At 41.1% G+C, this 144,179-nt stretch overlaps 1 protein-coding gene across 1 annotated transcript; it reads left to right on the top strand.

Moving 5' to 3' along the window:
• The first annotated feature begins 62,224 nt into the window (after window positions 1-62,224).
• On the top strand, window positions 62,225-133,438 carry LOC124805119 (epoxide hydrolase 4-like). Its single transcript, XM_047265572.1, has 6 exons — window positions 62,225-62,480; window positions 97,223-97,347; window positions 99,191-99,303; window positions 106,644-106,812; window positions 106,914-107,065; window positions 132,789-133,438. The coding sequence occupies exons 1-6, from the start codon at window positions 62,283-62,285 to the stop codon at window positions 133,061-133,063; spliced, it is 1,032 nt and encodes a 343-aa protein (XP_047121528.1). The 5' UTR covers window positions 62,225-62,282; the 3' UTR covers window positions 133,064-133,438.
• Window positions 133,439-144,179: the final 10,741 nt, after the last annotated feature.

The raw sequence follows: 144,179 nt of genomic DNA, 5'->3' as shown, positions 1-144,179 counted from the left end.
CTAGTCTGCCAACTTCATCTTCCTTGTTCCATATAAACCAACAAAAAAAATATGCTCCTCACTTACTTTACCTCTTATCCACCAAAACTCCAATAATCATCAGTATCACATAGACTTAATGCTTCAATAATACCTCTTACGTCGATACATATAAACCTTATCATCAATATCATTTACCTTACCTCTTGTCCACCAAAACTCCAATAATCATCAACTTCACATAATCTCAATACCTCAATAATACCTCTTCAATACGTCAATACATATAAACCTTATTACCAATATCATTTCACTTCCATAACAACTCTTTCCTCTAGTCAGTCTCCTCGAACAAGTACAGATAAAATCCTAGTGCAAACTTCAATTCATCATCCCATGCAATCCGAAGACACAGTGTCCACACACAACCTCTGTGTAATCCATCTGACCCAAATCTTCTACTCATTATGAATTATAAGATACATTTTGGTTACCTTGTCCATCATTAAACAAAAGAAATGCATACATGACTTCTAACAGCCTTTAGTTTGAATAACTTTCAGTAAGTAAGTACGAGTACGGAGTGTGTATGATCATAATATTTCACAGTGTGTACACCACTTCAAGAATCATAGTAAAACAGAAGCAAACATGTGGAGTATTTTTTGTGTCAAGTGTCACTTGCTATTTCAATTGCTCACGAAGAATGCAGTGTCAATGGTCTAACCCTGGTGTTGGTATGTCATGTCGTTAGCTTCCTTTCTATTAGCATAAATTTATACAGCTTCCGTAAAACCTCCAGCTCATGTGACTTCTATGAAGTTTCTTGTACCAACGTCGTTCGTAGAATTATAGCAGTTCAGTTTCTTATCTTAAAATATAAAGCACTGAGCGTAAGCAAAACATGCAATAGCGAGTAAATATACCAGTGGAGAACAGAATGTCAACAAGTGCATGCAGCACAATCGCTACAACGAGGCTCTGCCAAGCGAACAATCTATAATTAACACCGTAGTGTGACTTAAACTCCATGTTCGTACACAGTATATCAGCATTTCTATATACCAAATTAAAGAGTAGTTATGACAACAAAAAGAAATGTGTAAATATGCAATCCATACGCAAAGCAACAAATATATATCTTACATAATAAACAGGTCATTAGCACCATATCAGCATAAGCAAATAAATGTTCGTATGTAATCTTAATAAGTAAACATGAAGGCGCAAGCAGATAAATCACAAAGTATGACTTACATAAATAACCATATCAGTACAATTAATCAGGTGACAATTATAATTTAAATAAATACGCACAGCAGGCACATAATAGAAAAATATGACATCAGTGAAAAAGCAGTGTAGCCATGCAATGCATAATATACACAAATAACAAACCTGTTCATAATCAATCATTGTCAAATCAGTTAATGTACGCAAGCACGTCGCTTCACAAGTAAATTCATAGAACATGAAATTTAGCACAAAGTATGAATCACGTAATCGGGAGCAGCAAATTACGTCTAAAGTACGTACCTAAGTGGAAATATGTTACCTGAAAAATAAACTCAATTAATAGTTACCTTTTTAGTTTATTAGTTTCTTCTTCGAAATTACATTCTTCCTGAAATTTTCTCGATAGCAAGTCCTCTTAACGTCGGACACACACAGAATTTACCTGAAGTTCTTAAATATTTTATACAACCGTATCCTGAAAAATACTGAACGTTAATAACATAATTCATCAAGTCACTATAGCTTTATACTGAATTTAATCGGAGAAATTAGACTGTGTATTTGTTTACGGCTGTCAGTGCATTCGCACTGAGCGCTCGATCAGCTGTAGGCGCGTGACGTAGAAAGTGATTGTTTGCGGTCAACGACTGCCTTGTGCGGCGCGCAGACTTGACTGTTGCTTTGAGTACGTGCCGCCGCCGGAACGTGGCGCGGTATCCTTGCATTCTCCGTGTGTTTACGTATAACTGTTGATGTCTCAAAAGTATGTCATTCCAGAAAAATTTTAACGTTCGATATATGATGTATTCCCTTAGAGCGTCGAGATTTAAGAGTTTCTACTTCGACAGTGTTATCATGAATGATTTTGCGAACTCTATATGGACCGTTATAAAGCAAAAAAAAAAAAATTTGCGACACAAGCCTTTTCCTTTGTGAGACTTAATTAACACCTTCTGACCAACTGACAAGGTTCTTAAACGACCAGGACGTTTAACTGATTTCTCTCTTCTAGCAGCCGCAGGTGCAATATTTTGCAGAGCCAGGTTGACAATTTCCGAACGCCGCAGTTTCCGTGAAGGTGGAAAAGGAACGATTTCAGAAATGCGATTTATCGGTGCTTTGTTTTTTAATATCAATATAGGTGGTAAAGAAGTTGAATCATTAGGGAGTTCATTCAGAATATTTTGAAAAATATGAAGATACTGATCCCATGTTCTATGATTCTGATGACAATAAAGTCGACACAATTTATTGATTTCCTTCATCCATATCTCTGAAGCGTTAGATTAAGGGTGAAAAAGGGAAATGAAAATTGGTTTAATCTTACGACACCGTAGAGTATAACCTTATCAACATGACCCACTTCTTTGAGAAAATGTTTGATGAAAGCGTTAGATACTGAACGAGCTGTTGCTTTGCGTAAAGGTGTAAAATACATATATTTTGATGTCAATTCCACTGCTATGAAAATGTACGCAAAACCATTAGTAGAACGAACCACTGGACCGAACAAATCGACTGCAGCCATATCCTTTAATTTCGCTGGAATGATAGGAAACAACGGTGCTCTGTGAGAAATAGTTGGCGGCTTAGCCTTTTGACATAATTTGCATTTGGCAAGAACAAATCGAATACATTTTTCCATATTACTGAAGTAGCAATTTTCTCGTAATTTATGAAAGCATTTTCTGGGACCAAAGTGTGCATAACTGAAATGTGTGTACCAAATCAATTTATTGACGCACTCATCAGGAATACAAACTAACCAAACAGAGTTGTCGACCGATTTTCGTTTATAAAGAATATCATTGCGAACTAAATAATACTGTCTAACAAAGTCTTTAGATAAATCCGGATGTGAAAGAAGTGGAGCAGCAACTAAAGCATTAAGAAGTCGTTCAAATTCTGACTGAGCTTCCTCATCCCAACACCAATTAGATTTCTTTCCAGATAGTTCACATAAACGAGGTGTGGTCAAATTGTCCAATCTAACAAGGCGTCTAAGAAAATTATAGACACCAAGGAAACTACGAACATCACGTTTTGTGGTAGGAACAGCATAATTACGAATAGCGTCTAATTTCTCTGGATCAGGAAGAATACCTTCTGTAGAAATAATGTGACCGAGAACTTTCACCTGAGAACGACCAAATTCAGATTTTTCCAAGTTCACAGTAAAGCCAACTCTTGCAAAGATACATAATAATGAATCCAAAATTTTGTTGTGTTCACTCCAAGAATGTTTAGCAATAAGAATATCGTCAGCATATGAAGTAATATTGTCATGAAGATAAACAGGTAAAATTTTGTTTAAACTACGAATGAATACTGCTGAAGGTACAGTAAGTCCAAACGGTAATTTCCGAAATCACTTTTGGGTAAATTAGTCATATCCGGTTATTCTTTACCTACTGTCTAGATAGATTGATAGTTGAAGAGTTTTTTTTATAGATGCAAAGAATAGTAAAAGAGTAGGCAGTGGTGCAGAAAACTAAAAGGGAAATAGTACCACTACAGCTCGGGCCCCTATGCACGCTACGGCACATATTCACTTAGTGTAGTGAATCCCCTGAGGACATTAATAGCCGCACATAATTTCCAGTTTGTGACTTAGTGGCCAATTTGGTGGAAGTGCGTACATAAATTGATCTAACCATGAACATGGGTGTATGTCATTCTTGGAATTGCGAATGATCTTAAATTTCCGAACAGTCAAAAAGTGTCTATATTTAAAGTTTTCTCCTCGTGGCGACAAAAGACCTACCGCGACTGTTCCTGTCCGAATGTCGATTATTGTCAAGTTCACGCGCCTGGCGCTCTCTTGTTGCATCCCGTAAATGAAATAAATTATTTTCTTCAAAGCCCTCTGCTATCTGTGATTCTAAATTTCTTCTGCTGTCTTTTCCTACGATTTCGCCTTCAATTTGTTTGACTTGCTTTCGTAATGCCTCAACTTCCCTTTAAATGCGTTCATTAAATTTTCCCTGATTTTCAACATGTTTATTTATGTTCTGGTACTCTTCAGTTTCAGCAAATGGTAATGGAGCTGTATCATCCGAATCTCTGTCCCCATTTAAGCTAAGACTTGTCAATTTATCTGAAATCTCCTCAACTCTTTCCGATAAGTCACCTAGTTGTTCTTTCTGTTTATTTACGTCTTCCGTAAGTGTCGCGACTTGGGTTTCAGTATTAACACATTTAGTAGTTAACTGTTCATACTGTTGTGTTAGGTTATTTAATCTGTCATTTGGTACTGATTCCTCGATTCTCTCAAATATTTCTTCCTTATCGTGTGCACGTTGTAAATTTAACCCTGAAAATTTCTGTACTATCATGCGATCTCTTTCTTCCTGTTCTCTATCCTGTTCCCTTTGTCTAATCTCTACTGCAATTAATCTATTATTGTGAGAATTCAAAATCGGTTGTACTTCTTCTCTAATTTCTTTCTTTAATTCATCTTTCATGTTATTGAAACATGTCCCTATTCGTGAATCTAACCGTGTTTCCATTGTTTCCATCTCTGTTTTAATTGTTCCTATTTGTGATCCCACTGTTTTTAATTCAGATCCCAACTGTGATCCCAGTGAGTCTAACCGTGTTTCCATTGTTCCCATCTCAGTTCTAATTGTTCCTATTTGTGATCCCAGTGAGTCTAACCGTGTTTCCATTGTTCCCATACCAGTTCTAATTGTTCCTATTTGTGAGTCTAATCGTGTTTCCATTCGTGCTCCCAAATTTAATATAGCACTCATCAACTGCTCGATATCTTCTGTCGTTAATCTCGTATTCTGTGAATTTTCTGATTGAGAAAAATTTTGAAATGGTTCCGGACTATTTTCCCTGCTTATTAAATTATTTTCTACTTCATTATTCATCATACTGTTCTCCTGTGTTGGCGAGTTCGCCATGTTAACAATTTCGTCATTCTCACTATCCATCATTTTTGCCTTTTTCATCGATCGCGTAATCATTTACAAAACATACAAAACTCGTCACTGTACGAAAATTACACACAATGACTCTTTATCTCCAACAATACCATTCACACGAAATGTTTTCCTCAAACACGATTAACGAACAATTGAAATAATTGCACTAAATTGTCAAACCCGTAGACAAGACAACAAAAATTAAATTCTAGAAAAAAAATACCATTAGAAGAATGACAATTACCAAATCTACACATGCAATATAGACTACAATTACTAAACTACAAATTACTACAACAATATTACTGTCTACTATTTTTACAATCAGAAGAATTCCAAGAGACGATCCGAAGCAGCGGTCGCCACGTGCATGGGGGCTTAATTATATTAATATGAAATGCAAATACTTTTAATTTTTAGTAGCTGTAAGTCCGATTACGAAGTCTCGTAAACGGTTGGCCCTGACTAGTTTTAGTACGCAATCCGACTGCATAGAATAACAACAAAGAATGAAAGAAAATTTCCGTTAACACAATTAATTAATTAAGTCCCCAGCAACTATAAAACGTACGAAACCAAAGCACAAGTGTAACTGTTCTGTGTGTGGAAGTGTGATTCAACGTACACATCTGGCACGGTTCTTCTTCAATAAGACAAGAAATTTTAAATACCATTTATACTGAAGTAATTAAAAAAATAGAAATACTATAATTACGCAAGAAAACCAGAATTACACTCTAATACAAGAACACATGCCAGATGCTTTGTTGACTGAACCTGTAATGACGCATTATTTAAGACACTGAAATAATTTAAAAAAAGGGAATTTTTTTACCTTCATATATATTGACGAAAAGCACTCTGATCATTGCAATATCTCCATTCGAACAACATCTGCTGTCTAGCCCATCAAACAACTGCATAAAACATGGAACAAGCACTCCCTACTACAACATCTCAACACCGACTCACTACTGCCACATCTCGACAAGCACTCTCCACCACGACTTCTCGACAAGAACTGCCAGTGGAGGCGGCGGAATAAAACTCTTTGGCGCAATCTCTGGCGCTGTGGCTCAGTGTAGCCACCTTTCAACTATGGCTTTAATCTCTGTTTATATTTTATATATTGACTTATGATATCTTTTATAACATTTTATTATGGAAACATTTATCAGAACAACGTCTTGTCATAACATGCACAGGAAATGATTACAGCATGAATACCTCATATTTTGTCATACTTGTGAATTTATTTAGTGAACAGTTTACTATTTCGCCAGGAACTTTATTCATTGTCGATTGCAAGTGCTATTAAAAATCTGTGCCAATTTAAAAATGATGAGTCGCATATGTTAGCGGGAACCACAATCGAAAAGAGAACAAAGACGCTTCTGTCAAGAAGGCATAAATAACAATTCCTGTTCATTTAACGCGAACGCATTTGTGCAAGAACATTAGCTTACCTATTTATGGACAAACCCTTATTTGTAATTATTTTGGATGATCTGAGTGTGATCGAATATTTATAACATTTCTTTATTTAAACAATGTCGTAATATATTAGTTTAGTTCGGGAAGTAGACGTGTCTGCACAGCTTAAGAACAACCTATTTCTGGTGGGGGCGGCCATCAGCTGATGGAAAAGCAGAGAGTAACGGAACACTAACGGGAGTCAAGTGGAGACTGGGACTTCTCGACTGAAGAGCTCAAGGGAGTGATTCGGGACAGTTTTAAGAAAGTTCTCGAAGGAGACAGACCTGCCTACGCTAACGAGTGGTATTCGATTGTGGGGACTTTTGGTTCCGGGCGGTGGACGGCAGTTATGATACTTTATCTTCTAAAGGGGCTTTATATTTAGAGATGTCTGAAAGTGCTCTAGAGTAGAACCCTAACTTTATCCGCTTGTATTACAGAATTGGGGACACACAATCCTACTATTCTTTGTATCGCTTATGTCTATTTTTGAATCATCCTGTTGAGCTGTGGACTATTTTGAGCTGATGAATATTTCGTATTTTGTGATCACGAAACGGACTTAGTTTTAGCATGTCTTTGATTACAAATTAGTTTGTTTAGTTTGCTACTATTCTCGTAACGCTTTCAACATCACTGCATTTGATAAGAATATTTTCTTGTCTGTATTTTAACTGAATATCGTAGCACCACTTTCAGTTTATTTGAGATGTCCTTTCTTGATTAAACTTTATTCAACTTAAGTCTCTGTCGTGTACATCATTTACAGACGTTAGAATAGAGTCCTTGTTATTGAATTATTCACTTAACTATTATGTTGTATTTGTTTGTATTTTATTAACTCGCAATTGTAGCCAATGCATAGACTGTTTGACTGCAGCATCACCGTTATATGTTATTATTTGCAGCTAATTAGTTGCAGGGCCTGAATGTGGACGTGCGCGGTTAGATCCTATAGCTACATCGAGCTGTTGTTTTTAAACAAAGCCGTGCTTAACCAAGATGCCTAAGGTACGAGTAACAACACGTAAATAAACAACTGGTTTGCTCGTGTGGGACGCCGTTTAAAATGGCAATTACTCAGCAGTAGCCGTTACCGTCGCAAGCTGAACACCTGCGATTCAATAACAGATGCTGCAGGGAATATCTACAGCACATCGGGCTTCCACCATCACTGCTGTATGCGCCTAAGGAAGAGGAGGACACCAGGAATATATTCTGAGGTTGCGCAAATCAGCATGATGACACAGCTTCTCTAAACGAATTGTCCGCTACTGACATCAATAACAGCGTTACTCCAAATGTATTGCAGTACGACGTGAAAAACTGACAGAGTCAAAAGCATTGCCACAGTAGAAGTTTGTGTGTCGTGTAGTGATAGTGTGTGTGGAATCCGCAACCTCTGGAAGCCAGAGGCCCAATATCTGCTTCATGCTGCACATACACAATTAATACTCTTTGCACAACAGAGGCCGCTATCGCATCGCATATAAAACATCAGGAAGGCCTAGAAAAACGTCGGCACTGGGCTCCCAACCCAGAATAACGAATTATGGGTGAACTGAAGATTGGACATTGATTTTACTAAAACTATTCCAGTCATCCTAAGGTTCCTTTCCGCGAATAACGTCACTTAAGCACTACCCCTTTCGTAATCTAATATTAAGTACACTAGATCGTGGCAGGTCACAAATTGTTGGAAAACAAACACAACAGTAACAAAGCAAACAGAATACAACGTCTCACCAGATGCAGAGAACTACCTCTGAAATGATCAGAGACAAACTTATGATGCATCTGAAGGTCACGAGTCTTCGCGGAAAAGTATCTCGTGGGAGCGGTGTTTGTCTCCTGATCAGTTCGAGCAAGGTATGTTGTGCCGGACAGTCATGAGCTGGTACGTCCCTCCATGATATTTTTGCTTTAAACACAAGTTATAATATGCTGCAGACTATAAAAACAATTAATATTCCCAAGTGAGTCGGAGGAAGGAAGACACTCTTTCTTATTCACTCTGAACTGAAGCGAAACTTTTATTAAGAACCGCCCACACACACACACACACACACACACACACACACACACACACACACACACACACATACGCATACGTAAGTGAAACGCAGGGATGTGGTTTGTCGACTTAACAATTTTTAACGAATAGTTGGTGTTTTCAATGTGCGGGGCCCTTTCCCTTCTGGTCTCAGCGGCTGTACAAACATCTGCATCGTCTACAAAGAGTGATTTTGGCCACCAAATTTTTGGCTCACTTGTTATGCATACTGCTACTTTCCTTTTATGAACTGGGCTTCATATCATTTTTGAGAGCAACACAGACCTGAAATTAAAACCTGTTATTTCCATTGTAAATATTGCATAACCTTACAGCACTGAATTAAATTGAAGTACTGGTGCTCCTGGATAAGTAGCTTTTAGTACGTAACTAACATCGTCTGTTATTAATGTTCAAAACGTTCAAATGTGTGTGAAATCTTATGGGACTTAACTGCTGAGGTCATCAGTCCCTAAGCTTACACACTACTTAACCTAAATTATCCTAAGGACAAACACACACACCCATGCCCGAGGGAGGACTCGAACCTCCACCGGGACCAGCCGCACAGTTCATGACTGCAGTGTTATTAATATTAGTGAAAATTTATTATCCATCGTTTTAATGTTTCAGAACTTTTTAAAGTTTTATATATTTCAGTGTCACAGATCGTAGAAGCTTTTACGAATGGGTAATACACTCCTGGAAATTGAAATAAGAACACCGTGAATTCATTGTCCCAGGAAGGGGAAACTTTATTGACACATTCCTGGGGTCAGATACATCACATGATCACACTGACAGAACCACAGGCACATAGACACAGGCAACAGAGCATACACAATGTCGGCACTAGTACAGTGTATATCCACCTTTCGCAGCAATGCAGGCTGCTATTCTCCCATGGAGACGATCGTAGAGATGCTGGATGTAGTCCTGTGGAACGGCTTGCCATGCCATTTCCACCTGGCGCCTCAGTTGGACCAGCGTTCGTGCTGGACGTGCAGACCGCGTGAGACGACGCTTCATCCAGTCCCAAACATGCTCAATGGGGGACAGATCCGGAGATCTTGCTGGCCAGGGTAGTTGACTTACACCTTCTAGAGCACGTTGGGTGGCACGGTATATATGCGGGCGTGCATTGTCCTGTTAGAACAGCAAGTTCCCTTGCCGGTCTAGGAATGGTAGAACGATGGGTTCGATGACGGTTTGGATGTAGCGTGCACTATTCAGTGTCCCCTCGACGATCACCAGTGGTGTACGGCCAGTGTAGGAGATCGCTCCCCACACCATGATGCCGGGTGTTGGCCCTGTGTGCCTCGGTCGTATGCAGTCCTGATTGTGGCGCTCACCTGCACGGCGCCAAACACGCATACGACCATCATTGGCACCAAGGCAGAAGCGACTCTCATCGCTGAAGACGACACGTCTCTATTCGTCCCTCCATTCACGCCTGTCGCGACACCACTGGAGGCGGGCTGCACGATGTTGGGGCGTGAGCGGAAGACGGCCTAACGGTGTGCGGGACCGTAGCCCAGCTTCATGGAGACGGTTGCGAATGGTCCTCGCCGATACCCCAGGAGCAACAGTGTCCCTAATTTGCTGGGAAGTGGCGGTGCGGTCCCCTACGGCACTGCGTAGGATCCTACGGTCTTGGCGTGCATCCGTGCGTCGCTGCGGTCCGGTCCCTGGTCGACGGGCACGTGCACCTTCCGCCGACCACTGGCGACAACATCGATGTACTGTGGAGACCTCACGCCCCACGTGTTGAGCAATTCGGCGGTACGTCCACCCGGCCTCCCGCATGCCCACTATACGCCCTCGCTCAAAGTCCGTCAACTGCACATACGGTTCACGTCCACGCTGTCGCGGCATGCTACCAGTGTTAAAGACTGCGATGGTGCTCCGTATGCCACGGCAAACTGGCTGACACTGACGGCGGCGGTGCACAAATGCTGCGCAGCTAGCGCCATTCGACGGCCAACACCGCGGTTCCTGGTGTGTCCGCTGTGCCGTGCGTGTGATCATTGCTTGTACAGCCCTCTCGCAGTGTCCGGAGCAAGTATGGTGGGTCTGACACACCGGTGTCAATGTGTTCTTTTTTCCATTTCCAGGAGTGTAGTTATCAGCCATTATGTGCAGGTTCAAATCAGAAAACTGTTTGAAGGAAAATATTAGAACGTTTCCTTTTCTTGTCATCAGCTTTATGACTAGTTTGAACACATTTATTCAGGCTGTTCTTGTAGGCTCCGTCCTCATTACATGTCTATACCGCTGCAGTCTCCATGTGCTGATCCGGTCTGAAAGGGATATCAGGTGATGAACTACACTTTCAAATATTAAAGTTTGTTCCTGAAATTCAACATAACTATAAAATGTGTATATAAACTACATAAAGCGGCATATGAAAATTTGTGCTGGACGGTAATTCGAACCCCCATTTCCCACTAATCACGAGCAGTCACCTTACCATTTAGGCAGTCCGACCGACCTAATCTTCCATATGTCACTTTACACATCTATCTATTTCTTCTCATAGATTATTACAGTTAACCTGAATTTCAGGAATAAATTTCATTATTTAAAATTGTAGTTTGCCACCAAAGTGACAGTGATACGCTATGCCTTCTCTTTGTGTTGATTCTAAAATCTGCGTGGGAATCACGAAATATTCAAGTGTAGATAAATGAATTAATAATCTGTGAGAAGAAATAGATGAGTGTTTGGCAACAGAAACTTAGGTCGGTCTGGGAAGCGTGCTCGGATAGCGTAAGTGGTAAGATAACTGCTCACACTGAGCAGGAAATCTGGTTTCGAGTCTCGGTACGGCACAAATTGACAAATATCACTTATGTAGTATATCTATACCCATTATAGTTAAGCTAAATTTCAGAAATAAGTTTCTTGTTGGTGGACTTAAGAAATTTCATTTCTGATGCCAGAAGTTTCGATGATGCTCTCCTTATGATTGTGCACGCTTCGATATCAGACGTCAATACGGGTAAGAAGCAGCTGTTGAAAATCACTGATTTTGCTGTTCATGGAATCATGTCCTTCCGTGTAATGGTTATCACTAGCTGGTAGAAATCAGACCCCCTTTGCTCTCTGTTGCTTATGTCTTGTCTAATCAAGCTATCCCAGCATACTATACTTCCTAGGTGCGCAAAACTGTCCACACACTCTAACTGGTGGTGGCCAAGTTTCACACTTTCGGGGTGACCATCTCTGATGACTGCCATCCCCACTGTCTTGGTCTCACTGATGCGGCAGCTGCATTCCTGCAACTGGGATTTTCACACATTGAGTCTGAACTTCCTGTTCCGTTTCACCCCAGGTTATATCATCAGCAAAGGTAACTGCGTTAAGTTCACTAAGAATTTTCTTGATGTTTTTTTGTTATATCACCGATAAAAGTGATGAAATTTGGTAATTTGTGGTAAGGTCTTATGGGACCAAACTGGTGATGTCATCGGTCCCTAAGCTCACGCACTACTTAATCTAACTTAAACTGACTCCAAGGACAACACCCAAACCCATGCCCGAGGTAGGACTCGAACCTCCGACGGGGGAAGCCGCGCGGGCCGTGTCAAGGCACCCGAGACCGCGCGGCAACAGTGATGAACAATATTTTGAACAGTGAACTGCCTTGCTGAGCTCCATTCTTGGTCTGAAAAATGAAAACCCTCTAGTATGATGTAAGTTATTCTCTGACGCCTTAACACATGTCCTCTCATCTTGTCAATCTTTTCCATATATTACTCTGCTCGTACATCATCAGTCCAGCTAATGTTTTGTCCCTCAAGCGTAATTTTGCTTCCAAGGTTGCCATACTCCTTCATCTACTTCATGATTTCCAAATCTGATAATAAGTTCATAGCTAACTTATTTCTGCAACTTCTCGTTACCTTTGCCGGTTTCAGGTTTATTCTCGTTGCACATTCTGTACTCATAGACTGTCCAGTACCTTCAACAGGTCTTGCAATTCTTCCTCAGTTTCACTGAGGATAGCAATGTCGTCACGAATCTAGCCATTGATATCGTTTCACCATGATTTAAAACCTACTACTGAACGTTTGCTTCTCAGATGCACAGATTGAACAGTAATGATACCACGAATACGTTACATGCAGAAACGTTTACAACTATACAAATTAAAGAGAAACATACAAACTCATTAAAACATTTGTTGTTAGGAGGAATAAGTAAATTTTATTAAAAATGTGACTACAGTACGTCAAATTGAACCTGTAAGTTTCTGCTTCATGTGGTCCGCTGGAGGCACCAAGTCACATGTTTACGTCTTGCGGGCTCAACGTTGTCCATCAATCCATTACCGATGGTCTAATGAAGGAACTGATCCAGAGACTGAGGCAATAGTGCCTACATTAACCAGCGAGTTTCAGTTGGTAGTAAAAAAAGGAAAAAAAATATTGTTCAAGTAAACCGGTGTAAAATTGTATCGAACTTATATTTCGAATGTATTCTAATACAGTTTTTCATATAATCTACGCTTGAAGTACCTTGACTGGAATGAATGAACACCAGAAAGTAACAGCGCTGTTTACAACCGTAAGAAATCCATCTCGGTATTAGGACTACGAGCTAGGTCCAGAGCCTACGGATACAGACTAAAAAGGAAGGCACGCACATTCCGTATTACAGCTTCACGTCGACTTCAGAGTCATTCTGTGCAGTAAATTTCAACTTTTGATGGCCAAGTGTTACCGAGTTTGGAGCGTTTATTATGGCATAGTACGTGGTTACACCTTGTTGCTCCGATTTCTTTCAAAGTGAGTATGTGGTATTACAGCACGCCGTCAGTGTATGCACCCCGGAAGCATTTCACAAAAACAGACAAAAGGGAACCAGAACAACGTAGCTCATCTCGTATGTAAAATACGTCGTGTTTCCGCGTTGATGACACAAACAGTGAAACACGACACCAACTACTCTGGTGACACCATGAACAAGCTATTGCCACCAGCATTGCGGATTACATGCGTACCGTTGTTGTCGCGGTGTAATGGAAAACCTGTTGCCAGGGGGAAACGTGTCGGTTTTCCTCGCAGCGGTAACGCAGTTCTGCAGCTGATTTTGCCTCGTGGTCCTGGCAGTACACGGGACTAAATGGGTCATGTTTTATTTGAGTAATCAGTTTTCTGACTGGCTTGGTGGGGCCCACCACGAATTCCTTTACTGTGCTAACCCAGAGACCCCCAATTAATTATTGAATGTATTCCAATCTCTGTCTTATTCTACAGTTTTCACACTCTACAACTGAGTCTAGTACCTATCAGCATGCCCCTTCTAACTGTCAGACTTTTGCATGTGTTCCTTCCTTCGCCGATTCCGCGAAGAACCTCCTCACTGTTTATCTTATCGGTCTACCTAATGTACAACACTCTTCCGTATCACCACGTCCCAAACGCTTCGATTATCTTCTGTTGCGGTTTTCCCACTGTCCGTGATTAATTAGCATACAGTTCTGTACTCTAAGCGTACGTTCTCAGAAATTTCTTCCTCAAATTAGGTCTGTGTTTGACACCAGCAGATCTATGTTGATCAGTAACGCCCCCTTTGCTTGTGCCAGTCTGCTTCTTTTGTCATCCTTGGTTCGTCCGTCATTGGTTATTTTGCTTCCAAGGTACCAGATTTCCTTAACTTCGTGATCACCAATTTTGACGTTAAGTTTCTACTACTTCTCATTACTTTTGCCTTTCTTCGGTCTATTCTCTTTCAATATTCTATACCCTTTAGACTGTTCATTCCATTCAACAAATCCTGTAATTCTTCTTTACTTTTACTGAGGATGGAAATGTCATTAGCGAATCTTATCACTGGTGTCCTTTAAGCCTGAATTCAATCCGACTCTTGAACCTTCCTTTCTTCCGCCAACGCTTCCTTGACGTACAGATAGAACAGTAGGGGCAAAAGACTTCTTCCCTATATATTTTTAAACCAAATAGTATGTTCCTGGTGTTCCAACCTTATTCCTACCTGTTCGTTCCTGTGCATTTTGTATACCGTCTATCTTTCTCTATAGCTTATTTCTTTTTTTCTCAGAATTTCGAACATTTTGCACCATTTTATATTGTCGAACGATTTTTTAGGTCAACAAATCGTATGGGTGAGTCTCGATTTTCCTTCGGTCTTTCTTCTTATCAAGCGCAACGCCAGAACTGCCTCTCCACTGCCTTTACCTTTCCTAACTGATGAGCACCTAACAGATCCTCAATTTTCTTTCCATTCTTTTGTATGTTATTCTTGTCAGCAGCTTGGATGTATGGCCTGTTGAGCTGTATATGCGATATCTCTAGCACTTACCTGCCCTTTCTGTCTTCGGAATTGTGTGGATGATATTCTTCCTGAATGTATAATTGTATAATTATACGACGCCATTCTCATAGATGCTACGCATCATCGTGAATAGTAGTTTGGTTGCCACTTCCCTCAATGATTTTAGAAATTCCGATAGAATGTTATCTATCTTTTCTGCCCGACTTGGTCTCAATTCTTCCGGAGCTATTTTCAGTTTTGACTCTGAAACTGGATCCCTTTCTTCTAATACGTCATCAGACAACGCCACCATCTCATAGTGGCCTTCAGTGTACTCTTTCTACCCATACGCCCTCTTTTTTGCGTTTAACGTTGGAATCCCATTGAACCTTCAATTTTTACCACCCTCGCTTTTAATTTCAGCATAGGCTGTTTTGACTTTTATGTATGCCGAGTCAGTCTTCCCAAGAATCATTTCTTTTTCTATTTCTTCACATCTTTCCTGTAGCCATTTCGCCTTGGCTTCCACGAACTTGCTATTTATTTCATTCCTAAAGAATTTTTATTTCTGTGTTCCTGTCTTCCCCTGAACATTATTCTACCTCTTCTTTCGTCAATCAGCTGAAGTATTTCTTCTGTTATCTAAAGTTTCTTTGCAGGTCATTTCCTTGTACATTTGTTTGTCTGTCTAGAATCCGTAATTGCCTTTTTTTAGAGATGTTCAGTCCTCTTCAACTCAACTAACTACTATGGTGTCCCTTATTGCAGTATCCACATCCTTATCTAACTTCAAACGCTTCTCGTCATTCGTTAGTACTTCGGTACGCCACATCGCTGCATCTTGAATCCTTCAGAAGATTCTCTTAAACTTCAATCTGTTCTTCACCATACTAAATTGTGGTCTGAGTCTATATCTGCACCTGAGTAGCCTTTCAATCCAGTATCTGGTTTCGGAAACTCTGTCTGACCATGGTATAATCCAGATGTAACCTTCCCGTGTCTCCGAGTCCTTTCCAAGTATACCTCCTCCTCTAGTGATTCTTGAACAGTATATTCGCTGTCGCCCATCTAAAATGTATTGCACAACTCGATTAGGCTTTCTCCTCTCTGATTCCTACTGCGAAGTCCATATTCTCCCTTAAGCATTCTCTTCTACAACTGCGTTCCAATCCCCTATGACTACTAGATTTTCATCTCACTTTACATGCTCACTTACCCGTTCAGTATTATCATATCTCCTGAACTGGTGCATGCGGTGTTATATTGTATACCTGAATCATCGTCGTCGGCGATGGTTTGGTGTCGAATCTGACAACCCTATCACGGAGCTTTTCATGATACCCACTCTCTGCCCTACTTTCCTATTGACAACGAATACTTCTCCCGTTACACCGTCGGCTCCTACCTTATTCGTCTGAGTAGAAATCCCTATCTTGCTTCCATTTCATTTCACTACCTTCACCACAGTTAGATTGAGCCTTTGCATATGCCTTTTCAGATTTTTAGGTTTCCTACCACTTTCAAACTTCTGACATTCTCCCTAATTCAGCTTCGGCAGATAAAGATGAAAAGTATGTCAAAAGATGCTCTGGCAGTCAAATGCAACTCTTGTCTGCCTTTTTACGTTCGACGAACGTCCCATAATTGGTCCGAGTACTTTGACCTTTCGTCTTTTTAACACTAATACGTCATTGTCACTATTGCAGCGATTGAATAACGGCTCTGATATCGCCGTAGAATTCACTCCCACTATCTACAATTGTCTTAACGACAATACCCTTGACTGTTATACGATGTATCGGACTTATCTCTGAAGTACGCTCGCCTTCGACTTCCTCCATTAATATGTCCTCAATACCTATGTATGAGTGTTTGTTCTATCACAGCTGGTTGTTTATGGGCATCCATAGTCGCGACATTTTCCATCAACATTTGATGGTCTTCATCGAGAGGTTGGGCGAAGTATTTCCTTTTTTTTAAATTGTCCAACTTTAGTCTCACTGCTTCTAGCTCAGCTTATACCGTAACCAATCTAGATTTCAAATCCTCATTTTCACACCTTACTACTTCCTTTGAGTTTGTGTCCTCGTCACACATCCACGTGATCGTATTTAATTTGGATTTTAGAGCCTGACAGGTATTCTTTAAGTGTGACAGAACTTCACACTTAGATTATGGGGATTTGTCAGATTCTACGTTAATTGTGTCTGTAATCGCACCATGATTCAACTCGTTATCGTATTTATTTTCTGCCACTGAGAGTTGCAGATTCAAATTTTCAGCTGTGTCGTCATTTATAACGACGCTGTTTTCTGTGTCTTGTGTGATGATTACACAGTCTAGGTAATACTGCCGTACTATGTCCTCATATGTGCCAAAATTGTATACCTTTGAATCTGATTTAGCAGACTGTTCACGTACTTAATTATCTGGTTCATTTTCCGATCCAGACGAAATATTTGCCCTGTTGTTTTTCTCTCCATTATCGACTTGTTCTCCCCGATTTTGTCCAAAAAAAAAAAAAGTGTTCAAATGTGTGCGAAATCTTATGGGACTTAACTGCTAAGGTCATCAGTCCCTAAGCTTAAACACTACTTAACCTAAATTATCCCAAGGACAAACACACACACCCATGCCCGAGGGAGGACTCGAACCTCCACAGGGATCAGCCACTCAGTCCATGACTGCAGCGCCTGAGACCGCTCAGCTAATCCCGCGAGCCCGATTTTGTTCGATTCCCTCTATCCACAATACCTCAGACTCTTTCTGCTTTTCTTCCAAAGTTTTGTGGAAGGATTTTAGTTGATCTTGTAGTAGCGTGTCGAACTTTTGATCAGATGTACTTATCCGTACTTCCCTATTTTTTCTACGACCTATATTAGCCGTATTTTGTCGGTTAATCCTATCGTCTTGATCAATCGTAGCGTTCCCGGTTACAGTAGGATTTGTATTATCCTGCTGAAAATCATTTTTCGTCTGTGCAGAACCAAACATCTGCACCATATACAATAATGCTTCGTCATAATCAACTGGTTCATTACTAGGTAATGCTGGGAGTTCATCCTCATCGTCAGTGTCAATCCACTCTATCTCGTCCCAACACTTCAGTTGTGACTTCCTCCCTATTCGTAGTATGTGTACGGATACCTTTGATGATCTTTCTGTCGTTGTTGTTCCCAGTTCCGATTCTTGTACATCACACCTTAACCTATTTATTGCTGCGGTCGCCTTGCCATACATTTCTGCAGAAAGTGTATTATCTGCTTGAACTCCTGCAGTACCTAACGTCAGTCAATCCTCACGCTTTCCAGGATTTGGTGGTCGTAATTCAACCTCAGTCTGTGGTTCGTTTCTCCAGTAATTACCATAAGTATTTGCCTATGGCTGCGTTCTCGTACCACCTCCCCATCTGCGTTCTCTCCATAGATGTGGCGATCGCTGATTAAAATTAGTCTATCGGTTATCCCGAATTCTCCAGTTTCCATTCCTATTTTCATATATATTCCGCCTGTTCCAACCATTATTAAAACCATATCCATTACACTGTGGTCTAGTGTTTCCACAACACTCATTTCTGTAATTATTCCCATTGCGTCCAGAATTCAATCCCAATACCGTCCTACCATTGCTACCATTGTTATTATTCTCTTTACTATTACGTGTTCTTTCAAAATTATTCTGTCCTGAATCGCCACGTCTTTGAACGTCGTTTTCACACATGAATTCTACATCTCTCAAAACACCTTTGAAAGTTTCTACATTATCGTCCCCACTGTCCTATCAAGGCTTGTTGATTCTTCATTGGCAGTTTCGTTTTGCATATTTGAATCAATTCTCCGTCGTTATATGGGTTATCCAAGTATTGGTTCCCTTTATCTATATTCTCAAAGAATTTAACTGCGGTTTTCTCACGCGAATTTTCGAATGAGATATTTTGTAATAATCCATATTTTATTCTCATCTGAGCCTCAGGTGACCAAAATGTTGCTATAAAGGCAGCTCCGAACGAATCATACGAATCGCAAGTTTCCGCTATCTTCTGTATAGTTTCAGTAACACTTCCCTCCATATGTGCACAAATGAAATCTAACTTATGTTTCAATGTCCAATGTGTCGGTATTCCTACTTTAAACTGTTCAATAAATGTGCGGGGATGGAGAATATTTGCATCTTCCTTATAGTGCTGGTATTTCCGCACTGTAAGAAAGTGGTTATCATCAAAATCTCTCGCTTCTCTCTGTAATGTAACTTCTGGGTTTTGAAGAAGGAATTCTGTCCTAGGATTGCATCAAATCTAAGCAAACGTGTGTAACTTGGATCATTCTGTGTCATTTGTGCCGTAGAGTCACTTGCAGATCTCACTGCGCAATATGCGTGCATAACGCCTGCTTCCGACTCTGTATCTGACACGTAAGCAATTCTGGCTCGTTAGACGCCGTACTGTAACCCGTCGATATTCGTCCTACAGGTTGTGGAGTTGCGTAACGCGCCTCTATGGTTTGATCAGCGTGTGTCACGCTTTGTGTTTGACGTTCTGAACCTTGCTGCAAAACACACTCCTGTATTCCCGATTGACCTGTTATTGTTTCTTTAACAAGTGGTCGCAATCCACACTGTTCCCTACGGTAACCGTGATGTTCTGTCACACGCTGGTTTGGACTAATTTCCCGTTCTCAGTTTGCGGTTTCGGACTAAGATCCACATGTGCCTTTCCGTCTTACGTCACACTTAATTTCGGGTACCCTTTCTGTCGTATTATCGGCAACTGTTGATTTTGCAGTATTCACAGTAGTATCTGCCGACACTAAAGTGGATTCTGTCGTCGTCTGCGACTCCCGACTTTCAATCGAACGTAAAATCTCCGATTTCAGCCGATGAACATGGATGTGTGTGCTGTCCTTAAGTTAGTTAGGTTTAAGTACTTCTAAGTTCTAGGGGACTGATGACCTCCGCTCTTAAGTCCCATTGTGCTTAGAGCCATTTGAACCATTTTTTCAGCCGTTGAAACTGATGTTCGTTTTCTTCCTGTATTTTTAAAATACGAGCATCGAGTTTCTTTAATGCTGCTTTGGTCGTTCTTATGTGATACGTCGTCTCAGCAATAACATGTTTCGCTTTCGTCGTCGCTTTCATGGCAAAAGCGCCGACCTGTTGTTTAAACTTTTTATTAACACTTCGTTGCTTAACTTCACGTAACGTAATCATGTCTGTTTGGACAGGGCAATGTCTGTTCTCAATTGTTTGTACCCTGTAACGAGCATTTGAAGCGTGATTTGTGCTTCCTTAGCTTCAGTTGGTAATTTATCTAATTGGCCTTGAATATTATCACTCGTTTTTTTGTGTTTCCTTGTTAGTTTCTTTCAGTATCAATGTTATGCGCCCAACTAACTGTTTTAGCCTTTGTGTTATGCGCGCTTCTATACGCCTGTCTGATTCCTGAGATTGTTGCAACATTCCAAACATGTTGGCGTTATCATCTACATCGTTTTAGAAAGTTGCCATCTGATGCAACCATTCCCTATCTCGTTTTTCGTGAACCGTTTCCTTCACTTCCGAACCTAGTGTAGGAGAACTAAGACTCATTCTTTCATGCAACTGCAAGCCTGACTCAATATGATTACGTTTGGTTCAATATGTTGTAAATCACTATCTACAGACTCAGCGTCTGATTCATTAGCAACCCCGTTCTCATCTCCATTCTTTGGACCATATTGAACATCATGTGTTGCATTTTCGGTCTCATTCCGTATTTCTACGTATTCTGTCTTGTGTTGTTCACGCTGATCTACGTGTTGGATGTCCGACTCGATCCTATCAAGATCTTCCATGACTTCTCTTAGTCTTAATCTATTAATTTCTGCCATTTTTGAGCGTTCTTCTAAGCGTTGCTGTTCGCAATTTTCGAACCGGACTACGCATTAACATCTGATAATAATCCTTGATTCTACCCCAAAATATTATCCACGGTCCTCTATTCAACTCGTGTCCTTGTATTTTATAGTACTGGAGTTGAGACAGAACTCAACACAACCCAGTTCAACGACGTATTGCGCCAGCAAATAAGAAATACATGAATACAATTCTGTCTACACTTCCTACACAGTTGAGTCACATTTACATTTACAGTTTTTTCCAATTTGCGTCAGCTTATTGTTTGGGAGGATTATGTATTTTGTACGTATCAAAAACAAACCCGAAATCCATCAGAATACTGTAATTTCGCATCCTTGAAGACGTCGACATTTGTAAGATAAGCGTGCAAATGTATAAAACATCTGAAGTGTCTTCTCAAGACCAGAGTGTTAAACAGTCACTCTATATAAATATGAATCTGGCCCTGTAAGGTAGCTAATATTAGGTGTAGGTTGCAACAAATTAATTATAAACGCTACTGTCACGTAACTAGAATTCATGAATTAATAAAAGTGAAAATTTGGGATCTATTCTAGAAAGACAAAACAGCTGTTACCCTTTTCATTCTACGTACAATTTATTAACTGTGCTTTAAGGGGTCAAGTGATATACAACACTCATGTTCAATTACTTTCAACACTCAATACCAAAATATTTAACTCTTGGAAATATTGAATTGGCGATTATTAAATCATTATCTCTACAAATGAAAATGTTATCACAGGCAAGAGTGATCAAAAATTTTCATCTATTAAATTTACTTCTACGATATCGTAGCTGGTCAATGAACTAAGTTGGTGGAGAATAATTTTACCTTTTAAACCATGAAAAAATGTCATATACTCAATGTGAGGCTAATTTAGTATCCTAGCTTTTGATATTCAATGGTCAGAGCGTACACACGTTGGAGTGAGCAAAATCTCGACTCAACATTTACTGTGGCTTAATGCGCGATGGTACTTTACCAATCGGGATCTGCAACGGCGTTGTCTCTGTACTGGATCTGAAACGCTAATTCCCTACACCGGCCTTGGCTGAATTCACTCAGTCTCAATTTTCCTGCATTCCATAGAATGTTAATGTTTCCCTAGTCGAAATAATGACTACTGCACACTAGCTAAGGGTTGGAGCAATGTGCTCAATTTCATTGCACACAAAAATTTCGACAGGAATAATTAACTAATTCTTTGCTATCTTTCGCCACGATATGTGAAGCATATCGTCCAAACTTCGCAGATGCAAAGCTCTGAATGCCCTCTCTATTTTCCACACACTTGTGTAGTCCACCACAAGATGAAAGAGATATAGAAAGTTTTAGTTCTCAAAATGCTTTTATATGATGGAGATCTCCCCACAATGTCGCGTTTGCTTCACCCAGTATGGCTTCAGCCAACTGACATCTCATTTGAGGTGAATATTTATTTCTCTTGCCAGGTCATCACTAACCCTGTTAAAGCCATGCTGCCACTTACCCTCGGTCCCGGCCGTATTTACGTTAAAAGGAATAATGTGTTGTTCTGACCTTATCCCTTTCTGTGCTGAAGCTTGGCGTTCTCTTGTTAAGTGGTGTTTTCCAATACCATTATCCACCTGCTCAGTTCGCCTTCAAAATGTGTTCCACTTTAACTTATTATGCATGGCCCTGTCCTTATATTGGAAGATATTGTTTTGTTAGTTTTCGGAACATGATATTACTGCAATTTCTTTTTGTTGATAATATAGTTTTCTGAGGATTTCGTACTGTATCGTACTGTCGTTATGGACTGAGCTCATGTAAAATCTATAAAATCTGGACGCCTTACATAATCTGCAAACACACTCACAACACTTAAACAGCTGAGATAATGCTGTGCACAAACACTCATATAGGTACGAAAAGGAGGTCACTATACTTTCAACTACCTAGTTTCAACTACTTTTCAAGGTCATCCAACTACCCACTTTCCACAACCAAAATACATGTACATGTATCACTGTATATAGGAAATGTATTACGAAGTTTTGTAGGTTAGCGAATAAGACAAGCTAATTTTCTGATAACAAATCTTTATTAACTTTGCATCTACATTTATGTACAAAAAACAACTCTTGCCTTATTTTTGGTAGGTGTAGCTTTAATAATGTCCTATTTAATTTTTAACTTATAACTTAAAGCCACATCTGAATCATCTTTTTCTTTCTCCCGCCAGTAATCTGACAAATTCAGAGAAAGTATGTTTCCGAACTCCAGTATATATCTAATTTTTTTTCCTGTAAACTACCTCTTTTATGGCTTTAGTAAATAGTTCTGTTTCTTCTGGCAGATCTAGATGAGAGCATTTGGGGACTTTAACATTTCCTCTTATTTCCTGCATGACACTGTTGTAACACTCCACATTCTCCTGGGTGTAAGCTGCAAGTTCTCCTGCTGCACATTCGTGCGGTATTTCGTTGTAGAACTTTAAGCTTACAACTTTTGCAAACTAATTGCCATTAAAGGTTGTTATTCCGTTGGTTTTAAGCTCTGAAAACGGCTGTTCTGTTGCTAAGTGTATGACATTGAGCCCACCACATTTCGATACAATGTATCCATCCTTTTTAAGCAGCTCTAAGGAGGAATGGAGTTTGATAAACAGATTTTTCCTGTGTCCTTTAACACAGTGAACATGCTCCAGTCCGTCGTTTTCGGCCAGTATTCCAACATATGACCACTTACCACTACTCTTTACAGTAAACGCTATTATCTTGTATTCCCCAGTCGTAGCTATATTTCTCCATACACTGTGTTTAAAGCCATATGTAAACGTGGCCTGCACATCCGCTATAGCCTCTTACTTTTCAATTTGCAGCTTATATTCTTCCTTTATATCAGTTGTCTTCTCTGTATACTCTAGCTTTCTTTTCTATACCTCGGTCTCTTGTGTTTCCAGTTTTCTTTTCCGTGCACATAACACATTATCTGCACTTAAAGGTATAATTTCTCTAATGGGAAATCGTTGAAGTCTGTTTGATACATTTATTCTTTTTCTTAGGACATGTGGAATAACGTTGCTCGTGTCAACCAGTCCTAATTCAGCTGTGGAGAACAGTGTTCTAGACTGAGAAAAATAAGTTTCTCCTGTTTTAACATAACACTTCTGTATAATACTTATATTGCCTTTATTCGAGTCAGAGTTAAGAGTCTCCACATAGTTTACATATAGATAATTAAAACTGTATGCAGACAGAACATAGCTGATTAGCTTTCCTCTGTCTGGAGTATCTGGAAGCCTTACTTGTACACCTGTCTATTTTCAGGTATTCTTATTACCCCAGTACACAAACTGCAGAACGCTATTAAACACAACATAACAGTTATTCTTTACGTTATCCGTTAATTGACGCCACATGGGAGCAAGTGGCACAGGGTAAACCGGAGCACATTGTAAATACTGTTTATTGGTGTCTAATACATGTATAAAGTCGTGCACACGGTCGAATGCACGATCCATTCTGTAGTTGTATATTGTAGCCTCCAACCTGGTAATGCCATGCTGTTTAGCCAAGAAAGACCTAAAAGTTTCTCATAGTCGGATGTCTGTACTCTTTATAAAATCTATAATGTGGTTACCAATATCTTTGTTCACTCCTGGACTTGTGATCTGACATATAAATTTATTATATATATATTTACTCTACAGTTGGAGATTACCCACGTTAGACAGTCTATTACAACTGTCTTATCGTTGTCCAGAGTCACACTGCTGCTGCCCTGGTAATCTCCTTCCATGCAGAAGTCCTGAGTTGATATTAAGCAGTCGCACATCTCCATTTTGTTAAAACTTCTGGTGAAATCTTGCGTTATGTCCAAATCCAAAAGGTAATAGTCGTCTTCACGTAGGTATTGTAATATTCCAGAGAACTCTTCCATTAGAAAATCTATTTTAACGTCTGATAATTCTACTTTATATGGTATAACTACAGGATTTTTATATTTCTTCGAAATAGTTTCCGACGCTTCCTTACCGGTTTTTTCCCGTATCCCTCCTGCTGTGACACCGTTGTTCCCATGTAGGAGAAAAGGCAGCTTCACATTGACACCGTATCTTGCAGTGACGAAATTGGAGAATTAACTACGTAGATAATAGTTATATGAGCCACACATCTTGAAAGGTGGCTACACTGAGTCACAGCGCCAGAGATTGCGCCAAAGGCTATTATTCCACCGCCTCCACTGGGCAGTAGTAGTTCAGAGGATGTCGAGGGCAGTTGTTGTTCTGTTGGGCGAGAGAGTAGACGCTGTTCGGTTGGTGTAATGTATAGATGGAAGAAGTTGCAATTGTCAGAATATATTTGAGAAAGGAGAAGGGCTTTTGATTTATGAAGCTGGTGTAATGGAATATTTTCATCAATATATAACGAGGTAAAAAGGTATTAGTTTTCTTTAATGACAATCCCTCTTGCTCACAGGTACAGTCAACAAAGCATGTGGCTCGTGTTCATTTATTAGACTTGTAACTCTGGTTTCTACGTGCGATTATAGTATTTCTGGTTTTTCAATTAGTTCATTGTAAATGGTGTTTAAAATATTTTGTCGAATTGACAAAGAACCGAGCCAGATGCATGTACATTGAGTCACACTACCACACACAGAACAGTTACACTTGTGCTGTGTTGTTTCGTAGTTTTTATAGTTGCAGGGGACTTAATTATCAATTGTGTTAATGGAAATTTATTTTTATTTTATACAGTCAGATTGCGTGCTAATACTAGTCAGGGCCAACCGGTTCCGAGACTTCGTAACCGGTCACACAGCTACTAAAATTATTGCATTTATTCATTAATATTAGTCCTTTCTTTTTAATTAAGCCCCATGCAATCTCCTTCTTTAACATTACATACCGTCCTCTTTCTAACTGTTCTTGACAGTCCACTTGGTCACAGAATTAAATCACCATAATATTATCGCAAGACGGTTCTGTAATAGGTGTAAGCACATTCACATTCTTCTCGTTAACTAGTGAACTATTTTTGGTGTAATTTATGTTGCCAATATCAGTAGCCAGAATACCCAGGTTCTGTTTTAATAACCACAAACCGAAGCGTTTATCCTTTGGGCTTGTCCTCCTCCCTAATAGCTGAGGGGTGTTCAGCACTTGGGAGGAATCCATGTGGACACTTTCAACTACTGCGGGAGACTGATCAATTGCTGCTGACAAGTCTTCCTTTATACTCTAAAGACCCAAGATGACTGCACTTCCGGTCACGTGATTTCCGGTCATATACTCCTAGCCTAATTGCGCTATTTTGTGCGCAAGGTGTCAATGGCAGGGAGGGAGACTGCCCCTTGTAAATGTCTTTCTCAGACTAAACATACGGTACTTTTCTAAAAATGGCTGGTGTGTACAATTTTCCATCCATTTTCTGACAAACAAAGAATGTTTTCGGAAAGGGACCTCTACTTGTTTCACATTATTTTTTCCCTCCCACAGCAACTGCCTGACCCAAAATAAAAAAAACAAGGTTAGCATCCTCAGACGACAGCTATACCCTGACTAACACCAACATGTATTTTGAAGGGTGCAGCTGATGTCAGAAATATCAAGCTATCTTCCCTACAGAACAAACAAAGAGTGTTTTTCTAAAGCTAGCAGCTGCACCCAGTATTCCAGCCACTTGCAAGCAAACAAAGTCTGTTTGTCTCATATCTTTTTTTCCTCCCCCCACAGTTGTGACATTTTCCTCAAACAGCTGCACCAAGCCTGCTTGAAGAAAAACGAACATAAGTTATAACTTGCTGGTATCTCACTCTGAGTTCCTATTGGTCCTCTACAAAATAGAGTATGGAGTCTGAAGCTATATTAAGCCCAACCCTCACCACAATCATCATCACTCTTTGACAGCTCCTAGTTGTGTCAGTGTGATTCCTGCAACATGAAACGGTCAGCCAACAATATGCCAGTGGTAGTAGTGGTGGGAAACGGCCAAATATGAGTCAGTTGCCATGTAAGTGTTCATAAAAATAATTATGAGTACAAATTGCGACAGTTATAAAATTTCATACCAAAGTATTCAGATTTTTCGAGATACATTTTCATAACAAGTGGTTATAATATCTTTTTTCTTCTATTATAGCATACAGAATCAAATAGGGGTAATGCAGGAGTAGGTTTAATAATGAATAAAAAAATAGGAGTGCGGGTAAGCTACTACAAACAGCATAGTGAACGCATTATTGTGGCCAAGATAGACACGAAGCCCACGCCTACTACAGTAGTACATGTTTATATGCCAACTAGCTCTGCATATGATGAAGAAATTGATGAAATGTATGAAGAGATAAGAGAAACTATTCAGGTAGTGAAGGGAGAGGAAAATTTAATAGTCATGGGTGACTGGAATTCGAGAGTAGGAAAAGGGAGAGAAGGAAACATAATAGTGAATATGGATTGGGGCTAAGAATTGAAACAGGAAACCGCCTGGTAGAATTTTGCACAGAGCATAACTTAATCGTAGCTAACACTTGGTTCAAGAATCATGAAAGAAGGTTGTATACATGGAAGAATCCTGGAGATACTAAAAGGTATCAGATAGATTATATAATGGTAAGACAGAGATTTAGGAACCAAGTACTAAATTGTAAGACATTTCCAGGGGCAGATGTGGACTCTGACCACATTCTATTGGTTGTGAACTGTAGATTAAAACTGAAGAAACAGCAAAAAGGTGGGAATTTAAGAAGATGGGACCTCGAGAAACTGACTAAACAAGAGGTTGTAAAGAGTTTCAGGGAGAGCATAAGGGAACAATTGACACGAATGGGGGAAAGAAGTACAGTAGAAGAAGAATGGGTAGCTCTGAGAGATGAAGTAGTGAAGACAGCAAAGGATCAAGTAGGTAAAAAGACGAGGGCTAGTAACAGAAGAAATATTGAATTTAATTGTTGAAAGGAGAAAATATAAAAAGGCAAAAAGGAATACAGACGTCTCAAAAATGAGATCGACAGGGAGTGCAAAATCGCTAAGCAGGGATGGCTAGAGGACAAATGTAAGGTTGTAGAGGCTTATCTCACTAGGGGTAAGATCGATACTGCCTACAGGAAAATTAAACAGACCTTTGGAGAAAAGAGAACCACTTGTATGAATATCAAGAGCTCAGATGGAAACCCAGTTCTAAGCAAAGAAGGGAAAGCAGAAAGGTGGAAGGAGTATATAGAGGGTCTATACAAGGGCGATGTACTTGAGGACAATATTATGGAAATGGAAGAGGATGTAGATCAAGATGAAATGGGAGATACGATACTGCGTGAAGAGTTTGACAGAGCACTGAAAGACCTGAGTCGAAACAAGGCCCCGAGAGTAGACAACATTCCATTAGAACTACTGATGGCCTTGGGAGAGCCAGTCCTGACAAAACTCTACCATCTGGTGAGCAAGATGTATGAGACAGGTGAACTACCCTCAGACTTCAAGAAGAATATAATAATTCCAATCCCAAAGAAAGCAGGTGTTGACAGATGTGAAAATTACCGAACTATCAGTTTAATAAGTCACAGCTGCAAAATACTAACACGAATTCTTTACAGACGAATAGAAAAACTGGTAGAAGCCGACCTGGGGAAGATCAGTTTGAATTCCGTAGAAATGTTGGAACAGGTTTTGCAATACTGACACTACGACTTATCTTAGAATCTAGATTAAGGAAAGGCAAACCTACGTTTCTAGCATTTTTAGACTTAGAGAAAGCTTTTGACAATGTTGACTGCAATACTCTCTTTCAAATTATAAAGGTGACAAGGGTAAAATACAGGGAGCGAAAGGCTATTTACAATTTGTACAGAAACCAGATTGCAGTTATAAGAGTCGAGGGACATGAAAGGGAAGCAGTGGTTGGGAAGGGAGTGAGACAGGGTTGTAGCCTCTCCCCGATGTTATTCAATCTGTATATTGAGCAAGCAGTGAAGGAAACAAAAGAAAAATTCGGAGTAGGTATTAAAACCCATGGAGAAGAAATAAAAACTTTGAGGTTCGCTGATGACATTGTAATTCTGTTGGTTGGTTGGTTGGTTTGTTGGGGGAAGGAGACCAGACAGCGATGTCATCCGTCTCATCAGATTAGGGAAGGATAGGTAAGGAAGTCGGCCGTGCCCTTTCAAAGGAACCATCCCGGCATTTGCCTGGAGCGAGTTAGGGAATACCTAAATCAGGATGGCCGGACGCGGGATTGAACCGTCGTCCTCCCGAATGCGAGTCCAATGTCTAACTGTAATTCTGTCAGAGACAGCAAAGGACTTGGAAGAGCAGTTGAACGGAATGGACAGTGTCTTGAAAGGAGGATATAAGATGAACATCAACAAAAGCAATACGAGGATAATGGAATGTAGTCGAATTAAGTTGGGTGATGCTGAGGGAATTAGATTAGGAAATAGACACTTAAAGTAGTAAAGGAGTTTTGCTATTTGGGGAGCAAAATAACTGATGGTGGTCGAAGTAGAGAAGATATAAACTGTAGACTGGCAATGGCAAGGAAAGCGTTTCTGAAGAAGAGAAATTTTTTAACATCGAGTACAGATTTAAGTGTCAGGAAGTCGTTTCTGAAAGTATTTGTATGGATTGTAGCCATGTATGGAAGTGAAACATGGACGATAAATAGTTTGGACAAGAAGAGAATAGAAGATTTCGAAATGTGGTGCTACAGAAAAATGCTGAAGATTAGATGGGTATATCGCGTAACTAATGAGGAGGTATTGAATAGAATTGGGGAGAAGAGGAGTTTGTGGCACAACTTGAAGAAGGGATCGGTTGGTAGGACATGTTTTGAGGCATCAAGGGATCACAAATTTAGCATTGGAGGGCAGCGTGGAGGGTAAAAATCGCAGAGGGAGACACTAAGAGATGAATACACTAAGCAGATTCAGTAAGTACTAAGATATGAAGAAGCTTGCACAGGATAGGGTAGTATGGAGAGCTGCATCAGACCAGTCTCAGGACTGAAGACCACAACAGCAACAGTAGCATTTATTCCCAAAATGTTGATGGAACTAAACGCCATCTGGAAGCTGAAAGTATCCAGCAGGAGGAAAAAGTTGTGCTACTGCAAGTTTTGGACTCTTTCAGTTGGATTCAAGACTTCAATAAAGTGGCAAAGGCAATGTTAATCAGAACACTGGGAGAATTTGTGGTCTAAATAACAGTAGATCTGTTCATTCTCAACATCACACGACAAAATAAGGGTAAATAAATGCCACACAAACATTTTTATTTGAGAAACGCTTTCAAAAACGTGTGGTCTATGGTCAACAAAGTGATCAACTGGGAATCAACACACCACACTAACCTGAACTAATCGCTTTATCTGACTTCATAATTATGAATCCGTGGTATGACCCAAAAACTACACTACTATCAAGCATCTATACTTTACTATTCCATAAAGAAAAATGTGGTTGCAAACAACAGGGTGCTGAGAAGCTTGTATTGGAGCCCTACGTCATAGCAGCGAAAACTTTACCCTTCAGCAAGTGAGGGCGGCACAGCACGACACTCGCCAACTGCAGTTACAGACACAGGCAATGTGTTAGTAATGGTGCACACCCGGAAATATACAAGCACGCAGTCTTGTGTTCAGCTGATTTAGAACATAGATACTTCCCTATAAGCCTCTGAAACTCCGGTCGATTCCAGTCTGCAAGTAATCCTGTTTGCTGGTCTGCCAAACCAATTGGACTCCATGACATGACTATGCATGATGGAATATGTCAAACGATTAGACAGCTGACTCAAAACAAATAAGTACACCCATGCATAACTCGTTGTGTACATGATGCAAGAAGCCGTACCCCTGATGGCTCAGATGGTGACAGGCACAGGCTCTAAATGGCACACTAGCAAAAGACATAAGTCTCACCATCTAGGTAAAGACCTGCCATTCTTTACTAGCGAAGCACCATCACAAGAGTGAGATCTTTTCTTTCTGTACAGCTTACCTCCACAGCTCGGTAGCGTATCACATTTGCATGCTTAGACTACACCCACTTCAGCACAAGCCAATCAGGAGCTGGAGCCTGGCATTCGAAGCTGGGAGGCCACCCCCTTGCTCTACATACACAGATTTGACCAACCAGCGAATTTAAAAATTTATTGGGAGAAAAGTAAAAAAGATTCAGCTTCGCACCCTCTTCCTCAAGCGTTTACACCGTGTCTTTGCTAAAAGCATGACTTGGATTAAATCACAGCCCTCCATAAAAAGATCGCTGTATCTTCTGTTGCGTGCATTTCAAACTTTCCAAATAACGGCCATAAACTTGCTAAAAGTCTTTTGCCTTCACAAATATGTTTTGTAGCATAGTCTGGACACCTGGATGCCACTGCCCTGTCCCACGGAAATTCGCAGAAGCTCACATCTGTCTCATCCGCTTTCTACCTAACAAGGGGCCATCCTCTGCTTTACTGCTGGTCATCAGATATACAATGCTCTTCTCATAGCTGCAGCAACTCCTCGGCACTAGTCAGCCTACCTGGACGTGCTCGTCGACCAACCGGCGCCACATAATGTGTCTGCATAACGAGACAGGGCCTTGGCTATCGGCAAACATTTTCACAAGGTTCCACAAAAAAAAGCTCTTCTCAGCCCTCAACTGCCATACACTTTTACTGCCGTCAATCAACTCGGCACCTCCTTCTTTCGAATGCAGGTAAAGCCTACGACTATGCCTTCACTAGAGCACACAAGCAAGAGCATTAACTACTGCCAACCATTTCATCAAATAAATGAAGTCAGATCGTAAGAAATATAGGAACCAAGTAATAAAGATCACGTTGCCTATGAACATTAAGCAACATGACAGTGTATCAAAAGAGAGAGTGCCCTGCAGTCTCTCACAACCTCCGTGTTCCTCTCAGATTTATTCTTGGGGAGTGTCACACTTTAAATTTGGTTAGTGTGACATGGAACAGAATACATTGTGACCCTTTAGTTGGGTCGTTATCAAAGAAGCAAAACATGAATCAATCTTTGTTCACCACCAACCCCAGCACAATGTTATACCCTGTCTTTACTACATTCAACCAGGTGTCATACATACACTCTCTGCTGCATGCCTAAAAAATTAAAATGAGAAACAGAAATGTGATGGGTGTACCATTGGGTCATATTCTTGTACACCCAGACTTAGATGACAATTACTAAACGGTTATATGGTCATGCAGACATTTATCTACTCAATCATCCTGAAATTGGGGCCAGAGGAAGTTATTTTCCTAACCAGAATATAATATTGTTGTCTTGAGGATTCTCTGCCCCATAGAAAATAACTATCCCTGTTCAATTATACACATGACTGCATTCATTCCTTGACAGAACATCGATCACAAATGTTCTCACATTCACCCAATACAAAAGAATCTTAGAGTTCATGTGGCATGTGTCATCTGTTTAGCTCATTTCTTTAACATGTGTCAGTCAGTTCGATTAGTACAAAGATGTGTCAACACAACAAAACAATATACATGAGTTCATTCAGAGAAAATAAAACTTGGGAAGAAAACACAAAAAAATACATGTAATCTTGTAGAAATGAAAACAGTAAGTCACATATAAAACGAATTAATTGAAAACAACAAATACTTCATATAGTTCCCTTCTTAAAGGTCTTCAGGGACCCAATTTTTTTTTTAATTTACAGTTGTCACACAAATAGACACAGCATTACACATGTCATGTAATAGTTCAGATGTGGCAGTAATGGGGGATGAGTTTACCAAAATCGGTTATCACTTTTACTCAGCATGTAGAGTACAGGCAGCAGCATTGGTGTGGCAGGATTTCCTCCTTGTATATGGGCAGCAATCACTGGCGTATTGATTAATGATTGTCCTGGATGACGTCAGCAGTGTAAATAATTATGAAAAATCCGCCTCGATTGCACAAACTACCTGGTGTTTACCTAGGTTTCAGCGTGGGTAACCACGCCGTCTTCAGAACAAATATAAAACAGCTTGCCTAAATAGGCATAGTCAAAGGCTAAAATCAACAACTACAGCGGCAAGACCCCATAAAAAAATTTTACAAATACATGGTACATATGTACCAAGTCAATAATATTCCTTATCTCAACCCTGTGTGTGCTGCCTCGCCCCAGCCAACGTACGATGGTCAGAGGCTCTCCACCGAACTCAGGCACCGCAGGCTGCTCACATGGGCGCTTATCGAAATCACTGCGCATGCGCGCGGCCAGGAAACGCTCTTCTTATGCATGGGAGCGGGATTACAAAGTTAACACGGGTCAGGACCTAACTGATTGCCAAAAGTTGTAGCACAAATAGCAAATTGAGCAAATGATAAAAGCGATGATGAAGGAATTAAGACATATTTAATAGCAACGCACGGCAAACTTTGTGCAAGGATGGTAAATCAGCCACAAGCTGTAACCTCCCCGCGCAAAAATTTTGTAAGTCAATAATAGTGAAATTGTTACCTCCCAGCAAGAATATAAAAGTCAATGTTAAGTGAAATGTTATATTCCCACAAAACTGCATAATAAAAATGAACCAAGCATAACCTGCTTGCAAAATTAAAGAATAATAATGGCCCAAATGTAAACTTCCCACAAAATTAAAGAATAATAATTGACCATTAAACCCACAATAATATTAATTAAATAATGATCTATGAACTGAATGTAACATCTCAACAGCAATAATTAAACCTGATAAATTTTGTAAGGGCAGCGGCGCTGACCTTCGGCCCTGTGAAATACACTCCTGGAAATTGAAATAAGAACACCGTGAATTCATTGTCCCAGGAAGGGGAAACTTTATTGACACATTCCTGGGGTCAGATACATCACATGATAACACTGACAGAACCACAGGCACATAGACACAGGCAACAGAGCATGCACAATGTCGGCACTAGTACAGTGTATATCCATCTTTCGCAGCAATGCAGGCTGCTATTCTCCCATGGAGACGATCGTAGAGATGCTGGATGTAGTCCTGTGGAACGGCTTGCCATGCCATTTCCACCTGGCGCCTCAGTTGGACCAGCGTTCGTGCTGGACGTGCAGACCGCGTGAGACGACGCTTCATCCAGTCCCAAACATGCTCAATGGGGGACAGTCCCGGAGGTCTTGCTGGCCAGGGTAGTTGACTTACACCTTCTAGAGCACGTTGGGTGGCACGGGATACATGCGGACGTGCATTGTCCTGTTGGAACAGCAAGTTCCCTTGCCGGTCTAGGAATGGTAGAACGATGGGTTCGATGAAGGTTTGGATGTACCGTGCACTATTCAGTGTCCCCTCGACGATCACCAGTGGTGTACGGCCAGTGTAGGAGATCGCTCCCCACACCATGATGCCGGGTGTTGGCCCTGTGTGCCACGGTCGTATGCAGTCCTGATTGTAGCGCTCACCTGCACGGCGCCAAACACGCATACGACCATCATTGGCACCAAGGCAGAAGCGATTCTCATCGCTGAAGACGACACGTCTCCATTCGTCCCTCCATTCACGCCTGTCGCGACACCACTGGAGGCGGGCTGCACGATGTTGGGGCGTGAGCGGAAGACGGCCTAACGGTGTGCGGGACCGTAGCCCAGATTCATGGAGACGGTTGTGAATGGTCCTCGCCGATACCCCAGGAGCAACAGTGTCCCTAATTTGCTGGGAAGTGGCGGTGCGGTCCCCTACGGCACTGCGTAGGATCCTACGGTCTTGGTGTGCATCCGTGCGTCGCTGCGGTCCGGTCCCAGGTCGACGGGCACGTGCACCTTCCGCCGACCACTGGCGACAACATCGATGTACTGTGGAGACCTCACGCCCCACGTGTTGAGCAATTCGGCGGTACGTCCACCCGGCCTCCCGCATGCCCTCTATACGCCCTCGCTCAAAGTCCGTCAACTGCACATACGGTTCACGTCCACGCTGTCACGGCATGCTACCAGTGTTAAAGACTGCGATGGAGCTCCGTATGCCATGGCAAACTGGCTGAGACTGACGGTGGCGGTGCACAAATGCTGCGCAGCTAGCGCCATTCGACGGCCAACACCGCGGTTCCTGGTGTGTCCGCTGTGCCGTGCGTGTGATCATTGCTTGTACAGCCCTCTCGCAGTGTCCGGAGCAAGTATGGTGGGTCTGACACACCGGTGTCAATGTGTTCTTTTTTCCATTTCCAGGAGTGTAATTAAACCTGAACACAAAAATCAAAATTCTTACCTCAGTAAACTGCATCTATATCTGCCCTTATTTTTCGGCACAGCTCCGTGCAATGCTGGCCCATATTAAATTTTGATTCTTGGAGGGAATGCATAGGAAGTATTATTTAACTTGAAATGAATCCTTTTCTTTAAAATAGTTACTTTATAATAAAAGTATTATTGGGGTAATTCTTGAACAAATTAATTACAATTAACATATGTTATTAGCTGAGCGAAATGCTGCTTCATTACCTTCTATAACAATATACCTCGTCCCGAACCGTGACCAGAGATGCAAGGAGAGCACGCCGCCGACGTATGCCGACGCCCGCTCAGTACAACCGTCCTCTCGCTACGACTACTACCGACAGAGTGCTACACGCAACTAAACCATTCTCTCTGCCGACTCCACACACACTACTGAAGTCTCGCGCAGTCAAGCGCAGACTAGCAACGATAAATAACTCTCTGGTCAGAGATTCTGTCATGCCTCGCCATCGCTGGTACTGAATACATATGAAACGTACGCGTTTCATAACCATCCACTGGGGGGGGGGGGGGGGGGGGGCAAAAATTTGGCAGCGATGGTGAGTCATTTGGACTTGCATTGAGCAACAAATTTTTTCTTAACTAATTAACTTTACAATTACAGAATATATACAGATATATAACATGAAGTAAATATGGTGCACATGCACCGAGTACAAAACATATTAGGCAATAACAAAATGTGAGTATAAAACATATTAACAAATGACGTAAGTGGACATGCACTGAAAAATTCTTCAAAGTTTTCACAACAAATAGACATAATGAGTACAAATCTCATTGACAAATGACATAAGTGCACATGCACTGTAGTTCAGAACATATCAGCAAATCAAAAAAAATGTACATACAATGAGTAGAAATCAGGTTAGAAAAATGACAAAGGTGCACACGCACTGTAATTCAGGATATATCAGCAAATCACAAAATGTATATACAACAAGTGGAAATCATGTAAAAAAAATGACAAAAGTGCACACGCACAATAATTCAGAATATATCAGCAAATCAAAAAAAAAATGTATTGGTCATGAATACAGATCATATTAGCAAAAAAATGATTTTCACTATGTCAAGAATTAGGATAGGAAAGGGAAGGATTGCAACATGGTTGAAGCACTTTAGGTTGCACGCAGCTGCACTGAAAGTCCATATCTTTCTACAGAAGCACAACACCAAGCGAGACAATCTGAATCTCTTTTCCTTGAAGTCCTAATCAGTGTAGCCAAGACACTGAAATGTCGTAGAAATATTCCATGTTATCATTTTGGCAGTACATTAGGTACACCAAACAGTGGGACCATAATAACATCTCCATCGCTTACAGTGGTGTACAGCACGTCGTGTCAACACCACGCCCTTGTAAGGTACACCAACGTAGAATTAGTGCAAAAACCAAATATAGTGCTCCATGATCAAGAGGATATACAGGACAAACGGATATTGCAGTATTTCAGGGTAGTTAGGCCAGAAGGTGAAGGACATTAAGTCACATACTAGTCTACACTGAGAATTACATTAGTAGTTTGCGGCATTCATTGCCCAGTTATTGAACATTTCTGTTCCATGTATGTAGTATTACAGAATAATGTTCATAGACTGGCGTTTTACAGAGAACATTGGTACTCATTGCCTAATTATATTACATAATAATATTCATGTGGCATATTACAGAGAACATTGGCACTTATTGCCTAATTATAAATCATCAGAAGTCACTACATAATTATATTTATGTGGTGTTTTACAGAGAACATTGGTACTCATTTCCTAATTACAAATCATCAGAAGTCATTACTTAATAATATTCATATGGTGTTTTACAGAGAACATTGGCACTCATTTCCTAATTTCAAATCATCAGAAGTCATTACTGAAAACAGGAGGTAGTCAATAACATAGTATTACAGAATAATGTTCATAATTAATCATTGGTCATCTCAATACAGTAATCAGTAGCATTCATTTCCCAGTTACAAAGCATTATTATTATACTGTAACCATTACTCAAAGTCTGTGGTTGGAAAACATCATTTAGTATTACTCATAACTCTTTTAAATTGGTAGCATTATTTGGGATTGGTAATACTTTCCTTTTTTGTGTTAGCAATGCACTGCGTTGGGTAATTACAGGGGAAAGAAAAAAAATTGCTTTTGGGTTGTTGCTGTAAATGAAAGTGTGTAACGTCCTTCGTCATGAGTCAGCTGTAGCAAGATTATGAAACAAGTAGAGTTTATGTAATCACCTTCATAAATGACATAGACTTAATGAACAACTGCTTATAGCACATTAATTTCGTAAATAATTTCTCCTGCAAAATATACAAAAACGGATTATTAAACTGAAAGAAGAAACGCATTTTATGCTGAAAAGTAGTGAACTTCGAATTAACAGGTAATGAAATGTGTATAAAATTGTGTTCCATAGCTGTCCCTTCCAAAACCTTCAGTCATCATACTATGCAATATAATACCTAGTGTCAAAACGAACTGCAACAAATACTTAAATAATTACATAGCATAAATACATAACTTCAACAATATCCTCATCTGTAAAGAAAAAACTTCATTATCCATCACTTCATTATCTATATTATCATAACTCCATTATTATCATCATCTGTAAAGAAAAACTTCATTATCCATAGTAGCATATTCTTCATCATTATTCATCAGCATTCATTATCATCTGCAAAAAAATCACTTCATTACTCATTATATAACTATTCCTTATTTCTATCATATTTCATCACTAAAACTAAGATGTGTAGTTCTGTCTGACAGCCTGCATCAATCGCCTCGTATTCTGAAAGAAAAAATTAGTTAGGACTGCTATTCTACGATGTGTATAGTATATTCTCGTTAATGCTTGTTAATTCTGATCCATTTACTCTTCATCACGAAGTATTGCATTCTCTTTCGTTCATTCCGAAGGTGAAATTCCATTTCTGTTTAATTTATTTCTTTTACACGTTATTTCTTTCTGAAAATGATGAACAAAGATTAATGTCTTGCATTTAATCCATATACCCATTAGATAAAAACTGGTTTATAGTAACATAATTGAGCATACAGCATAGCATGACAGAAAACGTAATATGTCAAAAAATATAGACAGTGCTCAGATGCAAAAATGTACACAGAATATCAAAAAGCAGCAGCAAAATGTAAAACAGTCACGATGTTGAGATATCATAGGGCAAAAATGTCAAAGTCAACTGGTGTGTGTTATATCTTAACTATTTCATAGTACATACAAACAAAACAGGAAAACAATCTTACATACATAAAAAATGGAAAATATGCACGGTCTGATATGTAACGACAACAAAAGCGACCTGCTAACCTTACCTTACCGGGCACTTGCCAAGAAAAAATACGACAATCATCAGTAAGTAGTCACATAAATATAGTTGCATAAATGGACATAAAATGTGTAAGTTCATCTGGAAAAATAGGCACGGTCTGAAGTGAAACGACAAGAAGAGCGACCCGCTAACCTTACCTTACCGGGCACTTGCCAAGATAAAATGCGATAATCATCAGTAAGTGTTCATGTGAATATAATTGCATAAATAGTCATAAAAAAATTAGGTAATGGCATTACAGTGTGATAGATCATAAAGTATCTTCATTCAATAAAAGGTTTGACGTTCGACACGTGATGGTTTCCTTTCGATTTTCTGGTTCTCAAAGTTTCGACGTGTACAACATTAGGGTGAGGAATGCTGCGAATCCGATATGGACCTGCGTATAGAAGATCAAATTTACTGCACCTACCTTTTATTTTGTTGGATAAATAGTGTGTACGTACTAATATCTTCTGTCCAACGTGAAAGTCACGGCGTATAAAACCTGTTTTTGTTGTCTTCTCCAGCGCTCTCCGGCACGTTTGATGTTGTTCAGCGCAATGTCAATTATTTCATGGTGTCGTAGTCGACGAGATGTAGGAAATGTTACTAATTCTTTAATTTTGTTAGGTGGTTCAACGTTTTTCAGTATAACAGACGGAGATAGCATAGTAGATTAATTTGATATGGAATTAATTACATCTTGGAATGAGAGTATGTGTGTGTCCCAATCAATATGTTTTTTATGGCAGTATATTCTTCACAGTTTACCAATTTCTTTCATTAATCGTTCACAAGGGTTCGAAGAAGCATGGTACCTAGATATATATATCGGAGAAATGTTTCTAGCTCGTAACATACGTGTCCATATAGCAGATCGAAATTGTGGTTCATTGTCGGAAATCACTTTCATCACATGCCCTACATGAAATAGAAAATGTTTTACAAATGCTTTCGAAACAGTTTTAGCAGTAGCTTTGCGTAACAGAGTGAAGGTAACAAATTTTGAAGTGAGTTCAACAGCGACAAAGATGTAGCAAAAACCTCTATTAGTTCTGGGAATCGAACCAAAAATGTCTACAGCGACCATGTGTCTCAATTTAACAGGTATAATGGGATATACTGGAGGAATATGTGAAGTCGTGTCTGACTTAGCTTTCTGGCAGATTTTGCATGACGCTAAAACTCGTCGAATACGTTTCTCCATGTTCGTAAAATAACAGTTCTGTCTCAGTATAAGAAAACATTTTGTAGCTCCGTAATGTGCTAACTTAAGTGAGTATACCAGATTAATTTGTTAACGAGTTCATCAGGCATGCATAATAACCAATTGTTGTTGTCAGGATGAGAGCGGCGAAACAGAATGTCACTGCGCACAGTATAATGGTTTCTAATCGTAACATTATTCCTATCTTGCCAGAGGTGTTTAATCTCTTTCCACACGTTGTCTTTACTTTTCTCTTGTGCTATGTCTTGTAATGACGACGAAATAAAATTTTCAAATGCAACTTGTTGAATGTACATGACGCTGAAATTTGCTTTGCAGAAGTTGGTTGCGACGTCTTGCTGATTGTTGCTAAGAGAACGAGATAGTGCGTCTGCTACAACATTTTGTGTGCCGGGAATGTGAACAATTGAGAAATTAAATTCCTGTAAATAAAGCTTCCATCTACTTAGTCTGTCGTGTGTGAATTTAGCCGAAAGTAAAAATTGTATCGCTCTGTGGTCTGTGTAGACGGTGGTGTGTCTTCCATACAGAAAATGCCTAAATCTTGTAAAAGCCCAAACAACACATAATGTTTCCAGTTCTGTAACAGAATAATTTCGTTCAGCAGGTGACAGAAGGCGACTTGCAAATGCGATGTTTTTAAATACTGTAGAGTCATCTTCTTCAATTTCCTGGAAAATATGTACGCCTTAAGCGGTGTTAGAACTGTCGGTGGCAATAGAAAAGTTTCTAGTAAGATCTGGGTGCGATAAAAGTGGTGCATTCAACAAGGCTTCTTTCAGGTTCACAAATTCAGAGTGTGCTTGCTTATCCCAGGACCAAATAGTGTTTTTATCTGTCAATTGACATAATCTAGGGGTGTCTAAAGCAGAGTAATGAATAAATTTACGAAAAAAGTTAATTAAGCCCAAAAAACTGCGTAGTTGTTTCTTCGTCGTAGGAACAGTAACGTCACGTAGAGTTTGAAGTTTTTCCGGGTCAGGCGCAATGCCTTCTGCTGAAATTACGTGTCCAAGAAATTTTATAGAAGTTTTACCAAAGTGCGATTTACTGAGATTAACTGTGAGTCCTTGTGCACGAAAAGTTTGTAACAGTCGTTCTAAATTCACATTGTGTTCAGACCAGTTAGCTTCTGCGATAAGAATGTCGTCTACGTGCGTCGTGATTCTGTCTTTAAGTTCTGTCGGAAGTATTGTGTTCAAACCGCGAATAAAAGCTGCAGAGGAAATTGTTAAGCCGAACGGTAATTTACAAAATTGATAACAGTCACCAAAACAGAGAAATGCTGTGTACTTTCTGCAGTTCGGATGGAGTTGAATTTGCCAAAATCCCGATTTCAGATCTAATGTAGAATAAATAGAAGTACCATGAAATTTCTGTAGTAGTTCCTCTAGTGTCTGTGGTCGATCTGTTTCATTAATAATTATGTCATTGATGTGACGTGAGTCAAGCACGAGGCGAAGTGAGCCATCCTTTTTCTTAACAATATGGAGCGGGTTTATGTACGGACTAACTGCTGGTTCAATAATTCCTTGGTCAAGCATATCCTGCAATTCTTTCTTAACCTGTTCTCTATGGATATATGGAATGGGATAATGCTTGGCTTTAAATGTGTCGTGCTGTTTAACTTGAAATTCATGCATAAAACCGGACATCGTCCCAGGAATGTTGTCGAAAACTGTAGCTTGCTGTAAAAGAATGTTGTGTAGTTGCGTGCGTTCGCCGTCTGTATTTGCACTGCTCTGTTTAACTTTATCAGAAATCATCTGCCTAACGTCGTAGTCAGCTTCGTCTGGAGTATTATAGTTATGTACGTACGTATCTGTGAACAATGTGGAATTACAGTCTATGTTACGTGATGCGGAAATGACCTCTGTACGATAAATTGTTTGTTCTTCTGCAGATAAAGAGTGCTGAAATTCTAAAGCTAGTTGTACATTTTCATCCTGCAACATTAAATAGGAATTTTGAAAGTCAATAATGGCATCGTGTTGTACCAGAAAATTCGTACCTAAAATAATGTCTGTCGTCAATAACGGAATAATCCAAAAATTTGGGTGAAATGTGTGACCTGCAATGCAAAATGAGAAATGTGTCTGTAATTTAACATCTGCTCCTTTACTCGATACTGCTCCTTTCACTTTCGTTTTGCCTAATGGTAATGTAGGATAGGTATTCTCTTTGTTACACTCGTTGAAAGTTTCTTCATGTATTACTGACATAGGTGATCCGGAATCGCTTACTGCTGAAAATTTCGATGAACCAATTTAAATTTCGATGACAGGATGTGAAATGGTTTTCTGAACAACTGGTCTTTCCTGCAAGAGAGTGTGTCTGATGTCGTCAAAAGTAATTACATTTTCGTGAACAACATTCTGCGTGTCTAAAGTAGTGCTTGTGTTACTGGAAGATGCGACCTGTACAGTATCTAGTCAAATTCTATCTGACGTGTTATTATTTTTGGGAAGATGTTGTGGCATTTCCACTATTTGAACTGTTCTGTTATTTCTTCCAGACGTATTACGTTCTGGATGATATCTACTATCTGGTTCATTCATGAGAATATGTTCTTCCGGATGATTTTGCTGTTGGTAAGACCGACTGCTATTATATGTACGCTGATTGCTCATTATTTTTACGTCTGTCGTGATAGTCATTCCTATACGGTGCATTGCGATAGGAATTGAAGTACTGTGTTTTCTGCACGTAGTTATTTCCTTGCTGGCGTGCGTTACTATTTGTTGTAGCCGACGCTATACGTGCACGCGGCGAAACATTAAAGTTAGGTTGACCTTGTGCGTTACATTGTTGGTTAGGTATTCTAACCGGCTGGCTTTGATGCTGTTGCGGTGAAAAGCCTGTATTGTTACCAAAATGTGTTTGCTGTCGCTGATACTTTTGACGATATTGACAATTAAAGTTTTGTTTGTTATTAAAGTTCTGGTGGTTGTCGTTCCTAAAGCGTCTGTTGGCTTTGCTATTGAAATTACGTGCCTGATCGTAATTACTGTAAGTTTGTTGGCTTTGGTTGTTATATGAAAAATTTTTGTTTACGAAGGAATAATCTGATTGCTGCACTTCCAAAAGCTGTAACAGATCCCTGAATGCCGAGATATTTTCCTTTTGCTGACCCGTTAAAAGTGACACTCTTAATGATCGTGGCAATTTAGAAATACATAATTGAATGAGTGCAGATTCACTATATGGTTCACTTAAGTACTGGTTTTGTTGGACCATATGCTCAAAAAATTGCGTGACACTCGGAAAATTTGAGTTCTCATAATTTGGTAAACTAATTAGTTGATCTTTAATTCCGCACTGTGTCGTCTTCGACCAATACGCTGACAAGAAAGCATTCTGAAACAATTCTACCGAATAGCATTGTCACGCAATCGGTCTCATACGAGTTGCCGGTTCGCCTTCCAAAAAACTGCAAATAAATTCAAGTTTGTGGGTTACGGGCCAAGTCGGTGGAAAAGCAAAGCTAAATTGTTGTGTCCAATCCAGTGGGTGAATCTGTGTTCTGTCATTTTTAAACACTTTAAATTTTCTCACAGATAGAAAATGTTTGTAATCAAAATTATCGTCTCTGTATGACGGAACAGGTTCAGGATTGTATGAGAATCTGTTGGACTGTGGCTGTTCAGAATCCAAGTCCCGTACTCTCTGTAGATTACCCAAATTATACGCACTGCGTGAGTCTAACAAATGTTCGCAAAGTGGTGTCTGCTGTGATGTGTTATTAACTAAAATATTTTTCATCTCTGTTACTTCTTGTTGTAAATTTGACAATTTTCTACGTAATGTATTATTAGATGAATCTATCTCATTGTTTGTCTGTTGTAGATTTTGGAATTCAGGTGTTTGGTTAAACAAAATCGGTGCAGTATCGTCTGATCTGCTCTCATTATTACTTTCAATAACACCAATATGACTGGCCAATTCATCACATTTTTCAGTCAGTATTTTTACCTGATCATTGTTCTTAGTGTCAGAAGCATTAATCTGTTTTTGTAATTTACATGTGGTTTCGTTCAATTTTTTAACGTCAGCTTTGACGACATCGGAATCCTGTGTTAGTTCTAATTGTTCGAGTCTGTCGGTCACTGTTTGAAAATCTACTGTGTGGGTATCTGTTTTTGATTTAAGGTCAGAAATCTCATCACGTAATTCTGCGTTCAACTGTTTGATGGTATTAATTTCGTCGGACACTGCAGCAATATTGTTGTCTACGTATGTTTTTGCCTTCGCAAACATTTTACGTTTGTCTTCTTCTCTCTGTGCAGTAATTGTTTCCATGACTTGACGTTTTACTTTATTTTGATCCTGTATAAATTTGCAGAAACGCGTATCACTGTTTTGTAAGTGAAGATTAAAACGCTCGTCAATTTGAGTGTTCTGTTGTTCAAATTTCGCGTCTATCTTTGCATCCATTGTGCGCGAAAGTTCTGCTGTCATTAACTTAAACTCGTCGCGTAATTGTGTTGCCTTCTCAGAGTATTGTTTACCTACTGCACTAATTTCGTCTCTAAGTGATTCTGTTGTAGTTGTTTGCATATCTCTTAATTCTTGCGCAACAGATCTAATTTCTTCGCTACTTTTCCTAGCACAAGCCTCAATTTCCTCGCGTAATTGTTCCTTAGTATCATGACACTGCGCGGCAACGGCTGTAATCTGCTCACTAAGCTGTCTAGAATTGTTGTCTAATTTCTCATTAAGGCTGTCATGTTTTTCATTAAGCTGTTTAATCTGTTCACTAAGCTGTCTGGAATCGTTGTTTAATTTTTCACTAAGGTTGTCTTGTTTTTCACTCTGTTGTTTGAAATTTTCCTTAAATTGTTTGTTATCTTCACTAATTTGTATGTTTGATTCAAGAAGTCGTTGCAATAATGCCATCATTTGATCCGAGCCAAAATTAGCATTTCTATTGTCTGTGCTGTTTGATGGTGTACCTTCAATTGTCACTTTTGTGTATCCATTTGGATATTCTGTGATTCTTGAAAAGGTTTGCTAATCAGATGTTCACTGTTAGTCCCTACCTCAGAATCAAACAAATCTGCCGGACTTTGAGTACACTGTTCCTTTTTATCAGAAAAATTTATCTGTTTGTCACGTAAAACCTGCAAACCGGGTGTGTCAAGCTGGGCAGCGGTCATTGCAACAGAACGTCCCGCGTCATCAATTGTCGTCAAACTAACAGAGGACACAATTGAATTCGTCTGTTCATCACTAGTATCAAAATCAACATTAGTGGTCGGTACCCACCGATTGTCCGCAAATGGGGAACTGTCATTATTACACTGCGTGTCGCAAGTACTATCAGTCAAGTTGTTTAAGTCAGTTATTTCACTCATTACATCTTGCGATGAACTATTAACAGTTTTTCGCGGCATTTTTCTCAGAACAAATTAATCACAAATTAAATAAGCACAATGCAAAAAACAACAAACACAAATACAACAAAGAGCAACGAATTGCCGATGATCTATGAGAGAAAGTCACAAAATTAGTAAAAGTGTTGCGCCAAATGCTAATTATACTAAGTAAATAAGAGCTGATATCTGACTACTTATCAGAAGATTCTCAAAGAAATACGATCCTGGTCCGGATGTCGCCAAGTGTAACCTCCCCGCGCAAAAATTTTATAAGTCAATAATAGTGAAATTGTTACCTCCCAGCAAGAAAATAAAAGTCAATGTTAAGTGAAATGTTATATTCCCACAAAACTGCATAATAAAAATGAACCAAGCGTAACCTGCTTGCAAAATTAAAGAATAATAATGGCCCAAATGTAAACTTCCCACAAAATTAAAGAATAATAATTAACCATTAAACCCACAATAATATTAATTAAATAATGATCTATGAACTGAATGTAACATCTGAACAGCAATAATTAAACCTGATAAATTTTGTAAGGGCAGCGGCGCTGACCTTCGGCCCTGTGAAATAATTAAACCTGAACACAAAAACCAAAATTCTTACCTCAGTAAAAAAAATTCTTACCTCAGTAAACTGCATCTATATCTGCCCTTATTTTTCGGCACAGCTCCGTACAATGCTGGCCCATATTAAATTTTGGTTCTTGGAGGGAATGCATAGGAAGTATTATTTAACTTGAAATGATTCTTTTTCTTTAAAACAGTTACTTTATAAGAAAATTATTATTGGGGCAATTCTTGAACAAATTAATTACAATTAACATATGTTATTAGCTGAGCGCAATGCTGCTTCATTACCTTCTATAACATGCAAGGAGAGCACGCCGCCGACGCATGCCGGCGCCCGCTCAGTACAACCGTCCACTCGCTACAACTACTACCGTCAGAGTGCTACACGCAACTAAACCATTCTCTCTGCCGACTCCACACACACTACTGAAGTCTCGCGCAGTCAAGCGCAGACTAGCAACGATAAATAACTCTCTGGTCAGAGATTCTGTCATGCCTCGCCATCGCTGGTACGGAATACATATGAAACGTACGCGTTTCAAAGCTAATATGGAGGCCCTAGAATTAGGTAGAAATTACAACTAAACTAAAAAGATAGCTATGCTAAGGACGTTATTGTTAACGAATAAAATCGCATTAATAATGTCTGCAGCAGAAACAACCATAGTCTCTACATCACCATAATACTAAGCGCCCGACCAGGCCGTAATCAGAAGACATTAAAGATTTATAACATACCTTGGCTCCATGATTTTATAATTACATAGAAGCCAACGGAGATACATAAAATATCTCCTAAAAGCGCGCAGCAATAAGAAAATACCAATGGTGTTCTTCTTGGCTAACCAAACCCTCAACACAGTAGGAGGGAAAACGCACCAAAATGGGGGGGGGGGGGGGGGGGGGGGTGACGTCGTTACCATCCGTGAACAATCAACATCGTGCACGTGCATCAACCAACTTCCACGTCATGCAACTTAATGTGAAGAATTACCACCCGTGCATAAAGTTTGTCGCGCGTTGCTATTAAATACGTCTTAATTCCCACATCATCGCTTTTATCATTTGCTCAATTTGCTATTTGTGCGACAACTTTTGGCAATCAGTTAGGTCCAGATCCATGTTAACTTTGCAATCCCGCTCCCATGCATAAGAAGAGCTTTTCTTGGCCGCGTGCATGCGCAGTGATTTAGATAGCCGCGCATGCGAGCAGCCTGCGGTGCCTCAGTTCGGTGGAGAGCCTGTGACCATCGTACGTTGGCTGGGGCGAGGCAGCACACACAGGGTTGAAGTAAGTAATATTATTGACTTGGTACATATGAACCGCGTATTTGTAAAAATCTTTTATGGGGTCTTGCCGCTGTAGGTGTTATTTTAGCCTTTGACTATGCCTATTTAGGCAAGCTGTTTTATATTTGTTCTGAAGACGGCGTGGTTACCCACGCTGAAACCTAGATAAACGCTAGGTAGTTTGTGCAATCGAGGCGGATTTTTCATAATTATTTCGATACTTAGATTGCTGACGCGCTGCAATGCTGAAAGTTCTTAAAGTCAGCAATGTGTTGGCGTTGCCGAAGATGTTCAGGGGATGAGCCGGGCAGCATATGGAAACAGGTTTGAGGCGAATCACCACCTGCCATTGCCATCTGCGTCCTCCCGTGTCTCCAGAGGCATTAGTACCTGCACTCAGCGCTCCGCAGCTTCGCCCCTTTGGCGATGCTCACTCTTCCATTCAGCGGTAGGTCCCACGGGATCTTGGAAGCCAGAAGCGGAGGCGAAAGCGCTTGCTACCGCCAGGGCACCAGCCCGTTGTTGACAGCTCCTGGCACACAGTGGCAGGTCCGAATCTGCGTTTTTCTGTGTCTAAATATTTATTCTGTGTCTAAATCTTTATAAGCTTAAGTAGTGGTGAGATCATGATGTTGTAATGTAAGATAGTGTAGTGTTAATTTCCGAGAACCTTTCATGCAACTCAAAGTACTAAGCCAGCTTAGACTTCACATTCACTTTAGTCACTCTCACACCATCTAAGTCTAAAACTTCATGCAACGCAACTACTATAAAAGATATGTGAACTACTGAAGGTATTAGAGATTACTTCCCCCATTACGTAGGCGTTATGATGATACTTACGCTGTTGTATCGCGCGAATCTCGATGAGTGCCAACGTCACCAGTCTGTTCTCTGTGCTATGTGGACAAAACAACTGCTGCTAATTTCTCTTTTTTGCTGAAACTGACACAAAAATTTCCCAGGTTGGTGTACAAATTTTCCACTCCAGCTGCTGAAGCATTCATAAAAAAACGCACAAGATATTAGCGACATTTCACTGCAAAGCTACATTTCTTCTGCGTTTCTCTTTCTCACAAACTGATGGTGTGCCTCGCTCGCTCTGCAAAAACATACCAAAGTCACTCGCACATTCCGTGCTCACGCCACATAGTACAAACTATCGTCCAAGATCTACCATTCAGGTGCTTGCGATACACTCACGAAAGCCCACACGAATATCATAGCACAATTGTGCAGAAGACCACATGCGAATATCACAAGCGAATAACCACAGTGAACAACAGTCACATAAGACGTGATAGCTTATCTGTGTAGCCACACTCGAATAAAATACCCCATTCGCGAGAAACATCGCACCAAAGGCGACATCCCTAGACGAAAAACACACCATAAATGCATCGCGCCACTGGCAATGACAATAATCAGCCCACAGCTAAGACACACTGTGCTGGGCAATGCTCACAAACCACGAGGAAATCACACAAGAAAGTCAACACACCTCTCGCGTGGACAATACACGACCATCCTGCAAAAAACCTCCATGGCTCTCGCAAACTAATCTCACCAATGCTCCTCTCACACACTGTGCTACGAATTGTATTTCGGATAGTACAAGGGCGTTTACTGCAATGCACACTCAATAAACAGAAGACATTTGATTGTGGCTGAACTCCAAGATGTTACGAGAAGAATTCCGTCCCCAATACTCGTGCACTTGTTTCGTACTAGAAGACATAAAATTCTATCGTTGTTGTGACATCTGATTCTGTCGTTCCGTGCAAATTGCAAAACTGCTATGAGAACATATTAATTCACACGAAATGGGACTCAAATAAGCAACTAGGTTTCGTAGTGAAATCGGAAATTTATATTTTAACCCTAATAATATAAACAACTGTTTTAACCAATAATATTCACTTGTATCAGTCGTACACGTTTCTACTCTCAACAACTGTAATTAGTCAGCTCTGGGATGACCATCTGTACATCTATAAACTTGATTAACGTTACGAAGAAATATTTGTACACTGAATTTCTAACAATGCCTAACACTTACGATTAGCAGTAATGGGAGAAGTTCCTATGCTAATTACCATAGTGAATCACAAAAAAATCTAAATAAATGATTGCTATCTTAAACACTATTCTGATTGACAAAACTTATGCCACTGTGCTTATGTTCGGCTGTCACCGACCATTCAACTACCTGTGACTTGTTCAGAATAGCAAACTTCCAGCAAAGTTTCTTCAAGATCGTCGTACCTGATACCGTTGATGAGACTTGGTCCGAGTTCAGTTTCAGATGCGTTTTGTGCTTCTTACGCATTTTCAACTAGTCATTGACGTTGGTTGTCATTTCCTCGTGCCCCTCGTCCTTGGTTCGATCCCCGAACCTCAATTTTCTCAGCCTGACCTCCATTTAGGTTTCCTCGGTTGTTCATTCGTTCATATCTTCCATTGTCAATGAAACCGGGTCCATGGTTTCGCCATATGTTGTTTTGTGGTCCATAGCCTTCATTCCTCCTTCCATTTCAGCCTCTGCTGCTTAATACATAACTATTGCGGTTCCCATTCCAGTGTCTTCGTTGTTCAACTTCCCAACTGTGAATAGTTTCCGTAAGGCTTTCCATTTCGTAATTTCCGTTCCTATTATTATAATTTTTATGTTGTCAACGCGACATAGGGCCTGCGACGTATCTCTCAGAGTTTCTTTTGTGTTCCCTGATGTTCTTTGCTCGGAATGCGTACTCTAATTCGTAAAGGGTGTTACGGAACGTACTGAGCTCCATATTACACCTGCAGGCTAATACCGGTTGATATTCTGACGAAGGTTTTGTGTAACAGTGAAGTTTTATTTCACCCGTAGAGCATGGTACCTCAAGATCCTGGTTCTTGCCAATCATTGCATCAAGGAACTTGATTGGGCATTTGTAGCCTGAACTCTCGAAATCTTTTCCAACAATCATCTCGTACTTCATGCCCTCTTGCATCTGCTTGGACCAGTAGAAATTTAGGAAACTGTCCTTGAAGTCCTGGTAACTTCTACACGTCGCTGATATTCCAAGCATTTTCTTCGCATGTGACCCTTGTAAGTGTATTTTAAAGGCCAATTTGGAGGTATTGCGATATCCAAGTGCGTGGGTGAGTAAAATTACTCTCATCTCGGAAAATTTCGAATTTTCGGGCTTGTAAGAAGAGTTGAAAATCAAGTGACGTTTCGTGGACAACTTCTGTCCTACGGAAAATATCAGTTCTTTGGAGTCCTCGTTCGACGTCCCCTTATTTGCGCTGCCTCCACGACTTCGAGAAAATGTAACGATCATCCCACCAAATCCTCTGCTAGCTGCTAACGGTATGCTGTTATCCTTCCCGTCAAAAGTTGTTTCCGGTCCTATTACGTTCGCGCTTGGCCCTATTTGAAGTTGTTTCCTTAGCGCCTCCTTCAATTTCTTCTCCATAGGCGTGCTGATAGCTTCCTGTTGAGATTGGAACGAAAGAAGAGTCCGGACCTCTTCAGTCTCGGAGTTGTAGTTGTCACGTCTTCATCAGTCCCTAATTTGCGCAGTTCAGACTCTGATTTGTCCCTGACCGCTCTCGCATGAAGATCCGTGGCTTCACGTATTTTCGTGTCGATGCGCTGCTACGCTTTTCCACGCTTCAAATTGATCACTGCCTCTCATCCTTGCAGTTCTTTGCGTTTACTCGTTTTCAATGCTTCAGCTCCCACTCCTTGCGGAATTTGCTACTGCCCTGGCACCCTCTGCCGTCTTGTTAGCATCATGTGTAATCTTTAAAGTTTTGATTGCTTTGTTGTTTATTTTACGTAGGTTTCCCTGGAGTTTATTTGCCCACGACTTGTGTCCCTCTCGCATCTGACCTACCTGAGCACCGATATTTTTGATGTTCGTCTTTGTCTCGTTATTATCTCGTACTAACTCATTAATTTTCTCCTCCATTCCTTTTAGGTTATTTATTTTCCCCTCCATTTCTTTTACTCCAGCCTCCATTCCCTTGGGTCCATCCATTTTCTTCTCCATTCCCATTAAAACTGCCTCCATACTAAAGTCCTTTTCTTTTCCTCAGTATTGTGATCGACCGAACTGATACTTGATTTCTGCGGTGTTGCTTCCGCGTCATTGCGTTCTGATACCTCCCTGTCTTCTCTGTCCAGATTTCTAATAATCACCTCTGCTTCGATATGTTGTGGTACGCTCACATCTTTTATCACACGCGATCTGACACTGTCTGACCCATCAAGAAAAGCCATATCGCTTTCGTCTCCCCGATTTCCTTTCTGCACGACATCGTTGTTGCTAACACCGTTCAATAGTAACACAAACTGTGACATAATCGCGTACACAAACAGTGATCCAATACTGTCAAATGTTTTTTTATTCCAGTCTCTGATCACAATAGCAATTCTTCAGAAGATGACTGGTTTCAGTCCGTAATGACCATCCTCAGATCTTTTTTACACCATGTCCTACTCGTAGCCAGTTGCAATAATCACCATGTGGACGATGTGGCCTATTCTACACCTTATTTTAGATCCATGTGACGATTCTGTGCTGATTATATTTATATGTTTTGACGATGCCATTATGGCCTTATCACTTTAGGACATGCTGTAAAAAAGATCTGAGGATGGTCATTACGGACTGAAACCGGTCATCGTCTAAAGAATTGATATTGTGATCAGAGACTGGAATAAAAAACATTTGTTCAATAGTAACTCCTCCCTACGTTCAAACCGTGCCTCCACGTTTCATTGCGCTCTTCCTCCATGACGTACAGTTTATTTTCCCGCTCCAGTCTACTTGTTTCCGTGTCCTACTTCTCGTTATCATCCAAATTTTCCATCAACAACAAACTTTAATTATCCGTGGAACACGTGGACAACCGTATTATCTAACAAGATATACGCAGTACAATACAATGAAGTTAAAAAAATTAGCAAAGCGGTATGCAGTCCGAAACTACGACAACAGTACACGAGATCCAGAATCAAGAAACAACTAAATACAAAAAATACAATAATAAACACCAAAAAAAGCGACAACTCCGTTAGCAACAACGGGAAAATGGTCAACAAGTGAAACGAAAGTCACTGCCACAAATGCACTGTAAATACACCAACAAATATATACATAAACAACACAATCAGACAAACAAGTATCTACAACATACTACTGATCAATATTTTTCTTTTTCACTTCAACATAATGTGGACCTGTTTGGCAAGAACGCTAAATGACAGCATGACAGAAGTGCCGAGTACCTAGATCCTGGCAGGGGTTCGCCAATTGCAAGCTTCCGATTCTCAATTGCAATCAAGACTTTAATAAAACGGCAAAGGTAACGTTAATCAGAACACTGGGAGGAGTTGTGGTCCAAGTAACAGTAGATACATTCATTCTTAACATCACATGACAAAAGATGGCTAAAGAAACGCCACACGAACATTTTTATTTGACAAATGCTTTCCATAACATGCGTTCTATGGTTAACAAAGTGATCAACTGGGGATCAACACACTACACTAACAAGAACTAATCGCTTTATCTGACTTCATAAATGTGAATGCGTGGAATGTCCCAAAAATTTCGCTACTATCAAGCATCTATACTCTACTATTCCATAAAGAAAAATATGGTTCCAAAGAACAGGGTGCTGCGAAGCTTATATTGGAGCCCCACGCCATAGCAGCGAAACCTTTACCCTTCTGAAGGTTGAACTACAGACAACACGAGCCGTATACCTCCTTCCTGGTGGAATGACTGGAACTGATCGGCTGTCGGACCACGTCCGTCTAATTGGCGCGGCTTATGCACGGTTGTTTACATCTTTGGGCGGGTTTAGCGACGTCTCTGAATAGTCAAAGGGACTGTGTCTTCAGGAGTTCTGAGAACCGGGGTGATGTACAACTTTTTTGATGTGTGTAGTACGTCTCTTTTATCATAGTTAAAATATTGTATGTGTGATGTATGATGTGCCTGCATGTATGAGTGCTTATGTGTGTCTGCTTGTGAGTAGGAGAAGTGTGGACGTCTGTCTTAATATGTACGCCGGTGTGTAAATATATTCAGTTTTTTCTTTTTTCCTAAATAAGTAGCATAGTATCTAGGCACGAATATACAGGGTGTCCCAGTTATCTTGTCCACCCAAAATATCTCTGGAACAATAACATCTATTGGAAAACGACTTTCACCGGTATCAATGTAGGGCTGGGGCCCATGAATGTACATATTTGGAAACATTCTAAAACTAAAGCATATGTGTTTTTTAACACAAACTTATGTTTTTTAAATGGACCTCCTATATTTTTTCTCCAGCAATCCATAGCATGACAAAGCACATACACAATGGCGTTGATTTCATCGCAATATTCTCATTACATCCCGAGATATTAAGACGCGACAGCAGCTAAAGCACCTACTTGGGTAGGCATCATCATTTGTTGCAGGTCGTGGTTGACTAATCACATGTGGCTGAACACTTCCTGTTTACTTAAATAACTATCCGTCGAATAGTCCGGACACTTCGATGATGTCCAGGATACCGAGCAGCATACATAGCACACCCCCGTTCGGCATTTTGATCACAATAACCATACATCAACACGATATCGACCTTTTCCGCAATTGGTAAATGGTCCATTTTAACACGGGTAATGTATCACGAAGCAAATACCGTCCGCACTGGTGGAATGTTACGTGATACCGCGCACTTATACGTTTGTGACTATTACAGCGCCATCTATCACAAAGCGAAAGAAGTAGTCCAACTAAAACATTCATATTTCTTTACGTACTACACGAATATGTAATAAAAAATGGGGGTTCCTATTTTTAAAAACGCAGTTGATATCCATTTGACCTATGGCAGCACCATCTAGCGGGCCACCCATAGCGCCATCTGGTTTCCCCCTTCAAGCTAGACGAGTTTCGTTCTTTGTAGTTTTTTCGTTTGACGCTTATTTCGTGAGATATTTGGCCCGGTCATTATCAATGGACCACCTGTATACTGCAGGAGTCGATTGCTCACTCTTTTATGCTGAATGCCAATACCATCACCACTGCTATTTTTTCACCATCTAAATTAGGTTTTATAATGGATTTGTATTTCACATTGCTTCGACTTTGTGCATTCTTACGGAAGTCAGTTAAAAGCAATATTTCACGATACATTTCCAGATCTTTAGGCGAATAATTTACAGTTTTTGTGAGTCTTAGGAAAATAAGGTTCAGTAGATCGGATGTTCTTTGAACCTATTTATCGCCGATCTTTATTGTTTTTTCAAAGTTAAAGGCCGTGTGTCGAACATGTATGGTTTCTCACAACTGACACCGAATGTTTTGTCTACCCTAACGTCGCTTTGATGGTTAAAAAATCGGCAATAACGTCATCGTTGTCGTTGCGGAATTTCGTTGAGAGTTCATCGAAAGATTCAGTAACTGGTTTAAAGGTTTTTCGAAGTGTCTGCTGCCTCTTCAAATTCCCTAACGTCAGCAACAGTAACTTCTCGCGAACCGCCCTCCAAGCCTCGATGACTTGATGCTTAGTCGACATCTCGGTGTATACTAATCGGACTTCTGTGCACCGTGAGGTTTTATATATCCGCTCTTCTTCTTCTCATGCTGCTCCCCCTTCTCGGTAACAGCTATTTTTCCTTCAGTTAAGTTGCCTATTTTCTTTCCAATGGCGTTAACCCAACGTACAATGTCCCGTTCTCAAGAATAGCTATTCCCCCTTCAGGTAAGCCGTTTACTTTCTTCTCGATTGCAAATGGCTCTTAAGCATTATGGGACTTAACATCTGAGGTCACCTAACTAACTTAAGGACATCACACACATCCATGCCCGAGGCGCCGACCGCGGTGGCAGAGCGGTTCTAGGCGCTTCAGTCCGGATACGCGCAACTGCTACGGTCGCAAGTTCGAATCCTGCCTCGGGCATGGATGTGTGTGATGTCCTTAGGTTAGTTGGGTTTGGGTAGTTCTAGGTTCTAGGGGACTGATGACCTCAGCTGTTAAGTCCGCTGATGGGCAGAGAAGAAAAACGGTTACAAGCGATGATAAAAATAGAAAGCCACTCACACTTCATTAAACACAGACATTAAGCAGGGGGTACTTACTCTTCTGTGGCTTCTTCCTGTTCTGTTTCTGCAGTGGCTAGACGGCGCTGGACGATTTCGACTGACACTTCATTCTGAGTGACTGACTGCAACTGAGGCTGCAGAGTTGGTGCGTCCACCTTATATCCCCATTGTGATCAGATGCTGCGTTCCTATTGGCTACTGCCAATGTCAAGCACCACTGGTGGTATAATTGTGTTATGGGGGGTTCAATTGGGCTTTCCGTCCAGGAGAACCAGGGTTCGAGTCCTGGAAAGGGTACAGCCAGTTCCTGGCTGGGAGGTGGGTTGGGACGTCAGCACAGCCCTGGGACAAAGAAATTCCCATCAAAATCGGAAATTCCTGCCAAAATTCGAAATTTCCACCAAAATTCCAAATTCCCGCCAAAATTCGAAATTTCAGTCGATAGGTAGGTTGGAGAAGGAGGAAGGTGGGGAGGGAGAGGGGCCTGAGGAACTCGTGCAGGCTGAGAAAAACACATGACGTCATGAAGGGTCGGGGGTTAAGGATGATTAATTGATCAATTTAATCAATTTGCATATCAATTTGATGTCAAAATTGGGATGGTGACCCCACTACCCTACTACTATCTTATAACCTCTTTTCAAGACGCTACCTGTTTCATTCAACTGCTCTGCCGAGTCCTTTGTCATTTCTGGCAGAATTGCAATGTCGTCGGCAGACCTAAAAGCCCTTTTTTTCTTCTCTTAGAACCGTAATACCATTACGAAATTTCTCCTTGGTTTACTGCTTCCTCCATGCACAGGCTGTAGAACATCGAGTCCAGACTACATACCTGGTAGGTGGTAGGCGAGTTGGGCTGATTTTCGTCTCGTGTAGAAACTTAGCCCTTATTCTAAGTTCACACTTTACGAACTTACTGTAAGAAAACAAGCTTCTATAGGGCACATATTCAGAAAAAAAGAGTTACTCGTGTTAAATAACTTGTTTGCTTCGTTCATTTGAACAGGCAATCTTCCTAGGTTTCCGAAAGGTGCTCGACAGTGTACTACATCATCGACTCTTCTTCCTCCTTATCTTCTATCGTGAACCCCACCGAGTCGGCATCATTATACGGTTTTTGGTAATGTTAGTGACAGCTGGTGGCTGGATGCCCTTCCTGACGTCACCAAAGAGAACAAATACTTAAGTGCTTCTTGTCCCTAGTAAAATATTTTGTAAGCTATTAAGAATCACAAGGGAGGTTTCAGACGATGGAGAAGCTGTACTGAACAGATCATTAAAACTTATTATGACATACTACTTGAAACAAAACAACCCTCTCTCAACAACATTTGTAGATTTTAAGAAGGCATATGACTGTCTGCATGACCTTCGGTACTAAAAATTTTAAGAAATCAGGCACTCCATCCAAAACGAATTAAATTAATAGCACTCACTCTAACCAACACCAAATCGGAAGTGAAGTTCAGAGGAGAAGTTTCTGAAACATTCCTTATAAAAGCAGGCCTAAGACAAGGTGACTGTCTATCACCGTAACCAGTAATGAGCATGATCAGGAAGAAACGTATCTCATTCTTTGAATTTCTGATGAGAACACGAGGAAACAGAATTAGAAAGGGAATAATGGAAAAATTGTGGAATAGCAAGAGCAACATTAAATGGATCACAGAAAGTAAGGACGGTCTAAGGCGCTGCAGTCATGGACTGTGCGGCTGGTCCCGGTGGAGGTTCGAGTCCTCCTTCGGGCATGGGTGTGTGTTTGTCCTTAGGATAATTTAGGTTAAGTAGTTTGTAAGCTTAGGGGCTGATGACCTTAGCAGTTAAGTCCCATAAGATTTCACACACATTTGAACATTTTTGAACAAAGCAAGGAAGATATAACAGAACTCCAAATTACAGTAGATGACTTAAAAAACAAAACAGAGAAAACCACGATACTGCAAGTCACACAAACAAGGTTACAAACGAAGATCAATGAAAGAACTACAGGAAGAGTGATCTCAGACAGAGAAAGAAAGAAAATATCTAGAAGAATGAAGAAGTATTGGGCAGACAGAAGAGCAAAAATCCCTATATAACCACTTCACTAATGAATCGTCTTATTGAATTATTATTGAACTGTGTTGTGATACTGAATAACAACATCCTGTACAAACCTTTGAATAACTGAGAAAAGTGGTCCAATGACGACCATAAAATATAAATAATAATAATAATAATTACTTATCATCAGTTCGAGATGCTCCGATTTCCCGAATAATTTGAGCTACAGGAAAATGTAAGATGCAAATTCCTGTGTTATTTGTAACTACCAGACTTTCTCTCTGAATTATTTATCCACATCTTCCTCTTTCCTTCATCAGAAGGAAATGGAAAAACAGGCACGTATTTTCTTCGTAATAATTAGGTTTACAGCCAAGCACACAACAGCTTCTGTGCATTATACCAATAGAAAAGAAGATGAAGCTTCGTAGAAACACACACTGCTCTGCACAATCCACCGACTCTCTCAAACAGCTGATTGTGTTCACGACATTTTGCGCTAAGGCCTGTATTTATGATTAGGGCAGTGGTAGCGATCTTGAGCATAAGAGAGATTAAGGCGTTTATAGAGGCATATAGAAAGTCATTATTCACTCGCTGAATTCCCGATGAAATAGAAAAAAAAATCGATAATATTGGAACGATGTAGCCTCCGCCTTGCACCGTACAGTGGCTTCCAGAGTATATATGCAGATGTAGATGTGGAACTCGTGGGATATTTTCCAGATTACTGGAATGCTCTCAGTAAACCATTTTACTAAACTACTTGACCTAATAACGTTGCCCACACGAGTTAATTTACTAAACTACTGGCCACCTGACTAAATTACTAACAAGTGTGAACTTCCCTTGAAGCGATAACAGAAACACGGAGTCTCTGGCGTAATAAGGGTAACTGGCGCTCGGGGCGAACTTCGAATTTGCGCCACACCTCCCCCTCCCCTCCCCTTCCATCTGACGACATCTCCTCAGTCTTCACCGCTGTTTAGCGTGTTTATTCGATTAATAGGAACAACACGACTTTGCAATGAGGTAAATGATACTAAACTCAATAATTATTTTTATATGACACAAATAAAAGATGGAACAACTCATTGTTCGAAATAATAACGGGATTCCTCTTCCAGTGATACATTACCGATCAATACAAGGCCGTAACAAACTGAAATATCATATTCTGTCTACGCCTTCGTTGCGTTGGCTTATTTGGAACAACGAGAGTGCCCCCGTATAACGTCCTGAGGCAAGAAATAAGCGCCTCTGTACCAGATCGTATGCAACCGTTGCCCAACACAGTCCAATCCGTCTCCCCATGATTATCCTTTATATATCCCCCCCCCCCTCCCTATTTTAGTCTCCGCCAATCTTTCTTGTTCTTCTTCCTCTCCCACCTCCTCCCTCACTATTCCTCTCCCCACTTCCTTTTTTCCTCCTGTCCTAAAAGTGCTCCCCCCCCCCCCCCCCCCACCACACAGAAATGACCCCAAAGCACAGGTCCTGCCTGCCGGAGGCAAATATTTTTCTTCTCTTCTTACGGCAGATGCAATGTGAGATGGAGAGGCTAATATTGGTATGTTTTTGCTGTCACGTTCTGCAGAATTTAAATTGTCGGGAAACCTTTCGAATATTTTCCACGCAGACTTACACAATGATAAAGGTTTTAGAACTGTTGGTATCAAGTGATGTTTTCCAAACATAATAGCCAGTCCTAATGTTGCGTACTGAAACGCTGCTCAGCTGCTTGTAGCAGGGTTTTGGAAGCGTGGCTTCCAAGGAGTACAACTATTAAGGGCTTCCAGAAGCCTCAGTTAACTGGGCCTGGAAGAGTCACTCCAACTTCCACGTGAGTTTCACGTTCTGCTGCAACCGTCAATCTCGAATCCCTGTCTCTTCATCTGTTACTATGCTTTGGTGTATCATCAATCAAAGCTTAATTTTATTGTTTTGGTAGTGATAAAGGTATATTTTTTGTCTTTTTTGTTTTTGTTTCTAGCATCTGTAATTCTGTCCTTTCTTAGTTTTCTTACTTTCTTAGTTCTTACTTTCTTAGTTTCTCAATGTCTCTCTAGAGTGCAGTAGAATACGGTAAAATAAGTGCCGCCACCTAGCGAGAATTTCACGAAGTGAAATAAGGCTACAAAACATGTGTCGTTACTTTCAGTTGTAACAAATTCCTTGCATGATAACGGCCTTCACTTGATAAGGGCGCGTACACACAAGGCCAACGAACGACAGCCACCAGTTTCATTGGTCGAGATTTTCTTAGTGCGTACGGACAGCAAATCGGAGCCAATGAAGCGGTTAGCCTTGATTGCGGTTCGGTCTGCGGTAACAACAGAGTGTCGGGTGTTCCTTGACGTAGGGATCCCTCTCCGTGTGGACGCCAGGTCATACGTTCGTTAGTTCAATAGCGATTTATTATGTCTCTACAAAGGATGCGTATTTAAGCATTTGAGGACAGCCGCAAGTCGCACTTAACATGTTTTATTGACTGGTTTCGCTATTTGATTTAACAGGAGCGTCATTAGAAACTCTGGAATTTACAGTTTGAAGTGCATTAGTTGGATGTTAATTTAAAAGCAAAACTTGTAAGTCAAACACACTGAGTATAAGAACAAACTGAAAGACTAGACTCTTAGAGGGAAATAACTCAGCTATTAGAAAGTGGTACGGAGCATGTGAGAAAGAAATGGTGTCTTTATTCGCATCTTTTCGCCGTAAATGACAAAGAGAAATAAAACTTGGAGCGACTACTAACTTTCTACAGCAGGAACAGATCTCCTAAAAGTTTGGAAACTTTAGTGCTTCTAAAATTCAATAACAATTCGAAATCTGTAGCTTTAGTTAGGAGGAAAATTATGTAGTATCCCATATTCGAATTCAGCTTTCAGATCAAAAAGGTTCAAATGGCTCTGAGCACTATGGGACTTAACTTCCGAGGTCATCAGTCCCCTAGAACTTAGAACTACTTAAACCTAACTAACCTAAGGACATCACACACATCCATGTCCGAGGCAGGATTCGAACCTGCTACCGTAGCGGTCGCGCGGCTCCAGAATGTAGCTTATAGAACCGCTCGGCCACTCCGGCCGGCCTTTCAGATCAGGCGTTTGCTCCGTTTGTTGTGGTTAGGAAGCCGAACGCAGATGCACTAGCGACCAGATAACGACGCTGGTGGGAGACCTCTCTTTTAAAAAGCAGAGAGCAGTAGGTGGGACAAAATTACTGAGTGACCTGAAAGCTCAATTCGAACATGGGCTATTACATAATTATTTCCCTAACGAAAGCTTCAGATTTCGACTTGTTATTGAAATTTGTAGGCTCTAAAATTTTCGACAATAAGATCTCTTTTAGGAAAACTTTACTACCAGTTTTCTTTGTTTCTCTTTGTCGTTCACTGCGAAAAGATTCAAATAAAGACATCATTTTCTTTTTTACATAGTGCATTTCATTTTGTAATAGCTGCGTTATTTTCCTCAAATAGTTTTGTCCAGTGGTTCCCAACCTTTCTTACAAAATTACCTCTGAGCGCAATTAGACGTTAGCTAGTACCCCTGCCTACCCCCTCCAGCATCTATTTCCCTCCCCTCAACTCCCCCACATTATCACCAACCTTAGCATCTAACTAAACAGTAGAATGAAAGACTTTTCTTGGAATACTTTTATTTTTAAAATGATGAAAGAGGAATGGTATTTAGTTTGTGTATGTGTACGTGTGTTTTGGAATGACTGATGAAGGAATTAGTGGTGCATCGCAAGTGCTCCTCTTCAGGTAAGAAAGTTAACTATCAACAGTGATGGTAGACACTTGTTACAACACATACTTCACCTCCATTACTCTTCTCCACTGCCGCAACCAGATTAAAATGCGAGAACTTTACTTACTGTTCGTAAATCACTTGATTGCTGCACTCCTTACCTCTGAACTGACAAAAATTGGAGGACTTCAGGCTGTTAATTCTTTGTGTCTGACCAGAGCCACTAATAGCAATTGTAATAATAAAATAATAATACTAATACTGTGTACAGCATTTATGTAGTTACTGACTGTGTACTTACTGCTGTGTTGTGCCGTCAATTAATTGATTTATCTGTTTCGAAGTGAGTAATGTAGCAATTTGTGGAATTCTGTAGGCACTGTCTATAACTTGGAGAAGACATTTTCTTGTGATATTTAGCATTTTCTATGTGTATGTATCACTTTTATCGCCAGTGATGTACGACAAAAATCGTGTGCGTAGTGAGTGGACTGTGTGAGGAACCTGTAAGTTCCATCTCATTAATGCTACTAATTGAGAATAAGTAATTACTGATAACTTATTAATAAACAGTATTAGAGTCTTAAAATAGTGATAATAGTAATGATTTTTTGAAAATAATTTAGTTCCGTGATTGAAACAGAATCGAATAGTTTAGCTTTCACCCCTCAGAAATCGGCCGAAGTGGCCGTGCGGTTAAAGGCGCTGCAGTCTGGAACCGCAAGACCGCTACGGTCGCAGGTTCGAATCCTGCCTCGGGCATGGATGTTTGTGATGTCCTTAGGTTAGTTAGGTTTAACTAGTTCTAAGTTCTAGGGGACTAATGACCTCAGCAGTTGAGTCCCATAGTGCTCAGAGCCAACCCCTCAGAAAATTTCATTTTACCCCTCAAGGGGTAATTTCCCCAGGTTGCGAACCACTGGTCTAGTCTTTCCAGCTTACTGAGGTGCATTTTGAAGGTTTTCGTTACGTGTACGTAAGATACGACTGCCAAACACACGTATTTTGAGACGTAAGTGGACAAAGACTAGGAAGTCGGTAGAACTCGGCGGCACTTGATAGTTGACCACACTGATAACAGATTCGTAGCCTTCCCCAGTACTGAAACCACGAGATGCTCTGTGCTCTCCGCAATGTAACGCACGACGGCTTGCGAAGTTTGCGAGTGGAAGCGCGTGTCTGAAAGAGGATAGATTGCGACATTCCGCTTCTCCCGTTAAAGACATTTCACCACACAATAAAAGTTTCGTCAGCATAACCAGCCACAAAATGTGCACGGTCACTAATCTCCTGTGTGCGGCAGAGGCGAACACGTCCGCTTGCTGTTACCTTTGCTCCTCGGCGCGCTGCTACGTCATGGGCCGCCGGCTCGCCATTGGCTGAGGCGCGCGACCTTGGCCGAGCGCAGCCCGACGCGCCGCGTGTGTCAGCTGCCACTGCGCCGAGCGGCAATAACAGCCTGCACTAGGGCCCGCTGCGCCGTCTTCCTCAGTCGCCGCGATGGACTTCGTCACGCTGCTGACCAGGGTAGCCACCTTGCTCACCGCCTGCGTGTACGGCGCGCACTTCCTGGCGCGCAACCTCTGGCGCTGGCTGAAGAACCCCACCAACTTCTTCTGGAGGGTGGTCAAGCGGCCGACGCCGCCTGCTGTGCTCAGCGACCCCGCCCTTGGGGAGCATCGCTATGCTCAACTGAAGGTACGCCAAATTGCAGCTTTCTTCCTCTTTACAATCATTTGAACTATTTGATAAAAATTCTCATGCCAATCAATTATCACTTGATAAACTCGGATGGGCGGAAGCTCAAAGCATTATCTTGACAGATATGTGGTCGCATCCATGAATTGGAGACAATCAAAACACAGAATATGAAAAATGGAGTGCAATATGAAAAATGGAGTGCAATGGTCAGACAAAGGAGGAGGGACGAGAGTTATAATTTAACATCCAGTCAATCTAGTGGCTGCTGAACATTTGACACTAACTCCAGATATAGGAAAAGAGAAAAGGAGAAAGGCTACACAACAGCATTTCGCTGATGATGTCAAAAAAGACAAACAAGCATAAATGGACAAAGTGAAACGTAACCGCAACACTCCTAATTAAGAGACCAGCGGTTGACCACTACTGCTAATGGAACTTCTGGACGGTATGGTCGTGGTCTATGAAACTTTTTTGCTCCTGACGTCTTGTTCAGAGCTGTGTTGGACATCTTCAGAGGTACTCATGTTTCTGCCGTTTTGCCAACTGACCACACTCAGCCAAATAAGGAGCACCTACGATGATGCCCAACGCAGATCTGGATGAAAACATCACGAACAAAAGATTTTCATGGATCATGACCACACAGCTCAGATTTTTCCCCAACGGCCAAGACAACTGCTCATGAAGGCATTCTCGTCTCGATTGAGTTTGCTGCTTACTGAAGAAATCATCTGAGCTAGCGAGTTCAGTGTCATTGACAATGCACAGAATACCTAAATGATGATGGCATGTTAAGGATATCCTCCGTATTCTCCAAAAATCGGAGCCACTGTAAATTGTTCTAGCGCTACACGAAGTAAAATCAACTTATACGCCTCATGGAAGCATGATATGCCTTCGAGTTAGGGTTTGGCAGTCGTTAGACAGTGAAGTCACTGTATACGAAGCACAAACTCAGTTCGACCAGGATGAATGAAAAAACTGGCTGCAGCTTTTCTTTATGAACTATCACAACATTAGCTTGAAATCTTCTCACGATACTGTGGAAAACCAAATATACATTTACTTCTGTTACTACTGTGAATAAAGGTCCAGTTTCTTAATTAATGCACTATCTCTGTCAGTTATGATCACTGGAGACGATATAGGAATTCCACATTGCTGTCATGGACAAGATATACATGTGATATGCTGTTATCTCGACGAAATGTTATGAAGTGATAAGTGCCGATTCCTATCATATGGCCACGAAAAGACATTATCTAATGTGGCGCTGTCTTCGTGTTGATTTGGAATTTTGTGGAGTGAAAGAAATAGAGACAACGGAGCCTGATGCCAGCACATGTTCCTTTCCTTTCAGAAAGCAACAAGAGGACTGACAAATTTGATGTTTTCCCACAGATGGGCTGATCACCTTTGCCAATGCCACACCCATTCATTCTAAGAGGAAGTGCAGAGAGATTCCAGATTTAAATCGGTGCATCGAAACTGTCTTCCTCCTTGCCGACCAAATAACAGATATGTACACTGATTACGCCGGCCGCGGTGGTCTAGCGGTTCTAGGCGCGCAGTCCGGAACCGCGCGACTGGTACGGTCGCAGGTTCGAATCCTGCCTCGGGCATGGATGTGTGTGATGTCCTTAGGTTAGTTAGGTTTAAGTAGTTCTAAGTTCTAGGGGACTGATGACCACAGATGTTAAGTCCCATAGTGCTCAGAGCCATTTGAACCATTTTTTACACTGTTTACCACAACGAAAACTTCTGATACTTTCAAGTTATGCAATACTGTGTGTACCTCTGACGAATCACTACTCATGGCAGAGATAGGAATCAACAGCACCAACTGTAAAGGAAAAGAGAGGAGAGTCAGTACAAATAGATAAAATATACTCGGCTCTTCTGAACAAAATGGTTCAAATGTCTCTGGGCACTATGGGACTTAACATCTGAGGTCATCAGTCCCCTATAACTTCTTAAACCTAACTAACCTAAGGACATCACACACATCCATGCCCAAGGCAGGATTCGAACCTGCGACCGTAGCAGTCGCGCGGTTCCGGACTGAAGCGCCTAGAACCGCTCGGCCACCGCGGCCGGCGGCTCTTCTGAACAACTTTAGACGGAATGTGAGAAGTAGAGGAAGGATGTTCTGTAGTGTAGACGTCTGCAGTGTGGAGGAAATAAATTATGCCTCCATAGCATAATGCTGTTAGCTGCGAGGACGAAATGCAATGGTAGTAGATGATTAAATGTTTCATATAAGCCAAGTTCTGTGATGTTTGATAAAAAATAAGCTTTTGGAATATACTGCTGTAAATGAAGTCCCATGCTTCTTGACAGAGCGAAGAGGAATGATATACTACTACATCATAATAAACCGTTTTTACAAAAAAAAAAAAAAAAATCTGAAAGAAGGTATTGCATCTTCGCTTTTCATGGACAGAAGACTAGTTCAGGGTCGCTGACGCAGCATTCTGCTTATGCCAGTTGAGGCCAAGGCAAATAAAGCACCAGACTGTTATACTTGGTACGCATAGCTATGGAATTTAAGAGTGACTACAATGTTTAATTGTGAGTACTGATTTCATATGATGATGACAGTAACTTAAACATAGTATGTCCCAAGAGGAATGGTCCATATTCAGCTATATAACAAGAATGTTCATACGGAGCAAAAAAGTGTACTAAACACGGTCTCAAAAATGCATACGTTAAGAGCTCCTAGAACTTTTTCTGTAGAAGAGACGTGTTTCACAGTAGCGAAGGTAGAGAAGTGTTCATAGCTCTTAAGATATGCATTTTAGAGCCAATGTTTTCTAAACATTTTTTGCTTCGAATGATCGTTCCTGTCATATCCGTGAATACAGACCGTTCCTCCTGGGACACACTGTATAAACAGAAACAATGTGAAAAGCTCGTAAGGCTGCTGCAGGGTACGTTGTGCTGAGAGACAGTTGTTAAGAAATAAATTCGATACATTGTACCGTTTCCGAATTAATTAGTAGTAAAGATAGCCAATCAGGCCGATGCGCTCGCAAAGTCAAGCGGACCGCCGGAGATACAGGTAGCAAGGGTCAGTTGTTCTCATAGTACGAGACTGCTCAGCCTTTGGCTTCGATTCGAGCCTTACTACCGTCCCATGTCTAATTTTTGTATCGCTCTGCTGTTCGGTTTTAGAAAACCAAACGAACAACACCTTTGGCGTCACCGACAATGGCGAGCTGCTTGAATTTGCGCGTGTAACGTCCTGATCGACTAATGTCAGCGCTAATTAACTCGGAAGCGGCGCAACGTATCGAATAGTTTTGTTAACAATGATTTCTAAGCACTATCTACCCTGTAGCACCCTTATAATCTTTTCAGTCTGTTTCTGACCAACCTGTAGGTATGCTAGTAGCTCATCCGGTAACGAATATGTTTTGAAACGGAGAAAACTTACAGGGTTCAAATCGTCATAGAGAGATTGCAACAAGTGCATACAATGCGTTGCTTATAATTCTTTTCGTCAATGAAGTGTTGAGTGTAGATCTAAGTCTAATCTGAAGAGAGTCAATTCAATTAAGAGCCGTGCATTACAAGACTGTCGCAAGGTTTCTCAAAAATTTATCACGGGAGACTATTTGTAATCATAGTAGTAAGAAATTCCAGAGAACATAACCACCGTTGCATAAGCATTGCATAAGACTGTAGCGTAAAACTAAACACACTGGCTGTGATTTAATTCATGCACCATCTGTGGAACGTTGTCTTCCGTCCGAAGACTGGTTTGATGCAGCTCTCCACTCTAATGTACCCTGTGTAAGCCTATTCATCACGACATTCGGGAGGACGACGGTTCAAATCCACATCTGGTAGTCCAGATTTAGGATTTCCGTGAATTCCCCAAATCACTTTCAGGGAAAAGCTGGTATGCCTTTGAAAGCACACAGCTAATTTCCTGCTCTCTAACAAAACAATCCAAGCTTGTGCCTCGTCTCTAATAACCTTGTTTTCGACGGGACTAAATCGCAATCTCCCTTCCTTCTTCATCTCTCCATAACTGCTACAACCTACACTCATTTGAACCTGCTTGCTGTATTCAAGCCTTTGTCTCCCTCTACAACTTCAGCTCCCCCCTCCCCTCCCCCCCCCACCCCGTCCGCCCATATGCTTCCCTTGTAAGCTTATCTGTCCGTCGCTGACGTAGAAGACTGCAAACCTTCTTTCCTTCGCGTCCAGGTAAGCTGTGCAGTGACTAGAGTACATTTAAAGCTTACTGGGACATGGTAAATACTAGCTACAATGAAGTCGATAATTCGATCGTAATATTGGCATTTTAATTTGATATTCCCCACAACTGACAAAATTTACAAAAAAAAGTGTGAATCTCTTTGCCCACCCACACACTCCTGAGAATTGTATATTAACAATTTGCAATTACGCGCCCCTATTACCGGCAGCTGCGTTGATAAATACTCGGCACCTAGCAAGGATAACTTCTAGATCGAGAACATTGGGCAAGTTGTTGGAAGTGGTTAGGCGTTGGTGAAAATCTCGCTTCTGAGCACACAAAGAGCTCTAACCGCAGAACTCTGCACGGAACACGCGTTGGTGCAATGCTGCGATACAGACCGTATATCTCCCTTCGAAGACGATGGCCAAGACGCCGTCTCCAAGTCCGTACTGCTCGATGGCTGAAGGCGAAGTCCCTCCACAATTCTCTCGTCTCCCACGCGTACGAAAACGCGGCGGAAGATACTCAAAAATGGTTCAAATGGCTCTGAGCACTATGGGACTCAACATCTTAGGTCGTAAGTCCCCTAGAACTTATAACTACTTAAACCTAACTAACCTAAGGACATCACACACACCCATGTCCGAGGCAGGATTCGAACCTGCGACCGTAGCAGTCCCGCGGTTCCGGACTGCAGCGCCAGAACCGCACGGCCACCGCGGCCGGCGGAAGATACTCAGTTTCGGCCAATGTCGAACGCTCTATCATCGCCGAAATCTCTCCACTGAGACCGACCCAACGATCGAGTAGGTCATAACGCTCTAGGCAAACGAAATTCCCGTCTTCGCCACGTGTTGCCCAGCACAGGTGGCTCCGGATGCCGGGCTACCCCCAAAAGCGCCGTATTGTCCCACGTGTCCGGTGAACGCTACCTGCCGCCCACGGCGGCCCGGCGAGCTACGGCCATCTGCAGACTTTACATTCCACAGTTCTCAACTTCCGACGCTTTTCACCAACGCTTTAAGTTAGTGGCTCAATCCTGCAGACATGCAGGAAGTACTGCTCGGGAGCGCCACATATTTATCATAATTCAATAGAGTCATGATCTGATGCCCTTACCAGTCCCTTTATTATTAATACTAATATTGGTAAGCTAACGTGTAAGTGCCCATGTCCTGGCACCTTACACGCTCTATTACGAAACCGACAGTCCTTGATGCTTCAGGACGTGTCCTATCAACTGATCCTTTCTTTTATCCACGTTCTGCCATAATTTTTTCTTTCTTTCTCCCATGCCATTCAGTACCCTCTCATAAGTTATTTCATCACTCATCCAATCAGCAACATTCTTGTGCATCACTACTTTTCAAAAGCTTCTATTCTCTTCGTGTCTGTAGTGTTTATTGTCCACGTTTCACTTCCGTACGTTCCAGATAAGTAGCTAGAGAAAATATTTCCTTACACTTACATTTATCTTCGATATTAATAAATTTACTTTTTTCTTTTCAAAAATGCCTTTCTTGTTACTCCTGGTCTGCACTTTATACCCCCTCTACTTCTAGCATCATCAGTTATCTTGCTGCTCAAATAGCAAAACTCATCTACTACTTTTAGTGTCTTATTTCCTAATCTAATTCCTTCAGAATCGCCTGATTTAATTCGACTACATCCATCATTCTTATCTTATTTTTGTTAAAGTTTATCATATCATCTCTTCTCTGGTTATCATCCATTCCGTTCAACTGTCCTTGCAAGTCCTTTGCCGTCTCTGACAAAATTACATTGGCAAACCCCAAACTTTTAATGTATTCTCCGCTACATTTAACTCCCTTTTTACATTTCTCCCTGGTTTGTTTTTCTGCTTGATTAATGCACAGCCTGAATAACACTGAGGATATCAAACCTGCCTCCATCCTCTTTCATCTACTGCTTCACTTTCATGTACTTCGACTCCTATTGCTGCTGTAAGCGTTCAGGTTTCATATAACCTTCCACTCCTTTTATTCCTCCTACCGTCAAAATCTTTCTGTGGATCTACAAAATTTAATGCTTTAAATGGAGATTTACCTCTTCTTCAACATACGTAGAACCAAATTAACGTTAGGTTCAGCAAAACTGTTTAACTGTCTCAAACAGTTTGCTATCTTAATTTCATCCATCACACATGATGTTTTTGAAAGCAAGAAAACGTATCGATAATTATTTAAGTAATAAAGCACTGCACCACTTGTGTTTTTTAATCACACCCAATACCTACGTAAATTATTACAGAACATGAAAATCTGTGCGCTATACAGGAAAACAGGTAACTTTTTTTTATTTATATCAGTTTGATATCTCCATGAGAAAGAAGAATTTCTAGTTAGGGTGTGAAGCAGTATATCATATGAAGACACTTTCGCTCCCATCATGGATCCGACAGAGACAAATTACGTGCCATCTTTCGCTATGTCACTTTGCACTACAACACAACACATCCACACTGCCATTCATCACGCCAACTAGAAATTTTGCTGAGTCATCTTGTATCTTCCTACAGCCAGTTAACTTCGTCACCTACCCGTACACCACAGCATCATCATCATCCGTCAGATCATTTATGTTTGTAGAATGTAACAGCGGTCCTATCAGACTTCCCTGCAGCACTCCTGACGTTACCCTTGCCTCTGATGAACACTCGCAATCGAAGACAACGTACTGGGTTCAGTTACTTAAGAAGTCTTCGAGCCACGCACATATCTGGGAACCTATTCCTTTTGCCCGTACCTTCGTTAGCACTATGCAGTGGGGAACAGTGTCAAGTGCTTTTCGGAAGTCTAAGAACATGGAATTTGCCTGCTGCCCTTCATCCATGGCTCGCAGGACATCATGTGAGAAAAGGGCAGGTTGAGTTTCGCACGAGCGATGCTTTCTAAAACGCGCTGACTCGCAGCCAGAAACTTTTCGCCTCAAGAAAATTTATTACAGTCCAACTGAGACTATATTCAAGAATTGTGTAGCAAATCGATGTTAAGGATATTTGTCTGTAATTTTGCTGCTACGTTCTTTTACCTTTCTTTTGTACAGGAGTCACCTGCACTTTTTCCAGAACTCTGAACTTCGCGATTGGCGAGAGATTCGTGATAAATGAAAGCCAAGTAGGGCGATAGTACCGTACTGCACTCTTTGCAAAACCGAATTGGGAGTCCATCAGGACCAGGCGACTTATTTGATTTCAACTCTTTGAGTTGTTTCTTTATGCCAGTGATGCTTTTTACTATAACCTCCACATGGGAGTCTGTGCGACGGCCAAACGACGGTGTGTTTGTATGATTCTCTTGCGTTAACGATTTCGTAAACGCGAAATTTAAAACTTCGGCTTTCCTTTAGCTATTCCAACACCAGACTGGTCAGAAAATGACTGCATGGAAGCCTTAGACCCGCTTAGGGACTTTTTCTGTTTTTATGTAGGTATTTTATGTAGATTTTTCCCTTAAACATAATAACATAACGCTTAGGTACACTAACACATTTGAAGTTACGTTAAAATATTATGTGCTATATTCACGCCAATTCATGTGCAACATTTTGTCTGTTCTTGTATCTAGATAACAGACTAAAAGAAAATAGCAAATAAACAAATAGAGCCACAATTTTCTCGGTTTTTCGGAAAGAACTTTTGCTAAGTTATGACGGTCGTAGATGGTGTATGCTTCTCGCATAGATTTTATTAAGGCAGCAGTAGAACTTTTTTAGAGAAACAAAAAATATTTAGGACCGAAACATGACTCCTGTAATATTCATTAAACACAAATGAAGTTCCTTATTTCTAACGTTTACTTTTTTTGTTTGTTCATTATTTAATGTATTCTTTTACATCGGATGTTGGCCTACTTTACTTATAAAACTATGAAAAAATCTTTTTCATCATCCGTTCTCTCTAAGTCATCTGACTTTTGTACATACAGCATCATATGGTAAGCGGTGTTATAAGAACTTACATAGATTTAACTTTTTGTCTCTTTTTCATGACAGTAAACTGTCTGACAAATCCACATTCTTTTTTCATATTGGTAGAGTAACTGTTAGCGAAAAGTAAAGCTCCCGGCTTCGAGTCCTGGTCCGGCACACAGTTTCAATCTGCCAGGAAGTTTCGTATCAGAGCACACGCCGCTGCAGAGTGAAAAAGTTTTATAAGTCTTGGCAGGATATGCTGTACCTGCTAAACCGTAGTTCAAAGGTGTTATTCAAGCAAATGTCATCATAAAGAAAAGCTTACAGAACTGGGCTTCTGAACTAGGTCTGAAGAGCACTTTGGTGAGCAGTGAGTTACCCGTAACGATAAGCAGTCCAAAGTCCGCTGTTAATAGATTCAGTTCCTACGTTATCGCTAGCGGCCCTTCGAGGAAATGAGGTTGAAGTACGCTTTAAAAGGCAGCTTTCTGTCATATGTCACGGTATGCACAGAATGGATGCCATAGAAACTGCATAAACTTCAGTCATGTCCGTAAGCCTTACAGGCAAGTCATCCTGTCTTCCATGCTCTGCAGTGGAAAACATGCATGTTAAAAAGAAGTGCCACATATTCCTAGAGGAGGCAATATTTAGTCAAAACTAGGAGAAAAGTTCCTAAAATTGTACCACACAGGGTCATATACTTTACTAAACAGATTAACGGGTGATGTGTATCGCCGATTACTGCGCGATGAATTGTCAGTGCTTCTGGAGGACGTTCCTCTTGCAGGAAGACCAGGACTGTGGCTTATGCACCACAGGATACCACTCTTTTTTCTACGGATCTTGCAACACTACCTCACCGCAACGTTTCCTGGGCAACGGATTAATCGAGGAGGTCCGGTAGAACGGCCTCGCCGTTCACAGGACACGAATCCGTTGATTTCTCGCTATGGGAGCATTTAAAGACATTGGTGTACGCCCAACCCACCGACAATATGAAACGTTACAGTAGCGTGTGACCAACATATATAGCGCAATCCGACTTTGAGCCAGGTGAATTTGAAAAAGTGTGTGACACACTGCGAAGAAATTCGGAAGAATTCGTCAGGATTCGAGGAACGCACATGCAACAATTCGTAACATGTTGTATACGTCTACGTAGCAGACAGATGGCAAAGGGAGGACAGATGGCTCATATCTCAACAGTTTACTTACTGATTTTCGGATTATCATTATAGGAACTTTACTTCTAGTTTTGATTACCTCTTGTAGGAATATGTGACACCTATTTTTAAAACCCCTGTACTTTATTTTCCTACCCTCACTGTCTTTTAAAATCTGCTCTTGAGATTAGACTGTTATACATGTACATGAATGTTGTGCAGTACTTCTTCCGAGTTTAAACAGAATTTTCGTTAGTCTGAGGGCGTAAATAATCATGTTTATTATTTCCACTTTTTTAAAATTATTGGCTAATGTCAAGAGTAATCCATTTACGAATCTGGAATGTTTGATAATTCATAGAATTGGAAGGAAAATCAGCATTGGTCGTATTTTGTTGTTTTATTGTGAGCAACATCGATTTTCGGTCGCTTAGTGACCATCCTCAGTGCTGTAATATACAGTTAAAATTGGTAGGTACTGGTATCAAGCTATAACCACAAGCTTAGAGCGATGACATAAACTTATGTTTATGTGCGATCACTTATGTTTATGTGATCGCCCTAAACTTGTGGTTATAGCTTGATACCAGTGCCTACCAATGTTAACTGTATATTACAGCACTGAGGATGGTCACTAAGTGACCGAAAATCGATGTTGCTGACAATAAAACAACAAAATGCGGCCAATACTGCTTTTCCTTCCGTTTCTATCCACTATTTTGTCGTGGTGCACACAACACGCCATGGAGTCGCCAATCAATACAATTTAATAATTGAGCATCTCAGGCTTTTGGGGCTGCAGGTCAAGCGCAGAGAATCAGTTTTTTTTTTTTCAGTGACTACATCCTCTTTTCGTCCTTTATGCATTGCGTATATGAGACAACCCTTAGACTGGGTAGCAACACTTATATAGAAAACTACATTTTAAAGCGATGCTCCAAAAAATTTACAATAGGTGTTAAAATGTCTGTTCTAAGTCTTGTTACATATTGGATGCTTAAGGTTGAATAACAAGTGAACTATTTTTCGTTTACTAATTTTTGTTTATTTCTAACTGGTTTTCGGCTTTCTGGACCATCCTCAGGAAACATCTGACTATCCTCCGCAAAGGGCTCTAGTTCTTAGGTACCCATAACCAAACATTATAAGCAAAAATACAATCCACTTCTACAGAATGATGTACACCAAACTTGTTTTTTAACGTTGTAAATTGCACTTTGCGCAATGACAATATTAAAAAACTACACAATATTACAGGTTATTTGGCGATGTGTTATAGTTTGTGAGATCGTGACATTGGTTGAGAACTGTCCAATTGGGCACCAGTCATTTAAGTTGTGCAGCAAACTTGTTTTACATTGTCAATTACAGTTTACGCAAAGGACAATATTAACCACATTATACGATGAAATGAAATGAGCGTTTGGCTCCATTGGTCGGGAGGCCCCTTGCGGGGCAGGTCCGGCCCTCCCTTGGTGCAGGTCTTATTACATTGTACGCCACATTGGGCGACCTGCGCGCCGTATGGGGATGAAATGATGAAGACAGCACAACACCCAGTCCCTGAGAGGAGAAAATACCTGATCCAGCCGGAACTCGAACCTGGTCCCGTAGGATGGCAATCCGTTAGGCTGACCACGCAACTATCGGGGCGGACACAGTACACGATTAAAATACACGATGCACTGTGCTTAATGTTGACCGTTGCGTATAAAGTGTAATTTACAGAGTTAAAAAACAAATTCAGTGCACATCATTCTGTGAAAGCGAATTGTATCTTTGCGTCTGAAAACTAGTTAGAAGTAAACAAAAATCAGTGGAACAAAACCAGTTTGCTTGTTATCCAGCCTTAATTATGGAATTGTTCTACCAAGAAGTGACTGAATAGTGCATAAATAAGACATACTGGATACTTTCGAAAACAACGAGTGTCAAACTGTGTCGAGCACGCAAGGGTCCTGTTTGACGTCATGAAACGCACCACTGATTGGGACAATCAACACAGCTCTAGTGAGAATTGGAGAAACGCACGCTACACTCTCGAAATGCTCCCAAAGCAATCATCAAAGAAACAAAAACAGGCGACCGCGATGGTCATGCAGCAGACACTGCCACACCTATCCAGTGTTCCTCAAAGTTGTGCTGCATCAGCACTAAAATGTCATGTTCTTCTTTCACACAGCAAGTGTTAGGGAAAAGTCAGGTAGTACTGAACAGCGGATGGTTTCGGGTAAGAAGTGTATCAAAAATCTACCACTAGTGACAGCACCTGTAACACCACTGTACTGTGAACTACGGAGGAAGAGGACCACGCACACCGTTTTGCTTCGAAGAGACAACAATGTATCAGTTCCTTGTGAGTTTTACCGTGCACAAAGTTAACTTTCGAGTGTTTTATTTTGTTCACATGTAATTAACATTTCATTACTAAGCCATATTTATAAAATTTTCGAAAGAATTGTACTCAGTCAGAAGTAGGGAGTCTCATTTGATCCCACAACAAGCTGGTTTCAGAACAGCCAAATGTTGCTCATTGCATGTATTGCAATTAACGCAACACATCGAGGAAAGAGATGCCACTGGGACTGTTTTTACAGACTTATTAAATTCTTACGACACAGTCAACGTAAGACTGCTATTCTTAAAAGCGTACGCACTAAGATTATTGCATGGCTCAAATGATTGGAGATCTCCTCTAAAACAGAAGATTCTTTGTCAATTTTCAAGGGCAATGAAGTCGGTGGAGAACACAAAAGAGGTGCCTCTCGCAGGGTAGCGTGCTGTCTCCGTTCTTTTTCAGTATCTACATCCATGACCAGCCACTCTCACAAGGCATTTTAAGTTTTATATACGCAGAAGACTGTAATTCACAGCTCAAGCACTTAACGCTGACATCATCGAAAATCAGAAGCTCATGAACCAGCTGGTTGTCTACTACAAGGAAAACCAACACAAACATAATGCCTCGAATACTCACACCTGTGCTTTTTACCTGAAGAACAACCAGGCGTCAAAGACACTACACGTAGCGATACAGCAGCCCCAAAATACTTCGGTGTCACATTAGCATCTACACTCCTGGAAATGGAAAAAAGAACACATTGACACCGGTGTGTCAGACCCACCATACTTGCTCCGGACACTGCGAGAGGGCTGTACAAGCAATGATCACACGCACGGCACAGCGGACACACCAGGAACCGCGGTGTTGGCCGTCGAATGGCGCTAGCTGCGCAGCATTTGTGCACCGCCGCCGTCTGTGTCAGCCAGTTTGCCGTGGCATACGGAGCTCCATCGCAGTCTTTAACACTGGTAGCATGCCGCGACAGCGTGGACGTGAACCGTATGTGCAGTTGACGGACTTTGAGCGAGGGTGTATAGTGGCATGCGGGAGGCCGGGTGGACGTACCGCCGATTTGCTCAACGCGTGGGGCGTGAGGTCTCCACAGTACATCGATGTTGTCGCCAGTGGTCGGCGGAAGGTGCACGTGCCCGTCGACCTGGGACCGGACCGCAGCGACGCACGGATGCACGCCAAGACCGTAGGATCCTACGCAGTGCCGTAGGGGACCGCACCGCCACTTCCCAGCAAATTAGGGACACTGTTGCTCCTGGGGTATCGGCGAGGACCATTCGCAAACGTCTCCATGAAGCTGGGCTACGGTCCCGCACACCGTTAGGCCGTCTTCCACTCACGCCCCAACATCGTGCAGCCCGCCTCCAGTGGTGTCGCGACAGGCGTGAATGGAGGGACGAATGGAGACGTGTCGTCTTCAGCGATGAGAGTCGCTTCTGCCTTGGTGCCAATGATGGTCGTATGCGTGTTTGGCGCCGTGCAGGTGAGCGCCACAATCAGGACTGCATACGACCGAGGCACACAGGGCCAACACCCGGCATCATGGTGTGGGGAGCGATCTCCTACACTGGCCGTACACCACTGGTGATCGTCGAGGGGACACTGAATAGTGCACGCTACATCCAAACCTTCATCGAACCCATCGTTCTACCATTCCTAGACCGGCAAGGGAACTTGCTGTTCCAACAGGACAATGCACGTCCGCATGTATCCCGTGCCACCCAACGTGCTCTAGAAGGTGTAAGTCAACTACCCTGGCCAGCAAGATCTCCGGATCTGTCCCCCATTGAGCATGTTTGGGACTGGATGAAGCGTCGTCTCACGCGGTCTGCACGTCCAGCACGAACGCTGGTCCAACTGAGGCGCCAGGTGGAAATGGCATGGCAAGCCGTTCCACAGGACTACATCCAGCATCTCTACGATCGTCTCCATGGGAGAATAGCAGCCTGCATTGCTGCGAAAGGTGGATATACACTGTACTAGTGCCGACATTGTGCATGCTCGGTTGCCTGTGTCTATGTGCCTGTGGTTCTGTCAGTGTGATCATGTGATGTATCTGACCCCAGGAATGTGTCAATAAAGTTTCCCCTTCCTGGGACAATGAATTCACGGTGTTCTTATTTCAATTTCCAGGAGTGTATAAAGGCAACAATGTGTACAAACTAGCAAGCGCAACCGAAGACAGTAAGAACTCCAAGTTTTGTGCTACTCGGCTACGGAGTATGCATGTCCGAGTGGTGTAACTTTAGCCATGCCAAGCAAGTGGACATACCACTCGATGAAACATGCCGTATCACGACAGGCTGTTTGAGATCAACACTAACTGATAAGCTACACCACCCAGGCTGTATGGCTCCCCTTTACATCTGAAACGAAATGGAATGCACATCGCACACCACCTTTCTGGATGCCAACTAGCCCGCCGCAAATTTAAAACGGTGTGGAGTTTCCCACATACAAAAGAAAATCTCACTAATCATTGCAACAAACAAGAGTAGAAACGAGGCAAGAAAAAACCCATCTCCGAGACTAGAAGGGAAGAACTTCCCCTAGGACACACAGAGGAGTGGAACATATGGAGACCTTGACCAGAGTGTGTTCCGGAGTTGAAAGAGCCAGAAGCAACACGAATAGATGCGGTTTATAAGACCAAACGGTGCTGTATGAGAACAGACTACGACCCTCTTTATGAAATGCGAACTATACCCAAACACCTGCATTGTTGAGGAGCTAATGAAGGCAACCCTAAATGCGCTGCACATTGTCACCTTTCGGTCTAAAGTGTTAAGTTTATAATATTACATACTACATGTTTGTTCATAAATAGTTTGTAGTTTCAAGATGTTACCATTTGTAAATTTTATCCATCCTTTGTTGTTATTATGGTGTTGAAGCTACTGACACGGGTAAATAAATAAATTCCAATTAACTGATATTATTCTCCATACAGTAGGCTGTGACAACGTCTAACCAAACTGATAACAAAGAGTATGTTACACTAGTACAGCAGTTCGTTCGAATTATATCGAACAAAGCAATTTTGGGTTGTACCGAAAAAAAAAGATAGCACCTTTTTAACTTTTTTTTCTTTAGAAGGTGAAGTTGGAGAAGACAGGGCATAAATGGAATGAAATAAATATGAAGGAATCCCTAAAAAAGTCAGACTTTTTGAAATGAGAATCAAGGAAGCGAGTGAGAAATATTCATATCGAAGCAACAGCTGTAATAGACTTTAAAGATTTACTGGAAAATAAAGAAATTGTCATCAAATCTGTTTTAGGAATTAAGTTTTTCCGAGCAGATTAAGTGATGAACAAGCATATGACCACGTTAAAAATTAGATAGCCAGTATGTACCTTTGAGTAACTTACGAGTTCTGAAACCTAATGTACTGAGCAACTGAAAATAAAACATTGGTTCAATAAAACAAAAATGAAAGTAGGTAAAAGACTTATTATGACTTTATGAAAAAATATGAAGACTTAAGGCTGGAGACAGTCGAACCCAAGAGTCTGCTGTGAGGAGCAAGTTTCAGCAAGGAACAAGTTGACAGCTTCTTTGACAAACTAGGTGAGCTGACGGACATGTTCAACTACACAACCATTTGCGACCCAATTAAAACAGTTTGAAACGAAAACCTTTTATACATTCCAGTTTCGTGTTCGATATAACACTCCACAAATTTAAACGACCAGAATGCAAAGATTAGAAAAATATACAAAATTAATGAATGTATATGCATATGACCTTGAGTTTAGTAAGTTTATTGCGCAACTTTTTCATAGTATTGTTTATTTTAAAGAATTTTACAATATAGTTTTCAAAAAAATATAATAAATTCTAAAAAGCTTAGGCGTCCGATGATATCCGTGGTTCCCCTAGTGGGACCCGGAAGCTTCATAAGTGCCCCATTTGGAAACTGATGATCACTTAATTTAACCGTGCTGTCACAAGTACATGTCCTGTAAAATGAATACCAACTTTTCCCACCCAAATTTTCATCGAAAATCATTACTGAAGAGATCCAACAGCAATCTCAGTGAGTCCTCTCAGCCCTCCCAGGTGACTGAGTTCTGTTAAAATAACCATCGTCTATGAATAACACATTTACCTAAAAGACGCCATTGGCAGAATTTCACTCCAGAAATCGCGACAGTGACTCCATGCTTGACGCAAAATTCGGTTGTCCTAGTGCTCAGACCTAAAGTGGTACGCGTATAGAATTCATTGCTGAAATATCTAACAAACGGATATGCTGCGTGTGCCCTTAGCTCATACCGCACAACACACACTGGATGAAGGCGCATCACTCTATCACAGCATCCCCAAAACTCGATGTTGTCCCACCACGCCTTCCTTGTCCAGCATACTCAGAACGAATACTGATGTTCCGCGAAGGAATCGATAGGGTTTGGTAAAAGACAATGTCGTGTGGATGTCTCCTCTAAGGGAACCAATGCTCGTTGTTCGGACGTCTCTACCATCTACATTTATCCTCTGCAAGCCACCTTATGATGTATGGCGGAGGGTACTTTGCATACCACTGTCACTTCCACCATTATCTGTCCCAGTCCCGAATGCTGCATGCGAAGAACGAGTGTCAGTAAGCCACCGAGAGAAACTGAGTCGCTCAAATTTTAATTTCAAGGTCTTTTGGCGAGATATGTGTAGAGAAGATTAACTGACCCTTCCAGACACGTACGCTCTCTGAATTTCAACGGTAAACCACACTGTGATACACAACATATGCATTTGACAACAACTTGGCAGTCGCTTCTTAAGAGTATGCCGGCCGAAGTGGCCGTGCGGTTAAAGGCGCTGCAGTCTGGAACCGCAAGACTGCTACGGTCGCAGGTTCGAATCCTGCCTCGGGCATGGATGTTTGTGATGTCCTTAGGCTAGTTAGGTTTAACTAGTTCTAAGTTCTTGGGGACTAATGACCTCAGAAGTTGAGTCCCATAGTGCTCAGAGCCATTTGAACCATTTTTCTTAAGAGTATTTTGTTTATTTGTGGGTTATAAAGTGAGTGCTTATAAGCAGTCGACGAGCAAGGCCATATATATATATAGAGTTTCCACGTATGTGCGGGGAAGGGAACAAGTGTTTGTTCGCATGTAGCACTAGACAGGTTTTAAATATGACGCAAGCATCGCTGACGCTCCCACACAAATATATTTGAAAACGGCCACAGGCGGAAACCGTCCAGCAATGTCCTATAATATATAAACGGTGCAAAATAGATCATCTTGCATAACAGAATTTGACAGCCTACTGATTTTTTTAAATGAATTCATCATTTACAAACTGCGTCGGACTGTGGATCCACACATGAAGCAGTTATTCATTTTTCGTCAGAACGTGCGTATTTTGGACATTTGAATCAATTTCCTTAAAACATTACATTATTTTTTTGCAGAAAGCCAGTAACGTTGGACCTTGGCTTATTCTGGCCTTTATTTAAATTTCCCTCCCCCTCTTACATGGAATTTCAATTGTTTTCGTTATCCATTGCTTGCCTATTTTAATCGACGTTCTGGATAACATTTTATAAAGCTAATCTCAAATATCGACACAAATTTACTATAGGCTATACTGAATTTAACATTAGCATCCCTTTCTGTACATATCTCACCCCACATCTCTTTTTGCTTACGTTATATAAACGAAGAAGAAGCCTTTCTTTACAAACATGCAGTGTATAAGTGTGTCTGACACAAGCTAAGCGTCCTCTTAAAAGGAACCATATGCATTGACATTGACGCACTTCATAGTAAGTTGTCACGTGATAATGGCATAATAGGCTGAAATAACAGTGCAGGTAAAACAGATGGTAGACTTCCGTTTATTGGTGGAATACTGGGGAAATGCAATCTGTCTACGAAAGAGACTGCCTACAAATCATTCGTGCAACACATTCTAGAATATTGCTCAACTGTATGCGACCCGTACCAAATAGGACTAATAGTGGATAGCGAACGTATACAGTGAACAGTTACAGGTGTGTTTGACCCGTGGGAGAGAGTCACAGATATCCTGAAGAAACTGAACAGGCAGACTCTTGACTCAGACCTAAACTATCCCGAAAAAACCTACTTACAAAGTTTCTAGAACCACCTATAATTGATGACTCTAGGAATATACAACAAACCCCGATATATGGCTCAGATAGGGATCGTGAGGACAGAGGTATTTAAGGGATCATTCTTCCGGCGCTCCATACGTGAATGGAAGGGGAAGAAACTGTAATAACACTTTACAGCGGTTTGAAGAGTACAGATGTAGGTGCTGGCGGTAAATTCTGTCTTTTCTAAAATATTGCACAACTATGGACGCAAGTAAACAGAAAATAATCGCAATAGATACGGTTGTTGACAACGCTTGTATAAAGGTTGAAGAACGCTGAAGTCACACACTGTTCCGGCAGCAGCCGATAGTTACTTCGTATAGCAGTCAGCGTCCCTTTACTTCTCGTGCAGAGCTTCGGGCTCTGCTGCCGCTGATTCCTTCAGATATTTCTGGAAGAGAGTACTCACAGTCCCGCGTGGTCAGATATGGAGCCGCTTGAATAAATAATCTGCGATATTGGCAAGAAACTCTCAGAAGTGAAATTGGGCGATAGAAGCCTTGAGCCACAGACACAATAACTTTATTTCCAGTGCTTTTCTTCTTTCTACCTGGGCAACAACTCCGACAGAGCAGTACCCAAAATCTAAGTATCAGTCTACTGAAACAATTTGCTTTAATATTCTCTTTTGGTGGCCATTTTCCAGAGAAGTACCTATAAGAATCACTATTTTTCTTTCTTTCGCCCTAAGTGTGCTGTAACTTGTAGAAAAGAAATTTACCATAAGCGTTATGTTTTATCGAGAAAGTGCACTGTTTTATTGTAAACATTTCAAATACATTGCTGTTTTTGATCATTCGATTGCTTGACGGTTAAAGAAACTTGCTTCCGAATGTGATATTCGTTGAAAGTTATTCACAGTGCTTGTCGTATTCTTTCATATTTCCTGATGACAGACGGTCTTTTCGCTCTCAGCATAGGATAAATTCTAAAATTTGCACTGCACATTCACTGGTCACTTCAAATTACTAAAAGTGTCTTACTAGATGCCAGAGAACAGTGATCCGAAAATAAATAGTGCAAACTTTCTAGTAGTCATCATTTTGCCTCATTTCATTCCCAGGCTCTGTAGTTTCCATCCGCTGTTAAGAGACTGAAATTCGTGTTATCGTAAATGCTATTTCGTAACCTAGCCCACTACACGTCAGTTGTTATTAGGAATGGAAAAATTCGCTGTGATATTCATTCAAATATTCGAGTTACAATACTTGCCAGTTGTCACACAACTAGTCAGAATAATTACCAGCTGGTAGAAGTGCAAACAAGCACCGCACAAGACGTATGCTTTCATAGGTCACATTGTCCATTTTCTGATACATTCATATTCCCTTCCGTAGATAGATTCATCGCATCTCGGAGTGACTAGAATGAGTGTGACAATTGTTTTAAGAACTGTTGCACCTTTTCCATGGAAACGAGAGAATGAAAAAAGTCAGTCTCTAGAAAGAAAGTTGTCAACCGGTTTTCTTTCATTTAGAATGACAAAATCAACATCATACTCAAAGACCACGTCGCTAATACCCGTTAAAATTTCCTTCGGAGTCAGTACCTCAAGATTCCAAAGTGAAATTAGATTTTCGGTCTCTGACAATAAGAACTGATTAATAACAAAGGAGATGCATCAGATATTTTAAATTTTCTTTTATCTGTATTTATGTACGCGAAACACCAGCTATAAGTCAGGTATATTCTTGCTTCAATACAGACATCATGTGTGAGTATTGCGTGAGTAGAGGTGAGCCTATGCGCTGGTGGACTTCACACATTTGTGACTAAGTAAGTAAGAATTCTCGAGCTCGACGACGTCCTCTAGTTGATATCAAAGTATGAGTCGCTATCTCACATTTATCTGTGTCAACTGATATAGATATCAGGAATTACGCGGCTGTAGAAATATTCTCCCAACATAGCTGGTTTCGAGTACAGTTTGTATAGGTATCAGGTGACCATCTGTAAATCAACTAAAATGAAAAAAATTTAATTTGAGGAACAAATGAAGGTAATTTTTCAGCTACTAAAGACCACATATGGACAGTGTGAAAATTTACTTACTATGTCTCACAACTATTTGCCATAAAATATGTATACAATTGGAATGGTAGTCATTTAAGAAGCTTGAAAGGACAATGGTGTAAATTTTAAATACAAAACATTACCAGTTAAAGAGAGAGTATCACGGTTTAGCATTAGTGCAGACATTAGTTTTACTGGTAGTAATGATTATTGATCTGTGCTATAGACACACATTACTACTGACAAATGAAAGTGAAGAAATGGAAATGGTTTTTCCCCAACCAGTGTTTCGCAGACAGAGTCTTGTCATAAAAATAGTGGTACATCTACATCTACATCTACAAACATACTCCACAATCCACTATACGGTGCGTGGCAGAGAGTACCTCGTACCACAACTAGCATCTTCTTTCCCTGTTCCACTCCCAAACACAACGAGGCAAAAATGACTGCCTATATGCCTCTGTACGAGCCCTAATCTCTCTTATCATTGTGGTCTTTCCACGAAATGTACGTTGGCGGCAGTAAAATTGTACTGCAGTCAGCCTCAAATGCTGGTTCTCTAAATTTCCTCAGTAGCGATTCACGAAAACAGCGCCTCCTTTCCTCTAGAGACTCCCACCCGAGTTCCTGAAGCATTTCCGTAACACTCGCGTGATGATCAAACCTACCAGTAACAAATCTAGCAGCCCGCCTCTGAACTGCTGCTATGTCCTCCCTCAATCCGACCTAATAGGGATCCCAAACGCTGGAACACTACTCAAGGATAGGTCGTATTAGTGTTTTATAAGCGGTCTCCTTTACAGATGAACCACATCTTCCCAAAATTCTACCAATGAACCGAAGACGACTATCCGCCTTCCCCACAACTGCCATTACATGCTTGTCCCACTTCATATCGCTCTGCAGTGTTACGCCCAAATATTTAATCGACGTGACTGTGTCAAGCGCTACACTACTAATGGAGTATTCAAACATTACAAGATTCTTTTTCCTATTCATCTGCATTAATTTACATTTATCTATATTTAGAGTTAGCTGCCATTCTTTACACCAATCACAAATCCTGTCCAAGTCACCTTGTATCCTCTTGTATCCTAGCCAGTGACATTGAAATCTAATTGCTTCTGTTTCATTTCCGCGAAGTACATTAGTAGTACCCTACAACAATATTAGTCTCTAAAAGCATTGTTGACGTTCACAATCTCTAAATACGCGAGAAAGGAAAATTACTGTCGGGAGCCCAGCCAGTTATTATAACAGAGGAAATTTCATCAAGAAATTACATAAAGCCCCCAAGGGACCAAGCATCCAGAAATTCATACACTTTCTCTGAATGAAAACCACAAAAAAGAAAAGCCTTAGGAATAACTAAACCACCATTACCCGTAGATTAAACCAACAATAGTCTTATATTTTGTGCTGAGCTATAAAAATGTGTGTGAATTCCGAAGGGACTAAACTGCTGAGGCATCGGTCACTAGACTTACACACTAGTTAAACTAACTTATGCTAAGAACAGCACACGCACCCATGCCCGAGGGAGGATTCGAACCTCCGGCGGGAGGGGCCGCGCGATCCATGACATGGCGCTGAGCTATAAGACGAGAAACGAAGCAGAAACATAGTATTTATAGAAATGAAAGAAAATATTCACCAATTGTTGTGTTGATACACCAATTTTAGCACAAAGCTTTGTGGCAACAAGAAAGTTCGTCTTATAGAGTGAACTATATTCGATAGTTACTGTAGAAATGAAGTTCACTCACTGTTTCTTAACAATGCGTCGTTGTGTCCACAAAGGTGGGTTGTCAGTTACATAAACACAGTCTGCAAAGCAGGTCTTGTGCCGTGGAGAGTAAGCGGTCACGTGTAACCTGTAGTTATTCGAAAAGACAAAGTGAACGAATTTGCAACAATCATATATTTGTGCACAAAGTAAGTAAGCCAAAGGTGACTCCATTATGGCTTCCCGCTTGTAAACTTTTGTTGGCAAGCCTAGCGAAACGACTTGGTTGAAACCGGGAAAGTGAAGTTTTAGCTAACATAAGCACTTAAATACCGTCATGACCTTCAACGTTTCGCAGGGTAAGAAAAGATTTAAAAATTTTTCGATGGTACACATAGCACACAACAAAAGCCCTGCAGCTCCATATTTTCACAATAAGACAACATTAATTTTGGAGATTGTAACACTGTTCCTTACGTCCACCGTCCGTTAAGAACGCAAACATTGAAATCAAACGGAACTGATTAAAACTTGATATTAAATTGAAATTTCTTCTTCAAAAATGCCCTGCATCTCTACACTATATTTACTGGAATTTTGTTTCAAGTACTAATGTTGTATTACACAGTTACAAGTACCATCATAGAAGAGGCTGATTCAGAGTAAACAGACATTGTGAGAAGGGAAATGGTTGGTTCAAATGGCTCTGAGCACTATAGGACTTAACATCTGAGGTCATCAGTCCCCTAGAACTTAGAGAACTACTTAAACCTAACTAACCTAAGGACATCACACACATCCATGCCCGAGGCAGGATTCGAACCTGAAGATGTTATGTACGGTTATTTTAATCGTGTCGCAGCATGAAGTAACAATACGAAACGAATATTTCCCACTGTTCCATTTTGCAAAACAGGGAGAAATAGGACATATAGGATTCTTCGTAAGTACCTCCAGGGTTTCAGAAGATGGACCGCGCTAAAACTACTGGACATAAAGAAAACAGACATACGTCAGTGGACAGAGCATGTGTCCGAGTCTGTAACTCATATTGCTTTACATATGCTCCATTTGTAATGTGGAAGCCGGCCGCTGTGGCCTTGCGGTTCTAGGCGCTTGTCTGGAACCACGCGGCTGCTACGCTCGCAGGTTCGAATCTTGCCTCGGACATGGATGTGTGTGTTGTCCTTAGGTTAGTTAGGTTAAAGTAGTTCTAAGTCTAGGGGACTGATAACCTCAGATGTTAAGTCCCATAGTGCTCAGATCCATTTGAACCATTTTTTTTTTTGTAATGTGGCAAAGGTCAGTGAGTGCTTACAGTTCATTGACAGTAATTGGGTTGGCTATCTACAAGTGCGAACTAATTTTATGCGACAATACGGAGTCGATGGGTAACTGAAACTTGAGGACTGCACAAACTACAGGCGTAATCTGTAATTATAAGAATTCTGCAAACCATTAACAGGCTTCCAGTTACGAGGTCACACAGGTACTTAGGAATAACATGCAGCAAATCGCCACTGGTTCTCTGATCTCTGATAACCTATCGTGGTGCCCATATGTTCCGATGATAGTCATAGGGTTAAAGAACAAACGGGTCGCTTTAGAACGCTGCAGATAGTGTAGAACTGCTACCAGGCGGACATGAGGTTCTCCACCGCTCACGAGTCATGGCAGTAAATTGATTTGTTTGTGCCAGTCGTCTGAATTGAATCAGCACACTACAATGGGTCGACATGGGAGCGTGACATAATGATTGATACGAGCTACCGTGCATTGACGTAGTCATGAACACATCGAGAATGAAGTTGCACGATTTGTGGGTTTATCCACGCTGATTCTGCAACGTGCATACAAGGAATAGCGTGTCACCCACAGCCACCCAACACGGGGTAACAGAAAAAGCCGTCGCAAAAAAATCGTAGGTGGCAGAGACTGTAAGCTAATGCCACGCCTTATCAATGACAATCGATTTCAAACTCGACAATAACTGCTGCTGTCATTGATTGCATGTCTGCCTCGCACAGTTTCCAAGTGAACTTCGCGAACAGAACTGCACGCAGTGGATTTTTGGAATCGAGTGCCTCGCAGAAGGATATTGCTAATGGCGGTACATAAAGCTGCACGTCTTCAAAGGGCCGTACAACACAGAAACTGGACAGTAGGTGACGGGAATCATTTATCCCGCAGTATGCAGAGCGTATACTTCAGGCCGCAGGTAGTACTGTGATGTATGTTTTGCGTACCATGGACACACTCATTCAGGGTATCGTGAATACGAACCAGAATATTTATTTAGACGTTCTCGGTGACTAAGTGATGCCCTTTATTTTACGTCTTCATGATGAGAACGCTTTGGGCACACTGGTCTCCCAAGAGGCCGAACGCCGTGGTTCCAGGGGTGCATCGCACCGCACCTCGACTGGCACGCGAAATCACCTCACCCTAATCCCATAGACAGGGATGGGAAACAATAGTTTTATTTTATGGCCACTCTTGGTGATATTTTTTGCCGAATTCGGTGATATTTTTTGCTAAATTTGATGTTTCGTCTTGCAAAATTCAATATTAATTTATCCCCAAAGTCGGGGTGTTAGGCTTAATGACAAACTAAGTGTTAAAACAAAGTGTACAATTTTGCTTCCGCCGTTTCTTCCCCAGCATTTGAGGCTTCAATGAAACAAATTGGTTACACATGTATTATTGAAAGTACACTACTGGCCATTAAAATTGCTACAGCACGAAGATGACGTGCTACAGACGCGAAATTTAACCGACAGGAAGAAGATGCTGTGATATGCAATTGATAAGCTTTTCAGAGCATTCACACAAGGTTGGCGCAGACATGAGGAAAGTTTGCAACCGATTTCTCATACACAAACAGCAGTTGACCGGCGTTGCCTGGCGAAACGTTGTTGAGATGCCTCGTGCAAGGAGGAGAATTGCGTACCACACCGTTTCCGACTTTGATGAAGGTCGAATTGTAGCCTATCGCGATTGCGGTTTATTCTATAGCGACATCGCTGCTCGCGTTGGTCGAGATCCAATGACTGTAAGCAGAATATGAAATCGGTGGATTCAGCAGGGTAATACGGAACGACGTGCTGGATCCCAACGGCCTCGTATCACTAGCAGTCGAGATGACAGGCATCTTATCTGCATGGCTGTAACGGATCGTGCAGCCACGTCTCGATCCCTGAGTCAACAGATGGGGACGTTTGCAAGACTTCAACCATCTGCACGAACAGTTCCACGACGTTTGCAGCAGCATCGACTATCAGCTCGGAGACCGTGGCTGCGGTTACCCTTAACGCTGCATCACAGACAGGAGCGCCTGCGATGGTGTACTCAACGACGAACCTGGGTTCACGAATGGCAAAACGTCATTTTTTCGTATGAATCCAGGTTCTGTTTACAGCATCATGATGGTCGCATTCGTGTTTGGCGACATCGCGGTGAACGTAAATTGGAAGAGTGTATACCTCATCGCCATACTGGCGTATCACCCGGCGTGATCGTATGGGGTGCCATTGGTTACACGTCTCGGTCACCTCTTGTTCGCACTGACGACACTTTGAACAGTGGACGTTACATTTCAGATGTGTTACGATCCGTGGCTCTATCCTTCATTCGATCTCTTCGAAACACTACATTTCAGCAGGATAATGCACGACCGCATGTTGCAGGTCCTGTACGGGCATTTCTGGATACAGAAAATGTTCGACTGCTGCCCTGGCCAGCACATTCTCCACATATCTCACCAATTGAAAATGTCTGGTCAATGGTGGCCGAGCAACTGGCTCGTCACAATACGCCAGTCACTACTCTTGATGAAATGTGATATCGTGTTGAAGCTGCATGGGCAGCTGTACTTGTACACGCCATCCAAGCTCTGTTTGACTCTAAGCCCAGGCGTATCAAGGCCGTTATTACGGCCAGCGGTGGTTGTTGTGGGTACTGATTTCTCAGGCTCTATGCACCCAAATTGGGTGTAAATGTAATCACATGTCAGTTCTTGTATAATATATTTGTCCAATGAATACCCGTTTATCATCTGCATTTCTTCTTGGTGAAGCAATATTATTGGCCAGTAGTGTATTTTCCATCGCTGGCCGCTGCATTCTCCCATCTTTTGGGCAGTGTACGAATCCCGCATCGAAAAAATTGTTCATCTTTTGAAGCGATCCGAATCGATCCAATTTGTGACTTCTTCATGAGATCGGAAGTATTGGTCAGCCATTGATCTAAACAGGCGATAGTCAGAGGGAGCAATGTCTGGAGAATACGGCGGTTGGGGTAGGACTTCCCATTTGAACGTTTCCATGTACGTTTTGACCTTTTTTGCAACGTGGGGTCGAGCGTTGTCGTGCTGCAAAATCACTTTATCGTGACTCTCGCTGTATTGCGGCCGTTTGTCTTTTAATGCTCTGCTCAAACGCATTAGTTGCGTTCGATAACGAGCAGCTGTGATTGTTTCACTTGGTTTTAACACCTCTTAGTACACGACGCCGAGCTGGTACCACCAAATGCAGAGCATGATCTTGGAGGCGTGAATATTCGGTTTGGCCGTCGACGTGGAAGCATGGCCGGGATATCCACATGATTTTTTTGCGTTTAAGGTTAGCGTAATGAACCCATTTTTCGTCCCCGGTCCTAATCATCATCATTTCATCCCCATCGACGCGCAGGTCGCCGAAGTGGCGTCAAATCGAAAGACCTGCACCAGGCGAACGGTCTACCCGACGGGAGGCCCTAGCCACACGACATTTCCATTTTGTCCCCGGTCACAATGCGATGCGGAAATCCCTTCTGTTTTTGCCTCTGAAGCAATTGTTCACAAACACACAAAGGCCGTTCAACGTCTTTGGTTTCAGCTCACACGGGACCGAAGTTCCTTCGTTCTGAATCATGCTCACAGCCTTGAGACGTTTTGAAAAGGCTTGCTGTGTCACTCCCACTAATCGTGACAGTTCTTCTTGAGTTTGACGCGAGTCTTCACACAGCAATGTCTCCAATTCTGCATCTTCGAAAACATTCTCTCTTCCACCACTATGCCGGTCTACGACGTTAAAATCACTGTTCATGAAGCGTTGAAACCACTTACGACACGTTCTTTCACTAATAGCGTCCTTACCATACGTTCGTGAGACCATTCGATGAGACTCAGCCGCTGTTTTCTTCACATGTAAACAAAACAGTAACACCTCCTGCAAATGACGAGAATTAGGCTCGTAAACTCACATTTTCAATCAAGAACAACTTTATGATGCAGACGCAGATCGACTAATGTTTGAATGAGGTTATGTTGACCGAGGTCCAAGCTAATTGCCTGACGTCTGCGATCTTTCGACCGCTACTTACCGTTGTCGCCACCTAACGGCAAACGGCGGAAGCAAACTAGTACGCCTTGTAATTTTGCCAAAATTGGTGTTAATATCATTGCAAAATTCTGTTATAATATCTTTACCAAATTCGGTGCTACTGTTTCTGCCGCGTTTGGAATTACTGTTTTTGCTGAATTCGGAGTAACTGTTTTTGCCGAATTTGAATTTACTACAATTTCAGAGTTGCTCTTTTTGCCAGATTCGGAGTTCAGATTTCTGCCAAAATCGAAGCTACTGGTTTTTTTTACCAAAATCCGCAGTTAGTCTTATTGCCAAATTCGGAGTTTCTTTATTTTTGGCAAGTGCAGAGTTACTATGTTTTTGCCAGATACTGATTTGCAATTTTTGGGGGAATTCTGAGTTACTGTTTCTTCACAAATTCGGCTTTGTTTTTACAAAAATCAGTGTTGTTTTTGACAAATTTGGTGTTTCTTTTCCTAGATTCAGTGTTGTTTTTTGCCAAATTTCGTGCTGTTTTTTTCCAAATTCGATGTTCTTTTTTTTTCAAATGCTGTACTGCTTTTTAATTCCATGTTGTTATTGTTTTTTGCCAAATTCGGTATTGCCTTTTTTTAAAATTCGGTGTTTTTAGCCAAATTGTGTGTTTCTTTTTGCCAAAGTCGTTGTTCTTTTCTTTCCAAATTCGGTGTTTATTTTTCCGTCGCCCGCATCTTGTGGTCGTGCGGTAGCGTTCTCGCTTCCCACGCCCGGGTTCCCGGTTTCGATTCCCGGCGGGGTCAGGGATTTTCTCTGCCTCGTGATGGCTGGGTGTTGTGTGCTGTCCTTAGGTTAGTTAGGTTTAAGTAGTTCTAAGTTCTAGGCGACTGATGACCATAGATGTTAAGTCCCTTAGTGCTCAGAGCCATTTGAACCATTTTTTTCCGTCAATAACTATTATTTACGAGTATTCGTAAAGTAGCGTCCTCAGATTTACAACTGTTTTTACACAGGAATTGACAAATTCCGCGATATATCGTAAGAAACGCCGATTTCTTCATATATCGCAAAAATCGACGATTTCTCGTTATTTCGTTCAAAACTGCCAATTTCGCTTTATTTTTTTCGTCATCGTTTTCCCAAGTTTTTCCTGCCGTACCCATAGAAAACGGGACTGTTTGGAACATGAGGTGAAGTTTATCAATCAACGTTCCCCCAGTTTCAACGTCTACTGTGTGTAATGATCAATGGTGGCTTCAGTTGGATATGGCGTGAATGTAGACTCGCTTACTCACTGAATTGAAGCCTTACGAAGGATACACGCTATCACCCAGGTGTCTCAAGGGAGTGAGTAATTTATCTGCACAAGCTGTTTAGCAGACATTTACCACAGGATTACACCGAGCACAGTAGAGGAGCTATGTTTTGAATGACAGCCCAAGGAGAAGCTGGGATCCGAAAACTGACGCGATACAGTTATTTAATCTCACCATTTTTCAGCTCACTCAAATACTAATCGCAGCGTTACTATAACCACTGTATAGATATTGGTCTTCACACTTACAGTACCACTGCTAAGAGTACTGGTACCGCTAAAACAGTTGCTCTTGGTTACAGCATCATAAAATCTGATATCGTTTCTTGCAAATGGTATAAGATGCAGCTGTATTAATTCTTGAAAATGTTCCTAAAATGATTATAAAACCAATATTCGCATCCCTAAGCATTCGGCACTAGGCGTCATTTAACAGCGTCACGGCCCCGCCGGGAAGGTAGGCCGTGGTGCCAACCGACTTGAAATGGTAGTAGGTATTGCGGGCGGGAGAACACCGCGGAGTTTCTGTCGGCATTTGTTGGGACTCGAACATGTTCGGCAGTGCAAATGCCTCTTTGATACGATGTCGGAGAGAAGGCGGCACCTGTGCACACTGCAGAGTCTGGTTCGCTCTGCGTCAGTGTATCAACAAACGCAGACACACTTGTTTGGTACTGTGCGGAGCGGACGGGAAATGGAGCACTTTTCTTGGGAGGAAAGGTCAGACATGTACTGTGCTGACGGAGCGGCGGAATGGAAATGCTCTCGCTGCTCAACGGTTGTACGTTCAGCGCTTTCCGAATTGTCGAGATCCAGATTCATACAAGTTTACTGCCATCCACTGATCCATAAGAGAGACAGGTGTAGTTGGCGTAAGTTGTCCATTGACAAGGTATCGTAATGGCATATGTGCATTTAAGGCCTAAGTCGAAAACCGATGCATTTTTTTCGTGATATAATTATGAAAACCGGACGGACATGGTCGTCCACGCGCAGTACGTACGCCCGAGTTTGAAGAGGACGAGTTGGCACTGTTGTCAAACGGGCGCTCAACAAGCTGGCGGAGTGTTGCTGAAGCAATGGCTGTGAGCCATTCAAATGGAGATGATTTGCACGCTTATCACCTTCAGCCTGAACTCAAAAGATTTTCCACGTCGCATTGACTTCTGCCGACGGGTTTTGTACAAGTGTGCCATTCCACTCCTGCACTTTGTACTTTTAACGGATGATTGGATTGTTTGGGGGAAGAGACCAAACAGCAAGGTCATCGGTCTCATCGGATTAGGGAAGGAAGTCGGCCGTGCCCTTTCAAAGGAACCATCGCGGCATTTGCCTGGAGCGATTTAGGGAAATCACGGAAAACCTAAATCAGGATGGCCGGACGCAGGATTGAACCGTCGTCCTCTTTAACGGATGACATATCCTTTACAATGGTAGGTATGTTCAACAGCTACAGTCAACAAACGCGAGCAACGGAAAATCCACACCTCGCAGTCAACGCCAGGGCTTGGTTTGGTAGGCAGTAATCTGACTGGTCCGTAGATACTCCTCGGACGACTGAACCCAAACAGAAAATTATTCTTCTTAACGGAAACACTGCCAGGGTTACTGGAACACATTCCACTCAATGTGTGACAGTGCATATGGTACCAAGATGCTGCTGCATATGCGCTCTTCACATATGCGATGCGAAATCATTTGGATTAGATCTTTGGTGAAAACTGGATAGGGAGCGATGATATGGTGGCATAGGCTGCACGTTCCCCAGACTTGACGCCCCTTGATTTTTCGTCTGGGAAAACCTGAAGTATTTTGTTGATTAAACACCTATCGAGACGGATGAAGAGCCGACAGCGCGAATTATGGTAGCCTCTGATGCAATCCCCACTTCGTCACAGATGTTTGAAAGAGTGCAACAATCACTCAGGTGGCAATACACGGCGTGCGTTGAAGCAGGAAGGCGTAATTTCGAGCAGTTTCCTTGTTTGCAAATAAATATTACGAAGCATCAACCCCACCTCACTATTTACCTTTATGTCACAAAGAAATTGAAGAAGGTGGCCTTTAGGCTTCATACCATGTCAAAAGTGATGGCAGCTTGTTTGCCTATCTTCCCGGCAGCGTGCGACGCTGTTAAATGACGCCTAACGCCGCATGTTAAAGATTGCGGGCGTGGGTTGCTATGTGATAGTTGCCTGTTACGACCTTCTCATGTTTTACATGTATTTTAGAAACACCCTGTAGTGCCATCGCCCGAAAGGTAAAGGCAAGGTCTGTGGCGCAAGTGTGATAGCAGAGTATCAGCCAGACTGCAGCCCTTATATCCGCCGTGGCACTAGGAGGCGGAGCAGTGGCGGGTGCCTCTCCCGGCTCTGTTTTCCCCAGGAAAACATCCCCCAAATTCATTTTCATAGCAGGCTGAATGGACCTGAGGCCGTACTGCAGGGAGTGGAACGAGGAAAAATGCCCGCCGCCGACTCGAGTTTGAACAGGGGACCTCCAGGACTGGAGTCTAGTGCGCTACCCACTAGACCACCAAGGCCACATACCGTCGTTCGGAGCAAAGTAAATTTATTAAGCCAGAACCGCACATTCAGAAAAAAAGCATCATTGAAAATATACTCTTTTTCATAAATGCGACAAAGAAAGAATGGAGAAGGGCAGAAATAAACCTCAAAATATCGGTAAGAAACTTTGTCATGCCTTTTCCAAGTGAAGAACGTCTGTACTAGGTAGGCTGCAGTACACGTCGCGAAAGTCCTGTGAGGATTCCTAGAATAAGAACAGTAGATGCAATTATTGAGCCGTGCGCGGCTCGTGTTCATGCCGTTTCTTGCTTGACAGCTTGTCTTTACGGAACTGTCGCCTCGTTTCTTATTCGATTTACTGGCGTCACTAATTTTCTGGCTTGCCTGCCCTTGAGTGGCAGCAGCAGTGCGTATCGATAAGAGCACTGCCGCTAGTATTTCCGGCCCGTCGTGTGTCGGGAGGTGAGTCGGGACGAAGCGCCAGTGCGGTGCGGAAAGCCGGTACTCGCCGACCGCTGGCGACACACGTGTACTGTCCGACGGAAGGAGACTGAAGCGGGAACGACCGTTGGTTGATCGTTCGGTCGGTCGTCTCATCGGGCGACGTGTATTTGGTCTTCTTATCGTTTCTGGGCCTCGTCAGTTGGTCGTCTTGCCGGACGTGGGTCGGTTCCTTCCTTGTGCAGAGATGACGGGTGGCCAACAGGCAAGTGCTACCTCTGCATGGTTGGGTCCGTGCCAGTGTGCCCGAGTCGCCGTGTTTCCGACTTCCGAACAGACATGGAGGTGAGTCAGCATGGAGCTTCTGTGAGGTCCGGACAGCCCAAAACTCGCCCGACCGTTGATGACACACATGACTTGAGTGGCGACGACCTTGCTTGATCGTTCGGTCGGTCGTCTCATCAGACCACGTATATTTAGTCGCTGACCGCTTCGGCTTCTCTGTGTGTGTCGACTTGTCATTCGCCCTTGTTGTTACACAGTGATTGCTTTTACGATTGTTTGAGTTCTTGTCGAAGTGTTTTCGTGGAACTGTGTCTAGCTTGTGTAATTTCGACTGAGCAGTTATGTTAATGCTGTCTGCGTACTGGGGTAGACAGTCGGTACGTTGGGACAGAGCAGCGAGGAAGTCTCCGCGGCAGGGTCATTAGCGTAGTGTTCCGCAGTGTGTTTTTCCTCGCCGTGTTGATGCTGTCCTTTACCGCGAGTAGTTCGACAGCCTTTAGTGTTGTTCATATTTTTGAGTGGTTATTGTGTCTTGGCTGTTTTTAGACGCCAATTTTGAAGACGTAGTGTTGCCAATATCTTCGTCCTCGACTGATATTTTCTGTTTTCGTGCCGTTGGTCGGCGGAAGGGAATTTATTAGGTTGTTGGTCGGTCCTCCAGTCGTCCCTGGATCGGGTTGCCATCTGATTACTTAATCTTATTCTTGGCTGCCTGTCTCACCTAAACTTATGTTAGAGCTGCCTCCTCAGGCCGACCCTTGGAACACTTCTGAATACCACTGTTCTGTTGTTTTTAGATGGTGATTTTTTTGTCTCAAGTACTGTGCGAGGCCTTCAGCTGCCTATCAATTTAGTTGGTTTAATTTTAAAATAAGGCCTTCAGCCGACTTAAACTAAGCTTTCAAGATTGATTTGTTTAAAAGTAATTTTAAAAAGGAGATTTCGTTCCATTTGAAATCTTTGTTATCCAGGCCTTAAGCCTTGAGTTGTTCGGTGTTCAGTATATGGTCTTCAGCCGAGCTTTTACGTGAAATATTTTTTTTTTTAGATAAGGCCTTCAGCCACATTCTAAAGATTCTTTGTTTAAACTAATTTTTTAAGAAATTTTTGCTCTATATCCAGTGTGCGGCCTTCAGCCGAGTATTTACGTAACTTTTTTTTATTTTAGGAAAGGCCTCAGCCGCATGTATTCCTTAAAGCAATTTTAATAGCTTGTGTTCTGGATTTCAGCCATATTGTTTTGAATCCTTTTAAGGGCATGTGTAATTAAGTGTTTTTAGGAAAATAAAGTTTGTGTGTTTTGTGCAACTAACAGTAACTGATTTTGGTCCTTTTCCACAACCATAACCTGATCCTCTCCGTCCTGCGAAAGCAGATTTCAATTATTTTCATTTGGAAAGAAGAGTGCCGTAAGCAGGGTGTACTTTGTCCACCGTGGTCACTTTGACCACTTACACACCAGAGGTTTTACAGCTATCTGGTGACTCTCAGTTGGGTGTTTAAGTTGTGATAAAGTTCCATCAGTATACGCTAGACGGCTCCATGTAGGGCCGATTTTCTTGCACTGAAGTTGGCGAACCTGTTTTAAGACTTAAAATTGTACATGAAACAGTCTATTAAAACCTGGGTGTGCAAAATGCACCGATATCATTTAACTGCAAAGCCTTCGGTGTTTTCAACTATATCACGTATGTTACTAGATCAATTTTGAAAATAGACCACTGATTAGTTATTTGTTCGCATGCATATATCTGCCACTGTATTACAATTTATGTGGTGATGTGCGTGATTTTTCTGTTTTGGGGTTACTCTGACCTTACTTTGACCACTGGCCATTGTTACCCAGGATTACAGATACTCAGCTTATTAAACTGTGTTGATGCTAATGAGTGTGGAATTAAGGAATACAAACATTAACCGTCGGTGTACAGACGAAGGCTCATTTGTAAGCGTTAACATGCCTACAACTAAGCAAAACAAATGTCAGTCATATATTGCTCAAACTGCAAGCTGTTGTGATTCAGATATAACATATAATGTCAAATATCTCCAGAAACAAGTGATGAAGTTTGTTTGGCCCACAAGAACCAGATGTTGATTCATTAAGTACAGCATGATTAACCTTAGTTCTAATTGCACCGTATGTTTTGAAACGAGGATTTAGGATTAAGATGGAAGAAACTGATGGTATTATGCTCAACTAAAACTGGAGCTATGTTTGTGGTACTCCATACTAGTATCTTTCATTATCCTTATAATTCTGATAATGGATCATACTCTTTGATTTATGTACTGTACTAGGTTTTTTTTCTTTTATGGGGCTTAATAAATCAATGTATTTATTTCTGGGTCCTCAAAGTTTCATTGTGTTTTTGAAATATTCACAGCAATTGGAATCGTAGTTGACAATTGTGGTGAAAGCTTTTATGAGGCTCAATAGAGCACTTAACAAATTTTTAGATCACTATATTCGTTTCTGGGTGGTCGAAGTTTCATTACGCTTTTGAAATATTAATCACAAATGGAATAGTAGTTGACACTTGTGGTGAAAGTATAGGCCAGTCAACGTGTCCCCAAATCTATGGTAACTTTGACCACCCATAATTTTTATTACTTTCTCTGAATTTTATAAAATATGTTGTATTAATTAGTATGTAATCCTTTCACACAAGCCCCAATGTTCACTAACATAACTATCACAGAAGTTAAAAGACAGTCACGATAATCACAGTTGAATCTGAAAATGGTTCAAATGGTTCAAATGGCTCTGAGCACTATGGGACTTAACATCTGAGGTCATCAGTCCCCTAGAACTTAGAACTACTTAAACCTAACTAACCTAAGGACATCACACACATCCATGCCCGAGGCAGGATTCGAACCTGCGACCGTTGCGGTCGCGCGGTTCCAAACTGAAGCGCCTAGAACCGCTCGGCTACACCAGCCGGCAATCTGAAAATCTATCGAAGTATATCCGGTTTACGGTAACAAGAATATTGGTACTTAGAAATAGGGTTCCATTGTCTTCAAATGATTCAACACAAATACATCATCCTGGATCCACAACGACAATTACGACTCAATGACGCCCTTCATGAATATTACGTGATCGACGGTGTCACATATATGCTACAAATATTGAGCATTCTATTCTTTCTTACAAGTTGGTATAAACGTTTCCCAACTAAACTTAATACACAATCCACTATGGATACCTTTGTCTTGCGTCCCAGATCGAGACATGTAAAACTCCTAATAATTCTACTTTATTCCGTGATGCTCTCTTACGCTGATGAATATCTTCTTTTGCAGGACTTGAAAATACATTACGTTGAGAAAGGAGATAAATCGCACCCGCTGATGTTATTCGTCCATGGCTACCCAGAGTTTTGGTACTCATGGAGACATCAGATCAAGGAATTCTCGGGAGACTACTGGTAAGGTGAAAATATCACTATGACACCATAGGTGAATATTTTTGCAGAGTTGTTCCTGAGACGTTAATGAAAAACTTCTTGAATTTCAGAAACGTTTATCAGTATTATCAGTTCAAGATCAAAGAAGGTTTTATAGGCACGGGCAGGAATTGAATTTTCTTGTTACTGTAAAAGTTTCCTTTAAAAATAACCCTAATATTTATTCTCAATACAATAAAAGTGTAGAAAAGTGTGTGATAGTATCAGTAGTGCATCGTACCTGACTGAAGTGGGGAGATACTTCACGATTATCTTAAGATCAGCTGCACGTGTCTTTATCTATGATACAGAACAGAAATATCCCAAACAGCCATTGCGCTTATCGCCAGACACTCCACTCTACTCTAACCGTGACACAAAGTTACCTCTAAATAACTCTTGCTAAAATTCCTTCGTTTTGACTAATTAGACGGTAAGAAATGCAAACATTATTATCGATTTCCTCATTAATACGTATTGCATCAGATATTCCACTGAATTTGAATCGTATTTAAAAGTCATTCACACCACTTAAAGCGAACAATGCACAAGGCCCCGACGGAATTCCAGTAAAATTTTACGTTGAATACGCCGCAGAAACAGCTCTCTTCCCAGATCACTGAGAATTTTCTGCGGCTCTTTGCGACTGGAAAAGAGGACAAGTCACACCCTGTTTACAAAAAGGGTGAAAAATCGGCGCACAGAATTACACAGTATCGCAGACTTCAGTCTGTTATAGAATCCTGGAAGGTAAACCAGCAACCCTCAAGCAATCAGCAAGGGTTCAGATAAAACCACTCTTGCGTAACACTGTTTCTTGTATTGGTAAACAACACCTTCCAAACGAGAGACATAGGTGAACAGATGGATTCCGGCTTCTTACATTTCCGGAAGGCCTTCGACACTTTATCACACCTATACGTTACCAACCAATATACGCTCGTATGGGATATCTTCGTAAATGTGTCATTTGATCGAGGAACATTTACGTAATGAAACCCAGTACGTTACACTGGACAGCGAATGTCCCTCAGAAACGAAAGTAGCATTGGGTGCGCCTCAAGGAAACGGAATAGGACCTCTAAATTTTTAAATTACACAAACGATTTGTCAGAGAGGATCAGCGGCACTATTAAATGTTCCCTGGCGAAGGTGTTATATACAGGAAAGCAGTCGTTGGACGATTGCAAGGAACTGGAGACAGGCTCGGACAAAATTTCGACAGTTATCAGTGGCAGTTCTCATCAGATTTGGACACCGTTAAGGTAGTGCCTACAACAAAGAGGAAGAACCCGACTGTATGTGATTACAAGATTAGTGGTGAACGTTTCGAGCACTTCACATGGTATAAGTATTTAGACGTGATACTATTAAGTTATATAAAATGGAACGATAACGTAAAATCAATATTAGCGTAGAGGAAATGCTTCAAAGAAAGACGACGCAGTCCTCCGGAAGACCTGCTGGCTAAATTTTGTGAACCTGTATTTGAAGAAGACAGTGCGACAATTGTGCTGCCACTGTCGTATACCTGGCTAGCAATCATGAGAATAATATGAAACAAGTGAGGACACATAGAGTAAGCGAATAGAAAAGAAAGTCGATAATATCAGTACTATTTATCTACCACTATGCACTGTACTGTGGCCTTGGGTGTGTATATTTAGTTGTAAATAGATATAAATACGACAATCTCAAGAAATATAATTTTCTTTGTGAAATACTTAACTAATAGCCAAAGCAATTTTGTTTTGTAATTTTACTCTTCAACTTTGATTTTGGTTGTTTTCTTCTTGACTGATCTCCCCGTATTCTTCTCTAACAGGACAGTTGCAATGGATATGAGAGGGTTTGGAGACTCCGACAAGCCAGAGGGTAAACAGAACTATAAGATCGACCTGCTTGTCGAGGATATAAGGAACCTCGTGCAAGCTCTAGGTAAGCTACGGGAGTGCTTTTTATTCCAAAGCTGTGCCGTCACAAATTGCCTCCGTTACTTTTGTGTCGTCTTGTGTCTTTAGTTGTAAGAAAAGTCTTTCATGCTTTGCCTTACCAGAATAGCACTAAACAATGCTTCAAACAACGTATTTAATGAAACTTCCTGGCAGATTAAAACTGTGTGCCGGACCGAGACTCGAATTCGGAACCTTTGCCTTTCGCGGGCAAAGATTCCGAGTTCGAGTCTCGGTCCGGCATACAATTTTAATCTGCCAGGAAGTTTCATATCAGCGAACATTCCTCTGCAGAGTAAAAATCTCAACGTATTTCATTATAACATTGATACAACAATATATCTGAAGGGTCTACAGAAATGTTTATCACATTAATTGCCCAGCACAAAACAAGGATACACAGCATACTATACGGCATTTCTCATCAGAATCGACAGAAAACCAACACCGACAACAATAGTTCAGGTATACATGTATAAGTGCCAGCGTCGCAAGCAGAAGAAGAAGAGAGAGAAAAAGTATAGGGATATACTGACGAGTAATGCAGTACGTAAAAGCAGATGAAAATCTAGTAGTCATGGGGAATTGGAATGCGGTTGTTAGGGAAGGAGAAGAACAAAGGGCTACGGAAGAATGTGGGCTTGGTGGTAGAAATGAGAGAGAAGAAAGACCAAATGAGTTCTACGACAAATTTCAAGTAATAACAGCGAATACTCTGTTCAAGAATCACAAGAGGATGAGATATACTTGGAAAAGGTCGGGAGATACGGGACGTAGTACCCGTTAGGTTTCATCCAGTTAGATTACGTTATGATCATACACTGATTCCGAATTCATATTTTGTATTTTAAGGTTACATGGTAGCAGATATAGACTCATATCACAATCCAGTAATGATAAAGAGTAGGCTGTTGTTTAAAAGATCATCTACACAATTCCGAAGATATCAAGAACCGACAAGTGCGAGTATTAGCCCACAATCAGCTTAACATCTCATGCATCCAAGTTGCTGACAAGAATAACATACAAGAGAATCGAACAGAAAACTGAGAATCTGTTAGATGACGATTAGTTTAGCTGTAGCAAAGGCACAGTTCTGATGTTGTGGTTGGTAATCGAAGAACACAAAGGAAAAATCAGGCACGTTCTTAAGAATTGTCGACCTGGAAAACTCGTTCGAAAATGTAAAATTATGCAAGATGATCGAAATTTTGAGAGAAGGAGGGGGGGGGGGGGTAAGCTATAGGGAAAGGCGAATAATATACAGCACACACAAGAACCAAAAGGGAAAAGTAAGAGTGGAAGACCAAGTGCTCGGATTAAAAAGGGTGTAAGACAGGGATGTATTCTTTCGCTTTCACCGTACACTCATACATCGATGAAAGAAATATGGGAAGAAAAGAAAGATTCAAGAGTGCGATTAAAATTCAAGATGATATCAATGAATAGATTCACTGATGACATTGCTATCCACAGTCGACTGGAACGAACAGTCTAATGTGTACAGAATATGGATCGGGAGCAAATCGAAGAAATACGAAAGTAATGAGAAATATCAGCGACCTTAACAGTGCAAAATTTGATACCAGTATTTGGGGTCTTGAATTAGACAAAGTTAAGCAATTCTGCCACCTAGGCAGTAAAATAAACGATTATGGACGCAGAAAGGAGGACGTGAAATGCAGATTAGCACTGGCAAAAGGGCATTCTTGAACTAGAGAAGTCTACTAGCATCAAACATAGACCTTAATTTGAGGAAAAAATTCCTGGGAATGTATGTTTGCAACACAGTATTGTATAGTAATACAACATGGACTGTAGGAAAACCGGAACACTAGAGGATCAAAGCATCTGAGATATGGTGCTACAGACGAATGTTGAAAATTAGGTAGACTGAAAGGGGAAGGAATAAGGATGTTCTCCACAGAATCGGGGAGGAAATTAGTGTTTTGGAAAACACTGACAAGAAGAAGGGACAGATGATAAGACATCTGTTAATTATTCCATTGTACTAGAGAGTTGTAGAGCATAAAACTGTAGTTCTGCCGGTGTGGCCGAGCGGTTCTAGGCGCTTTAGTCTGCAACCGCGCGACCGTTACGATTGCAGGTTCGAATCCTGCCTCGGGCATGGATGTGTGTGATGTTCTTAGGTTAGTTACGTTTAAGTAGTTCTAAGTTCTAGGGGACTGATGACCAGTGCTCAGAGCCATTTGAACCATAAAACTGTAGAGGGGGACAGAAATTGGAATGCATCCATCAAATAATTGAGGACTTAGGTTGCAAGTGCTACACTGAATGTTCAATTGTGTGAATTCCTAAGAGACCAAACTGCTGAAGTCATCAGTTCCTAGACTTACACACTACTTAAACTAACTTAAACTGACTTATGATATGAACGACACACACACCCATGCCCCAGGGAGGACTCGAACCTCCGTCGGGAGGGGCCGCGCAATCCGTCACATGGTGCCTCAAACCACACATCCACTCGGCACGGCGCAACACTGAGGCATAGCGATTGGTACACGAGAAGAATTCGTGATGGTCCGCATCAGATGAGTAAGTGTGATTGATAAAAAGAAAAAAAAAAAGATCCTGTAGGTTGTGGATACGAGGCTTGGCTGCATGGTTGCCAGATTGTCCCAAGATATAAATCCAAGGATGGTAGAAGTTCACAGGATCAGAAAGATGAAACCCAAGATGGCGAACTTTATGACTTCACAAACCAAGATGGCTACCTCCATGGTTTGTGTATAGATCCACCAACACAGCACTGTATAATGTATCAGTGGAGATAGTCCAGTGTAAAAATACCGGCAAATTTTTCGAAAAATCCGAGCTTAAAATTGTGAGATAGCTCCTTTGACGTGTTTTGAACAGTAGCATGTTGCTTGGTATAATAATTCAAGCATTTAAGAACATTTTAATGCAATCTAACAAATAACACCTTTAAGGGCATGTATGTAGCAGCACTTAATTTTCAGGAAGTTACAAATATGCTCCAGGTCGCACAAGACATGAAAAGAGTTCTTACAATTACGTTATTACAATGATCTTGTGAGACCGCACCAACTGCTGTAGATTGCAGATGTTGTGTCCATGTCTTACGAGCTTAGAACCCAACTGCGATCTGCCGCCAGCCTCCTTATCCACGACATTCTACCTCAGACAGCTGCTGCTATAATCTCCCCATATGTCTGCCAGCCCTGACCCCATGCAAAGATGTGTGCTGTGACAGTTTTCCCCAGACTTTTCCAGTAACAGTCTGCCATATGCTACCAGACCTGACTCCACATCGAGACGCCCGCCAATCTTCTGCCTAGATGCTTAGGAAGTACAAGGAATGACTTCTGACCTTCTCTCCACACTCGCAGTTGATCATAACAGTGCCACATACATGAAGGATAGTACTGTACATTTTTCTCCATGTGCAAGAATGATGACATCCGTTTGTATACCAAAACCAGCAGATGTTGGAAATGCTGTCTCACATAACTGAAGAGTGTGCATAATTTGGCTTCTGGAATGAATAGAATGAAGTTCTACACTGCCAGGGGTAGTAGGGAGGGTGTTAGATGCTGCAGCATGCATCATGCCTGCAGCTGCGATGGCTGCACCTTTTTTTACACTGCGCTGCAGTCCCCTGTGGTAGGCACTACTGCTGCACATCGTCTGACAACGCCCGGCTTAACTCTAGATGGCGGAGACGCTTCATTGTGCAGCATTCTGACAGCCAGCACATGCGGTATCACAACGAAACGACGAACAACTAACGCTCTTGTTACTGATGGCATCGTCGTCGCGCACTGCATGCAAACAGGAAGACTATGGCTTTGATTACAGTCAAGCGAAATTCTCTTAAAATTCATCTTTCTTCAACACACCCAATATTAAACAATTAGGTACTACAGAACATCATGTCAGTAAACAATCCTGAGCAGCAGAGTTGTCACTTAAAACAATTCCACTAGGCTTAGACGTGTAGCACAGATTTAATTAGTCCCATTAAGACTACATTCCTCACGTCAGTTGTCGACTGTATAGTAATGATTATACATTGCTTACAATTAGTGTCACATTCACGGACCAGTACTAATTAGTACATTTTCCTGTAGGGTGACAGCACAGTGCAGAACTACTTTAGAAGCAATCAGGGATGGCAGAGAAGGATTTTGCTCTTTAATACACTCATTTTTACTCTGGCTGAACTATACACTAAAATTAGTCACTTTATCTACCATTTTCTCTTCTGCTGTAGACAGTTGTAATTTGTCTTATTGTGTATAAGCACGTATCTAAGGCAAGCAAAACAGAAATACAGTAGGATGACTTGATGAATTGGTTTTAACAATTTTCTCGTGTAATTTTATTAATAACCTACGGATTTCGACATATTTCATGTGCAGTACATCTAAATTACATTTGTACACTTACCTCTCGGTTTTTAGGCGAGCTAAAACGGGTGTTTGACAAAAAATGCAGACAAATTAAATGCAGACAAATTCGACGTAGCATTGTTATCAGAAGACGACAAAGTTTTGTACTGCAAGATATGCACTTTTTTTATCCTAGTGTGGGGGGTTCTATAATGATGGTGTCAGTTTTAGTCGAATTAAGACGAGCTTTTGTCTTGTTTAAAACTGCAAGTGTACATGTCTAATTCATGCTTGAGCTCGCTATACATCATAGCGAAATAAAACTGGACGAAATCGGTAGACGTAGCCCCAATTTTGTGTCAAAGAGTTGTTTTAGCGTTGTTACTGTCTGCAGTAAATAACACTGGAAGATTATACCAGACGATGAAGGACTTTCAGTTGACCCTGAACTTAAATAAATATAACGCAATGTGTTTAAAAATAGAAGTGATCCATTCTCTTAAATGCTAGTGCAATCAGTATTAACTGTAAAATATCACTTCAGTTCTAAGTGATTCGTGCTAATGACTTGCCTAATTTGTGTCGGGATGGTGGAATAAAAAAAGATCAGATTCAGTTATTATTATGTGTTCTTTGGTCTTAATGTGCATACGTGATTACAGCTTACCATCAGACTTAGGGCTGTGTATATAAATATTTTACTCCCTCATACATTGGGAGAAATGGCCACCTTAATAGAATAAGAGAAATCAGATTTCGCACAGAGATTATCATGTTCATTTCCTCCCCACATGCTGTTCAAGAGTGGAATGGTCGAGAGACATCTGTGAACCCTATACCAAGCACTTGAATGTGAATTGTTGAGTAGTTTGTGACACTTTTCCTGTAACATAGCGATGCATGGAGCGACTTGCTGCACCTGTTATAATGTATGGATGGCTTTAATACCTGTTTTTTAGCCAAGCTAAGACCCGTTTGTTGACAAATGACATGAACGGTTCAGACATAGCATTATCAGCAGAAGACAACATATGTTTTGTATTGCAAAATAAATTTTATTCTCTAGCATGGAGGGTCGTTATACGTACAGATGACTTTAATCTCAGAATCAGCCAAATTTTTTGGCAAATAATACAGTCAGCGTAGACGCAGCATTACCAGGAGACAATGACAGAAACGAACTATTCAAATCGTCAAGTGCACTTTAAGCTGTATACAGGATCCGCAGTAGCACCTTGTTTGTTTTGTAATGTTGTAGAAAAATCATATAAGTACTTTGATTATCAGTAGTACCCATAATGAGCGAATATCTTTTTATTGCTAATGAACCATTAAGCTATGACGGTAGTCCCAAGCGTGTTTTGTACTCGAAATCCTATGTATTTTGATAAATAATACAAGTACAGGCAATTTCATTCTGGCGGCAAGATCGAATTTTGTCATTCACGATCAGAGTTTGTAATAAAGTGTATATTACGACAAGCAACCTGTTTGCGCTTTGTATACGTAGTGCTAGTGTAAACCACAAAGTATATGCCTCAGCAAAATGACCAAAGGAAAACAAGGTTTAACGCTTAGATTTTCGCTGTTCGTGTAGTATTAGGCGTGAGGTTTTAATTTATTACCTCTTTAGTATTAATTCTGTCCGTAACACATTTTTCCGGGGAGAGGGCCGGCCGCGGTGGTCTCGCGGTTCTAGGCGCGCAGTCCGGAACCGCGCGACTGCTACGGTCGCAGGTTCGAATCCTGCCTCGGGCATGGATGTGTGTGATGTCCTTAGGTTAGTTAGGTTTAAGTAGTTCTAAGTTCTAGGGGACTGATGACCACAGCTGTTAAGTCCCATGGTGCGGAGTTACTGGGGATGGGCTATCCAGGCACAACCCGCCTCCATAGCCTTGCTTCCGCTGGACCCTCTACTTTGTAAACTTCGTGAATAGTACCTCAGCAGGTAGAGAATTTGCCCGCGAAAACAAAGGTTCCGGGATCGAGTCCCAATCCGGCACACAATTCTAGCGTTCAAGGCAACGCACTCCCTGCTGCAGAATCAAGAAAGGCTCTGGAAACAAGTTCTGTATAAAAATTCTTCAGTGGAATAGGAATTGTCTAGAAGGAATTCCTTTTAAATTTAGCTTTGCTATCAGTCAGCCATTTAATACCATCGAGTAAATAACGAACGCTATTGGGATCAGCACTATTCGCCCCTTTGTGAGCTAAAGACAGGCGTGACGAATGTGTTTTTTTCTACTTGTACTGCAGTCACTTTTGTTCTGTTAATTTAATTTTACTGCTATTCATTAACATTACTGTCATTTCTTTAGTAACCGTGGTGTGTAAGTACTCTATGTGAATAACCCTGCTTCAGTGTAAGAGAAGGTTGAATAGATAAATGGGAAATATTTCAAAATTTAGTTTCTACTTTATGTAAGTTACGTAATAGTCGTAGTTTCACGTCCAGAGAGAGATTCCTGGGTCCAGGCAAGAAACGAGGAAGATAATGGAGAAATGTCTCATAGACGACTGGGTTGTTATAAAACGAGCTCTATCTCGGATTGACCAGTGACACAAGAGGAACTGTTGGGGAGCCGATTCAAACCAGTCAGAACATTGATGACAGAAAAACAGGATATCAGTCATGCCCTCACCATCAAGAGAAACATTCCGACTTTCGCCTTAGTCGTCTCGGGGAAATCTGAATGTTTATGACCTGATGGTGAGTTGACGCCCACTCGTATGCAATGCGTGTTGAGATTGCTAAGGCCTGGGACACCTCACGCGGTTTCTGCGTCATACGAATGGTCGGTTTCAGCACAAACTGTGCGTCAGCAAGGTAAGATGCCAGTTAGTTTTCTGCTAGCTAGTCGCGTGCAGCGTGAAGCTCACAGTGGGATGTACCACGTTCGGAGGCAAAGGTACTTCGGCCAGGACTGATGTAATTGTGGCTTTGTTTCAGGCCGAGAAAAGTTCACCCTCGTCGCACACGACTGGGGAGGCGTGGTTGGCTGGGCTTTTGTGTTTAAATACTACCACATGCTGAACAACTACATCATCCTCGACGCTCCTTTCCCAGATGCTTGGTCGAATATGGTATTTTCGGACAAGGATCAGTTCTTAAAATCTTGGTAGGTGTCAGTCTTAATGGTTTAATTTAATGTAAAACATCAGAAATATTATTTAATGACATTAAAAAATTTTACTACAGCAAAGACTTATTTCGTTACAGGTATGTGTTTTTCTATCAACTGCCGTTTCTTCCTGAATTCGCTCTACGCCTGGATGACTTCGGCATCTTTGATACGATTTTTCGCATGTATGCCAAGGTTCCAATAAAAAAAGAAGAAATTGAAGCATATAAATATACTTTTGGAAAGCCAGGTAACTTGACATTTTTGTCACTTTGCTTCTAAAATTACTTGGAATTTTGTAGGCTGAAGACAATTGTTTTTTACGTTACGTAATTATTAGTTTTAGTTGATTATAAACGCCACTTCAGTACACTGGTTCATGACCAAGCACTTTAAAAGTAATCAGATTGTAGTAATAAGTGAACAAGTTGGATTTAACTTTTATTTACTTCTTAGCTCAGCTCTCTGTTGAAATTTCCAATGTTTATTGGAATTGTTGCAGAATAATGGTGTGCTTTACGTAAACGGCACCCAATATACAGGGAGTTTCTGGTAGGGGGTTTTTCTCTCTGACTAACAAAATAATGGGGGAAATGAATGTATTTTTAGATAGGTAAACTTAAAAAAATTTCGCTGAAGTTAGAACATAGTTTACTTGGTTATTTTCCTAAGAGTTACAGCAACGAAAATCAGACTAAGAACAGCCGACCAGTTGCAAAGGATAAAGTAATCTTTTCCTAGGTTTCAATAGATATAAATCTATCTTCTTCAGAAGACGGCCTGGGGACAATGAACATCGTGATATATATTAAGGTATGAAACATGAGTCAAGAATAAAGTTTAACATATATTAGGAAAATATTGTATTACAAGATGTGAGAAAGATTCTTGGTACTTACAGTATTATAACAACATGAAGTGATATGTCCTTATCGTTTAGGCAAACATCTGCATAGTTACATTAATCATATAAAATATAGCCCTGACAACAGGGTTTGTCAAACAAATAAAATAGGTACATAGAAGTTGCAGAGCGCCTAAGCGACTGAGTAAAATCGGCCAGCGTAGTAGCACAGCGGCCAGGGCAGGTGGCGCTCATGTCGCGAACTATGTGCCGATAGGCGTACTGAAGTAACATTTGAAACATCAATATTAAATGCGTTCTTAAATAGAGTGATAATAAATAAATTGGCAAGCATTTAACACTCCCGTTATGACATTGTGGGAGGTATAGGAACAATAACGTAGATACATACATCAAAAAGACAGGTGGCGCTTCCGCCGTGAGTTACATGCAGTGGTCTATATAGCCAAAATATAAAGTTATATTACCATATTAGTGAAGCCCATAGAACGTATATAAGTCAAAACATCAAGAACAATCAGTAATGGCTTTTAAGAAAATTACGAGACCTGGTCTACAATCCAGTTACTACGTAATATAGAATAAGAGAAAATTACATGAGGGCCGCTGTAGTGGCAGCCATACATCGTGAAAAGAACACATTATATAAACGATAGTAAACTGGAAGATTTGAAAGTGCATTATAGCTTCCTGAGGAAATAGACTACTGAGGTTACTAGCATTAATGTTATATATTACACAGTACGGGTTTAAAGCCTTCGAAAAATTGTTTACAGGCAAGGTTCAACTGATCATTCAGAATATTGCCGTCTTTGAGCTCTAGATGTTTAAAAATAAATAGCTCTTCCCACAGATCTAGTCTCCGTCCTTTGACCTGTCTATGTAGGATAACCGTGTCTTCTAACTGTTTAGGCGTGTGGCCGGTTATCAAGAGGTGTTCAGCAAAGGTAGAGTTGCGAATATTCGTTCCTTTTTTGCCTAACAGATGTTCTTTATATCGTGTTTTCACAGCTCTGCCGGTTTGACCAATATAATAAGAGGGGCAGTTATTACAGGTTAGCTTGTAAATACCTGAATTAGAAAACCAATCGCTGGCAATCTCTACTGACTGTACAAGATTTCTTTTTAAACTGTTATCTGTAGAAAAGGAGACGTTACAGTTATATTTTTTTATTTAGAAGACGTTTAATCCTATACGATAAGTTACCCAGGAAAGGGATGGAAATAAATTTTTTAGTTTCTGTGGTATCCGTGGGGAGAATATTTCTCAAAGTCGAACATTTTTGGGAGATTTTCTTATTGAGCAGGTAATCGATCATATTCTGGTTATACCCATTATTAACCGCAATCGCTTTGATGACATTCAATTCCTTTTTTTGATCCGCAGGTGATAAAGGAGTGGTTACCATTCGGTGAATGGCGGAATGAAAAAATGCCAATTTATGAGCTTTTGGATGGGTTGAGTCAGCAGGAATGACTTTATCAGAATATGTTTCCTTGCGGAAGATATTAAAATGGAAGGAATTATCTTCTATAGAAATTGTTAAATCGAGAAAATTAAGTTCACGTTTATCATTTTGAAGTTCTTTTGTGAAGGAAATTTTTTCATGTAAACCGTTGAAAGTGTTAAAGAGATGCTCTAACTCATGATCAGTGCCATCAAAAGCAATGAAAATGTCATCAACATACCGTGCATAATAGCGGATTTTGTGGCGTAATTCTGAACTTGAATTGAAGAACGTTGTTTCCAGGGCGTTAATGAAAACCTCTGCTAGAATACCGGCGAGGGGGCTACCCATTGCTAGACCATCTGGTTGTACATACATTTTCCCGTTAAATGTGAAGTAATTGTATTTTAAAATGACCTTGAGCAAACCAATGAGTTCGGCAATGTGAGTTTCACTTAATTTTTTATGTTTAAGAAGATTCTCTTTTACAAGGTCTATGGTTTCATCAACCGGAACATTTGTGTAAAGGCTGACGATGTCAAAGGACACCAGTCTAGTGTCAGGTGTACAACTTATAGATTGAATATTGTTAATTAATTCCTTACTGTTTTTTACAGAAAAATTATTTTCGAAAGTGAAAGCATCTTTAATTTTAAAATGGAGGCGCCTAGCAAGTGTGTGATGTGGACTGCCTATACCATTCACTATAGGGCGGATCGGGTGATTTTGTTTATGCAGTTTAAACTGACTTCTGAGCACTGGTGGTTTAGGGTTCATATTTATAAGCCCTTTCTTTTGGAACTTATTGAACAAGCTGACGGAATTCGTTAAAGTACGCCGGATTTCATTTTGCAGTTCAGTAGTAGGATCTACAGTAACCTCAGTGATGTCGTTTTCCTCAAAAAACTTTACAGTCTTCTCTATATATTCATTTTTATAAGCCACGACCACGGTGTTCCCTTTGTCACTCTTAGTGATTAATGCGTCGTGCTCTCTAAGTTTATGATTAATGCTTTTTATTATACTATATTCGCCCGATTGCTTATTAGGAGATAATTTAATTTCTTTTTCTATTATGTTGTTACATTCGTAGGCACATTTGACTTGCTCCGTTTTCTCTAATTTCAGAGATTCTAAACCGATTTTTAGATCTACAATGAGATTACAAATAACTGGATATTTATCGAGTTTAGCAGGCAAGTTATATTTAAGGCCTTTACACAACAAGTCATTTTCGGCCTGCGTAAAAGAAATATTGGTTTTATTTAGTACTCTATCGTAAAAAAGGTGCTTAACACTATTGTCTGCTGTATTATCACTTTTACTTGTGGTCCTATTACTAAACTTTAAAAGCTTTCTTTCATGTCTGGCCTTGATTATTTCTTTACGATTAGAGAGCCATTCATTAATACTATTCCACAGGTGGTCAATTTGAAAATTACAAAGATCTTTAAAGGCTTTAGTTAAAAATAGGTGTATACAGTAGGCTTCACTATTAAGGACATCTTTTTTCTTGTACAAATTTACTGTGCTCTCGGAAATAACTAAATGCACTAGCTTCTTTTTAATAGAAGGCACCCTGTTACACTGTTTAAAATTTACGTACGCCTTCACATAATCAGGGATAATGTCTTTCTCTAGGCACTGGTGATTAAAGTCAATAGCCATACCTGCTTTCACAATTTTTAATTTGATGTCCATATACCTGGATGCAGCTTTTGATACCTCGGCAGGCAAGAATTTCAGTACTTTAAACATAGCTGCGCTACAGCAATGGTTCCACGTAAATCAGACTAAGAACAGCCGACCAGTTGCAAAGGATAAAGTAATCTTTACCTAGGTTTCAATAGATATAAATCTATCTTCTTCAGAAGACGGCCTGGGGACAATGAACATCGTGATATATATTAAGGTATGAAACATGAGTCAAGAATAAAGTTTAACATATATTAGGAAAATATTGTATTACAAGATGTGAGAAAGATTCTTGGTACTTACATCTTGTAATACAATATTTTCCTAATATATGTTAAACTTTATTCTTGACTCATGTTTCATACTTTAATATATATCACGATGTTCATTGTCCCCAGGCCGTCTTCTGAAGAAGATAGATTTATATCTATTGAAACCTAGGTAAAGATTACTTTATCCTTTGCAACTGGTCGGCTGTTCTTAGTCTGATTTACGTGGAACCATTGCTGTAGCGCAGCTATGTTTAAAGTACTGAAATTCTTGCCTGCCGAGGTATCAAAAGCTGCATCCAGGTATATGGACATCAAATTAAAAATTGTGAAAGCAGGTATGGCTATTGACTTTAATCACCAGTGCCTAGAGAAAGACATTATCCCTGATTATGTGAAGGCGTACGTAAATTTTAAACAGTGTAACAGGGTGCCTTCTATTAAAAAGAAGCTAGTGCATTTAGTTATTTCCGAGAGCACAGTAAATTTGTACAAGAAAAAAGATGTCCTTAATAGTGAAGCCTACTGTATACACCTATTTTTAACTAAAGCCTTTAAAGATCTTTGTAATTTTCAAATTGACCACCTGTGGAATAGTATTAATGAATGGCTCTCTAATCGTAAAGAAATAATCAAGGCCAGACATGAAAGAAAGCTTTTAAAGTTTAGTAATAGGACCACAAGTAAAAGTGATAATACAGCAGACAATAGTGTTAAGCACCTTTTTTACGATAGAGTACTAAATAAAACCAATATTTCTTTTACGCAGGCCGAAAATGACTTGTTGTGTAAAGGCCTTAAATATAACTTGCCTGCTAAACTCGATAAATATCCAGTTATTTGTAATCTCATTGTAGATCTAAAAATCGGTTTAGAATCTCTGAAATTAGAGAAAACGGAGCAAGTCAAATGTGCCTACGAATGTAACAACATAATAGAAAAAGAAATTAAATTATCTCCTAATAAGCAATCGGGCGAATATAGTATAATAAAAAGCATTAATCATAAACTTAGAGAGCACGACGCATTAATCACTAAGAGTGACAAAGGGAACACCGTGGTCGTGGCTTATAAAAATGAATATATAGAGAAGACTGTAAAGTTTTTTGAGGAAAACGACATCACTGAGGTTACTGTAGATCCTACTACTGAACTGCAAAATGAAATCCGGCGTACTTTAACGAATTCCGTCAGCTTGTTCAATAAGTTCCAAAAGAAAGGGCTTATAAATATGAACCCTAAACCACCAGTGCTCAGAAGTCAGTTTAAACTGCATAAACAAAATCACCCGATCCGCCCTATAGTGAATGGTATAGGCAGTCCACATCACACACTTGCTAGGCGCCTCCATTTTAAAATTAAAGATGCTTTCACTTTCGAAAATAATTTTTCTGTAAAAAACAGTAAGGAATTAATTAACAATATTCAATCTATAAGTTGTACACCTGACACTAGACTGGTGTCCTTTGACATCGTCAGCCTTTACACAAATGTTCCGGTTGATGAAACCATAGACCTTGTAAAAGAGAATCTTCTTAAACATAAAAAATTAAGTGAAACTCACATTGCCGAACTCATTGGTTTGCTCAAGGTCATTTTAAAATACAATTACATCACATTTAACGGGAAAATGTATGTACAACCAGATGGTCTAGCAATGGGTAGCCCCCTCGCCGGTACTCTAGCAGAGGTTTTCATTAACGCCCTGGAAACAACGTTCTTCAATTCAAGTTCAGAATTACGCCACAAAATCCGCTATTATGCACGGTATGTTGATGACATTTTCATTGCTTTTGATGGCACTGATCATGAGTTAGAGCATCTCTTTAACACTTTCAACGGTTTACATGAAAAAATTTCCTTCACAAAAGAACTTCAAAATGATAAACGTGAACTTAATTTTCTCGATTTAACAATTTCTATAGAAGATAATTCCTTCCATTTTAATATCTTCCGCGAGGAAACATATTCTGATAATGTCATTCCTGCTGACTCAACCCATCCAAAAGCTCATAAATTGGCACTTTTTCATTCCGCCATTCACCGAATGGTAACCACTCCTTTATCACCTGCGGATCAAAAAAAGGAATTGAATGTCATCAAAGCGATTGCGGTTAATAATGGGTATAACCAGAATATGATCGATTACCTGCTCAATAAGAAAATCTCCCAAAAATGTTCGACTTTGAGAAATATTCTCCCCACGGATACCACAGAAACTAAAAAATTTATTTCCATCCCTTTCCTGGGTAACTTATCGTATAGGATTAAACGTCTTCTAAATAAAAAATATAACTGTAACGTCTCCTTTTCTACAGATAACAGTTTAAAAAGAAATCTTGTACAGTCAGTAGAGATTGCCAGCGATTGGTTTTCTAATTCAGGTATTTACAAGCTAACCTGTAATAACTGCCCCTCTTATTATATTGGTCAAACCGGCAGAGCTGTGAAAACACGATATAAAGAACATCTGTTAGGCAAAAAAGGAACGAATATTCGCAACTCTACCTTTGCTGAACACCTCTTGATAACCGGCCACACGCCTAAACAGTTAGAAGACACGGTTATCCTACATAGACAGGTCAAAGGACGGAGACTAGATCTGTGGGAAGAGCTATTTATTTTTAAACATCTAGAGCTCAAAGACGGCAATATTCTGAATGATCAGTTGAACCTTGCCTGTAAACAATTTTTCGAAGGCTTTAAACCCGTACTGTGTAATATATAACATTAATGCTAGTAACCTCAGTAGTCTATTTCCTCAGGAAGCTATAATGCACTTTCAAATCTTCCAGTTTACTATCGTTTATATAATGTGTTCTTTTCACGATGTATGGCTGCCACTACAGCGGCCCTCATGTAATTTTCTCTTATTCTATATTACGTAGTAACTGGATTACAGACCAGGTCTCGTAATTTTCTTAAAAGCCATTACTGATTGTTCTTGATGTTTTGACTTATATACGTTCTATGGGCTTCACTAATATGGTAATATAACTTTATATTTTGGCTATATAGACCACTGCATGTAACTCACGGCGGAAGCGCCACCTGTCTTTTTGATGTATGTATCTACGTTATTGTTCCTATACCTCCCACAATGTCATACGGGAGTGTTAAATGCTTGCCAATTTATTTATTATTGCGCCACCTGCCCTGGCCGCTGTGCTACTACGCTGGCCGATTTTACTCAGTCGCTTAGGCGCTCTGCAACTTCTATGTACCTATTTTATTTGTTTGACAAACCCTGTTGTCAGGGCTATATTTTATATGATTAATGTAACTATGCAGATGTTTGCCTAAACGATAAGGACATATCACTTCATGATGTTATAATACTGTAAGTACCAAGAATCTTTCTCACATCTTGTAATACAATATTTTCCTAATATATGTTAAACTTTATTCTTGACTCATGTTTCATACCTTAATATATATCACGATGTTCATTGTCCCCAGGCCGTCTTCTGAAGAAGATAGATTTATATCTATTGAAACCTAGGTAAAGATTACTTTATCCTTTGCAACTGGTCGGCTGTTCTTAGTCTGATTTACGTGGAACCATTGCTGTAGCGCAGCTATGTTTAAAGTACTTACAGCAACGAGCTATAATTTTTTATATAAAATGTTTTTTTCTATCACATAGCCCATGTATTTAAAACAAATATGTACAAATCAATTTATTTCAAAATTTTATCTTTTTTAGTTACGCAGCTAGAAACGTTGAAAGTTACAGGGGCACATGCAACACGCTCTAAACGCTCTAACTGGCGCTGATCAGGTGGATATTGTGGCGGTTTGTTCATTTAAGTTTGGTGTTCAAACCACTGCCCATTTTCGTGTATGCACAATTTAGTGTACCTCCTAAGCAACCTACGGGCGAGTTGTGAAGTTGTCCCGAAGCGACAAACATCTTTGTTGCGACGTTTAAATGTCTCTAGCTCTCAAACTAAAACTGATTTTTACGTAGTTGGCTTGAACACATCAGTTACATGATTGAAAAAAATATGTTCTGTTTAAAAAATATTATAAGTCGTGCTGTATCTCTCTGGAAAGTAATTAAACAACCGTGTTCATAACTCTGCAGAGAAAGTAACATTTCTAACTTTTACATATTTAAATAAATATTGCTTTCACTTTCTACATTGCAGTTTACAGAGAAAAACACTTTATCTGAAACACCTTGTGTATCGACTAACCACCACACGGCCCTAGCAATTTTTGTTTCACTGCCGGCGCTATCAAAGTGTGTTCTTTCTTTGATGATTATCCACTTAGTTTCGACACACTTGTATTTAGTGCTACCTTCAGCCGTATTTGCAGCTTTTCTACAAACGGTTTGTAGCTGTAGAGAGTAACATCTGTAGCACATCCTGCAAATAATTATGGACATAGGGTGCAACAGCCACTCAGAGACGAAAAGGTCGAAGTAATCTAATACTGCTGAGGAACATCGTTGAGGCTCTTCCTAAAGATACAGGGCTGGATTCAGATCATGGTTTTGGACGGGCTAATTTCTCGTAGTTTAACTGAACGTCACTGTTATGGCCAGTTCTCAATACGTGTAAAACACTCATGTAGAAAAAAGAGCTCACTCAGAATTATTTCCACACCGTGTGTAACAGAGAATTTTATTTCTAATGCTTGATACATTTTCCCCCTTAATGCTCATTGGAACTGTGACGTCCCCTCTCCCCTTTTGTTGTCGCTGTTGATGTTGACCCGCTACTGCTACAGCTCGGTAGGTGGAATGGAGACGCGACTCGCAGTGATGGTTGTACCCGTCGGATAACGTGGAACAGCACCTGAAAATCTCTAAAGAAAATTGTTCCTCGCGTAATGTATGAAAGTCCGTTTGCGAGTCCGCACAGTCTTCTCAGCGATGCGAACTGCTGATTTTAATTGTCTATTATGGTTTTATGATGACTTGCGATGCCCGGTTAGTTAGTTATTGCAGTATTGAGTTAATCGTTCATCACCGGCGTCGTTTCTCACCACTGAAGCGAGGAAAAATCCATATGCGGTTCAGTATCAGTAGTTGTTGTTACGTTGCTAATGCTATCTTGCTTTCGTGCATCGTGATATTATTTCGGCAAAACACTCCTTTCAGTACTCAATGTTCATCAAGTCATTCTTTCAATTAAAATGTGTACAGCTAATTAATTTTGACCATCAACTATCACACAGTTCAATTAACGATGGAGCCAACACGTGAGATTTCCATTACTGACGAACAATTTTATTGTTCCTTCTTAGCAATTAGTTTATAATCATCACACCACACGCACACTGATGGATCAGATCAATTACGATTCTTTTCAGTTCGGTGATCGTGACAATTTAGACAACTTTTACAATCGGCGTATTTGTATTATCTTCGTGTGTTCGTATTAAAGTTTCCTACTCCAGGCTAATCAAGTATTGAACTCTTCGATTGACTCATCGTACACAGAAGATCACTTCAGTTCAAGTTCTCAAGTCAGAATAACTGAGAACAAAGTCCGCGCATCTCTATCACACAATATTACTTTTTTTTAATAACCAGAAACAATCTCGTAGCGTTCCGTTTGTAGTAGTGTAACAAACGGTGCTCTCTCTCGACTTGATAGCAAGCAAATGGTTCAAATGGCTCTGAGCACTATGGGACTTAACTTCTAAGGTCATCAGTCCCCTAGAACTTAGAACTACTTAAACCTAACTAACCTAAGGACATCACACACATCCATGCCCGAAGCAGGACTCGAACCTGCGATTGTAGCGGTCGCGCGGTTCCAGACTGCAGCGCCTAGAACCGCTCGGCCACCCCGGCCGGCGATAGCAAGCAAGTTAGCAAGCGACTAACATTTCCATGATCGAGCATTGTAGACGCATTGAATTTCCTTTTCGCCGCGTTTACAACTCTCTTTCACAATAAATGTTATCTCTGACCGACATATTACTTTGGACTTAACTTTCGTGGTACTGATTTTCAGTTATTACTCAAATGTTTGATAGATAATTAAAAATAACCTTTCTTTCTTTCTACCTTTATATCATGACATACTCAGTAATTATTGAAATTGGTGTTCATCAAAACTTTAAGGTGTTCTGTTATTATCAAAGTTGTCGTACCTATCAGGATAACACTGTTCCCTACTTTAAATTATCATGACGTTCTTATTTGGGTTTTCAGGTTTCTTGGGGTGTGCAAGAAGTCAAACTATGATCATCAGGTCCGTACAGCAATGGCCTAGCAACAGAATTGTCTCTCAAGGGAAGGCCACAACGTTGGGATCACAAATGTCTTAAAACTTTGTACACCTTTAGTAGGCCGTTAAAACAACATAACGTGGAAGTAGTAATGCACTACTCTGTAAATGCCGAGAAAATCGCAAGAGAAGTTTTACGGTTCTATTATGTAACGGATGTATCTGGGCGTAGGTGCCAGACGTTAGAATTAATGCAGGGCAGGTGGATAGCGTTCGAGTCTCTTAAGACGAACGTGTATGAGGCGGCGGTTCGATTCTCGCTCAAACCCTCATTTATGTAGTACAAGTGTAAAGTCATTGATAATCAAAAAATTTGCAACTATGCCATTCGTTCTTGGCAAATTAGCAGCATCTCAGCGCTACGCAGGTTGGCTGCCAAATGAGGCCTGCCTCCCTGTCCGCAGCTCGCAGAGTCGAGGTGCAAAGTAGTTCCGACTATCCTACCAGGTGGCATGTATAAGGGATTTCGCAAATCACGTCAGGTATACATATCCAGGAAAATTCTGTGCGTTTCTTCATTTAGTTCTCGATGGTTATAAATACACTACTGGCCATTAAAATTGCTACACCAAGAAGAAATGCAGATGATAAACGGGCATTCATTGGACAAATATGTTATACTAGAATTGACATGTGATTACATTTTCACGCAATTTGGGTGCATAGGTCCTGAGAAATCAGTACCCAGAACAACCACCTTTGGCCGTAATAACGGCCTTGACACACATGGGCATTGAGTCAAACAGAGCTTGGATAGCTGGTACAGGTACAGCTGGCCATGCAGCTTCAACACGATACCACAGTTCATCAAGAGTAGTGACTGGCGTATTGTAACGAGCCAGTTGCTATGCCACCATTGACCAGACGTTTTCAGTTGGTGAGAGATCTGGAGCATGTGCTGACCAGGGCAGCAGTCGAACATTTTCTGTATCCAGAAAAGCCCGTACAGGCGGTCGTGCATTATCCTGCTGAAATGTAGTGTTTCGCAGGAATCGAATGAAGGGTACAGCCACGGGTTGTAACACATCTGAAATGTAACGTCCACTGTTCAAAGTGCTGTCAATGCGAACAAGAGGTGACCGAGACGTGTAACCAATGGCACCCCATACCATCACGCCGGGTGATACGCCAGTATGGCGATGACGAATACACGCTTCCAATGTGCGTTCACTGTGATGTCGCCAAACATGGATGCGACCATAATTATGCTGTAAACAGAACCTGGATTCATCCGAAAAAATGACGTTTTGCCATTCGTGCACCCAGGTTCGCCGTTGAGTACACCATCGCAGGCGCTCCTGTCTGTGATGCAGCGTCAAGGGTAACCGCAGCCATGGTCTCAGAGCTGATAGTCCCAGCTATTGCAAACGTCGTCGAACTGTTCGTGCAGATGGTTGTCGTCTTGCAAACGTCCCCATCTGTTGACTCAGGGATCGAGACGTGCCTGCACGATCCGTTACAGCCATGCGGATAAGATGCCTGTCACCTCGACTGATAGTGATACGAGGCCATTGCGATCCAGCACGGCGTTCCGTATTACCCTTCTGAACCCATGGATTCCATATTCTGCCACAGTCATTGAATCTCGACCAACGCGAGCAGCAATGTCGCTATATGATAAACCGCAATCGCGGTAGGCTACAATCAGACCTTTATCAAAGTCGGAAACGTGATGGTACGCATTTCTCCTCCTTACACGTGGCACCACAACAACCTTTCACCAGGCAACGCCGGTCTACCGCTGTTTGTATATGAGAAATCGCTTGGAAACTACCCTCATGTCAGCACGTTGTAGATGTCGCCACCGGCGCCAACCTTGTGTGAATGTTCTGGAAAGCTAATCATTTGCATATCACAGCATCTTCTTCCCGTCGGTTAAATTTCGCGTCTGTAGCACGTCATCTTCGTGGTGTAGCAATTTTAATGGCCAGTAGTATATAAGAGGCGGGGAGTTTTGTGCTGTGGATCGACAAACAGTAATAGCAGAATGGGCAGAGCAGGAGAGCTTCGTGACTTAATCATAGCTAATACTTGGTTCAAGAATCATGAAAGAAGGTTGTATACATGCAAGAACCCTGGAGATACTAAAAGGTATCAGACAGATTATATAATAGTAAGACAGAGATTTACGAACCAGGTTTTAAATTGTAAGACATTTCCAAGGGCAGATGTGGATTCTGACCACAATCTATTGGTTATGAACTGTAGATTAAAACTGAAGAAACTGCAAAAAGGTGGAAATTTAAGGAGATGGGAGCTGGACAAACTGAAAGAACCAGAGGTTGTACAGAGTTTCAGTGAGAGCATAAGGGAACAATTGACAGGAATGGGGGAAACAAATACAGTAGAAGAAGAATGGATAGCTTTGAGGAATGAAATAGTGAAGGCAGCAGAGGATCAAGTAGGTAAAAAGACGAGAGCTAGTAGAAATTCTTGGGTAACAGAAGAGATACTGAATTTAATTGATGAAAGGAGAAAATACAAAAATGCAACAAGTGAAGCAGGCAAAAAGGAATACAAACGTCTAAAAAATGAGATCGACAGGAAGTGCAAATGGCTAAGCAGGGATGGCTAGAGGATAAATATAAGGATGTAGAGGCTTATCTCATGAGGGGTAAGATAGATACTGCCTTGATATTCTTCGTCTACCTAAACGTTCATAAAAAATATTAGACTAAGAAAATAATCTAGAAGAACGTAAACCATGACCAACCGGGAAAATTATAGGGGACCTTTCGAGAAAAGAGTACCACTTGCATGAATATCAAGATCTAAGATGGAAACCCAGTTCTAAGCAAAGAAGGGAAAGCAGAAAGGTGGAAGGAGTATATAGAGGGTCTATACGGGGGCGATGTTCTTGAGGACAATGTTATGGAAATGGAAGAGAAGGTAGATGAAGATGAAATGGGAGATATGATACTGCGTAAGAGTTTAACAGAGCACTGAAAGACCTAAGTCGAAACAAGGCCCCGGGAGTAGACAACATTTCATTAGAACTACTGACAGCCTTGGGAGAGCCAGTCCTGACAAAACTCTACCATCTGGTGAGCAAGATGTATGAGACAGGTGAAATACCCTCAGACTTCAAGAAGAATATAATAATTCCAATCATAAAGAAAGAAGGTGTTGACGAATGTGAAAATTACCGAACTATCAGTTTAATAAGTCACAGCTGCAAAATACTAACGCAAATTCTTTACAGACGAATGGAAAAACTGGTAGAAGCCGACCTCGGGGAAGATCAGTTTGGATTCCGTAGAAATGTTGGAACACGTGAGGCAATACTAACCCTACTACTTATCTTAGAAGAAAGATTAAGGAAAGGCAAACCTACGTTTCTAGCATTTGTAGACTTAGAGAAAGCTTTTGACAATGTTGACTGGAATACTCTCTTTCAAATTCTGAAGGTGGCAGGGGTAAAATACAGGGAGCGAAAGGCTATTTACAATTTCTACAGAAACCAGATGGCAGTTTTAAGAGTCGAGGGGCATGAAAGGGAAGCAGTGCTCATATTGTTCAAATGGCTCTGAGCACTATGGGACTTAACTGCTGAGGTCGTTAGTCCCCGAGAACTTAGAACTACTTCAACCTAACTAACCTGTGGACATCACACACATCCATGCCCGAAGCAGGATTCGAACCTGCGACCGTAGCGGTCGCGCGGAAGCAGTGCTTGGGAAGGGAGTGAGACAGAGTTGTAGTCTGTCCCCAATGTTATTCAATCTGTATATTGAGCAAGCAGTGAAGGAAACAAAAGAAAAATTCGGAGTAGGAATACAAATCGAAGGAGAAGGAATAATGAGGTTCGCTGATGACATTGTAATTCTGTCAGAGACAGCAAAGGACTTGGAAGAGCAGTTGAACGGAATGGACACTGTCTTGAAAGGAGGATATAAGATGAACATCAACAAAAGCGAAACGAGAATAATGGAATGCAGTCGAATTAAGTCGGGTGATGCTGCGGGAATTAAATTAGGAAATGAGACACTTAAAGTAGTAAAGGAGTTTTGCTATTTGGGGAGCAAAATAACTGATGATGGTCGAAGTAGAGAGGATATAAAATGTAGACTGGTAATGGCAAGGAAAGCGTTTCTGAAGAAGAGAAGTTTGTTAACATCGAGTATGGATTTAAGTGTCAGGAAGTCGTTTCTGAAAGTATTTGTATGGGAGTGAAACATGGACGATAAATAGTCTAGACCAGAAGAGAATAGAAGCTTTCGAAATGTGGTGCTACAGAAGAATGCTGAAGATTAGATGGGTAGATCACATAACTAATGAGGAGGTATTGAACAGAATTGGGGAGAAGAGGAGTTTGTGGCACAACTTGACTAGAAGAAGGGATCGGTTGGTAGGATATGTTCTGAGGCATCAAGGGATCACCAATTTAGTACTGGAGGGCAGCGTGGAGGGTAAAAATCGTAGAGGGAGACGAAGAGATGAATGCACTAAGCAGATTCAGAAGGATGTAGGCTGCAGTAGGTACTGGGAGATGAAGAAGCTTGCACAGGATACAGTAGCATGGAGAGCTGCATCAAACCAGTCTCAGGACTGAAGATCACAACAACAACAGTGTATGTTTGTTGTAATAATTAAATTTAATGAAAAATAGTAGTTAAATGAAATTCACTAAAACTTCAGGGAAATACACGTGGTTTTCTTTAATTATATTACCTCTCAAATGTCACATAAACTAAATAATAAGACCAGTGATGAAAAAATGTATAGCGGGGATCGAACCGTCGCCTCATACACGGTCGTCTTAACGTTGCTTGAACGCTAACCACTTGCCCACAATGAACTCTGACATCGGGCACCTAGGCACAGATACATTCATTACACAACATACACGTAAAACTTCTCTTGCGATTTTCTCGGAATTGCCCGAGTAGTGCACCTTACTACTTGCACATTATGTTGTTTTAATGGACTACTAAAGGTGTACAAAGTTTGAAGTAAATCTGTGATACAAACGGCGTGGCCCCGCTTTGTCAGTAAAATCCGGGAAGGAGATTAAATAAAACAAAAACCTGATATACGTATGCAAGCATTTCATTATGTTGTCACATGCATCCATTTGCAAATTACAAACAAACGAACATCGAAAAAAACGCTAGAAACGTTAATTAAAGCCGTATGAAATATATAGGTAGTTTGGAACAAAATATATTTAGCAAGAGTGTGTAGAAATACAAGCTAAAAATACACTGTGATGAATGTATCACTTAAGGGGGCATTAATCTAGTTCTGAACATGACTGTTCCAATACATTTAGGATTAATTATCTAACAAATTTTCTTACAACTTTTTGTAGAACTTCATTCAAATATTACAAAGATAAGAACTTAATTAACAATAACAATTCAGTGCAAAATGTTAAGCTTCTGAACATTGAATTGCTGTATGTACCTTTTGTTAAAAGGAATGAACTAGAGAACGGTGGCGCTTACGATTTAGTCAGAAAAATTCGTAGACATAGCGCAATTAAACAAAATTGTTACCAATATTCTTTAAGTAATTCTGATTTTATGATTTTAGAAACACGTTTTTAATAGATATTGCTCACCTTCAATTTTTTTTCTCTTAGCGCTGTCAAATCTCACAAAACTCGTTCGCTGCATGACATATGGCAGCAACATGAGCTAATCTGAAAATTTTATATAATTCTGGTAAGTAAAATATGAGAAAAGGCATGGTAAATTTGGTCGCGCACAAAAGCATTTAAATAAAAATTTACGAAATAACATTATATTGAAATACACGCTATAAAACATGCCCTATCCATAATTATTTGGCCCAGATTATTTTTCTTGCCAGTCTGGTTTCTTTCCCGGCTTTCTCTGCCCTTTTATTTTTTCTGAGAACCTCCATACACTTTTACTCACAATTTCTTATTCGCATAACATCAAGGTTTTGTCGTATTTCAGTGCACCAAAAAAAACCTTCTACCACATACATCTCTTCCTTTTAAGTGATACGTACAATCGTTGAAAGCAAAAATTGTATTCAGTGCAACAAAATATACATAATCTTTAGAAAAGAATTTTTTCAGGTCCCATTTGCCATGTAACTGCATTGGATGTTTCATTTTTGTTTTCAACTGGACGTAATCGATACGGTAAACCAGATAATTATATGGAAAATCAGAGGTATGACAGTCTCGGAATTCAACATTATTAAATCTCTTTGCGCCACACCTGTTCTTAACGTCAAAATTCTGGACATCATAACTAAGGAATTATATAAGATATTTGCTAGCAACGTCATTCCCTGAGGCAAGAGTAACACGAATTATCATTAACGATGCTTTCTAATATAAAATATATATTCGTTTGGCGCATCATTTATTGGATTTATTCGATACTGAAATGGCGTGTGTTCGAATTAACCGAGTATATCAAGGAACACAAGGTTTGCTAAGCAGTGAGATAGGGATGCAGTTTCGCCTTAATGTCCTACTTAAAGCCTGGAACGCCCTGTTTCTTATTTGAAGATTTGTTGGTAGAGAGGGTCCAGCATGTTATGGAGAATCATCAAGAGATGGAGACTCATCAACAGATGGAGAAATGACTTCAGGCGTGCACTATCGAAGTGTGATGTAACGAATGCTGTTTCAATTGTATGTTAATTAAAGTAGTAACCTCATACGGTTTGAAGCTTATGTAGTTATCGATAATGATGTACAGCCTGAAAAATTACACACATAGATCTTGATAATACTTCAAACTGGTGCAAAGACAAGCAACTGGATTTAAATGTTCAACTTATGTATTACTTTGCACCTCACAAAATGCAAAAACATAGTATCCTTTGAATATAACATCAGAGAGTGACAGTTTGAATCAGTAAACCAGTAGAAACAACCAGATATAACGAGTTGTAGGACTGTTAAATGGAATAATGCCAAAGAACCAGTCGTAAGTAAAGCAGGTTGGAGACTTCAGTTCAGTAGTAGAAAACCGGAAAAATGCAATCAATCTGCGAAAAAGGTTGCATACAACACATCTGTAATACCCGTCTTTGAATATTGATCAATTTTGTGGAACCTGTGTCAGATACAGCTAACAGGAGATATTGAACGTACATACTGAAGGGCATCAAAAATTATCACAAGTTTGTTTGAATTACGGAAGAACATGGCGGAAATGCTTGAAAACGTAAATCGGTAGATCCCAGATATGCCGATTAAGCCTACTTAGAAACCTTCAAGAACCAGCGTTCAGTGAGGAATCTCATAATGTACTATACTCTTCTACGTAGGGACTGCGAAGGTCACGCTGTACTAATTACAGAGCGCACACTGGTCTTTAAGCAGTCATCCTTCGTGCGCTCCATACACGAACTGGACGAATATCAAACTTATGCAATAGGAAGTACCCTCTGCCATGCACTTCACAGTGGTTTGCAGAGTGTAGATGTATACGAAAATGTAGATGTATGTTCCATTGTGACCTACGACAAACTTTTGACTAGAAAAGAGCACTATATCTTCCACATATTCGATATGTATATCACTACAGGTCTCGTTTCTTTTCTATTGTGCATCATTATGTTGTTTTCTTCAGTTAGAAGAGTCGATTGATGCAGCTCTCCCCCTGAGTCTATTCTGTACGAGGGTCTTCTTCTTTGCTTAACCGTCACAACCTACATCCATGTGGGCCTCCTTTCTGTATTCAGGCCTTTATGTCCGTCTACAGTTTTTATCTCTCTCGTTTCTGTCATTACCAGATTGATTATTCCTTGGTATCTCAAGACCAATCTCTGCTTTCATTCAAGCAGCGCCATAAATTTTCAACGGCCTTGCCGCAGTAGTAACGCCCGTTCCTGTCAGATTACAGAAGCTAAGCGCTGTCGGGCTAGGTTAGAACTTGGACTGGTCACCGTCTGGGTCTGCCTGCCGCTGTTGGAGAGCCAGATGCACTCAGCCCTTGCGAGGCCAATTGAGGATCTACTTGACTGAGAAGTAGCGGCTCCGGTCACGAAAACTGACAACGGGCGGATGAGCCATGTACTGACCATGTGCTACTCCATATCTACATCCAGCGGAGCCTACCGGCTGAGAATGGCACTGCAGTCGGTACCGTTGGGCCATCCGAGTTTATTCGGACAGAGTTTTTAGTGCCATAAATTTCTTTTTTTATTCATTCTGAGTCAGTACCCCCTTGTCAGTCATTTTCGATCTACCTATCTAACCGTCAGCACTCTCCTGTAGCATCACATTTGGTAAATTTCTACTCTCTTCTCTTCTGCACTGTTTATCGTCCTAGTTTCACTTCTGTACGAGGCTAGACTCCATACAAGCACCTATAGAAAAGACATTCTTGTATTTAAATTTATATTCAGTGTCAACAAATTTATCTTTTTGAAAAATTGGATCAAATGGCTCTGAGCACTATAGGATTTAACATCTGAGGTCATCAGTCCCCTAGGTGTTGTTGTTAGAACTCAGTCCTGAGACTGGTTTGATGCAGCTCCCCACGCTACTCTATCCTGTGGAAGCTTCTTCATCTCCCAGTACCTACTGCAACCCACATCCTTCTGAATCTGCTTAGTGTATTCATCTCTTCGTCTCCCTCTACGATTTTTACCCTCCACGCTGCCCTCGAATACTAAACTGGTCATCACCTGATGCCTCAGAACATGTCCTACCAACCGATCCCTTCTTCTAGTCAAGTTGTGCCACAAACTCTTCTCCCCCATTCTATTCAATACCTCCTCATTAGTTATGTGATCTACCCATCTAATCTGTAGCATTTTTCTGTAGCACCACATTTCGAAAGCTTCTATTCTTTTCCTGTCCAAACTACTTATCGTCCATGTTTCACTTCCATACATGGCTACACTCCATTCAAATACTTTCAGAAACGACTTCCTGACACTTAAATCTATACTCGATGTTAACAAATTTCTCTTCTTCAGAAACGCTTTTCTTGCCATTGCCAGTCTACATTTTATATCCTCTCTACTTCGACCATCATCAGTTATTTTTCTCCCCAAATAGCAAAACTCCTTTACTACTTTAAGCGTATCATTTCCTAACCTAATTCCCTCAGCATCACCCGACTTCATTCGACTACATTCCATTATCCTCGTTTTGCTTTTGTTGATGTTCATCTTATATCCTCCTTTCAAGACACTGTCCATTCCGTTCAGCTGCCCTTGCAGGTCCTTTGCTGTCTGTGATAGAATTACAATGTCATCGGCGAACCTCAAAGTTTTTATTTCTTCTGCTTCGATTTTTATTCTTATTCCGAATTTTTCTTTTGTTTCCTTTACTGCTTGCTCAATATACAGATTGAATAACATTGGGGATAGACTACAACTCTGTCTCACTCCCTTCCCAAGCACTGCTTCCCTTTCATGCCCCTCGACTCTTATAACTGCCATCCGGTTTCTGTACAAATTGTAAATAGCCTTTCGCTCCCTGTATTTTACCCCTGCCACCTTCAGAATATGAAAGAGAGTATTCCAATCAACATTGTCAAAAGCTTTCTCTAAGTCTACAAATGCAAGAAACGTAGGTTTGCCTTTCCTTAATCTTTCTTCTAAGATAGGTAGTAGGGTTAGTATTGCCTCACGTGTTCCAATATTTCTACGGAATCCAAAGTGATCTTCCCCGAGGTCAGCTTCTACCAGTTTTTCCATTAGTCTGTAAAGAATTCGCGTTAGTATTTTGCAGCTGTGACTTATTAAGCTGATAGTTCGGTAATTTTCATATCTATCAACACCCGCTTTCTTCGGGATTGGAATTATTAGAACTTAGAATAATTAGAACTCAGAACTGCTTAAACCTAACTAACCTAAGGACATCACACACTTCCATGCCCGAGGCAAGACTCGAACCTGCGACTGTAGCTATCTTTTTGAGAAATGCTTTTCTTGCGATTGCCAGTCTGCGTTTTACACGCTTTCTATTTTTGCCGCCGTCATTTATTTTGTTGCCTAAATAGCAGAACTCATCAACTATTTTTAATGTTTAATTTCCTAATCTAAATCCCTCATGATCACGTGATTTACTTCAACTACAATCCGTTATTCTAGAGTTTCCGTTGTTGATGTTCATCTTTTCAAGACGCTATAGATTCCTTCCAGCTGCTCTTCCAAGCCCCTGCCGTCTCTGAAAGAATCACAGTGCCATCGACAAATTTCAAAGTTTGTAGTTCTTCTCCGTAATCTTTAATTCCCTTTCCAAATTTCTCCTCGGTTTCCTTTACTGCTTGCTTAGTTGGGGAGTAGCTACGATCTTATCTTCCTCCCATCTCGGTTACTGTTCCGTTTTTTGTCCTTCGCCTCTTAAGCAATGCTCACAGTGGCACCGATATTGATGGGTTCTGCTGACGACCGATAAGGTGCGAAGACGGCTGACGATATCAAATCAGTACGTGTGCGGTCACAATTTAGGCGACCTCATAGCCCGAACGTGCAGACTTCGGACGACAATCGCTGAAATTCACATCAGTTTGTTTCCTTAGGTCATATCGGCCGACACGATACGAAATATTCTCTGTGAGAAACTGACAACCTAAGTTACAGAAGAGTTTGTGGCATCCAAGGAATCAAAAATATCATAACAGAGATACAGTTCGTAATCTATGGACTGAATTGTAGGTTTATTGCAAGCCGCAAGTGAGCAAAACCTTTATCGAAAATTTTAGGCGTAAATTATAGCCTCAAAAAATAATTAGCTACAATGAGAATTCTAGAGTATCTTATGCTTGAAGCTACTGTAGTGAATCTTTTTGGGTTATGGTATGTGGGCATTGTTTACAAATTATTATTACTACTTACTGGGCTTGTATGCCAGTAGGGCAGTGATTCTATTACATGAAGTGTTTGTACTCTTGTTTTTCAAGGTCACCACGAATGACATCGAGCGTGTAATACAACATACAACTTTTCTTCCTTCCTCTCGTATATTCGTAAATCTTGCCTGCTAATTCCAGTAACCGAGGACTGTGTAAAGCACTCGTCATGTTCTTTTTGAGACACATATAGCTCATTCAAATGCATACAGCGTCTTTTTAATAGCAAACAGCATTGCAGTACTCTTCCCTAAGCGCAGAGACGTCCTCATAGCCCTCCCACCCTTTGTCAGTTGAAACCTAACCTACTTCATACATAGAACAGATTCTATCCTAACTCAACCTACTTGATCCCGCCAAAAACTGATGAAGGAGATCGAGCACACTGTGACCAAACTGTCGGCCGATGTTATCGGACAACCTCTGCTCATGGCGTCTGACGAACTTTACGGTGCCACTGTGAAATCAACCATGTAACAGGAACCTGGTGTCTGTATAATTTACGACCTGTTCTATAATAACAGGCAGCAGGGCTTGACTTGAGAAATAAATAAATGTCTGTAAAAGTTGTAGATAACTTTTTGCTCTTTGTATTCTATCTATGCTACCTTCATAATTTCAAAGAGTGTATTCCAGTCAACGTTGTCAAAAGCTATCTACATGTACTACGAAGGTTGCCCTGAAAGTAACGCACAGCATTTTTTTTCCCAGCCGTAAACAATGCTACGAATGCGAAACGTTACGTATGTATTATCTGAAGCCTCCTGAGTTCGCTTCCGACAGATAGCGTAGCTGCAGGACAGTTTCAGAATGGCGTCTGTAGGTGATGCGTGTTACAAGCAACGTGCCGTCATTGAATTGCTCACTGCAGAGAATGAAACTTAGGGAAATATTCACAAACGCTTGCGCAAAGTCTATGGACTATCTGCTGTCGACAGAAGTACAGTCACTCGCTGGGCACCTGCGAAATGCCCTCGATACGCTGCAAGTCTCCGACGTGGTTATAACGGTGTTCTGTGTACAGGGTGTTTCAAAAATGACCGGTATATTTGAAACGCAATAAAAACTAAACGAGCAGCGATAGAAATACACCGTTTGTTGCAATATGCTTGGGACAACAGTACATTTTCAGGCGGACAAACTTTCGAAATTACAGTAGTAACAATTTTCAACAACAGATGGCGCTGCAAGTGATGTGAAAGATATAAAAGACAACGCAGTCTGTGGGTGCGCCATTCTGTACGTCGTCTTTCTGCTGTAAGCGTGTGCTGTTCACAACGTGCAAGTGTGCTGTAGACAACATGGTTTATTCCTTAGAAGAGAGGATTTTTCTGGTGTTGGAATTCCACCGCCTAGAACACAGTGTTGTTGCAACAAGACGAAGTTTTCAACGGAGGTTTAGTGTAACCAAAGGACCGAAAAGCGATACAATAAAGGATCTGTTTGAAAAATTTCAACGGACTGGGAACGTAACGGATGAACGTGCTGGAAAGGTAGGGCGACCGCGTACGGCAACCACAGAGGGCAACGTGCAGTTAGTGCAGCAGGTGATCCAACAGCGGCCTCGGGTTTCCGTTCGCCGTGTTGCAGCTGCGGTCCAAATGACGCCAACGTCCACGTATCGTCTCATGCGCCAGAGTTTACACCTCTATCCATACAAAATTCAAACGCGGCAACCCCTCAGCACCGCTACCATTGCTGCACGAGAGACATTCGCTAACGATATAGTGCACAGGATTGATGACGGCGATATGCATGTCGGCAGCATTTCGTTTACTGACGAAGCTTATTTTTACCTGGACAGCTTCGTCAATAAACAGAACTGGCGCATATGGGGAACCGAAAAGCCCCATGTTGCAGTCCCATCGTCCCTGCATCCTCAAAAAGTACTGGTCTGGGCCGCCATTTCTTCCACAGGAATCATTGGCCCATTTTTCAGATCCGAAACGATTACTGCATCACGCTATCTGGACATTCTTCGTGAATTTGTGGCGGTACAAACTGCCTTAGACGACACTGCGAACACCTCGTGGTTTATGCAAGATGGTGCCCGACCACATCGCACGGCCGACGTCTTTAATTTCCTGAATGAATATTTCGATGATCGTGTGATTGCTTTGGGCTATCCGAAACATACAGGAGGCGGCGTGGATTGGCCTCCCTATTCGTCAGACATGAACCCCTGTGACTTCGTTCTGTGGGGACACTTGAAAGACCAGGTGTACCGCCAGAATCCAGAAACAATTGAACAGCTGAAGCAGTACATCTCATCTGCATGTGAAGCCATTCCACCAGACACGTTGTCAAAGGTTTCGGGTAATTTCATTCAGAGACTACGCCATATTATTGCTACGCATGGTGGATATGTGGAAAATATCGTACTATAGAGTTTCCCAGACCGCAGCGCCATCTGTTGTTGAAAATTGTAACTACTGTAATTTCGAAAGTTTGTCTGCCTGAAAATGTACTGTTGTCCCAAGCATATTGCAACAAAAGGTGTATTTCTATCGCTGCTCGTTTAGTTTTTATTGCCGTTTCAAATATACCGGTCATTTTTGAAACACCCTATAGTTTTGAGTGCATTATGACCATGCTCCTACAGTGGGTGCTTCATGAGAAGGCGGTTCGGCGTGCCACGATTTGCAGCGTTCGGGGAGACCACAGCTGACATGTTGCAGCGAGCTGATGTTGTCATTCGCGGGGACAGACGCATTACGACTCGGCAGTTGGCGTTGCATCTGTCAGTCAGCAAAGGAAGTGTGGATACAATTATCCGCACTCTTGGATATTCAAAAGTGTGTGCAAGATTGGTCCCGCGGTGTCTAACGGTGGCTCACATATCGCACAGAAAAAACATTTGTCGTGATTTGTTGCAACGTTTTGAAGCTGAGAGCAAGGCCTTCTTGTCCAGGATTGTGACAGGTGATAAACGCGGGTTTACCATTTTGAGCCCGAAACAAAACGATAGTCGACCCCACAGAAGAAACAATTCAAAGCAATTGCTTCCACCGGTAAGGTCATGATCACCTTGTTCTGGGGCTGTGAAGGTGTGATTCTCATTGATGTGATGGAAAAAGGCGGCATCATTAATTCAGAAGCAAATGCCAACACATTAACAAAACACAATACGCGATTCTGGCGACTTCGCTGCCACAGTAACCGGGGAGATGTTTTGCTGCAACACGATAACGCTCGTCCCCATACAAGTCTGAGGACTGCTGAACACGTAGCGAAACAGGGTTGGACACCGTTACCTCGTCCACCCTACAGCCCTGACCTAGCGCCTTCGGACTTCCACTGCTTGGGCCATTGAAGGATACCATTCCTGGAATTATATTAGAACAAATAAGCCCTCGGTCACAAATATTAAGTCAAAATTGACCAGGTTTCGACGCTACTATGAGCGTCGTCTTCAGAATTAAACTAACTGTTCTGAAACATTATTAGGTATATAATACATTAATAAAATTAAAGTTTGTACTGACTGGAAAGAGATACAGTACTTACAAGTCACATTTTAAAAAATCTAAGCCGAAAAGGTGACTTCATGAATAGTTGTAAATAAGATGGCGAGCCGCTAAGGGCTGCTCGTACTTGAGTGAACAAGTCGCCTTTCCGGCTTAGATTTTTTAAAATGTGACTTGTAAGTACTGCATCTCTTTCCAGTCAGTACAAACTTTAATTTTATTAATGTATTATATACCTAGTATGTTTTAGAACAATTAGTTTAATTCTGAAGACGACGCTCATAGTAGCGTCGAAAACTGGTCACATTTGACTTAATATTTGTGACTGAGGGCTTATTTGTTCTAATATAATTCTGACACGGTCACTCAACCTTAGCAGCTATGTTCAAAGTTTTCCATTCCTGGAAGACATTTTGAGAACGATGAGGAGGTGATTTACACAGTGAAGCCCTGCTCCGCCACCAGGACGAAAATTGGCACCGACAGGGCATACACGCCGTTGTTTTGAGCTGGAGGAAGGCCGTAGAACGGGATGGAGATCACAAAAATGGTTCAAATGGCTCTAAGCACTATGGGACTTAACATCTGAGGTCATCAGTCCCCTAGATTTAGAACTACGCAAACCTAACTAACCTAAGGACATCACACACATCCATGCCCGAGGCAGGATTCGAACCTGCGACCGTAGCAGCAGCGCGGTTCCGTACTGTAGCGCATAGAACCGCTCGGTCACAGCGGCCGGCATGGAGATTACATTTAAAAGTAGGGTGTGTAGATAAAACAGCATTCTTTCGTGTGTGTAATTCTCACTATGTTCAATAACGAACTGTTGAAGAAAAAAAGTGTGGTGCATTACTTTCTGGGCAAACCTCGTACAAAGTAGATTTGCCTTTCTACAGTCTGTCTCCTAAGATTAGTCGCTTGCTCATTGCTGAATTTCTTATTTAGTTTCTCAAATCCCTGTCCCCTCTCCGTCCCCAGCACATGGATATCAGCCATTTTTGCATTAGTACGACCGTTGAATTAGGAACTTTGAGATCTTCCACTACTTAACGGATGCACTGAACGTATGGATCGCTTTTGATTCGGCCAGTTATCTTCGAACACAGACGTCATCCTCGTACCGTCGCCTATCGGTGACGCTGTGTGCAGTACTGTGCTGTTACTGTCTGTGACTTTCAGGAGCGCTGACGCCGCCCATCAACTACTACCGGGCCCTTATGGAGGCGCCATGGCACCAGCCGTCACCGCCGAGAGGCAAGCCGCTGCCCCCCGGACTCTTCCTGTTCGGCGAGAAGGAGTTCGCGCTCTCCTTCGACTTCCTGTCTCACGCCAGGGACCAGATAGGAGTCCCCACCGCCATCGTCAAGGAGGCTGGACACTTCGTGCAGCAGGAAAACCCAGAGGAAGTCAACAGGCTCATCAGGGACTTCCTGTCCGGCCAGGGAGCTCGCTGACGTCTGGTACCTGCAACTGCAAAAAGTTTCCCTTTTCAGTGGCATTAATGCCGGAGAGATCTGTGCCTCAGAACATACTCTACAGCAGGGGCACTGCGAATTAAGACTGATGGAGAGACGTGTCGTCTTTCTCTGATCCTTGTGATTATGGGGTGACTGTGCTGAGTATTTTTGTGAACGCACATAATAAAAACAATTATAAAGTTTTCGTTAGTATAAAACAACGTTTTCAGACAATGATGTACTGCACATGGCTACATAATGTTCACTTTTCACTGTATGCTGGCAGTGTACAAGCCAGGTAGATATAAATGACCAATTTCAATTTTTATATCTTCTCATAAAATAGTATCTGTATGTTGTCTTGGTGGTCTAGTTTTTGTTTATTATTCTTTGCCTGAATATTGCGACCTTCCTCACTTTTCACTGAAAACAAAATAAAAGAGATGGGGACAGTGAGAAAGAGAGAAGGGGGAGAAAGAGAGAGATCCCCCAAATAACTTTTTTCCTTGTAAATGTAATTGTTCTACATGTATATGATAAAGATTTTTTTTAGTTACAGCTGCTTCAACTATGGTTTTAGCCGTCTTCAGTGGTGTACATATAAACATTGCCACAACAATAGCAGAATTCAGATCCTTCATATATTTTTCTTTCTTTCGGCCCCTGTCCCGCTTCAATGCGGGGCCAGCCGTGTTAGGACGGATTTGGCAGTGTTACTGGCAGAGGGTGGCCAGGTGCCATTCCTGCCACCACCCTGAACCCCATGGGACATAAGTAGTGTACCCCCAGCTGTCTGCGTCTAGTGTAAGCTATGAAATACTGAGAATGTTTGCACATATCTGTGAGTTGTGTGACTGAGGCGGAACGTGGGGACCAGCCCGGTATTCACATCAGGATGTGGAAAACCGCCTAAAAACCACATCCAGGATGGCCAGCATACCGGCCCTCGTCGCTAATCCGCCGAGCGCATTCGATCTGGGGCAGCGCGCCTACCTGATTCCAGGTTCAAATGACTCTGAGCACTATGGGACTTCCGAGTCCAGGAAGCAGCGCATTAATGCTCTCGGCTACCTTGGTGGGTCAATTCAGATTCTTCATGTACATAGTCATAATTAGTAGTATTCTTCTGTATCATGGAATTGATTTGATTAACTCCAAGTGCATATTATAATAATAACATCATTCTAAATACATATTTACGGTTCTTTTATGTGAAGAACGTGTTTATCTGCGTAAAGTGAGGAGCAGATAATGACAGCAATAATACAATATCTGTTTTATGCCATTGAAGATGCCTAAAACAGTGAGATGAATAAATTTGGCGACAAGCAAATTAGAAACATATGTTAGTGATAGGTAAGTAATTTAATCTCGATACATTCTACAGTAAAAAATAATGAGGGCAGGTTTTTAAATTTTGTAACATCTTCTCGGGACGTTGTCTGGATTACTGGGATGAATCGTCTTTTCAGCGTTACCAAAATTATGTTGGCTGGTGCATTGTATATTACCGCAAAGAAGCGGTGTGGTGTACCCTGGCAGCTGATGCCATAATCACAGTGGAACTGACAGTAGGTTACAGCATAAGCACTTGTCAGTATACTGATAATTACAGTAACTCAACATGGGAGCAACACGACCACTACTTAACAATGGAAAGTACTCTGTATAGGTTTGGTTGTTACATAGTTGAGCGCACAAAGTTACATGACATAGAGCAGAAGTGATCCATTTATGGTTTGGGCTCGATTTCCAGAAGACAACGGTTAAAATCCCCATCTTGACTTACCATATGACACTCCAACCGAATGCCAGGTTCGTTTCCGAGCAGACCACGGCCTCTTTCTTGCTACGATATCGACCATCCGACTAGTGCATTTTAAAGACCTCCAAAGCGACGAGATTTTAAACAGTAATTGATATATCTTCCTTAAAACCACGTTTCACACGTTCCAAAACGGAGAAAACTCATCAGGGTTGAGAATGTGATTCACAAAATGTTAGTAATTATACAGCTTTGAAATTCTGCTTTTACATATTATCCAAACAGGACTCTCGTTAAGGACTAGTGTTTTCAGTATGACAGACACTTTTTCTTTCCTTTTCTTTCCATGCACATATATCCTGTCTTTGCCTGCAATGAGGGTCCAAGATACAGGAAGTGAACTTCACAACGCTAGAACCTTGCAAAACAGAATACCAGGAACTATGTAGGCTACGTGAATTGTTCACAAAGAGGTCTTGCAGTGTAATTTTTATAGTCTACATAATGTTAAGAGGTTCTGGTAAAATTCCTTTCTCCAGTACCATCTTTACACTGTCTTAGTTGCCATAATTATTAGTATTATACACACAAGGATCCCCAGCACACTGAATGTGTTGCCGGTTATACCACCAACCACATTTCACACTGTTCAGTATTCTGGTAGGTGACACAGTTTTTCGATCACTCTGTTGCTTCGACTGATACATGCTCCATTTTATTCGTCAAAAATTGTTTTTACGGTCAATCTGTACATAGTAGTCAAACTGTAAACCACGAAGTCGTCGGTTACCTATTAGTTTTTGTTATACAAATGTCATGAAATGCTCGGCACACACATTCAGTAACAACAGTTTACCACTCCCCGTCATTTCAATTCGTCTTATTTTTTATCTATTGCTGTTCTGATTTTACATCAGATTAAATCACGTAATGATTGAGGTCACAGTACTAGCTTTAAATCGTATTGTTGTAAACAATAGTACACATTTTGTTCATGGAATGACTTGAAATAATTTCTCTCACAGACACATACAGGGTGTTACAAAAAGGTACGGCCAAACTTTTAGGAAACATTCCTCACACACAAAGAAAGGAAATATGTTATGTGGACATGTGTCCAGAAACGCTTACTTTCCATGTTAGAGCTCATTTTATTACTTCTCTTCAAATCACATTAATCATGGAATAGAAACACACAGCAACAGAACGTACCAGCGTGAATTCAAACACTTTCTTACAGGAAATGTTCAAAATGTCCTCCGTTAGCGAGGATACATGCATCCACCCTCCGACGCGTGGAATCCCTGATGCGCTGATGCAGCCCTGGAGAATGGCGTATTGTATCACAGCCGTCCACAATACGAGCACGAAGAGTCTCCACATTTGGTACCGGGGTTGCGTAGAAAAGAGCTTTCAAATGTCCCCGTAAATGAAAGTCAAGAGGGTTGAGGTCAGGAGAGCGTGGAGGCCATGGAATTGGTCCGCCTCTACCAATCCATCAGTCACCGAATCTGTTGTTGAGAAGCGTACGAACACTTCGACTGAAATGTGCAGGAGCTCCATCGTGCATGAACCACATGTTGTGTCGTACTTGTAAAGGCACATGTTCTAGCAGCACAGGTAGAGTATCCCGTATGAAATAATGGCGGTGAATCGAGGAAGTACAGTACATACTGACGAAACTAAAATGAGCTCTAACATGGAAATTAAGCGTTTCCGGACACATGTCCACATAACATCTTTTCTTTATGTGTGTGTGAGGAATGTTTCCTGAAAGTTTGGCCGTACCTTTTTGTAACACCCTGTATACTGGCGCATCGACAGTAAAGCCAGAATCGATCCAAAACAATTTTCAGTTCCATTCCTTTGATGTCAACCTGAAACCTGTGTCAAGAAAGAACTAATTTATACAGGGTGGTCCATTGATCCAAATATCACACGAAATAAGCATCAAACGAAAAAACTACAAAGAACGAAACTCGTCTAGCTTTCAGGGAGAAACCAGATGGCGCTATGGTTGACCCGCTAGATGGCGCTGCCATAGGTCAAACGGATATCAACTGCGTTTTTTAAAATAGGAAGCCCCATTTTTATTACATATTCGTCTAGTTCGTAAAGAAATATGAATGTTATAGTTGGACCACTTTTTTCGCATTGTGATAGATGGAGTTGTAATAGTCACAAACGTATAAATACGTCGTATCACGTAACATTCTGCTAGTGCGGACGGTATTTGCTTCGTGATACATTACCCGTGTTAAAATGGACCGTTTACCAATTGCGGAAAATGTCGATATCGTGTTGATGTATGGCTATTGTGATCGAAATGCCCAACGGGCGTGTGCTTTGTATGCTGCTCGGTGTCCTGGACGACATCATCCAAGTGTCTGGACCGTTGGCCGGATTGTTACGTTATTTAAGGAAACAGAAAGTGTTCAGCCACATGTGAAACGTCAACCACGACCTGTAACAGATGATGATGCCCAAGTAGGTGTTTTAGCAGCTGTCGCGGCTAATCCGCAAATCAGTAGCAGACAAATTGCGCGAGAATCGGGAATCTCAAAAACGTTCTGCCACTGGGTACAAGAGAAATTACGGGACGATGACAGATTTTTTGCACGCGTTCTATTTAGCGACGAAGCGTCATTCACTAACAGCGGTAACGTAAACCAGCATAATATGCGCTATTTGGCAACGGAAAATCCACGATGGCTGCGACAAGTGAAACATCAGCGACCTTGGTGGGTTAATGTATGCTGCGGCATTATGGGAGGAAGGATAATTAGCCCCCATTTTATCGATGGCAATCTATGCTTATTCCCTACATAATATTCTACCGATGTTACTACAAGATGTTTCACTGCATGACCGAATGACGATGTACTTCCAACATGATGGATGTCCGGCACACAGCTCGCGTGCGTTTGAAGTGGTATTGGTAACCATATTTCATGACAGCGGGATCGGTCTTCAAAGCACCATACCATGGCCTGCACGTTCACCGGATCTGACGTCCCCGGATTTCTTTCTGTTGGGAAAGTTGAAGGATCTTTGCTGACAACATGCGTCAGCGCATTGTCAATGCGTGTGCGAACATTACGGAAGGCAAACTTCTCGCTGTTAAGAGGAATGTCGTTACACGTATTGCCAAATGCTCTGAGGTTGACGGGCATCATTTTGAGCATTTATTGCATTAATGTAGTATTTACAGGTAATAACGCTGTAACAGCAGGCGTTCTTAGAAAAGATCTGTTCACAAAGCTACATGTATCACAAAAAAACCTAGCTGTTACCAACTGTTCGTCTAAAATTGTGAGCCATATGTTTGTGACTATTACAGCGACACCTATCACAAAGCGAAAAAAGTGGTCCAACTAAAACATTCATATTTCTTTACGTACTACACGAGTATGTAATAAAAATGTGGGTTCCTATTTTAAAAAACGCAGTTGATATCCATTTGACCTATGGCAGCGCCGTCTAGCGGGCCAACTATATTGCCATCTGGTTTCCCTCTTCAAGTTAGACAAGTTTCGTTCTTTGTTGTTTTTTCATTTGACCCTTATTTCGTGAGATATTTGGCCCGGTCACGATCAATGGACCACACTGTATACAAAGTTCCGCTAAAAACATGTACTGGAATATGATATGTGTGTGCACTATGTGATGAAAAGTGTCCGGACACCTGACTGAAAATGACTTACAAGTTCGTGGCGCCCTCCATCGGTAATGTTGGAATTCAGTATGGTGTTGGCACACCCTTAGCCTTGATGACAGCTTCCACTCTATCAGGCATACGTCTAATCAGGTGCTGGAAGGTTTCTTGAGAAATGGCAGCCCATTCTACGTAGACTGCTGCACTGAGGAGAGGTATCGATGTCGGTCGGTGAGGCCTGGCACGAAGTTGGGGTCCCAAACATCCCAGCGGTGTTCTATGGGATTCAGGTCAGGACTCTGTGCAGGCCAGTCCATTACAGGGGACGTTATTGTCCTGTAACCACTCCGCCCCAGGTGCTCGATCGTGTTGTAATTTTCAATCGCCATACCCGGATTGCTCACCAATAGTGGGAAGCAAGAAGGTGCTTAAAACATCAGTGTAGGCCTGTGCTGTGATAGTGCCACGCAAAACAACAAGGGGTGCAAGCCCCTTCCATTAAAAACACGACCACACCAAACACCACCGCCTCCATATTTTACTGTTGGCACTACGCAGGCTGGCAGATGTAATTCACTGGGCATTTGCCATGCCCACACCCGCCCATCTGATGGTTACATTGTGTACCGTGATTCGTCACTCCACACAACCTTTTTCCACTGTTCAGTCGTCCAATTTTGACGCTCCTTACACCAAGCGAGGCATTTACCGGCGTGATGTGTGGCTTATGAGCAGCCGCTCGACCATGAAATCCACGTTTTCTCACCTCCCACCTAACTGTCATAGTAATTGCAGTGGATCCTGATGCCGTTTGGAATCCCTGTCGGATGGTCTGGATAGATGTCTGTCCATTACACATTACGACCCTCTTCAACTATCGGCGATCTCTGTCAGTCAACAGGCGAGGTCGGCTTGTACGCTTTTGTGCTGTACGTGTCGCTTCACGTTTCCACTTCACTATCACATCGGAAACGGTGGACCTAAGGATGTTTAGGAGTATGGAAATCTCGCTTACAGACGTATGACACAAGTGACACCCAATCACGTGACCACGTTCGAAGTCCGTGACTTCCGCGGAGCGCCCCATTCTGCTCTCTCACTATGGTTAATGACTACTGAGGTCGCTGATATGGAGTACCTGGCAGTAGTTGACAGCACAATGCACCTAATATGTAAAACGTATTTTTTGGGGGCTGTCCGGATACGTTTGATCACATAGTGTACATAACATCATAGATTTAAAGGTAATAGAACACTACAAATAAAATAAACCATGCGCTCAATGAGAATTTTGTGATTTCCCCGTTCCAAAAAACCGAGCGCGAAAGTATTATTTATCGGGGAATCATATATCGGGTTCCATTGATCACAGAGATAAGGGGTCAAGTGTTTTCGATAGCTCCTGGCATAGAGACCATTTGTATACCTATCGGAAGAAGGGTCGTACTATAGCTACTGTACAGTACAGAGTCAAAATATAAACATTACATATTTCAAAATAAATTAAAACAATAACAGCCCTCGGTCGCAAAAATGAAGTCTTTTTCACCTAGGTTTTGGTCACTACTAAGAGTACCTTCATCAGAAATTAAGCATTTAATTGACACACCACGTATAAAATAAATACCAAGCGATAAACCTTTCGTCACAAAATTTTAAAATAGAAAACATAGAAGGCAAGCCCCTAGTGGCTTTTTTTGCTCTATAAGGATAGTTTCACTCTTATGGCAACCCTGCGTAAACGTGTCTAATGTTTTACATTCTATTTATCCTAAACAACAGAATTTTTGTTTATTATACAACGGTTTTAGCGTTCTAGTTTTAACCGGTGTTTGATATTAATTACATGCCTTTTTGACAATTTTCTCGCCAGAAAATCTATATTACTTTAGTTCACCAAATACACTGCACGCTGTTAAGCGACTATTCTTTCACAGACAACTCTGAAATTTCTGTGATGGGAACAATAACTTGTGTATTGCTATTTAAAAAACGAGGCAGTGTTCCATGGGACGCACTGTAGTTTCATGTGAAGTGTTTGCTAAATAACTGGTAACTAATTCGCGTAACTAACGGTCTCTGCCAATTAAAGATTTTGATTACATGGCACAGTGTACGAGTATCAAAAGGCAAGCTGTAGATGGTGCTATAAGGGTTCTGAGGTCTAATCGTTATGCTGCGAACTACTGCAGCTCACTTTGTCCTAGACCAGTAGTACTAATCGTATCATTAGATATTAATCGGTAAAAGAAAATTTGGTGTTTTAGTCTCACTACTTAACGTTTTACCATCATCATACTCTGGGAAAAGAACCAACATAAGTTTTCTACTGACTTGGTATACAGCAGTACGAACACTCGGGAAGTAAGCAACCATCTAATACTGCCAATTACTTTCCGCTCCATGTTATGTGAGTAGAAATAATAACTATGGAAACCTACATAGAATCAAACCATTAGTCTTCTAACTCTCCTGTGCCAACCTCTTCATCTCAGAGCAGCATTTGCAACCTACATCCTCCGTTATTTGCTGGATGCAGTCCAACCTCTGTCTTCCTCTACAGTTTTCACTCTCTACAGCTCCCTCTAGTGCTAACAAGTGGTGCTTTCCATACGATTATATTCCTTTTCTCTTCGATTCTGAGCAATACCTCTTCATTCCCTATTTTATCAGTCCACCTAATTTTCAACATTCGTTTGTGGCACCACATCTCAAATGCTTCGATTCTCTTCTGTTATGTTTTTCCCATGGTGCATGTTTCACTGCCATTTAATTCTGTGCTGCAAACGTACATTTTCAAAAATTTCTTCCTCAAGTTAAGGGCAATTTTTGATACTAAGAGGCTGGTCTTAACCAGAAACGCCTTTTTTCCAATTCTAGCTTGCTTTTGATGTCCTTGCTCTTGGCCAGGAATGCCCGTTTTGTCAGCGCTAGCCTGCTTTAGATGTTCCCCTTGCTCCGTCTGTCATGGGTTGCTTTGCTGCCTAGGAAGCAGAATTCCTTAACTTCACTGCATCATGACCATCAATCCTGATGTTAACTGTCTTGCATTTCCCATTTCTGTTATTTCTAATTACTTTCGTCTTTCTTCGATTTACTCTCAATCTATCTTCTTTACTCATTCGACCGTTCATTCCATTCAACAGATCCTGTAATTCTTCTTCACTTTCATTGAAAACAGCTATGTCATCAGTGAATTTAGCCACTGACATCCTTTCGCCTTGAATTTTAATTCAACTCTTCAACCTTTCTTTTACTGCCGTCATTGCTTCTTAGATGTATAGATTGAACAGTAGGGCGAAAGGCTACATCTCTCTCTTACACCCTTTTTAATCCGAATACTTCGTTCTTTGTCTTCCATTCTTATTCTTTCCTCTTAGTTCTCGTACATGTTGTATATTACCCGTCTCTCCCTACAGCTTACCCCTATTTTCCTCAGAATTTCGAAACCAGATCGACAAGTCCTATGAACGTGTCTTGATTTTTCTTTAGTTTTGCTTATCAACTGCAACCTCATAATTGCCTGTCTGGTGCCTTTACCTTTCCTGAAGATAAGCTGATCGTCACCTAACAAATCTTCGTTTTCGTTTCCATTCTTCTCTATATTGTTCTTGTCAGCAACTTGGATACATGAGCTGTGAAACTGATTCTTCGAGTATTCTCGCACTTGTCAGCTCTTGCAGTCTTGTGAATTGTGTGGATGACATTTTTCCAAAAATGAAATGGTATATCGCCAGAGTCATACATTCTACACACGAACGTGAATGGTGGTTTTGTTGCCACTTTCCCCAGTGATTTTAGAAATTCTGATGGAATGTTATCTACACTTCTCTATTATTTGATCTTAAGTATTTCAAAGCACTTTTAAATTCTAACACTGGACCCCCTATCTCTGTTATACTCCTGTTTCTTCTTGATTTTCTTCACGTCAGACAAGTCTTCCCCCCTCATAAAGGCCTTCAGTGTATTCTTTCCACCTATCCGCACTCTCCTCTGCATTTAACTGTGGAATTCCTATTTCACTCTCTGTGTTACCTCCCTTGCTTTCAATTTCACCGAGGGTTGAAACTTCCTGGCAGATTAAAACTGTGTGCCAGACCGAGACTCGAACTCTAGAGAACTTTCCCCTGAATGGCATAGGTCCCGAGCTCGAGTCTCGGTCCGGCACACAGTTTTAATCAGCCAGGAAGTTCTGTATCAGCGCACACTTTGCTGCAGAGAGAAAGTTTCATTCTGGTCACTGAAGGTTGTTTTGACTTTTCTATGTGCTGAGTCAGTCTTTCCGACAGTCACTTCTTCATTTCTTATTCGATTTATTCATTTCGCCTTAGCTTCCCTGCACGTCCTATTTATTTCATTCCTCAGTGTCTTGTATTTCTGTATTTCCGAATTCTGAATTAAAAGATTACTAGACCGATAATTAGCAACAAACACAATCACATAAGAAATATATGTACTGTTAGAGGCTTTCCCAACGTAATGCCTGCTTGAGAGCTTACCAGGCATTCTTCCGGATGCTGTCGTAGAAATTTCACCATATGTGAGCAAGATACCAACAGAACTGACGGCTTAGCGGTAAAGAAATTGACATCAGCCGATCCCACACAGACAGTTCATCAAAAACTACTATTTAGCAGTTCTAGTGTCACTGTTGAATTCGGAATTTGCTGGGTATAAATACAAGAATTAAAGCAGAGATCATACAAGGTTGATAAGCAATTAAATGTTCACTGGATAAAGTATTGTATTAAAAATCACTGGGTATGACAACAAGCGGAGCGGTCGGAGACATTGCTGAAGTAAGGACGTCAGGTGAACGACCGACTGTGTGATTGGACAGAAAAGACGGATACATGGTGGAAATTTGAAAGTAAATCGAGGATTATATGTCCAAGTGACTTTATTTGATGACTGTTACTTTGCTTGTTCTAATAAGCAGCGTGGAGGGTAAAAACAGTAGAGGGAGACCAAGAGATGAATACACTAAACAGATTCAGAAGGATGTAGGTTGCAGTAGGTACTGAGATATAAAGAAGCTTGCACAGGATAGAGTAGCAAGGAGAGCTGCATCAAACCAGTCTCAGGACTGAAGACCACAACAACAACAGTATATCCCATTGATGATTTAAACACATACGTACAGACGATGAAAGCGTGACTTAAAATGCGTAGCTGAGTTTCAATATTATTGTATAGTGCATATTGGATAAATATAACAATAGATTTAACGACCACTAACACGTGTTGACAAGAGGGATACTATTAAATCACATGTCATCGAAACTCAGAACCGACGTCGAAATTCTAAAACACTATAAAACTACCCACGGAATTTGATTATTACAGGGCAATATCGCCTACAAGAAACTAAAGATCAAAGTTTCTATTAAATTTCAGTTAACTTCCTTTATTTACTCTATGGCATTACGTTCACCGTCTGTCTTATGCTTTCCATCATGAGTTTTGGTTTTCACTTTTCCTCCGCGGCCCAAGAGGACTCACTATTTTTCGAAATCTCCAGCACCTCACTTTCTTTTTCAGATCGTCTACTACACGTTGTATAGTCGATAACACAGAGCCATCTATTCTTACGCGCTGTGCAAATTTCTTACTTCAATGTAGCAGTTCCTGGGTTCGCCACTCAGAAGCTCGAAAGCAAGTTCTCCCGAGAAAGAGCTTCCTGATGCCTCAGT

The sequence above is a fragment of the Schistocerca piceifrons genome, chromosome 7 (assembly GCF_021461385.2).
Source record: "Schistocerca piceifrons isolate TAMUIC-IGC-003096 chromosome 7, iqSchPice1.1, whole genome shotgun sequence".
NCBI lineage: Eukaryota > Metazoa > Arthropoda > Insecta > Orthoptera > Acrididae > Schistocerca > Schistocerca piceifrons.
This window is presented reverse-complemented; position numbering and strand designations above follow the sequence as displayed.

Bases quoted from the DNA above. Each gene is read 5' to 3' on its own strand.
- LOC124805119 (XM_047265572.1), top strand. From the start codon at position 62,283: ATGGACTTCGTCACGCTGCTGACCAGGGTAGCCACCTTGCTCACCGCC. The intron at 97,348-99,190 runs GTAAGGTGAAAA...CTTCTCTAACAG, and splicing joins GAATTCTCGGGAGACTACTG to GACAGTTGCAATGGATATGA. The intron at 99,304-106,643 runs GTAAGCTACGGG...GCTTTGTTTCAG, and splicing joins GAACCTCGTGCAAGCTCTAG to GCCGAGAAAAGTTCACCCTC.